At 38.3% G+C, this 144,179-nt stretch overlaps 4 protein-coding genes across 7 annotated transcripts; 1 reads left to right on the top strand and 3 right to left on the bottom strand.

The window, feature by feature from the left end:
• Window positions 1-35,202: 35,202 nt before the first annotated feature.
• LOC107795503 (E3 ubiquitin-protein ligase SP1) lies at window positions 35,203-57,362 on the bottom strand. Of its 2 annotated transcripts, XM_075219152.1 has the most exons (11): window positions 56,953-57,362; window positions 56,746-56,798; window positions 55,049-55,173; window positions 54,856-54,951; window positions 54,593-54,730; window positions 53,738-53,803; window positions 52,449-52,561; window positions 51,888-51,998; window positions 50,887-50,930; window positions 50,692-50,791; window positions 35,203-35,589 (listed from the first exon to the last, which is right to left on the bottom strand). In XM_075219152.1, exons 1-11 carry the CDS (start codon window positions 57,024-57,026, stop codon window positions 35,487-35,489), a joined length of 1,023 nt encoding a protein of 340 aa, XP_075075253.1. In that variant the 5' UTR covers window positions 57,027-57,362; the 3' UTR covers window positions 35,203-35,486. The 2 variants fall into 2 exon arrangements, with proteins under 2 accessions (XP_075075253.1, XP_075075254.1); XM_075219153.1 differs by lacking the exon at window positions 55,049-55,173 and having other exon boundaries at window positions 54,856-54,917; window positions 56,953-57,165.
• A 7,676-nt stretch (window positions 57,363-65,038) lies between these two features.
• On the top strand, window positions 65,039-67,606 carry LOC142163022 (uncharacterized). The gene is made up of 5 exons (XM_075220270.1): window positions 65,039-65,062; window positions 65,194-65,257; window positions 66,458-66,630; window positions 66,677-66,861; window positions 67,324-67,606. The coding sequence occupies exons 1-5, from the start codon at window positions 65,039-65,041 to the stop codon at window positions 67,604-67,606; spliced, it is 729 nt and encodes a 242-aa protein (XP_075076371.1).
• Window positions 67,607-74,971: 7,365 nt separating this feature from the next.
• On the bottom strand, window positions 74,972-87,608 carry LOC107799404 (hyperosmolality-gated Ca2+ permeable channel 1.7). Of its 3 annotated transcripts, XM_075219149.1 has the most exons (13): window positions 87,565-87,583; window positions 87,364-87,474; window positions 85,727-86,074; window positions 85,414-85,566; window positions 84,692-84,827; window positions 84,498-84,599; window positions 84,129-84,248; window positions 83,934-84,014; window positions 82,894-83,234; window positions 82,153-82,398; window positions 81,606-81,930; window positions 75,960-76,193; window positions 74,972-75,738 (listed from the first exon to the last, which is right to left on the bottom strand). In XM_075219149.1, the coding sequence occupies exons 3-13, from the start codon at window positions 86,038-86,040 to the stop codon at window positions 75,520-75,522; spliced, it is 2,271 nt and encodes a 756-aa protein (XP_075075250.1). In that variant the 5' UTR covers window positions 86,041-86,074; window positions 87,364-87,474; window positions 87,565-87,583; the 3' UTR covers window positions 74,972-75,519. The 3 variants fall into 3 exon arrangements, with proteins under 3 accessions (XP_075075250.1, XP_075075251.1, XP_075075252.1); XM_075219150.1 differs by lacking the exon at window positions 75,960-76,193 and having other exon boundaries at window positions 87,364-87,608; XM_075219151.1 differs by lacking the exons at window positions 87,364-87,474; window positions 87,565-87,583 and having other exon boundaries at window positions 85,713-85,867.
• Window positions 87,609-114,511: 26,903 nt separating this feature from the next.
• LOC107799395 (EID1-like F-box protein 3) lies at window positions 114,512-115,849 on the bottom strand. The gene has a single exon (XM_016622506.2). It carries the CDS (start codon window positions 115,751-115,753, stop codon window positions 114,833-114,835), a length of 921 nt encoding a protein of 306 aa, XP_016477992.1. The 5' UTR covers window positions 115,754-115,849; the 3' UTR covers window positions 114,512-114,832.
• Between the last annotated feature and the right edge of the window lie 28,330 nt (window positions 115,850-144,179).

Genomic DNA, 144,179 nt, shown 5'->3' with positions numbered 1-144,179 from the left:
AAGCCGAATATGACAGTTGATCGACTGTGCTAGAACCACGGAACTCGGGAATGCCTAACACCTTCTCCCGGGTTAACAGAATTCCTTATCCGGATTTCTGGTACGCAGACTATAATATGGAGTCATTCTTTCCTCGATTCGGGATTAAAATTGGTGACTTGGGACACCCTAAATCTCCCAAGTGGCGACTCTGAAATAAATAAATAAATCCCGTTTCGATTGTCCTTTAATTGGAAAAACTCCCTACACCCCCGCAGAGGCAGAAAAAGGAGGTGTGACAGCTCTGGAGACTCTGCTGGGGATTCGACCCAGAACCACTGGTTTAGGGTTAGAAATTCGAGCTTAGATAAATTGCTATATTTGGCTTTATCTGATTTTTACATATTTTGAGACTAATGTGCTAAATGCTGCTTTTACCGCCGGGGATGTGCTTACTGGTTGAGACTCCCTATTCTGTTAGTGACATACCTAAATAAAAGAGGCTCGGAAAGTTTCTAAGCCGGCTGGCCTTTTAGTTCCCGGAAAGGTGCTCCTTCCTCAACTCGAGTTGTCCGCTCGGGTACACTGTCTAGAACACCGACCTAGGTTTTTGAACATAGAATAACGTGACTTCATGCCGGATCCCTAGTAGGAACGCTTATTTGCATCATGTGCATTTGATTTAGGGGACTCAACACAGGGGTTGGGTCCGTCTAGGACAAGCAACCTGAAAATAATAGACCATCTTTTGGCATCCTATGTGCTACATGTTGTATTTATTCAAGGGTGAATGGGTTATTTGGCGGACCAATGATAGTTGCGGACAAATGACACACCTTGTTATGTTGATCACGTTTAATAAGAAGGCCGCACGTTTTTTCCAGCATGGTGTTATTTTAATCAAAATCATGGGGAACAATTGTGGGGTCCAAGAAGTCTTGGAATTCCCTATGTCCCCAATGCTTCATTTTTGGGGAAAAGCACATGGGGAACATTTGTGGAATCCAAGAAGTCTTGGAATTCCCTATGTCCCCCATGCTTCATTTTTGGGGAAAAGCACATGGGGAACATTTGTGGAATCCAAGAAGTCTTGGAATTCCCTATGTCCCCCATGCTTCATTTTTGGGAAAAGCACATGGGGAACATTTGTGGAATCCAAGAAGTCTTGGAATTCCCTATGTTCCCAATGCTTCATATTTTGGGAAAAGCGCATGGGGAACATTTGCGGAATCCAAGATGTCTTGAAAAACCTTATGTCTCCCATGCCACATTTTTTAAAAATAATAATAAATATAAAAAAAATAAAAATATATATTAAAAAAAAAGAGCATGAAAATTCAAAAGATTTTGTATGTTGTCATCATTTTCCACAAATTAAAAAATCGTGAAAAAGAGGAGAAAATAACAGTGTAGAGATATAGCTACTTATTTTTAGAAAAAAACCAATGTCCAAGTAGTATCGAAACTCTGCCGAAATTCTGAAAAAAAAGAGAAGGAATGTTTTATGTTTTACGTTAGTTTGTTTGTTTGTTATGAATGAAAAATAATAGTTTGTTTGTTTGCTGTAAAAAGAAAAATAGAAAATGGAAAAGGGTCTTCTCAAAAATAGTTTATTTGCCCGAACTACGCGGGTTTGATTCTCACCGGATGTGAGATACGTAGGCAACCCTCATCGGGTCCAACCCCACCTTTTGCTAAAATAGCCAAAAACAAATAAATAAATAAAAAAAAACATGTCAAAACATAGCCGAATGTTCCCGAAAGGGACGCCGGAAGGCTGACTTTGCATAAACAGCCATCTTTTGGGTCATGTTTAGGATTTTTGGTCCAGTTGACCCACACAGCCTTAAAAATCTTCGTCCCCGAGGCGCTGAAGGGCCGTGTTTGCAATACCACGTTTTCATTGTAATTTGAAAAAAAAGAGTCAGCGGTAAGGTGAATACCGTTTGAATTTTTAGTCAAAAATAAGTCGAGCCAGCTTCGGCCGCGTCTTAAATCGTTCTTGCCGAAGTAGCCTTAGAGTATTTTTCAGTTGTCGAAAGGTTATTTTCGTAAAAGAACGGACAAATTTGTAAAATAATCCTCCCCGGCCTCAAAATTCATGTGAAATTTGGAAGGGGCCACGTTTGCAAAAAATAACCGTTCGGTTGCATTTGTCAAACAGAGAAAGGGAGTTGGCCTTTTGTTTTGAGGTTATAAATCTTTTGACTAGAATATGTGGGTCGTTTGATTTTTTGAGTGTTGGTCATCTTTCAACCTTTGAAACCCAATTTTTATTATGAAGAAAAAAAAATGTGTTTCATTGCGTTTATCTTTTATTGATCCGAACTACGCAAGGTCTGATTCATGCGGGGTCATGATACGTAGGCAATCTCCATAAGATTCGACCACGACAAAAAATGAAAAAAACAAAAATGAAAAAAAAATGAAAAAAAAGAAGAAAAAAAATCGAAAAAGAAAAAAAAAAGAAAAAGATGTTGTTAATAATGACGACCGACTGAGTCCATTCTAACCTGTTTGTTTTGCAAAGAAAGTTAAGGTAGTTGGTTTGTGGTAAGCCGGACAATGACACTCAGAATCCTTTACTTGCATCTCATGATACACACTCTGCGGGGATCAGGCCTGATAACAGAAGCACTCGAATCCTATTGGGAACTTGTTGACGGAGGTTGATGATATTGAAGCTGGTAATGGTCTTGGCAGTATTGATGCGAAGTTCAGTGGCTAAGATGCCAGTTTTGATAAAGTGGGAGGACGCTTCGTTCCTTGGTTAGCAAGAGAGAAGCTTTTGGTGGCTTATTTTGTTGTCATTTCTATTGTTCGGGTTATTAGGATTGTAATTCAGATATTGTTCTGTGTCAATATCTTTCCCCTTATCTTTCCGTTTGGTCATAGCAGTTTGTTTAAGTTTTGTCCAGTTTGTTTTAGGATTTTATTTTGATTTGTTTTGTTCGTCTTGTTATTCAAACCCTTCCACCAGTAATCTAATGCAAAATCTGGTCTTTTATTTCCAGTCATCTTTTTGTTTAGTCCTTTTTATCGTTTTTATTCAACGCCGATTCTAGTGACATGACATGCGCACACAGTTTGGGCCTAATCTTAAAAGTTAATCATAAAATCCCGGAAAGGTGATCAGAACATTTAAAGAAAATAAGGACGGTTTGAGATTATTCAGAGCTCGAGTCATATGGAACTGGGGCAAGTAAAACATAAAGAAAACCGTTAAAAGCAAGATTCGCCAAATTGACATGAGGGTCGTTCATGGTAATGAGAGTGAGAGTGTCGCCCAACGGTGCTTTAGAAGTGACAAATGAAAAAGCAAATGTTGAATATAATTGTCAAGTCCAGCACCATCAGAAGAGACTGCGGATCTTTGTTTAATTATGTTGTTTGCACTGGGCATGTTCTGAAGACTGGAATGACGAAGGCATTTTGTTCTTCTACCTAAACACTTTATCCTTCGTTAACCCCTTTTGAGCCTTATTGTTTTTCTTTCGTACCCCTCGTTCGGAATCAGTAAAAACGACTAGAAAACGCAAGCATGACATAAAACAAAAACAAAAAACAAAAAAAAAAACAAAAAAACAAAAACAAAAAAAAAAGAAAGAAAAGAAAACAACAAAACGAAAAAAAGAGAAAAAGAAAGAAAAAAAAGAAAAGAAAAATGATAACAAAAAAAAACAAACAAAAGAAAGTCAGAAGAAAAAGAGGAATTGGGAACTACGTTTGACCTGATTCCTCAAAGAGGATACGTAGGCGCTTCACGGCTCGGTCATAGTTTTGAAAAATGAAAAATCAATCAATTAAGATATCCCCAAGCAAGAAACTGGGGCAGAGGTTGCGTTTGTTGTAAATAAATCTGGTTCCGAAGGTTGTAATTAATAACCCAAAATCGATGCATTTTTGAGCCTTTAATACCCTTTCTTTCTAGACCTATCCAAAACCCACATTACGATCCAAAGAAAGACCTCCTGATCAGTCTTCAAAAGATGCCAAGTCAGACAAATGAGAGTCTTACCGGTGAACATAACATTCTGTTCCACAGCAGAAAGGACTCTAATACCCAGCAGAAAGAGTCATACCGGCAACACTCCGAATCCCCAGCCGGAAAGTGGTACAAATGAGAGAGTCTTATCGGTGAAAACCTTCACAGGCACCATAAGGCGATGAAAGCTGAGAGAAAACCAAAATGAGAGAGGCTTGATAGTGAAAACCCTTCGGGCATTACAAGTCGAATAAGATTGGGAATCAGATGAGGAATCGTCAAGGGAAGGTCTTGAAAGATGATTGACGGCAGAGGATAGGCCACATGTGCATGTCATGATTATTAGAGTCGGTATCGGCGTTTGATAAGCTTTTATTTATAGTTTCTTTTGTCAAAGAGTCATCTTTCCCTTTGTCTTTCATTCGGTTCCCCTTTTGTTTATTTTTTTCCTTTCATAGAAACATTCCCCAGTAGAGTCTGTTTGATCAGAACCAATGAAAAATGACTTCAAAATAGGCCATCATCTTTCCAATTATGCAAGACGGGATCTGACTAGTACACCCAAGTGGTATAAGTCAGGAAGGAACATGCGCAAAACCCGTGTCAAGAAGGGTATCCCCATCAAGATGAGATTGATAAAAGGGATGGGCCAGTGTCAGCAATTAATATCATCCCCAACAAGTTTTGATAGCATAATGGAACACAAAGCTGGGAAAGGAGAAAAAGGAAACCATCCCCAACAAAAGTGGCATGACCGCTAACCATGTTTTTAAACTAACAAAATTTTCTTTGATTTAGAAACAGGGAAAATGAACGTTATTGATGGCGGAAAGACAGGCCATAAAGAAAATCATCAAACCGGGGTAGAAAATTTTCTCATTGTGAAAATTTTCTTAAATGCAGGTACCCATTTGGGGAAGAAGAAAGATAACACCAGTCTCAAGGGAGCTGATCTTTGAACCAGTGTTATCCCCAAGTTTTAATAAAGGAAGCTGAATCCCCAGAGGACCGAACAAAAAGATTGAAACTGGTGTTTGGAAAGGCAAAGGGCCAATGTCGCTCCCAGCAGGCTTCAGAAGAGTGGAACACCAATTTTGAAGGAATGAAAATCCTCCAGCAGTGTTATCCTCAACAACGCTATCCCCAGCTCATAACATTTTATCCCCCGAAAGGTAAGTAAATAATTCCTCAGCAGTGTTATCCCCAACAAGTTTTGAGGTAAGAAATTTTCAAGTTTTAATGATATGTCGGGTTCATCCGCCCTCGAATAGGATATGACGGGTTCATCCGCCCTCGAATAGGATATGTCGGCTTCATCCGCCCTCAAATAGGATATATTGGGTTTATCTGCCCTCAAATAGGATATGTCGGGTTCATCCGCCCTCAAATAGGATATGTTGGGTTCATCCGCCCTCAAACAGGATATGTCGGGTTCATCCGCCCTCGAATAGGATATGACGGGTTCATCCGCCCTCGAACAGGATATGTCGGGTTCATCCGCCCTCGAATAGGATATGTCGGGTTCATCCGCCCTCGAATAGGATATGTCGGGTTCATCCGCCCTCGAATAGGATATGTCGGGTTCATCCGCCCTCGAATAGGATATGACGGGTTCATCCGCCCTCAAATAGGATATGTCGGGTTCATCCGCCCTCAAATAGGATAGTTTGGGTTCATCCGCCCTCAAATAGGATAGTTTGGGTTCATCCGCCCTCAAATAGGATAGTTTGGGTTCATCCGCCCTCAAATAGGATGTTATTTTCAAAGTTATTGTTCAAATAGGATATGTCGGGTTCATCCGCCCTCAAATAGGATATGTTGGGTTCATCCGCCCTCAAATAGGATATGTCGGGTTCATCCGCCCTCAAATAGGATATGTTGGGTTCATCCGCCCTCAAATAGGATATGTCGGGTTCATCCGCCCTCAAATAGGATATGTCGGGTTCATCCGCCCTCAAATAGGATATGTTGGGTTCATCCGCCCTCAAATAGGATATGTCGGGTTCATCCGCCCTCGAATAGGATATGACGGGTTCATCCGCCCTCGAACAGGATATGTCGGGTTCATCCGCCCTCAAATAGAATATATTGGGTTCATCCGCCCTCAAATAGGATAGTTTGGGTTCATCCGCACTCAAATAGGATAGTTTGGGTTCATCCGCCCTCAAATAGGATAGTTTGGGTTCATCCGCCCTCAAATAGGATAGTTTGGGTTCATCTGCCCTCAAACAGGATATGTCGGGTTCATCCGCCCTCAAATAGGATCTGTTTGGTTCATCCGACCTCAAGTAGGATATGTCGGGTTCATCCGCCCTCGAATAGGATATGCTGGGTTCATCCGCCCTCGAATATTGGGTTCATCCGCCCTCAAATAGGATCTTATTTTCAAAGTTGTTGTTGAAGACAGGCGCCCACCTGAATAACGAGAGGAATACTTTTTTGTCTGTTCATTTTATATTTTAGGCGCCCACCTGTATAACAAGGGAATACATTTCATGTCTTTACCATTAGGCGCCCACCTGTATAACAAGTGAATACATTTCATGTCTTTACCATTAGGCGCCCACCTGTATAACAGAGGAATAATTTTCATGTCTTAGTTTAAATAGGCGCCCACTTGTATAACGAGAGGAATAATTTTCATGTCTTAGTTTAAATAGGCGCCCACCTGTATAATGAGAGGAATACTTTTCAGTCTTAGTTTAAATAGGCGCTCACCTGTATAATGAGAGGAATACTTTTCAGTCTTAGTTTAAATAGGCGCCCACCTGTATAATGAGAAGAATACTTTTCAGTCTTAGTTTAAATAGGCGCCCACCTGTATAATGAGAGGAATACTTTTCAGTCTTAGTTTAAATAGGCGCCCACCTGTATAACGAGAGGAATAATTTTCATGTCTTAGTTTAAATAGGCGCCCACCTGTATAACGAGAGGAATACTTTTCAGTCTTAGTTTAAATAGGCGCCCACCTGTATAATGAGAGGAATACTTTTCAGTCTTAGTTTAAATAGGTGCCCACCTGTATAACGAGAGGAATACTTTTCATGTCTTAGTTTAAATAGGCGCCCACCTGTATAATGAGAGGAATACTTTTCAGTCTTAGTTTAAATAGGCGCCCACCTGTATAACGAGAGGAATACTTTTCATGTCTTAGTTTAAATAGGCGCCCACCTGTATAACGAGAGGAATACTTTTCAGTCTTAGTTTAAATAGGCGCCCACCTGTATAACGAGAGGAATACTTTTCAGTCTTAGTTTAAATAGGCGCTCACCTGTATAACGAGAGGAATACTTTTCATGTCTTAGTTTAAATAGGCTCCCACCTGTATAACGAGAGGAATACATTTCATGTCTTTACCATTAGGCGCCCACATGTATAACAAGGGAATACATTCCACGTCTTTACCAATAGGAGACGCACTTCCTAAAGTTAAGTTTCACCCATAGGAGATGCATTTCCTCCTAGAGTTTATTTTTACCAATAGGAGATGCATTTCCTCCTAAGTTAAGTTTTACCAAGAGGAGACGCACTTCCTAAGAATAGTTTCACCAACAGGGACGCACGTCCTAAGTTAAGTTTCACCAATAGGAGACGCACATCCTAAGTATAGTTTCACCAATAGGAGACGCACGTCCTAAGTATAGTTTCACCAACAGGAGACGCACTTCCTAAGTTAAGTTTCACCAATAGGAGACGCACTTCCTAAGTTAAGTTTCACCAATAGGAGACACACTTCCTAAGTTAAGTTTCACCAATAGGAGACGCACTTCCTAAGAATAGTTTCACCAATAGGAGACGCACTTCCTAAGCTAAGTTTCACCAAGAGGAGACGCACTTCCTAAGTTAAGTTTCACCAACAGGAGACGCACTTCCTAAGTTAAGTTTCACCAACAGGAGATGCACTTCCTAAGTTAAGTTTCACCAATAGGAGACGCATTTCCTAAAGAATAGTTTCACCAATAGGAGACGCACCTCCTAAGTTTAGTTTTACCCAATAGGAGACGCACTTCCTAAGTTCATTTTCCCCAATAGGCGACGCACTTCCTAAGTTTACTGTGCCCATAGGAGACACACTTCCTAGGTCTATCTAACCAATAGGAGACGCACTTCCTAAACTATTTTCATTCATAGGAGACGCACTTCCTAGTTCAAAATCATCAAAATTTCACCTATAGGAGACACACTTCCTAAGTTTATTTTACCCCTATGAGACGCACTTCCTAAGTTTGATTTCATTCGTAGGAGACGTATTTCCTAGTTTGAGTCATTGAGATTTTACCCATAAGAGGCACACTTCCTAGGATTGATAGTTCATTTATAGGAGACGCACTTCCTAGTTTGGCTTTTATAGGATTATATTTTATTTCAAGAGACGCACTTCCGGAATTGAGATTTCACCCTTAGGAGATGCACCTCCTAGTTTGATCCATTTTAAGTTCGACCATAGGAGACGCACTTCCTAGTCTAGTTTATTGAAGTTTTACCTGTAGGAGACGCACCTCCCAATCAAGGTCTTTCAAGTTTTTTTAGGAGACGCACTTCCTAAATTGAGATTTTTTTCATAGGAGACACACTTCCTAGTTTTAGTCACCGAAGTTTTCACCCCTAGGAGACGCACTTCCTAGTTTAGCTCATTCCGATTCAACCATAGAAGACGCACTTCCGAGTCTGAGTCATTGAGGTTTTATTTCAGCAGACACATTTGCTAGCAAGAGTTTTTTGGTTTTACTCATAGGAGATGCACATCCTAGTCTAGTCTTTAGTTTACTCTCATCATTGCATCAGTAGTATAAGTGGGTTACAATTTTGCTAATGACTCACAAATCTTCCCAGTGCAAACTGGGTTAGGAAATTTCGTTTGTTTTGTTTGTTTTGGTTGTCAGGGACCCGCCTGTAGAACGGAGGTTGTTATATGTTCAAGATGAAGAAGTCAGGAGCCTGCCTGTAGAACGGAGGTTGTTGTATGTCAAAGATTGAAGAAGTCAGGAGTCCGCCTGTAGAACAGAGGAACATCTTTCAAGGTCAAGCAGTAACCCATTGGAAGGCAGAAATCCCCAGCATTCAATCCAAGTTAGAAATAGCAGAAGCTCGCCTCAAGAATGCGAGTCAACAGTCTGAGATGATCAACAGAAGCTAGTCACAAAAACAAAAACAAAAACAAGAAAAGAAAAAAAAATGAATCCAAAGTACGGAAGTGGAGAACAGATGTGGTCTGCTCAAGAACTAGCACCTACAACTAGCAAGTATCAAGGTTCAAATCCAAAGTCTGTATGAAGCACCATTCAAGACTCAAGATCAAGTTTCAGAAGACTTATAGATAGGAGTCCTTGTAACTGCTAGCTGATAGGCTTAGTTAGTCTTTTTCATTTTCATTTTTGATCTAATGACAGGACCGCGGACCGGAACCTCAACGGAATGGCACCTCGATCGGGTCTTCACCTCGGTACACTCTACCATCTCTCTCATTTCCGAACTACACGTGGCCTGATTCCTATATAACCAAGGATATGTAGACAGCTCAGATACCAGGGCTCGGTCACATTCCCTTCCTTTCCTTAGTGTAGTCCCTCCAAATAATGGTCGGGTCAAAAACATGTCTAGTCGTTCTTTGTCGGAAAACTCTTCGTGTTTCCAGTCAAAGAGGGGCAGCTGTAGACGCGTGATTTTTGACCCTCCCCGAGAATTTCCACATTTTTAGCGTAAATATTTAATTTAGGTCTAATATAGCTATTTTGACTATTTTACTTTATTTCGTCGCAAAAGAAAAAATTACAAAAATATATATATAAATTTTAGTTTATGTATTTCTCATAAACTTGAAAAAATACAAAAATTGTACCTTACTTTTGTACTTTATATAATTTCGAAAATTACCAAAAAAATATAGTTCTATTAATGTTTTGTAGTCATCTTAATTTTGAAAAAATACAAAAATATTACTTTATATTTTATCTTTATATAAAAACGAAAATTACAAAAAATAGTTTTATTAATATTTTTGTAGCTATTTTAATCTTGAAAAAATATTAAAAAAGATATAGTTTTGTTTTAAATATTAGTCTTATTTTGGTAGTTATTTTGCTTACATAGGATTAGTTGAGCAACGTCGTGTTCTTATTCTCGGGTCCGGACAAAAGAATAATATTCGGGTTCAAACTACCCGTTTTTAGGCCTAATTTTCGGACCTAGCCCATAATAATCCGAGTCCACCACACATGGGGGACACGCGTGGGGAACACGACGGAACACGACACACGGGGAACCCCACCGCGCATGGGGGACACAAATCTTGGACCCCTACACGCGTGGAGTCCATTTTCTTTGCAAAGGGGTACAAAATACACGGACTTGGACTTTTGAAAAGGGGAGTTGGACAGATTTTAAAAGGGAGGGGCACTGTGGATCTCCTGGTTCCTCAAGAAAAAACCTAGGAAAACCCTAACGGACCCTACCCAAAACCACCACTCCCTCACGTCCAAAACCACCAGCTCCCCGCCACCACCAAACAGTCTCGCCACCAGCTCCCTCCGTCGATCACCTGCTGAACCAACAAAACCCATAACCCTCTTCACCCCTCCAAACCTCTCCGTCACCTTCCCGTCGTAACCAAAAACCAGTCGCATCCCCCCAACGCTCGAACCACCAGCGAACAACCATAGTCACTCCCATCACCATCATCCCTAGCTGCTCGTCGCAGCTGCTTCTGCCTCCTGCTTCACCCGTCACTGCCCGTCGACCCTCGTCGGAACCCAGCTCCCACTCCCTCGCATCCCCAGCAACGAACCAGTAATACCACACCAAGGCGACCATCCAGTCGCCACCCCCATGTCCAAACAACTTCCTGCAACGTCCAGCCATGAACGACCCCCCCTCCTTGCCATGACTGACCGAAAAACACACATACGTACAAGCTGAAGCTTAACCGAAAAAACGTTCAAAAAATAGCCCAGAAGTTCCGTCCGGGGTGAGGTCCGCTCGAGTTCGTCATTGGCCAGCCGTTGTTCGCGGTTCCGGTTGGGTTCAAGTTCCCATTGCAGCCACAGTTCTGGTTTTGCTCGTGTAGCAGTGGAACACTTTGAGAAATCAAAACACCCACTTCAGGTGCATTCTCACCCCTGTGGTTTCCCTTTTTGGAGTCTTCTCATGTGTTGTCTAAATTTGTTCACATAATATGTTTTAATCGTTGTTCGCAACTGATTTGGAATTTTCTTTTTTAGATCCAGCAGACTAAAAGAAGAGTTAGAACAATAAGAAATCTTTAATGTTTCTCCTTATAAGTGTTGGCTTGACAATTGTAGTGTTCTGGTATGATATTTAGATATGGATTTGTTTAGTTTTATTGAATGGTATCCATGTCTATTTAATGGGTCTAATTCCATATTTTGTCGTCTGTCGTTTGTGTTCATCATCGTGGCATGCCTTTTGGAAGGTTAAGTAATGCAGAAGAACGCCTTGAACTCTCGTAGTCGCTTTATGCACGTAGTTAAGCCATCATCGTGATTATAGGTACAGTTCTCGTGACATGGTTACAATGCCTAAAATTCGGGGGTACATTTTATGTAACCCGATTATAATGACCTTAAGATAATCTTAGTGAATAAATTAGGATTTTTGGAGGCAAATAAAGTAGATAATCATAGTTGTTTTTAGGTTTGCCTTTAATAAAAGATGAGACGAGCCTCGACAAACAAAGGCACAAGCTGCGGGGCCCTCTGAGTATATATATTAAAATACTTAGATTCCGGGATGGGTCGTTTAGCAAATTCCACGGCCCTACCCAAAATAATAATACGCTAGTCGCTTTAGGCGCGTATTGAATAATGTTATCTCCTTAAACTCGGGTGCACATTTATGTGACCCAAATCCAAATCTCTATGTGACGCAGTCCAAAGACGTGTTTTAAGCGATGTTCACATTCTTTTAAAAATAATAATAACTAAGTGGTAAAAAGTTAAAATTGGCACATCAGTTCACAATTGCATTAAAATCAGATAAATAAGCCGAATATGATAGTTGAGCGACCGTGTTAGAACCACGGAACTCGGGAATGCCTAACACCTTCTCCAGGGTTAACAAAATTCCTTACCCGGATTTCTGGTACGCAGACTATAATATGGAGTCATTCTTTCCTCTATTCGGGATTAAAATTTGTGACTTGGGACACCCTAAATCTCCCAAGTGGCGACTCTGAAATAAATAAATAAATCCCGTTTCGATTGTCATTTAATTGGAAAAACTCCCTACGCCCCCCGCGGGGCGGAAAAAAGAGGTGTGACAACCGGCTCATTAGAAACAAAGTCCACAAGTGGATATGTGTTTACTGTTGGTGGAGGAGCAGTATCTTGGAAGTCTTCCAAACAGACATGTATCGCTCGCTCTACAATGGAATCAGAATTTATAGCATTGAATAAAGCCGGTGAAGAAGCTGAATGGCTTCGGAATGTTTTAGAAGATATTCCGTTCTGGCCAAAGGCTGTGGCTCCTATTTGCATACATTGCGATAGTGAGGCTGCAATAGGACGGGCAGGGAGCGTTATGTATAACGAAAAGTCTCGTCATATACGACTAAGACATAATACCGTTACACAACTACTTTCTAGTGGAATTATCACTATTGATTATGTAAGATCAAAGGATAATGTTGCGGATCCACTTACAAAAGGCTTAACTAGAGAAGGAGTTGAGAAATCATCTAAGGTAATGAGACTATGGCCGAGGACAAGTCAACATGGCAGTAACTCTACCTAGAATTTTGGTTGTTCCGAGATCTAGGTTCAAGGAGCTCAAACAAAGTTATGATTGACCGGTTCAACATTGTCAAAATAAAAACTTTGGTCCATTCTCGTGATGAAGACAATGTCCAGTAACAAGGATAGAACTTTACACGTTCTTTAATGATTACCTAAGTTTGATGAGGTATTTATCAAATAGTGTCAATCTAAAGGATCATTGAAGTGGAAGCCGCTTCAATGAGAATTCTGTAAGGCCAATTCTCTACGCACTTATGAAACCAAGCGGTGTTCATGGCTAAAACGAACACAACAATAGAACCAAAAGATGGTTAAGGGTTGGTTGTGTGACATATGGCTGTCTAGGTATACACTAAAGTTCGACGGTTCAAAGATATCAAATCTACCGATTGACCGAGTATATCCGACATATGTTCACTACGGAAAGTTCAAAGGGAAACCTACTTATCCAGATGCAATTAATCCTTACTTGCAAAATCACATAGCTTTCATCTATGATCTTTCTTGATACAGCCATTCCCATTCATGTGGGGGATTGTTGGACTTTAAGCCATTGGGCTTTAAAGTAGAAGAAGTGTGAATTGGAAATGGAGGAAAATAAAATGGAGGGAAAATGAAAATTTGAAGAAGTGAACTTTTGTCTTGCACTTTGTCCCTCATTGGTGAGGGACAATCACATTTATGTGCTTATATATAGATTCACTTCTTAAAGCTCTTAAAAGGAGTTGAAGAGAATGAACCCTCGCGCCGTCGTCGTCGCTCGCTCGCTCGGCTCGGCTTCGGCTTCGGCTTCGGCTTCGGCTTCGGATTCGGATTCGGATGCGGATTCAGATTTGGATTTGGATTTGGATTTGGATTTGGAAAATGATCGATCGATAAGATTATTTTTGGCTATATCTTTCTTGATACATCCATTCCCATTCATGTGGGGGATTGTTGGACTTTAAGCCATTGGGCTTTAAAGTAGAAGAAGTGTGAATTGGAAATGGAGGAAAATAAAATGGAGGGAAAATGAAAATTTGAAGAAGTGAACTTTTGTCTTGCACTTTGTCCCTCATTGGCGAGGGACAATCACATTTGTGTGCTTATATATAGATTCACTTCTTAAAGCTTTTAAAAGGAGTTGAAGAGAATGAACCCTCGCGCCGTCGTCGTCGCTCGCTCGGCTCGGCTTCGGCTTCGGCTTCGGCTTCGACTTCGGATTCGGATTCGGAAAATGATCGATCGATAAGATTATTTTTGGACAAAATTTATTTAATTATTTAATAATTAATTAAATGCCAAATCACTGCTGAAAATATGCCAGAACACTGCTGAAAGTTCAGAGGGCCTCGCTGGCCGCGGTTCTGCCGCGACCGCGGTAGAATCGCGACGGTCAGATTCAGAGAGTCTCTCTGGCCGCGATCGCGGTAGAACCGCGGCAGGCCGCGTATTTTCTGAAAATACACCTTTCCAGACACCTCTTCTGATATTTGCCTATAAATTCTGAGGCAAGGCTGCATCTTCCAGAATACGAAAAACACTCTAGAACTTCTTTCTTTCAGAATATACTGCATCCTAATTCGCAGTCTCTCTCTCTCAAATTCGTAAGTGTGATTTTGCTTCATTCTTTGAGTTCGTTGGTATCCTGCAGTTTGTATTGCCACTGTTGCAGGAAGGTTTATTCCGTTTTATCCTAGGAGGATTTAATCCATTACCTTGGCAATGTGTGAGGGGGTTAAAATTCCTTAAGGACGCACAAGAAAATTGTGGACTCGGAATATTTCTGATTCTTTACTATTTTATACATTTCTTTATTCTTCTAACAGTTTTCTGATTTTTTGTTTTAACACAGTAACGTTCACAATAAATTTTGTACAACTAATTATCTAGTATACAACTTATTTATAACTTATCTACAATTTTTCTACATTATTTTTAACCACTTAAATATAACTACAACATCATACAATTTAAATACAATTTTCATATAAATGTTATACTATATGTCTTATGTATGTATTTTGTAAAAGATTTGTATATATTTTGTATGTGGTGTATTCTTCCTCCTCTCTAAAATTTCAATCAAAACTTCCCCTCTTAATACAATTTTGATACATATCAACAACTTTATGTAAAAAATAATAGTATTTATAACTTAAATATAAGTTTCATACAATGATTCATATATTATACAGCTATTTTTTAACGTTATACAACATTCAAATAAATGTATATATATATAACTACAATAGAATACAACTTAAATACTATTTACATACAATTATAATACAATTTTAATACAATTTCGTAAATATATTGTATATCATGTGTTCTTCTTTTTCTTCGAGTTTCAATCTGAAATTCAGCCAAAATTAAGTCTAATCTTCACCAAACACCCTCAAAATTGAGATATAAACTTCAAACAATATTTTTAATAATTTGCAACAATACCCAATCCAAACAAAAAATAGTTTTGAAAATTCAAAGTCGAATTCAAAGCTTCAAAGCTTTTTAGTGGCTGTCAATAGTTAATAGTCAAACACCTTCAAATTTTATTGATTGACAATTTCAATTTGAACACCATTAATTGTGCAACATGAAAGAAAATTGCTAAGTTAAAACTCTATGGTAAAATGATTGAAATCCATTGATGAATTCCATTAAAACTATATACAACATGAAAGGATAAAAAGTAGAAAACATCAAAGGAATAAAAATTGAAAAAATAATAGAGAAGTACACATATACATATACATATACATATATACATATACATACATATATATATATATATATGTATATATATATATATGTATATATATATATATATATGTATGTATGTATGTATGTATGTATGTATGTATGTATGAGAGAGAGAGAGAGAGAGCAGGGGAGAAATAACAAGGATGGGAAATAACTGAATCCTTATTCAATTCCTAATATAAAGGGATACTCATTTAAAACTAATTTGTATATAATTGTTATGTTGTATATGGCCATGTAATTAAGTTAAAACTTGATTATGAAGGGTAATAAAGTTTCATATGTAGTATAGGAAGGTAAAAATCCCTTTTAAATATTTGCTATTAGGAACTAGTCAATGTGTCACACATATATCCTAAATTGTCTCATAATTAAAATTTTAAATTCAATTTTTTAGAATAATATAAGTACTAGGTAATCTCTAAATAGCAGCGCTAAACATGGTTGCTTGTGCACTTTCCCCCTAAAACTAAAGCAAACTTGTTGGGCCCTAATACCATTCATGTAGCACGAACCTTCAATAGATGTAATAGTAGCTCGGCCTAGCCACTTTTAAATTCCGTAATTGTAAAATTACCATTATCATGAGTTTCAAATTCCACGGTTGAAGTTCATTACAATGTACTGGAATTTTGTCAGTAATCTGTATTTGTAAAGTAAAACGGATATTTAATAACATTTCTGTTAATATTTACTATTAACAAACAAATTTGGTCCAAAATATTAATCAGAATCCAAATCCGAAGCCGAAGCCGAGCCGAGCGACGATGACGACGACGGCGCGAGGCTTGCCTTCTTCTCAACTCTTTAAAAGCTAGAAGAAAAGCAATTGTTTATATATCCATTAAAAACATCTTCCTCTTCCAATATGGGACAATGTTCCTTCATCGGGGGGGGGGGGACTTAAAATTTCACTTAAAAATTTCATTTCCCTCCATTTCCCATTCACCCTCTTTTAAGCATTTAATATACTTAAAATCCCAACAATCGCCCACATGAATTGGGAATGGCTTTATCACAGAAATGTGCAAGAAAAACTATGTGATTCGCAAGCAAGCATTAATTGCATCTGAATAAGTAGGTTTCCCTTTGAACTTTCTGTAGTGCACTTATGTCGGATATACTCGGTCAATCGGTAGATTTGATATCTTTAAACCGTCAAACTTTGGTGTATACCTAGACAACAATAAGTCACACAACCAATCCCTAACCGTCTTTGGTTCTTATTGTTGTGTTCGTTTCAGCCATGAACACCGCCTGATTTCATAAGTGCATAGAGAACTGGCCTTACAAAGTTCTCCTTGAAGCGGCTAACACTTCACACTTATATAGGTGATTCCTAAAGGTGTCATCCCGTATATACACTATTTGATATACCTCGTATCAAATTTAGAAATCATTAAAAAGCCTTAATGCTTTATCCTTGGTACTGAACATTGTCTCATCACGAGAATGGACCAAAATTTTAGTTAACAATGTTGAACCGTCATTAATGACTTTGTTTGATCTCCTTGAACCTAGATCTTGGGATCTCCAGTCTTCTAGGTAGAGTTACCGCCACAATGACTTGTTCTCGGCCATAGTCTCATTTCCCTTGATGATTTCTCAACTACCTCTCTAGTTAGGCCTTTTGTAAGTGGATCCGACACATTATCGCTTGACTTTACATAGTCAATCGTGATAATTTTTCTAGAGAGTAATTGCCTAACGGTTTTATGTTTTTGTCGTATATGACGAGACTTATCGTTATACATAACGCTCCCAGCCCTTCCAATTGCCGCTTGACTATCACAAAGTATGCAAATTGGTGCCAACGGTATGGACCAAAATGGAATGTCTTCCAAGAAATTTCGGAGCCATTCAACTTCTTCACCGGCTTTATCTAAGGCTATGAACTCAACCTCCATTGTAGAGAGAGCAATACAAGTTTGTTTGGACAACTTCTAAGATACCGCTCCTCCATCAATAATGAATACATATCCACTTGTGAACTTCGAATCAGCTGAACCGGTAATCCAATTTGCATCACAGTATCTCTCAATCACCGAAGGATATTTACTGTAGTGCAAAGCAAAGCCCTGGGTATGTTCTAAATATCCCAAAACTCGTTTCATTGCCATCCAATGAGATTGACCTGTATTGCTTGTATATCGGCTCAATTTACTTATAGCACAAGCTATATCTGGTCGTGTACAATTCATGATGTACATTAAGCATCCCAACAAACGAGCATAATCTAATTGTGATATGCTTTGGCCTTTGTTCTTTGCTAATGTAAGATTCATGTCAATTGGAGTCTTTGCAACTTTTAACCCTAAGTGTTTGAATTTTTCAAGCACTGTCTCGTTATCAAACTTTCAAGTCCTTCATATCAAACTTTCTCGTTATCAAATGCTTAGTAGCATTTATGCTAGCAATGTCATTACTCCTTATCAGCATATCATCCACATATAGGCAAACAATGACTATGTGATTTGGAACATTTTTAATGTACACACATTTATCACATTCATTTATCTTAAAATTATTTGACAACATTGTTTGGTCAAATTTCGCATGCCATTGTTTGGGTGCTTGTTTTAGTCCGTAAAGGGACTTAACAAGGCTACATACCTTCTTTTCTTTACCTGGAACCACAAACCCTTTAAGTTGTTCTATGTAGATTTCTTCCTGCAACTCTCCATTTAAGAAGGCCATCTTGACATCCATTTGATGAATTTTAAGACCATAAACTGAAGCTAACGCTACTAACATTAGTATGGACGTAATTCTTGTAACTAGAGAGTATGTATCAAAATAGTCAAAACCTTCTCGTTGTCTATACCCTTTGACCACAAGTCTTGCTTTATATTTGTCAATAGTGCCATCATATTTCATTTTTCTCTTAAAGATCCATTTAGAACCCAACGGTTTATTTACAGGAGTAAGATCAACCAATTCCCATGTATAGTTATTCAATATGGATTCTATTTTACTATTGACTGCCTCTTTCCAAAACAATGATTCCAAAGAAGACATAGCTTCTTTAAATATTTGAGGCTCATTTTTCAATAAGAAAGTCACAAAAGCTGGTCCAAATGAAGTAGACGTCCTTTGATGTTTACTACGTCTTGGATCCTCCTGATTAAATGTACTTTCTTTTGTTTCATCCCGAGGTCATTTAGATCCTTCACCAATCGACTCACATTTTTTTATACGAATATATATTTTCAAAGAACTCAACATTATCTGATTCTATAACTGTATTATTATGAATGTCGGGATTTTCTGATTTATGAACTAGAAATCGATATGCTTTACTATTGGTCTCATATTCTATAAAAACACAATCAGCGATTTTCGATCCTATTTTTACCCTTTTGGGTTTAGGAATTTGTACTTTTGCCAAATACCCCCACACTTTAAAATAACTCAAGTTGCATTTCCTTCCTTTCCATTTTTAATATGGAATGGATTGTGTTTTTCTATGGGGTACTCGATTTAATTTTCGGTTAGCCGTAAGAACGGATTTCCCCCACAAGTTCTGTGGCAAACCAGAACTTATCAACAATGCGTTCATTATCTCCTTTAATGAACAATTCTTTCTTTCCGCAATCCCAATGGATTGGGGTATGTAAGAGGCCGTTGTTTGTTTAATAATTCCATATTCTAAACATATTTGTTCAAAAGGTGATTCATATTTACCACCCCTATCACTTCTTAACATTTTGATTTTCTTGTTAAGTTGTGTTTCAACTTTATTTTTGTATTGTTTGAATGCGTTTATTGCTTCATCTCTACTATTAAGTAAGTAAACATAGCAATATCGAGTACTATCATCAATAAAATTTGTGAAATACTTCTTTTCACAGCGAGATGGTATTGACTTCAGAAAGAAGTCCATCAGAGACTATATTCTTCCTAATCTCGGGAACATGAAGGACGTTGTTCAAAGTCACCACCTTGCCAGAAGTCATCTTCAGAAAGATCTTCCCACATCCTTCAATTTTGGCGGTTGCAGCATTTCCCATAGAAAGAGTCTCTTCGGGTCCAACAAGAGCATATGTTGCAAAGGCTTCCTAACATCACAAACATGGTGAGTGGATCCAGAATCAATCCATCACTCCTTAGGATTTCCCACCAGGTTGCATTCAAAAAGCATGGCACACAAGTCATCAACATCTTTATGCTTTTCAACCATGTTTGCTTGACCCTTCTTCTTGTCTTTCTTCGGAGCACGACACTCTGTAGATTTGTGCCCAGCTTTCTCACAATTGTAGCAATTTCCATTGAACCGCTTCTTGCTTGGGTTGCTTTTTGGTCTAGAAGCCTGCTTCCCCTTTCTCTTATTTTGAGAAGTATCCTCAACAATGTTTGCTCCCATTATTGCTGAGTTTTCATGGCCTTTCTTTTCAGCAGCTTTATTGTCCTCTTTGATTCTCAACCGAACAATGAGATCTTCAAGGAACATCTCCTTGCGTTCGTGTTTCAAGTGGTTTTTGAAGTCCTTCCACAAAGGAGACAATTTCTCAATCATCACTGCTACTTGGAACGCTTCATTGATGACAAGAGCTTCAATGAAAATTCTGTTAGTAAAAATACTAAGATCACTACTTTCAATATCAGTATGAATTTGATTTATACCTTTAGCAAGGAGATTGTGAATAATCACTTGCAATTCCTGGACTTGGGTAATAACAGATTTGATATCTACCATTTTGTAGTCCAAAAACTTGGCGGCAACGAATTTCTTCAACCAACCATCTTCAGTTTTGTATTTCTTTTCAAGCGCAGTCCACAATTCTTTTGATGTCTCTACACCACTGTAGACATTATACAAATCGTCCTCCAATCCGCTAAGAACATAATTCTTGCACAGAAAATCAGAATGCTTCCACGCCTCAATCACGAGAAAGTGTTCATTCTCTGCAGTTTCATCGGGCAGAACATGAACATCTTCCTTGATGAACTTCTGCAGACTTAAAGTAGTCAAGTAGAAGAACATCTTCTGTTGCCACCGCTTGAAATCTAATCCAAAAAATTTTCAGGGTTTCTCCACCGGTGTCAACGCCGGTGTTCGACTTGTTGATGCATTAGCAATCACCATTGGAATAGCTTGGTTCCCGTTATCATTAGTCATTTCTGTAAAAAAAATGACACAAATGTTAAAATCACGTAGATTTTAATCTCCAACAGAGTATAAAATCACAAAGGTTTTAAACTCCAAAACAGTGAATATAACACAAATACAGAATACAAATTAAATTTCTTAAGTTTGTTAGTAATCTGTATTTGTAAAGTAATTCTGGAAAAGATAAAACAACATAAACAGAAAATGTAAAGAAACAAAAGTTAATCTGAGCCCACTGAATTCATACTGTTTTTTTAAGAAATTTAATCCCCTCCTAGTACCCAAGGTTATGGATTATTTCCTCTCAGGATAGAACGAATTACACATTGGTGTAGTGGTACTTCAAACCCCAGTGTTTCAGCGAACACAAAGTTTGGTAGCCACACTTACTGTTGCTTTCTTTAAAGTTAAAAATATACAGAAGAAAGGAGGAGAAACTTAGAAAATCGTATGGAAATTCTGAGAGAATGGACTTGTATTTATAGCCAATATTGAGCTGAAATATGAAGAGGTGCAACTCTTCAGAATGGCTGTTTATGCAACGGCCACAACATAAATGTCATAAAATAATTGGCTATTTACTCAACAATAAAGAGGGAAAATTGTAGTTAACTTTCTGTTATAAAAATAGAAAATAAAAAATTGGAAACGGTTGGATTTTAATATTAATATTTTGTTATTAAAACGGATATTTAATAACATTTCTGTTAATATTTACTATTAACAAACAAATTTTGTCCAAAAATTTAATCAGAAGCCGAAGTGACAACGACGATGCGAGGCTTGCCTTCTTCTCAACTCTTTAAGAGCTAGAAGAAGTGCAATTGTTTATATACCCATTAAAAACCTCTTCCTCTTTCAATATGGGACAATATTCCTTTATCGGGGAGCTAAAAAATTTCACTTAAAAATTTTATTTCCCTCTATTTCCCATTTACCCTCTTTTAAGCATTTAATATACTTAAAATCCCAACAAATTTCACATGTGGAATTCGAAACTCCAGTAGCTCATTTTCAATTATAGTGTTGAGTAGTGAATGTCAGTGAATTTTACCCAATGAATTGGCTTCTTGAGAATGCCATGGGCTATAAAGCAACCAAACTCTTTCTAGTTGCCATTGTTGAGTATCTACTGTCAATGTCAATTTCAATGGCATAATTTCTAGCATATTATATAACTTAGCAGAATAAATAAAGCATACAACTCATACTCAAATCAAACAAATATTTTTATACACGCAACCTTAAAAGTTCATCTCTTTTTCTCCAGTACTCAATCTTCCAAATACACACGTACGGTACCCAACCAATATTTTAAAGCACTCAACCAATAAAAGATTTCGCCTTATTTTTATAACATACATAAATATAAATATAAATATTCTTTTATGCTAAGATTGTTCATATCCCGTTCCATTATACGGCTGCAACTTTCCATCACCATTATCACCACCAACAATCGTAGTAGTTCTCATTTTGAGCTTTGCCTTATTGATAAAGTGAGAAACTCTATCATTAAAGCTATCTCTTCCTGTCGTTGTCCTTTTAGCACGAGTTGTTGTATCATCATTCTCATCAGCAGCAACAAAAGTTGACGTTGCTTTTATCTTGTTCTTCACATGATCAATAAAATCATTAAACTTGTCATTACTAGCAGTAGTAGTAGTAGTAGCAGCAGCATATCCCGCTTGAAACTTAACTCCTTTAGGTCCCTGATTTTGCTGATAATAATCTTTTGCTGCTATATTGTTGACCGGGCCGGGCTTGTTTTCAGATTTGAACATGGGCTTGGGCTTGTGATTATACTCTATAAGTACATTGTTTGAAGCAGAAGCAATGGCGGTTGACGGCTTAGCATCAGCTTTTTTAGTAGTAGAAATTGGGTTCTGTGTTAGTGGACGAGCTGAAGAAAAGCGGCGTTTAAACGCCTTGAAAATCTTTCGATATGATCCTTGGGACTGAGATTCTAATTTGGTGCTGCTCTGGTTTTTTGCCATTTGAGAAGAAAGAAGTCCGATTGTGTTTTGTGAGTTGAGATGGGATGGGAAAAAAGGGATGGATGAGGACGTTTAATAAGAGGAGATTAATGATTTATATTAATTAAGTTAGTTCCTTAATCCTTGATAATTAGGACTCTATGGTGTGAACGGATAATGAAGCCGAAATTTCCACTAGATATTCCTCATTTGGCCATCGTTAAGAAATAATTATGTACTACTGTACTTTATTTGCTATTGTAGACATATAGTAATATGATTCTGGCCATCAGGGGATCATATTCCCCATGACTTTCTCATGCTTTCCTTTTTGACAAAAAAGATGAATGCATATGCACTGTTAGGTAGAAGGCACAATTTGGTAAGGCCCGTAATCGGAGCCTAAATCGCTGCATGGCAGCATTAGTGGTATACGCGTAATTTTTTTATAAATGGTGTCACCACCAAATTGTCACAATTTAATAATTTTCAAATGATAAATTATACATATATATCGAAAAAAATTATACATACAGTATATATCAATGACACCTGTTATTAAAAGATGTATTTGTCACTTGGTAGGAAGAAAATGGAAACTTGGGAAAGTGGAACATGAGTAACGTAACTAAACATCAGCATAAAGGCAATGAGCATCAGATTCGGAAGGGGAGAGAGTAGAGAGGTTTACGTTTCAAAGTCTTAAAGTAATAGCAGGACTTAGACTAATTAGTAGAAGAAAAAACAGTGGATTATTGGTTGTAAGAATCGCATTTTTTTTTTGTTGAAGTCAGGAGAGACAGCATTTCTCAGAAATTTCGGTTTCGAACTCTTGGAATTGAGATTTTTTGTTAGAGAATCTTCCTCTTAAATGGACTTTAGACTATGCAAATTAGAATTAATTGAACCACTATATACCAAATACTACCCAATGATTTAATAAAAAGGAAAAAAAAAAGCATAATTTCCAGCTACTTAGACCCATTTTTCCTTCTAAAATCAACGGCCAACTAGAAGGGGAACAAGGTATATATTGCCTTGGCCAAGAAGAAGAAAATGGAAGACAGAAATGTCAAATCACAGATGAAAAAATAATAATACCGTGCAGCCGTCATTTTAGAAAACAGATTTTTTAATGGTTGGATGAAAAGGCTGCTATAGGCTAACTAGGTAAATAAAAGCAGCGATTAGAAAGCACTAAAAACTTTCATAGGCATAACTTTCCATTTTTGTTACGCTTTTTGCTCGGTTCATTTTTACTTAGCATATATATATATTAAAAATAAATTTTTATTTTTATTTATCACTTTACATATATCAAGAGAAGATAAAAAAAAAAAATTCTGTTATACCCATAGCATTTATTACTTACTTCAAATCATTTTCTTAAATGCTGAACTTATGAATCCTATACATCCATTATATTCCGAGTTCGAAACTTTTTTGATGTTTTTTTGGACAAAAAGTACGTTTCTAATGCTAAAAAAAAATTACATAACTAGGTAAAATGCAGTACTATACTGCGTTTTACTTTAAAGGAAAGTTAGCCGTTAAAGTAAAACGCAGTATAGTACTGCGTATTATTTAAAATTTATTTTTTTTAATAAAGCAATTCGTAGTACTATACTACGTTTAACTAAAACGCAGTATAGTACTGCGAATTGCTTTAATAAAATAAAGCCACTTATTCTTCCTTGGACAACGACAGAACCGAGACTCCCCCGTTAAAATTTTTTCGAGCATTGCTGATCCCCCCCTCCCCCGCATCAAAGTTAAAAAAAAAAATTTTGGGCCCCACCCGTCACCTAAAGAGCAAGGAGTGTAGGCAGGGGCGGATTTACGTAGATCTGAGCGGTGTCATGGGACACCGCTTCGTCAAAAAATTATATTACATATGTATATAAAAATAATAAATAAAACAGAAATACAAGGTAAAATCATTAAAAGTGACACAACTTGCATCAAAATAACTCAATAATCTAGTGGTTGATACTTTCAAATTTGATGTGAGAGGTCTTGGGTTCGAACTCCCTTGGCTCCACAATTTTTTTTGACTGTTACAGGCCTATTGCTAAAAATAGTGACACCGCTCATGAAAAATCCTGCGTACACCACTGAGTGTAGGTCCCACACACAAGACAAGCTTTGGATTCCTTCTTTCGGGTGCAAAAATTCGATTTCAATCAAATTCAAAAAACTTAAATCGAGGTATTTCGATTTTGTTTATGTCGAAACTCGTATAGTACATGCATATTTGTATTGTTTAATGTGTTTCCATGTTAATTTGTGTTATGTTTGTGTTTAAATTTGTATCTTATTTATACCCGGATTGATTTATTAGCTTTGGTACAAAAAATTGTTAAAATTTGATAAATTATTTGTATTGTTAATGTTATGTTTTTATTTGGTTAAATAAAAAAATAATATTATTTATTTTGTTTGTTGTTCATATTTGTATTTTATGTTAGTTGTTTTTATATGTAATAGTGACCTTTTAGCGTAGTAAAATAAATAGTCTTTTAGCGTAGTAAAATATAGAGTCTTTTAGCGTAGTAAAATATAGAGCCTTTTAGCGTAGTAAAATGTAGAACCTTTTAGCGTAGAGTCTATGTAGTTTAAGTATGTAGTAACTGCAAACTCTATCCAATTATACTTTACAAAATTAATTATTTAATTTATAACAATAAAACTTACAAAAGCAACAAATTAATATATGTTGTAAAATTAACTCCAATATCGAGCCTGGAACCCATACATAATTATTCAGTCCAATTCAATAATTTTTAATTTAATTCCTTAAACTAACAAAATTCTAAAAATGTTGAAATTGACACGCATAATAATTAAGGATAACTCGGTGCAACCGGGCCTCAAAAATCAAGCCTGAAACCCATACATAATTATTCAGTCCAATTTTAAACATAATTAATTATTTAATTTATTAAGCTAACAAAATTCTAAAAATGTTGAAATTGACACGCATAATAATTAAGGATAACTTGGTACTACCGGGCCTCAAATATCGAGCCTGGAACCCATACATAATTATTCAGTCCAATATTAAACATAATTAATTATTTAATTTATTAAGATAACAAAATTCTAAAAATGTTGAAATTGACACACATAATAATTAAGGATAACTTGGTGCTACCGGGCCTCAAATATCGAGCATGAAACCCATACATAATTATTCAGTCCAATTTAATAATTTTTAATTTAATTCCTTAAACTAACAAAATTCTAAAAATGTTGAAATTGACACGCATAATAATTAAAGATAACTCGGTGCTACCAGGCCTCAAAAATCAAGCCTGGAACCCATACATAATTATTCAGTCCAATTTTAAACACAATTAATTATTTAATTTATTAAGCTAACAAAATTCTAAAAATGTTGAAATTAATCACACATAATAATTAAGGATAACTTGGTGCTATCGAGCCTCAAATATCGAGCCTGGAACCCATACATAATTATTCAGTCCAATATTAAACATAATTAATTATTTAATTCCTTAAACTAACACACACAATTAATTTTGTTTAAATTATAGTAGACGACATGGACTTTCCTCCGCCTACGCATCCTGGACCTGCCGAGGATCAACTACTAGTATTGCAGGGCGACCGTAGGTCCTCCTTTGTATGGGAGGGACAACTATCGATACAGGCTATTCGCCCTAGGAGACCTGACGATTTGTGGGAGTTCATCGTGGAGCATCCTTTCCATGCCCGCGTAGTCGCGCGCCTACAGGCTACGGGCTTTTATACGATTTTTGAGCTTGGACGGATGCAACTTGATTGGTCTCTCATCACGGCCTTGGTAGAGTGGTGGCGACCGGAGACGCACACTTTTCACTTGCCCACTGGAGAGGCCACCATCACGCTGGAGGATGTTCAGGTTTTGCACGGGCTACGCATAGATGGACGGGCTGTGGCACTGCCCCAGTACATTAGATCCATGACGCGTGCAATTTTTGAATATAATGGGGCAGTTTACTGGTTATAGACCTCATGGTGATGCTGGGGGCAGTCGCGTTGCTTTGTCAGCCATCGGGGATCATATGGTTGTTTTGCACCCAGACATTACCGGTGAGACGGAGGATCTCCATATTGAGAGGTACACGCGGTTGGCGCTGCTCCTGGTTTTTGGGTGTGTCTTGTTCCCGAACACTTCGGGGAGTCTCGTGAGTATGCGCTTTCTCCATCATCTTCAGCAGCTGGATGATTTACCCCAGTACAGCTGGGGTGCTGTTGTTCTCACATACATGCATAGGAGCATGTGCCAGTCGAGCATGGGCCCAACGGTGGACATATGTGGTTTTCTACCCCTCCTATAGGTGACAACATTTTCGAATACTCTGTTCATTACTCCGAATTATATATGGTCGAAATGACTCATAAATTTTACATCAACCTTTTATCTTAGGTTTGGGCCTGGCAGCGGATCATGCTGTTGCAACCACCTCTACCACCACTTGCGCCCGGTGAGGCTTATCCATTTCTCCCTCTAGCTTCTAGGTGGATTCTCCGGCGTGGGAACTACCGAGGAACCGATGCTCATCATAATCTCCCCCTTGTTAAGGATGTGCTAGATATGCTAGTGGACGGACAGGTAAATATGTACCTACACTTACTTGTTTTAAATTGAGTTGTGTTACGCATACTCACGTTTATGTTATTATTTGGTAGTTCATCTGGACGCCATACAACGACGAGTTGCTAGCTCAGCTGCCCGCTTATTGCTTAGTCGATCGACCACTTTGGAGCACCTCTATCCCGATGATCTTCGTCGATATGGTTGAGTATCATGCCACAGAGCGTGTGCTTCGCCAGTTTTACCGTCCCCAGCCTATACCGGGGGAGCCTGGATGGGTGTCTACACACTATCAGCGGGATGATCGTGCCAGGCTGGACGATATATATATGGGATGGCTAGAGCAGCAGGTCCATATTTGGGAGGAGCGAGCTGACCGTATTCCGCCAGCACCTATATTTACCCAGGATGCCACTATTCATCTGTATGCGTCATGGTACCGCTGTCACACTCGACTGATTATTGGGAACCCCATTCATGTACTTGGCCAGACCATACGTCGGGAGACACGAGGCACTAGTATGTTTTTTGGCTTATTAATATCGTATAATTGTGATATAGTGTTATTTAATTAATATTTTAAATGTTTCACAGGCTATTGGGCATCATCACCTCTACCAGTTGGGACAGGAGATGCAGCAGCATACCGACATCCCTGCAGTCATTGACTATGGCCGACGGGTGGCATAGTTGGCTTGTCGGACCCTGTTTCAGGCGAGAGATGCCGCGAGGTTGGACCACGAGGCTCAGTATGCGGCGCCGGAGGACTACCATCGGGGTAGGAGTGTCCCACGAGGCAGGGGTATGGCACGAGGGAGGGGTGCCCCACGAGGCAGGGGTGCCCCATGGGGTCGCGGGGGACAGCGAGGAGGTGGTCCCCAGCAAGGGGGCGTTGAGGCACCTGACGACCCACCTGTTGAGGGACATGATGAGGACTTTGGAGTTGAGGTGCTTGGAGATGATCAGTCGGGTTATATAGCTCGGGTAGATGAGCCTTCCAGTAGCATGCCTTCGTACAACCTTCAACTATCTCTACCAGTATCGCAGGTCACCCCGTCAGGAGCATTGTCGATCACGTGTACATTCGACGGGGATGTAGACCAGTACTTTGCATGCCCATCTACCGCAACTGAGGATCGGCCCACCCGGGACATGGATGGCGGGCGCAGGTTGAGTTATGCCTCATCCCCGGCGGTTGATGCGGATCTACCACAGGCGCAGGTATGTTTGTATTACTTTAAAATTTCAATTTATTTTCTTTTCCTTAATGAGCTGACATTAATTAATTTTTAACTTTCTCATATAGGTTTTGTCCCAGCCCATCTTTGAGGCCACTACATGCTTTGATGAGGACACCACGGATGCATATACTCAGGCGGCCGACGAGACCACGGTGAGAAAATATTTTTTTGACTCAACACATACAATACAAATATACTTTTTCACATGCTAAGATTACTACTTGTTTTGTAGGTTGCTGACGGCCCGATGACATATTCTTCCGATCATGCCAGCTGTGGTGTCGATGCTGCTCCACATCCTCACATAAAGAGGCAGCTTGATGACGATGATCCGGATAGTGTACCCAGGCGACAAGGGATGCGACTTAGGCCGGCAGCAGCACTGAAGCACACAAGATGCGGGACTCACTGATTTACTTATGTTTTTACTTTGTGTAAATAGTGCATTATGTAAATAATGGTAACAATTATCTTTTAACAACATTTTTATTTTAATTGCGTTTGAACAACAATTTTACTTAAACAATACACAAGAAACACAAACATTGCAAACGTAACACAAAAACAAACAGTAGAACTAAAACCATCATTGCACAAAGGATAACTAAAACCATAAAACGCAGTACTATACCACGCTTTATATATTAAATTTTTCTGCAATAAAGCAGCTTTTTTCACATGGTTTTTATCTTTTTCAGAACGACAAGACAACTCCATAAAACGCAGTACTATACCTCGCTTTATATAATAAATTTTTCTGCAATAAAGTAGCTTTTTTTTACATGGTTTTCATCTTTTTCAGAACGACAAGACTACTCCATAAAACGCAGTACTATACCACGCTTTATGTATTTTGTCTCGCCTATAAATAACGGCCTCATTGTAGTTATTTTGTGTGTTCAAAAATTAGTAAAAGCAAATATTTTATTAAAAGTAAGGTTTTTTTTTACTAAAAGCAAATATTTCATTAAATGGCTCAACCTCTTCGTCCACCAAAGTGGAACTGTGGAAAAGAATGCTCGATGCAAAATTGTTGGGACGATGGTGAAGTTGGACGCCGCAACTAGTGCTGTATGAACCAGTTATACAAGGTTCCTGGCGAACCTATTTGTGATTTTGAGGAATGGGTTGATGAACCATGTTATCAGGAATGCTACAGAGAACAACTGCAGTTTCTTCATAATATGTGTTTATGCCAATAGGAAACACAAAGAGAAAGCGATATAATTATTGTAGAAATGAGAGCGAAACTAAAGGAGGTGGGAGAAGAAAAATGGAAAGCACAATGGAATTGTGAAGCACAAAAGGAACGTAAAAAAATATAAACGGGAACTTGCGAAGGTGAAGGCGAAACTGAAAGAGGTAGAAGAAGAAAAAGAACAAATGGAAGAACGATTTAAGTGGTTGGAGCGAAGAATAAATGGCAACCGGGACTAAACATTGGCATGTATGTGTTTAGTGTATTTTTCATATTTCATGTATTTTTATTATGTTGGCATGTTATGTTTGTGTTTGTGTTGTAGTAATATTTTATTTTAATTGAAGTGGCATGTATTGGCATGTATGGCATGTATGTGTGCTAAATTTTATTTTAGTTGAAGTGAAAGTTAAGTTTAAGTGCTTTTGTTGTTATATGAAACTATCAAACCACGCTTTACATATTACATTTTCCTACAATTAAATAGCTTTACTTCACTCATTCCAGATTGTGGAACATAGTTTTATTTGATATATAATGCAACATACACAAGTACAAACACGTATTACAAAAAATAATACCAAAACAAAAGACTAGGGGTATCCTTGATAGTTGGGTACAATCGACGAACTTGCACCAGGAGCCAGATTACCATCGCCATGCACACCACCTGAAGGACATTTACGACAGTCGTATCCTGTTTGCGAGCATATGCCACATTTACGCGCATAAACGGTGTCACCAACATCCATTTGGTTCTGTATACGCGTTCTCTTTTGCACTTGCAGCTTGCGCAAATAGTCCTTGTTACATACCATCTTAAAAGGTTCCGGCGGCCAATAATGCTCAATACCTAATGGCTGCAACTTTCCACTATACGTGTCTACGTATGTAGCAACACTGTATTGCCATCAATATAGTTTGTTGCCCCATATCCAATTTGTTGAAAGCACTTCAACGCATGTGCGCACGTCATGTGGTAGATGGTCCATTTCCCACATGAACATAACCTTCTATTTTCATTCATCGTCTGTAGATTGTTCCCACGGTTTCCGCGAATAGCGGTCTTAACTTCAAAAACACCCCGTTCATGGTCGTACTGAAGAAATGAATGCCACTGTGCTCGCCTCCTGGACCTTTCAAATCTTCTCATGGGTATTGGCATAAATTGAACACCCCTGTCCATCAATGCTGATGCAACTGCATGCCTTTCAACAAACCTCTCCGCACTCTGTTTGAATGTCATGCGGACCATGGCAGTGACAGGCAGTCCAAGGGCAGACTTCAACAAGCCGTTGAATGACTCCGACACGTTTGTAGTGAGGGCTCCCCATCGTCTGCCGCCATCAACATGCAATGTCCACATGTGAAGATCATGCCCCATTAACCAAGTATAGGCTCGTGGTTCTAACTGTCGGATCGCTTCCATGCGCCTCGTGAATTTGCACTGCTGGTGCACAGTTGCCGCCATCCACATTAAGTCATGCAAGGCCTTGTCAAGATATTTCTTCTGAAAATTGGCCTTCAGGTGACGCACATAGTAATGGTGGTATGCATATGGTTCCTGCCATTCAGGCAAGTGACGTAAAGAACTTAAAATTCCAACATGCCGATCAGATATTAGACAAATACTTGAACGTTGTTTGACAACGTGCTGCTTCAAGTGGTTCAAAAAAAGCGTCAACGTCTCTTCGCTTTCGTTGGTACATATGGCAAAAGTTAGTGGAAATATTTGCCCGTTGGCATCTACTGTAACTGCAATCAAAAGCTTAATATCATACTTTCCATAGACATGAGTACCATTATGGAAATAACAGGACGACAATGCACAAAACCATCAATTGCTGGTTTAAATAACCAGAACACATAGTTGAAAATATATCCGGATCTGTCCGGACTCTGTTCATGCCTCCATTCAACAACAATCCCGGGGTTAAAGTGTTGTAGTGCGGCCATGTACCTGGGCAGATTTGAAAATGACTTATCCCAGTCGCCATAAATAAGTTCAAAGGCACGTTTGTGACCGAGATATGCCTTTCTTTTGGTTATAGTACAACCATACTCCTGGTGGACGGCTGTAATACACTCTTTAATCTTGAACCTAATGAACACTTCCAAATATGGAATCAAGATAAGAGAAATCAAGTCCACATCCAAGTTGAAGTGATTCTCATTGTATGTGTCCATTTCACATCTGTGCTCGCTAATAAATTTACCCACTTTTCACAAACCTGATTTCTTCTTGGTGGCACGCAACATCCAGTGATAACCCATAAAGTCTCTACGGCATACAGCCTTGTATTTCTCCGTAGTTGACTCACTTACCGTCATCTCATGGCACTCACTTATACTGTAGATTTTTACAGCCCTAATTAGGCGAGCTTTATCGGGGAAATACATGCCCTTTTGTCAAAACAACTGGTCTAGACTCATCCCACATCGCTGACCGAAATTCATCATCATCCCTTATGAGGGCATTCACGTTCGGCATGCTTGGCAAATTATCAAGGTAGGGAATATTCCGCTCATGAAATGGCACGTGGGACTCGTACACTCTTAATTTAGCGGGAGGTGGAGGAACATGCTCCCTCGTCAGCTCAGGTTCAACATTCACTTCCTCCTCATCATCTCCCTCATCATGGAAGGGTGTGTCATCCCCAGACTCATCCACATTGTTGTCCTAATCACTATCATCTTCCTGACTCTGCGCATCTGCCAAATCACGAGTAAATACTTCGTCTATGGGCAACTATGTGAGGTCAGGAGCTTCAAGAAGCTCGTTTTCACTGCACAAAAGGAACAAAATGATAAGTTACCCAACTAGATAAATACTTTAGATATAGCTATATCACTTTACTTACAAGTCGTACTGTCTTGATATTTCATGATGGATATTTTCTTGTTGGTGATGACTCCCGGATGGACCACCGTGGTCCAATACTCCATAACTACGCATATTCCAACTAGGGGCGGGGTCATAACTTGTAAAATTCATATCCGGATGGTACTCCCTATGAAAAATACGAGTGTTAATACAAATCCAATTAAAACATAAAATAAACATCGCTAAAGCGGAGTAAAATTAAAGTTTACCAGTCGTCTTGTTGATTATATAGTGAAACCCTTATTTTTGGCACTTCTGACATTGTAAAAAAATGATTGATAAGAAGAAGAGAGAAGTATGAACGTAAGTTTGAAGTAAAGTATTGAATGGATTTTCATAAAATTGAAACACCTTTAAATAAGGCAAGTCCGAGCTTGGGGTGTAGAATTTTTCTATGTAAAACGCAGTACAATACTACGTTTTATATATTTAAATTATTGTTATGTCAGTTAATTATTGGTGGAGCCAAAAATCAGAGTAAAACGCAGTATAATAGTACGTTTCAGTGTAAAACGCAGTATTATACTGCGTTTTACAAAAAAAACAAATGTTCTCTACATTCCTTCAGAACCGGGCATTAATAAGTGAAACGCAGTACTGTACTGCGTTTAAGTAAAACGCAGTATAATACTGCGAATTAGTTAAAAAAAAATTAAATAATACGCAGTAATATACTGCATTTTACTTTAACAGCTAACTTTCCGTTAAAGTAAAATGCAGTATAGTATTGCGTTTTACCTAGTTATGTAACTTTTTTTTTAGCATTAGAAACGTGCTTTTTGTCCAAAAAAGCATCAAAAAAGTTTCGGACTCGTAAATTATGCACTTCATTTATTATTTCTTAAGGGTCGTGAAAAGTCAAAATGTGTCAAGTAAAAGTGAACGAAGGGAGTAAAAAATAAGCTAGAAAATTAAAACGTAGAATATTTCGTCCCTTGCTTTGTTAGGTTGTCTTACATTGAATTATGGAATTGATTGTTAGGTTCTGCGATTAGATTAGGGGCATTTGCATCTATACCCGTTTTTTGGGTCACGTTTTAATTTGTGTCCGCTTTGCAAAAAAAAAAATGCAAGCGTACCCACTTTTTCGCATAACTTTAGCATACGGGGCTGAAGTAGCAAAATCAATCACGCAAAACTTCAGCATTCTAGTAGACGGGACTGAAGTAGCAAGTGTGCTGAACCAAGTGTACTAAAGTTTTTGTTTGTAATTGCTGAACTTAAGCATAGTAGCTGAAGTTTTGTTCTCTATTTGCTAAAAGTTTTGTTTGTAATTGCTGAAGTTTTTATTTTTGTAACTGGCGAACTTCAGCTCTAGAGCTGAAGTTTTTTATTTTGTAACTGGCGAAGTTTTAGTTTTTGTAACTGACGAACTTCAGCTCTGTTTGTAACTGGCGAACTTCAACTTTCTTAAAGTTGAAGTTTTAACTGACTTTCCATATGAAAATTAGAGAAGAAGAACAAGATTCTTAACTGTACAAGAATGAAGTAGGAAAACATCAGCACTTAATTCACCCATAAGCTCAAAAGGCATTTCATACAATACAACGTAATAACTTAAAGCATGAAATCTTTTTTGCTTTTTTTTTTCTTGAGAAGGATGATTAGGATCAGTTGTTCAAGAGTACTTTTCTTGCTTCATAACCGTGTGCACAACAGACTAGTAAAAAAAACCAAACCAATGAAACACATGATAAATCGAGCCATTATATTGTTACATCAATGTTAAATTCCGGAGAGATATGAAGATCATTGGGAGAAGGAGGAGGAGAAAGGGGGCTGAAGTTGTTTAAAAAGTGGGTACAAGTTAAAACTTTTTTTTAAAAAATAAGTATAAGTTAAATGGGTGCAATTTTTACATTCGATTAAGCTCACTTTCTATTTTTCTTTTAATCATGATATCAAACTAGACCTACCCGTTTATTCAATATTGAGCACGGTGTTATATTGTTCACACTCCATATATACAAGCATGCAACAATGTGTTTATTTACCCTACCTTGATAGAAGGAATGAATTATTTCTTTATATGACCTTAGATAGTCCTGATCCCTCGTGAGTTAATTTTGAAATTGCGTTAGACCTGAAATCCATTTCTTAACCAAATAAAAGTTCAAAGACCTTTGATGGAAATGGAATTAAAGAGACCTCTTAAATAACCTTGTGCCAATTTGGACGAGTTCCTTAAATTAAAATTTAAGAAATTTTTATTGTTTAGAAATGAGCTTCTCCAGCTATCTTAGAAAATCATTCTTGCTCATTGCATGGTCCAAGACTCCAAGTCAAGAACCAGAAAGTGAGCATTCGGGCTTGGAGTCCTGAATAATGGACTAACAAATGAGCTTGAAGGTTAGTGATCACATTAGCTGCCACTTAATAATATCAAAAACTCCCAAGAAAATCATGTTTTTTTTGGGTTTCCACCCGGTGTCCGGTACCCACATTGAGCCCGACTAAATCCAAATTCACGCCGGAAAATCTCACATTGGGGGATAAAATGCTCCCTAAGAAAATTATGGTTTATCCGTATATTTTCAACTTGGGACAATAAGTTCCTCAGTCCACTTCACATTCGACAAAATCCTCCAACCTCAGATGAAGATCAAACTTTCTTTCCTAATACAAGCTTTGGAGGTCGCAGTTCATTAAACGAATATAAGAAATGGAGGGAAGATTGTGTCAGCCCGAGCGTGTGAAATAGAAGCACAAGTTAAACCGTTGAATGGAGAGATAATTGCATGAATGGAGGCTATACATCATTTGGCATAAAACTTCTCAATTTACGAATTAATCCAGCTCAATACTATATACAGGTTAAATTCGAGTTTCAAGAAAGGCTAACACAACCAAAACCTCCTAAACCTTCACACGAGCTATTAGAACTACTTCCGCACAAAAGAATTGATTCTGTGAGCGAGAAAATGATATTTCAGCAGACGATTTCAACATGACAGTGAGCGAATCGATTCTGCTCATCAATGTGTGCTGTCACCTTCAGGCTACGACACAATGAGCACATCAATGACGAAAAGTTTTCACTACCTGGTCAATCCGTCTCCTACAAAGTGGGCAGTTTGTCAAGTGTGAAGAGCATGTCATGCAACAGCACATATGGCCACACCTGCGAAACAAACAGGTAAGTGCACCAAATATATCATAGTATCAAGAAACATAGGATTTTCAGAACAATGAGTATGCTCTGTATAAAACCAACGTAAAGTGCACAAGTTTGGCAGTAGCTCAAGCTTGGCAGTTAATATCCAGCAGTTATTTAATGTATTGGAGGTGAGGATACACCACCTTCAGTCCCATGTTCCTATCCCATCTCCTGTTCCAAGTAACAAAGCCAGCCCACTCTAAGGCAATACCACCACATTATACAATAGATAATCATCGATAGAACAAGAGATGGAACAAAATACTCCTATACCGCAGTTTTCCTGCGTTTTTCTACTCTGACCCCTCAAAGCCCTTGAGTTAATTTGTGCAGTGTGTTTAAGTAAATTTGTCCAGATGGGGTGTATCAAACGAGGAGAATACTTCAATAGAATGGTGCAGATTTCATACGCTGCCAGTGCAAGACAATTGGAACATAGGCAAAACCTGATGACAAGTCTGGGATATAGGTTTACTTTCTCGGAATCTCACTCGGCAGCTGAGACATGGAGAAAAGGGGGGCTAACCCGTAAGTAATCAAATCAAATTAACTCGACTACCCAAGAACCTAAAGCCAGTTGAGGCAGCTATATGAGTCCTCTACACATGCTGTTCCATTCAGGACCATCTCATTCCAATATTGAACAATTAGACTTTTAAGAGAAACTAGGTTCCAAAATCTCGCACTTATCACTGTAAGGTAAACAGTAAACTAGTTTTACCTGAATTAGGTGGTCTTGCTTATATGAACTCTTTGCTTCTATTGTGATTAGTTAGTCATAAAACAACAAGTCAACAACTAAACCTCATTCCAAACTAGTTGGAGTTGGAATATGAATCTTGATAGATATGCAAATTTTGCAGCAAAGCAATTTGTCCTGAAAATTAATTTTTTTGAAGTAATAGCGATTAAAGACGAATGGTATGAAGCCTTTTTATTTATGAAGAGCATAACTTAGCAAAAAGGGGTGCTCGGTCACAACTTGCAGAAGCAGTTATTTATTAATTCACAGAGCGTCTTATTTAACACGGTGCATCTCTAAAGTCTCAACATCAACACGGCAACAATCCACTGATTGAGATAGGAAATGTGGCATTAACTAGGGACACAAGATCTGAAGTGGGATGCGAGGAATCGTTAAAACTGCAGTAGTGGCTTTTCATGTACTTTCTCCATGGCAAGAAGCAAAATGCAATGTATGTTTATGTCTAAGAGAAGCTACTCATAAAGAAATGTCTAAGAGAAGCTTTTGCTTTAGTGTGATGTTAGTTTGTGTTTAGACCAACTTAGTTTTTTTCTTCAATCATTCCTTAGTGATTGTGTTAAAAACTTAGTTCTCTTTTAATCATGGAAAACAGAATCTATTTTAACGCTAGTGGTAAGTCTTTTGATATTACAGAAAATAAAGATAAACCAGAGGTTTGGTATGAATGGGTGGAGAGGAAGTCAAATTTCATGAGAAAGATGACTTTGAGTCGGAAGGTTATGCAGTGGTTATGTAAGCTTCTGCATATTGCTTCAGATGGGAAAGGGAATGAGTTCAGGAGATGGAGGACCCGGGATCATGTCTTCAGTTTTTACTGTGCCAAGAAGTTCAATGACAGTGCAAGGGGTATGTAGAGCAGTTATTATCCTTCCAGAAGTTTCATTTAATTCGGGGTGGAAGGTACTTGCTTTAAAGATAGAAAGGTTCATTAATAGGGAGCCTCCTGCTACACAGAGACAACCTACAGTAGTTACAGTTGTGAATCTTTCGTACAGAGGTGCTTTCAGGTCCGACAAGTGGGAAGCAAAAGGAGCCTCTAAATCATCGTCGGAGAACCGGTCGACAGTACAACGCATAGTGATGAATGGTTCAGTTATAGGTGATGAAGACGTGTTGAGCAGGTGTCTGATCGGGAGCTTCGCAATCAGCAAGGAGTTGCCTACTCTTTCTGATATCCGGAGATGGGCTAGCAACAAATGGAACGCAATTCCAAGGGTCCAGATGTATGAGTTACATGGGCCAAAATTCTTATTTGAGTTTCCTTCCAGAAAATTAGCTGAACAAACTAAACTGGGGGAATGGAGTTGGAGAAATAATTTAATGAGTCTTGACTGGTGGGCGCCGGTTGCAGAGTGTTTGCCGGCCACTGCCAATCTCAAGTGGGTGAGGATAAGAGTATTGGGATTACCACTCATCTATGGTCACAAAGAATTTTCAAGGAGATCGGTGATAGATGTGGTGGTTGGATCGAAACAGAGGAAGAAACTTCTCCGCGTAACCATCTTAAATGGGCTCGTCTGAAAGTGAAGGGCCCAGTTACAGCAGTTCCCAGTAGCATTGAGATAGAAAAAGATGGAATTATCTTCACAATTCCGATTTGGTGTGGGGCCGGTGATATGGAGATCTGTTTCAGAGGTTTCGGCGGTGAACAGGGGAGACACAACCAGTAACTATGACGTAGGGGTTAAAAGGGGTGATGGGATGGGTCACGTGACTAAGGGTAGCTGCAGTTTGAATTTGAATCATGGCCCAGTGGATAAAGAGGTGCCAGCTGGGAAGTATTCAACTGGGCCACAGGGTATGGGCCAAGGGAGTCTTTTAATTTCTGGGCCCAATTGCGGGTCATTAAAGAGTACAGATCTGGGAATTAAAAATAGATTTTCGGTTCTGGGTTCTTTTAATAAGCCCGACCCAATGGAAACAGAGATATTAGCGAACATTAGCACAAGGGAATCGCTTGCTATGGTTGCGCTGATGGAGAGAGAAGAAGAGATCTGCAACACAGAATCAACAGAACTAATGAACGTGCAAGGGTTTGAGGAAGTGGCTAGATCAACATGTCCTGAAAGAGAAACTACTCCCTTTTCTTCTCCTATTTCTGTTACAAACAAACTGCAAGATGTAGTAGTACATGAGGAACCCACAGAAGTAATGAACATGCAAGGTGGGGAGCAGGTGGTTAGAGCATCTTGCTCTCACAGAGAAATTATTCCATTTTCTTCTCTTTCCTCTGGATTAAACCAATTGATGGATGAAGAAGACCACGAGACATGGTCCGTGGATGATGCAGAACCTCTAGATGTGCAATTTATCGAGGCAGAGATGGAAGCTTCTTTGTGGGTTCATAAAAATGTTCTAAAATTGAGCAAGACATACAGGGTAAATTTTCAGGGCTGTGAAAGGGAAGCTCTAGAACTGTTTCTCAAAATTGATAGGCATAGACAAGAGTTGAGGGAGGTGTCAACAATGAAGATGTGCACGACTCCAAAAAGGAAAAAAAGGGAGTTCGGAGGATCAAAATTTGGTGTTCAATATGAATTTTCCGGAGTCAAGCTCTAGGAATAGGGGGAAATCTATTAGCAATGTGTATCAATGAAGGTTAATATTATCTCTTGGAATGTCAGGGGATTAAATCGTGTTAACAAAAGAAGAGTTGTGAAACTACTAATTGAGAATTGGAAGGCAGACATTTATTATCTTCAAGAATCCAAGCTTGAAGGGGATGTACAGGGGTATGTGAAATAGATATGGGGTTATAGATGGGTAAAATTTGGGTGTCTAGAGGCTAGCGGTACAAGGGGGGGGCATTTTGGTATTATGGGATAGCAGAGTATGGAGGGGGGAAATAGTCAATGTTGGGAGTTACTCCATAACCTGTAGTTTCTTTTCTATAAATCAAAATTTTTCATGGCATTTGTCTGGGGTATATGGGCCTTATTATAGAATAGAGAGGGAGAAGTTTGGTGGGAGTTAGCTGCTTCTAGGGGAGTTTTTTAAGGGCCTTGGGTTATTTGTGGTGATTTTAACGTTACAAGATTTATGGAGGAAAGGAGGGGAGGCAACAAAATTTCAAGAGCTATGAGAGAGTTTACTCATTTTGTAGAGGATTTAGAGCTTATTGATCCACCACTTGAAGGGGGAATTTACACATGGAGTAGGGGAGTTAATTCTCGTATAGTGTCGAGATTGGATAGGTTTCTGTTCTCTGCTGACTGGGATGAAAACTTTAGGGATATCAAACAAGTTATTCTTCCAAAAGTTTCCTCAGACCATGCCCCTATTTCTCTGCAATGTGAGGTTTGGGAGAACACAAAATCATATTTTAAGTTTGAAAATTGGTGGTTGGGGACAGAGGGGTTCAAGGATAAAATAGCTTCCTGGTGGGTTTCTTTCGATGTACAGAGCAGACCTGATTATGTTCTAGCCAAAAAACTCAGGTTGTTGAAAGTTAAGCTGAAAGAATGGACAGGTCAAGGGGGAAATTTGGAGGTTCTAAAAACTATCTGTTTGAACAAAATTCTTGTACTAGACGTGGTTCAGGAATCCAGGGATCTTTCTGAAGATGAGTTGGTGCAAAAGGCTAGCCTAGTCATGGAACTGGAAGAGATTGCCAAAAATGAGGAGTTAATTTGGAGGCAGAAATCAAGAGTTCAATGGTTAAAACAAGGGGATCGAAATACTAAATATTTTCAGAGGATTACAAATGCCCACAGAAGGTTCAACAACATTGACAAGCTCAACATTAATGGGATACAAGTGGATGATAAGGAAGTTATAAAGTGTGAGATCTAAGCCTTTTATCAGCACTTATACACTGAATCTGAAGCATGGAGGCCAGAGTTCAATTTTCCAGATTGTCCTAGAATTAGTGAGGCAGAGGAGCAATGGCTACAGAGGGAGTTTGAAGAGCAAGAAATCATTGAGGGATTGAAGGCTTGTGCAGCAGACAAAGCTCCGGGTCCAGATGGCTATACCATAGGTTTTTTTATTCAATGTTGGGATGTGGTGAAAGAAGATTTGATGAATACTTTTCAAAACTTCCACTCACAAGAATTGTTTGAGAAGAGCTTTAATGCTACTTATGTAGCATTATTCCAAAGAAGGCTGGGGCGATGGAACTAAAAGATTATAGACCTATAAGTCTCATAAATAGTGTATATAAGATCATTTCAAAGGTGTTGATAGAGAGATTGAAGACAGTCATTCACAAACTGGTTAACACTCAACAAATGGCTTTTATCAAAGGTAGGCAGATCATGGATGCAGCCCTAATAGCAAACGAATGTGTTGATTCCAGGGTTAAAAGTAAGATCCCTGGGATCCTTGGCAAACTGGTTATTGAGAAGGCATATGACAATATAAACTGGAACAATTAAGTTTTCCATTCTAGTTAATGGTTCTCCAGAGGGTTTCTTTTCTTCACAGAGAGGGCTAAGGCAAGGAGACCCTCTGTCTCCTTTCCTTCTTATAATTGTAATAGAAGGTCTGAATAGTATGATTAAGAAGGCAAACCAGGAGAGGTTGTTAAGGGGTTTCAAGGCAGTGAATAATGTCAGTAGCAATCTGGATATTACTCATATGCTTTATGCGGATGTCAATTGGAGCTGTCTCAGGGCTACATGTCAACTGGAGTAAATCACAGGTGTACACAGTTAATGAGGTCACCAACATTCAAAGATTCGTAGGGGTGCTAGGCTGTCAAGTGGGAAATCTCCCAACAACATATTTGGGGATGCCCTTGGGAGCAAAAAATAGATCCCAGGAGTTATGTAATGAGGTGCTGGAGAGGTGTGAAAAGAAACTTGCTATATGGAGAGGAAATTATCTTTCTCTGGGAGGGAGGATTACTTTAGTCAATAGTGAGCTAGATGCTCTTCCTACTTATACGATGTCTCTTTTCCCAATTCCTGTAAAAGTTGAGAAAAGAGTGGATGCTTTAAGGAGGAAATTCATATGGCAAGGAAAAAGGAGAAGAATGTGATGACCCGCCATGTCATCATGCCACATAGGCGCCATTTGGCATATATTAATGCCATGTGGAAGCTTACATAAGAAGAAGGCTAGCATTTGTGAGAAGATTCTAGAGAGGTATAGACATTTCCTTAGGAAGAACCTAGATCCTTATGGATTTGCTAGGAAAGTCCTTAGAATCTTCTAGGCTTGTAGAGAATTCTAGAAAAAGTCCTTATCTTGTAAATATCAAGGACTTGTGTAATAATTAATATTTACACACTAGCCCCTAGGAGACTAATATATAAAGGGGGTCATTCATTTGTAATTCATCAAGCAAACAGTTCAAGTTCTCTCTAATACAAAGCTTCCTTTAACAATTCTCTTGTGTTCTTTCTTCCATTCTCTTAGCGATCTTGAGTGTAGTTGAGTGTAGTAAGGCTGACTTGACGTAGCAAGAACGTGAGCAAGTTTTGCAAGATCGTGAGCGAGTTGTCAAGTGCCGCACGTGTACTTAGTTAACAATTAAGGACGTGACAACGTGGTATCAGAGTGAAGGTTTCAACTAAGGGAATGGCGAACGACGGAGAAATTAACGCTGCCAACACCCAAGCCAACGTCATCCAGGATGCTGTTGGCAAGAGTGGCCGTAGCAAAAAGAGGAATGCCACCAACAAGAGCCAGGAGGTGCCACCTGAGGTTGTGTCAAACGAAGGACTTACATTCCAAGAACCATCTGCCACTGAGGCGAGCGAGGATGAAGTGGAGGTCCTTCCAGAGGACGTCTCGCTCGGTAAAGAGTGGGTAATGAAGATGAACGCGGGGATGGACGTCGTGGAGATCTTTGGCCAACGCTTGGGGAAGGTGGAAGACACCCTTAACGTTCTTGAGGGGCACACTCTTGAAGAGATTGAGAGTATCCGAAATGACTTGGAGGGACGTACACAGACTGAGATGGAACTAAGGCAAACCATCACTGCCTTAGAGTGCAGACTCATGGAGGCTTTGAGTACTATCGATGCTATGAAGGCAAAGATAGAGTCACTCGAGGAGGATGTCAATGCTGGCGTGACCGAGGTAGCCAGCAATGTTGTGGTGACGAGGGAGGCCAAGATCGAGGCTCCCAAACCCTCGGTGTTCAAAGGTGTTCGTGATGCACAAGAAGTGGAAAACTTCCTTTACTTGGAGAACTACTTCAGGCACGGCAAAGTGAGGGACGACGAGGCCAAGATCAACACTGCGGTATTGTACCTCTCAGAGACTGCCATGCTATGGTGGAGAAGGAAGATGGCCGACGTGGATAAAGGTCTATGTACTATTAGCACAAGAGATCAGTTCAAAGCGGAGTTCAAGCGACAGTTCTTTCCAAACAATGTCTTGTACGAGGCAAGGCACAAGCTTAGGGAATTGAACCAAACAGGGAGCATACGTAACTATGTCAAGGAGTTCACTACCCTTATGCTTCAAATCCCCAACCTGACCAATGATGACTTGTTGTTCCACTTCATGGACGGGTTGCAAAATTGGGCTAAGCAGGAGTTGCAACGCCGACAAGTCACTGATATAGACCAAGCCATAGTGGAGGCCGAATCATTAATGGATTTCAGGCATGACAAGCACGACAAAGGCAATGTCAAGGAGTCAAAGGTTAACAATGCCAAAGGTGGGGGAGACCGTGGCAAAGTCGAAGAGATACAAGAACAATACTCCAAGACTCAAGATTTCAAAAGGTCGAGTGGTCGTCAGGGCTACTCCGAGAAGAAGGCGCAGGTCGAGAAGAAGGGATGTTATATATGCGGAGGGCCACATGGCTTCAGGAATTGTCCTGACCTCAAGAGCCTCAGTGCCATGGTACGTGAGCGAAAGGAGCAGCCACAAGGAGAGAGTCCAGGAACCGCACAGTTGGGTATGATCGGATTATGTGGTGCTGTCACGAAGCAAGCTATCCAACCTACCGAGAATGGCAATCAGTACGTGGATCTCACCATCAACAACAAGCCCGCTCGTGCAATGGTGGATACTGGAGCAACTCATAATTTCGTGACTGAGGCTGCCGCAAATAGACTAGAATTGAAGCTTGCTCCAACCAACTCTCGCGTCAAGACCGTGAATGTCGAGATACAGAATGCTCGTGGAGTAGCTAATGGAGTTGGTGTCAAATTGGGAACTTGGAAAGGTATGACAAACTTTACCATAACCGCTATGGATATCTTTGACATCATACTGGGGCAAGAGTTCTTTAGACATTGTCATACTTTAATCGACCCCTACCTCCAACGTCTCTTGGTTATGGAGCGAGAAGGAGCTTGCATGGTACCTAGAGTGACTATGCCACACGGACAGATCCAAGCACAACTCTCAGCTATGCAGGTTGTCAAAGGGATCAAGAAGGGGGAGCCGACGTTCGCGGCAACCATTGCAAGTCTAGAGGAAGACAAAAAATTTCAAGAGACAGTGCCGCCTTGCATAGAGAAGTTGCTTAAGGAAAACAAAGATGTCATGCCCGAGGAGTTGCCTAAGCACTTGCCGCCCAGGCGAGAGGTGGATCACAAGATTGAGTTGGAGCCAGGGGCTAAGCCACCTGCATTTGCCCATATCGTATGGCACCTCCCGAGCTAGAGGAGCTCAGGAAACAATTGAAGGAGCTGCTAGATGCTGGTCATATTCGCCCATCAAAGGCACCTTTTGGCGCACCAGTATTGTTCCAGAAGAAGAAGGATGGATTGTTGCGTTTGTGCATACACTACCGAGCACTTAATAAGGTCACTATGAAGAATAAGTACCCGATCCCGCTCATTGCTGACTTGTTTGATAGACTTGGGCAAGCCAAGTACTTTACCAAGGTAGATCTTCAAAAGGCCTACTACCAGGTTCGCATTGCGGAAGGGGATGAGCCAAAGACAGCATGTGTGACGAGATATGGAGCCTTTGATGGTTGGTGATGCCCTTCGGCTTAACCAATGCACCAGCCACATTTTGCACCCTTATGAACAAGATTTTTCATCCCTACCTTGATCAGTTCGTGGTAGTGTACCTAGATGACTATGTCATCTACAGCAACACCTTGGAGGAACACATGGAGCACTTAAGGAAGGTTTTCCAAGTCTTGCGGGAGAACGAGCTATACATCAAGAGAGAGAAGTGCGAGTTTGCACAATCAAAGGTGCACTTCTTGGGCCATGTCATTAGCAATGGCGAGCTACACATGAACGAGGCTAAGGTACGTGCTATCCAGGAGTGGGAGGCACCCATAAAGGTAACTGAGTTGAGATCCTTCCTTGGCCTTGTTAACTACTATAGTCGGTTCATCAGTGGATACTCAGCAAAGGCCGCACCATTGACTGAGTTGCTAAAGAAGAACAACACATTGTCAAAAGGCGTTTGAAGGCCTTAAGGCAGCTGTAATAGAGGAGCCAGTCTTGGCATTACCTGACTTTGCCAAAACTTTTGAGGTGCACACAGATGCTTCAGACTTGGCCATTAGGGGTGTCCTGATGCAGGATAAGCACCCCATAGCATTTAAGAGCCGCAAGTTAAATGAGAAAAGAGCAGGGTTACACGGTACAAGAGAAGGAAATGACTGCCATTGTGCATTGCCTTCGTACATAGAGACATTATCTGCTTAGGTCGAGGTTCGTGGTCAAGACTGATAATATGGCTACTAGCTACTTTCAGACACAGAAGAAGCTCACACCAAAGCAGGCTAGGTGGCAGTATATCTTGGCCGAGTTTGATTATGCGCTGGAGTATAAGCCGAGAAAAGGTAATGTTGTAGCCGATGCCTTGAGCCGAAAAGTCGAGCTTGCTGCAATTACTTCAGCGAGATGGGACATTAGGGAGGCTATAAAAGAAGGCATGAAGCATGATCTAGCAGCCAAACAGCTTATTGAGTTAGCCAACAAAGGCAAAACAAGACGGTTTTGGATAGAAGACGGCCTACTACTTACCACAGGTCGGCGGGTCTACGTGCCTAAGTTTGGAGACATTAGACGGCGGATCATAAGGGAGAGTCATGATACAATGTGGGCTGGTTATCCAGGCCAACGTCGCACTAGGGCCTTGGTTGAGTCAGTCTACTATTGGCCACGCATGCAAGATGATATAGAATGTTATGTGCAGACTTGTCTTGTATGTCAGCAGGACAAGGTTGAGCAACAACAACCCGGAGGACTTTTGGAGCCACTACCAGTTGCAGAGCGTCCATGGGAAAGCGTGGCTATGGACTTTATCACTTGCCTACCAAGGTCCAACGGTTATGGTACTATTATGGTGGTCGTGGATAGATTTTCCAAATATGCCACCTTCATGCCCGCCTCACCAGGTTGCACAGCCAAGGAAGCCGCCAAGCTGTTCTTTAAGAACGTGGTGAAGTATTGGGGCTTACCAAGGCATATAATCAGTGATCGAGACCCCCGCTTTACTGGAAACTTTTGGAGAGAGTTGTTTGACATACTTAGTACGGAGCTGCACTTTTCTACTAGTTTCCACCCACAAACGGATGGACAAACGGAACGAGTCAATGTCTTACTAGAATGCTACTTGAGGCATTATGTAAGCGCGCATCAGAAAGATTGAGCAAAGCTCCTAGACATCGCCCAATTCTCTTATAACTTGCAGCGGAGTGAGTCCACTGGGCGGACACCATTTGAGCTAGCCACAGGCCAACAACCACAAACTCCACATTCATTACCAGTCGCGTTCGAGGGAAAGAGTTTAGGGGCTTATCATATGGCCAAAGGATGGGAGGAGCAGCTCGACACTACTAAGTCCTACTTGGATAAGGCAACTAAGAAGATGAAGAAGTTTGCGCACCGTAAGCGGCGTCCCACATACTATAGAGTTGGGGACATGGTCATGGTGAAGTTTAACCCAAGACACTTCAAGGCACTACGGGGCATGCATCAGAATCTGATTCGCAAGTATAAGGGGCCATTTAAGATCGTCGCCAAGGTAGGCAAGATCTCATACAAGCTTGACATGCCATCGTATCTCAAGATCTACCCTGTCTTCCATGCTAGCATGCTTAAGCCATATCATGAAGATAAGGATGATCCGAGTAAGGGCCAATCAAGTCGGGCGCCAATGACTATCACTGCCTCGCATGATCGGGAGATTGAGGCTATCATAGATTATCAGGCCAGGCGAAAACAAGGGCAAAAAGCCACCGCTATATTCCTCGTCCATTGGAAAGGGCAATCACCGGAGGAGGCCACGTGGGAACGATATGAAGACTTGTGGCAATTCAAAAATAAGATCCGAGAGTTTATGCAACAACATTGCGCCGCGGTCGTCGCAATATTAGGTGGGGGAGAGTGTGATGACCCGCCATGTCATCATGCCACATAGGCGCCATTTGGCATATATTAATGACATGTGGAAGCTTACATAAGAAGAAGGCTAGCATTTGTGAGAAGATTCTAGAGAGGTATAGACATTTCCTTAGGAAGAACCTAGATCCTTATAGATTTGCTAGGAAAGTCCTTAGAATCTTCTAGGCTTGTAGAGAATTCTAGAAAAAGCTCTTATCTTGTAAATATCAAGGACTTGCGTAATAATTAATATTTACACACTAGCCCCTAAGAGACTAGTATATAAAGGGGGTCATTCATTTGTAATTCATCAAGCAAACAATTCAAGTTCGCTCTAATTTAAAGCTTCTTTTAATAATTCTCTTGTGTTCTTTCTTCCATTCTCTTAGCGATCTTGAGTGTAGTAAGGCTGACTTGACATAGCAAGAACGTGAGCAAGTTGTGCAAGATCGTGAGCGAGTTTTCAAGTGCCTCACGTGTACTTAGTTAACAACTAAGGACGTGACAAGAAGACCTACAATTTGGTAAATGGAGCACTTTGCTTAAAAGCAAGAGGGATGGAGGTTTGGGAATCAGAAATTTGAGACAACATAACAAGAGTTTACTTATGAAGTGGCTATGAAGATTTTCTCTGGAGGATCAAGCTTTATGGAGGAAGGTTATCTGTGAAAAATATGGAGCAGATGGAAGGTGGTGTACATCGGGAGCTTATGGACCCTATGGTGTTAGTGTATGGAAGTCAATTAGAAATTTTGCCAGAAAAGTGCGTTTCTGTGGTCCATTAGGCGGTCGTATAATAGGTATGCGGACCGCATAGTCGCCGCAGAGCCAGTCAGTGTGTTGGTTAATTTGAGGCCAACTATGCGGCCAATTATGCGATCGCATAATCAATATGCGGGCCGCATAGTCATCGCATAATCCCCTTGGAATTTTTGTGAAGGGTAGTACTGCGGTGCACTATGCGACCGCAGAACATGTATGCGGACCGCATTTCTGTCGCATACCCAGACAGTTTGTCCAGATTTTTGGACCATTTCTGCAGTCCAATTTGCGGGCCGCATGTCCATTATGCGATCGCAAATCGTGTCGGGGCTCCTATTTTCTAACTTTTATAACCCGACCCCATCCCATTAAAAACACCCCATTAGACCATTTTCTTGTTATTTCACGGCATATAGAGTGAGAGAGGAAGTTCTAGAAAGAGAGGGAGTGATCTTCATCAAGTCCCCACTCCATCCTTGCCCCAAATCCTTGAAGATTGTCAAGTGAAATTGCTAGGTCTTCACCCTAAGAGGTAAGAGCTTGTACCCTCATCTATAATTTCGAAATTTCCATTAAAATAAGTGATTAGCAAGGGGGTTCATGGGTATAAGGGCTAATAATCTTGCATGCATAAAAGATAATTGGGTATGGGGTGGTTGTGAACCAAAAGAGATAACAATTGTGGTATAGGATGATGAAAATCTCTCACAAAAGTGTCCTAAAATCGCTGTGCACACTTGGTGCTTGATAATTTACTTAAATGAGTTGGAATCTCATTCATGCCTCTAATTCTTGGTTCAACTTGTAATTTTCATAAAATAGATTGAAGTTTCTAGGAAATTCCAGAATTTATTGTAAGGGTTTAAGGAAAGCTCTACTGAGGTATGTACGGCTAAAACCCCGTCTTTTAGAAATTGAGCTCCGTTGGTGTTTGTGTAAATACGGTAAGATTAAAGTTGAATTGTTGTATTGATTGTTGTTTCACATGAATTTGGGGTTGCGACCTTATATGCGTGAAACATGTGTCTCAATATGATCAATGTGCTATTCTTGATAACTTGAAAGGGTGCAAGGAATATGAATCATGTATTGAGATGCTTAGACCTTAAGGTGAGATTGAAGCTGCATATATTGTGCCATCTGTGTGAAGACTCATCTATGCTTACAATTTTATTTGCCATTGTGTGCACATATTATCCTAAACTACAAATCTAACATTGAAAGTGGAAATGATGTGATAATTGTGGCCCAAATGCCTATGAAATGATATATGTGAAACAAAGATTGAAATGAGATGATTGATGGAAAAGGAAAACGCCTTGGTAAGGCGGCCTAGCCGATCGGGCCGAGATCGGACGCCATGCCGTACACATGGTGGTATTGTATTTGTGATTGAAGTATATGTCTCAAATGAGGCAACCTAGCCGATCGGGTCGAGATCGGACTCCGCTCAAGATAGCGGTGGTATTGTGGACAATGATGAACAATATGAAATGCCCCAAAACTAAAAGCTATGGGAAAATGAGGTGAAAATTGTATGATTCTTTTATTTGATAATGTTGTGATCATTTAAAGTGTTCGAGTTATACTTGTGATTTCTTTATTCTTGTATGAAAGTTCTTTCTAACTAGATGGTGTTTAGTTATACATACTAGTACTATTCCATGGTACTAACGTCCCTTTTGCCGGGGGCACTACATTTTTAAATGAATGTAGGTGGCTCCATTGCGGATAGTGCCGATCGTGCATAGCGGAGTACCTTCTTCTCAAAGCCTTGGTGAGCCCCTTTCTCCTTCAAGAGGCTATGTTGTACATCTTTTGATATAGAGATCCACTCTTGAGGTATAGCCGGGATCTTGTTGCCGGCGTTGTCATCATTGTCTTTTGTATCCTTAGAGGCTCCATAGACGTATGTGTGGGTTATGTACGGTTGTTGGATGGGTCTATGAACTATATTGTAATTCTAACTCTTGTTTCTCTAAAGTGAAATTGTATTGAATCTTGGGAACTTAACTACGGTTTAAGGTTGTGATGAAAAATGAACTAGCAATGTTGAATGTGCAATCTTTCCTATTGTTTAAATAAACGAAAGCATGGTTTCCTTAATCATTTCGAGTTGGGTAGAAAGTGTTCGATAAGGCTTGCTCAGTTGGGTTCACTCGATTGAGCGCCGGTCGCGCCTCCCGAGGTTGGGGCGCGACAATTTATCAGCAATGTTAGTATCAAAGTGGGGAATGGCAATAAAACTTCTTTCTGGAATGATGATTGGATTGGTAATGGACCTCTTAAAGAGGCTTTTCCAGATTTGTTCACTATAGTGTAGCAAACCCAAGCTACTGTGGCTGAGGTATGGAGTATGCAGGGGTGGAATGTTACGTTCAGAAGGTTCCTCAATGACTGGGAGGTTACGAGAGTGATTGAATTCTACAAATTGTTGGATGGCTTTAAGGGCATCACAGAAGAAGACGACAGCCTTATATGGGAAAGAAACAACGGAGGAGTATATACTGTAAAGTCAGCAAATGGAATCTTGAACTGGTCACATGAACAATGGGACATGGCACTGGAAGCACATCTGGAAGGTGAAAATCCTTTTTAAAGTGGCTTGCTTTTGTTGGCTTGTAGTCAAAGAGGTTGTTCTACCTCATGACTGTTTAATGAGAGGAATGCTTATGTGTTCCAAATGTTTCTTGTGTGGAAAAGAGATTGAAACAAACAGCCACCTCTTTTTACATTGCAAAGTAACTAGTAGGCTGTGGTATCTTTTCATGAGCATGAAAGGTGTGAAATGGGCAATACCTAGGAGACTAGGACAACTACAGAAATGTTAGCTTGTTGGAATGACCCAGGTATTCTATTGAGGCAGAAGCATTGGTTGAGGTTGATCCGAGAATGTATTTGGTGGACAATTTGGTTGGAGAGGAATTCAAGGTGCTTTGAAGATAGAGCTAACACTGAACAGAAGATCAAGACGAATTGTATATTTTTGTTTCACTTTTGGTTTAAAGAAGCTCTGGTAGAGGATGTAGAGCTATAGTGGATATTATTGGGTCTTTGTAACTACCACAAGTCTGGATTTGCGTTTTGGCTCCTTTTCGAGGGTCTTGTAACTATCTTTAACCTTTAGCATAATCTTTATGCTAAAGGTTTTTCTACTTAATTTATAAAACTTGTTACCTTCTCAAAAAAAAAAAGAAGCAAAATGCCCTTACCATGGTAATATAATAGACTAAATCATAAGAATCCCAAATAACCAGAGGTAAGTTAAAAGGGTCTTACGGGACAAAAACTGAGTTGTATTCCTGCTCCAAGCATATGACGCATAAATCTGGCATTAAATGGTGAGTATCCACTCCATTCTCAGTTGTAGCATTAGAACCTACAAAACGACAGGAAGCAAAATAGTACAGTTTGATGGCAAAGCAACCAAGGATTGAGACAACATGATAGAAGAATGAAAACCGAGCAGGCTACCTTCATCCTCATGTCCTGTCCTTTTAGCAGCAGCAGCAAGAACTCTGCACGATCAAGTGTTTCTCGGATTAGGATTATTACCGAAAAAAGAAAAACAGAAAAAGCAAAATTGTCACTTGAAATGTACAGAATTGCAAAGGCATCAATTGGAGGAATTCTGTAATATAAGAACATAAGAATGACAGGCGCACAATCTTTTCCACTCCAAACGAACTGCTGCACGAATATATTTCTAGTAAGTTCAATGCCATAAGCGTCGAGATCTAGATCACTAAAGAAGAAAATACCTTTCTGCATTGGTAATTTTAGGGAACAAGAAGAAAAAAAGAAGCAAAATTTCACTACTCAAGATAGTTTTAAGTTGATGTTAAAGTTTCTCTAGACATGTCTAAATTCTTCATTTTTCTCCCTGTCCTTATATAAGACACTTATGTAATTTAATTTAAAGCAGTTGATGAATGAACACTTTCTGAGTATCTCTTCGTTACAGCTTCTCTCTTCTCTCACTCTCCCGTTAACTTTCTCTCTTCTCCCTTTCTCATTTTCTCAGTCTTCTCTACCCTCTTTTCTTGGTTCTACATCAAACTCTTCTCCCTAAATTACTCTTTGTGGCTTTTCCATCTTCAAAAGCATCTTTCTAAGCAACTCATTGATCCCCCGATTGAGCTAACTGACGCAGCCTAAAGAAAGTGACGTCTTAAACTAGCAGCATCTCACCTCATCCTTGAAATCAAACATGACAAGAAAACAGAGTGAGGTAGAACTCCTCACTCTAAGAAGTACTTTACAAGACACAAATCTAAGGAGGGTCCTTGAAATCAAACATGAAAAGAAAACATAGTGAGGTAAAACTCCTACACCATAGTAATTTGTACAAGCATCAAGGTAGCCAAACATCTAAGAAGTACTTTACAAGACACAAAACTAAGGAGGGAATATTAAAGGGAAAAAAAAGGGAGAAAAAGAACCCTGCAGTTTTAAGAGTCTTAGGTTAAACATACCTCCTGCGATATTCCCAGTGACGCTTTCGTTCCATCACATAACGAAAAGCATGCTTCACAAGTAGATATACACCGAAGACTGTAAAGCCCATTGAAGCATACTTGTACCATCTGAAAGGAAAAGAACTTATCAATACTATTTATGGGACCACCATAAACAATTCCTGGGCGCATATAGACATACTCATGAGGGAGTTTTTTTTAATACTGCAAAATCCCCCGGGGCAAGCTGGTGCACCGTATGAAACTCGGTGGATAATAGGCCAGTGCCTCTACCCTTCTCCACTTAAATACACCCCCCCTTCCCCTACTCATGGGGGAATTGACATGTTCATGCAAGTTATTTTATGAACTTCCATTTTTCCTGAAAATATATGTGTTGAACGGATATGATAGTGGTAGGGTGCTTCATACAGATCTTATAAAATACACTACCCTAATAGAATGTACTCATGGCAATGAGTTTGAACTTAACATTGGACGCCACTGGCCAGCCTGTGTATGTATAGTTACTTGGGAAAATATAGGGGTGATTATAGTTGGAAAGTAAAGCATACTAACCTTGACCATTTCCCAAGATTTGCAATGAGCTGGTCAATAGTTTTATCAGAGACATAAAACGGGCCTTTGTGCGGTCGCTGGATCCGAATTGTTCCAATGTCATCCGTAACAGCCTGAAACAATTATAAAGGTAAAAGGAACTTGTTACACTCTACAAACAGCTCTTATCTGCACCAGAGAGGGGGTGACTGGTGTTTAAGCAGACTAATGTAGTACAAGTGAACAATGAATGCTTAAGCATAGCTAGAGTAATATTGTAATATTGGATGAATGTTCATACTCTTATTTCCTTGTTAGTTTTTTATGTATGTTATTTGTTTTATTTATTAATTTTCCTTTAAAGTATTCCCTACCAATCAGGTAATGATGACAAATGAAAAACACGAGGAATGGCAAATTTAAAGCAAGTCCAAACTTTGGATGCTTGCTCCTCCCAGTTGCAACAAAAGACCCAAGCCATTTTGTATATTTTTTTTTATGTTAATACACTTTTGATATGCATTTTATGTTATTCAAAGGTATAGTTAAATTTCTGTATCTCTTGGATCAATTTGAGTTTCTTATATATAGAGTTGAATCCTCTTAGGAAGTCTCCTCCTTTTTAACCCCCAAGAATAACAATTTTTTTTCAAACAAAAGAATGCGTCAACTAATACTAATATTTCTAATTCAGATAAATACCAATTATAAGAAGGTACTGAGACTTGATAAGTATATAGAAGGTGTTCCGTTTCTCTAGCTTTCTTATCAGTGGTCATCAGCTTTATTTACCATTACTTTAGGAATACATAGAGCGGGTAGTCAATGAGTTGACAGAATTTAGGTATTAGCATCATCCAAATTCTGTTAATGTCTGTTGCTCCTTCTATGAGGCAAAAAACAACAGTTTTGCTTTCAGGTAAAGTACTGTGGCACCAGTTCGACAGACTTTACCAAATTCTTCTGATCATAAGTTCTTAACAGTTTTTTTATCAAATCTCAGGCAAGTCTTGACAGTAACCTAGTCATATTCAGATTTACTATATTATTCAGCTTTCCTCTTCTTCTTTTTTAATTTAGAAATACTAAAATAATAGGCATTTCACAAAGAACATATGAACTGCATAAAAAAACCAGCTACTCAGTTATCAGATGTATCGTATCATATCTCAATAAATGGCTAAGAATGTTGTCATCAACTATGATTAAAAGACATAAAAAAAAATTGAGTGTCACTTCAGAAAGAAGAAAAGAAAAGTGTCTATATGTGAAGCAGGTGTAACAATCTCTACTCAAAAGGCATATCATACCTCGCCAACAACAGTCAAAGAAGTACCAACTGGTAGCACACGTTCAATCCTCTTCACTCCAAGCATCTTCAAAAGTAACCATCACTTAATTAACTTCATCAAAATACATAAATACATGGTTACACAGCAGATATGCAAGTGACTGATGAGAGTGGGTTCCTGCAATACACTACCTTCTACACTTATAAAGCTAGTTGGAAATAGCCTTGCCAGGAATGTATGAAAATAGGTTGGAGTCAAAGTTACCATCAACAAGATTTAGAGTTTGAATAATTAGCTAGGCGGATATTGCATCTTTGTCAAGGGTACCAAAATTACCATCTTGAGAAGTTTTGCTTTTCATCTGTCCTAACTCCTAACTCCCAGGAGCAATACTCAAGGAAGAGTTTGATACTTAAGACACCAGTTTAAGGGGTACACTAGGTTGACCAAAAGATGCGCACAGTTATGAAAAAAACAATTACAACCTGCACTATGACTGGTACTGAGAAGTAGACAGAATAGGAGAGAAAAACAGGTCGGTTTTCCTCTTCATGGTAACTAGTTCTTCCTATCTTATTATTCGGTACAATTGGCAAAGAAAGAGAAGATTCATATCCTTTTTTTGAGAAGGTAAGATAATTTTTATAAATAAACTAGCACAAACAGTGCTATTAAAACAAGATTCACATCCTTGCCTTCATGCAATTTCGGTGGAGAAAAATGTGGAGAGATATTCTCCTTCCCTTCTCTTTCATGTCCTCTCCCATTTACTTCTCCTCCTCCTTGTTCACTCAAAGTGAACTAGACAGCGAAACCATACCCACGCATGAATATGACTTACACGTAGAACAGAAGTTGTATGTCAAAACAGACCTTAAGACCTTGGAGATAATCCAATGTCCCTCGCACAAATGACCGTCCGGCTTCCTCGAAGACTTCACTTCCAATTGTCAGTACCAATCCCGAGGCACCACGACCACCAATTACAAAAGCACGGCCTGTGCCATCATCCTAATACACAAATAAAAAACAATCAAAAAATGCATAAACTTAAGTACCACAAATTTTTTAAAAATTTCATCTATACGGCCTGCAAGATTATTAAGATAGGAAGACAAGAGGGAAGTCATTCCAACCAGGTACCAAGGAACTTCTTTACACATCGAGAGCATCAATGCAGAATCCTGTATCCAAGAACCTGCATCATTGTGTTTCAGAAAATGTTGCTCGGCCTGTAATAATATCAATAATATTTAATATAACAGCATTGAAAGGAAATATAGACATCCTACGCTATTACGAGGCAACATAAAGAACGAGGCAACATACTGTTTCTTCCACGATCACGCCTCGTAAACCACTTAACTCACAGTTAATTGGTGTATCTGAACCAACCCTTCCAGATACCGTAACCACAAGAGGCAAAACTTTGGATGCAGTATCTAGTAGTTGTGCTAAAAAAAAAAAGGGAGTACAAAGATCATTCAAACTTGAAAGAGTTAGCTAATAAGAGGCAATAATAAGATGTATACAGTGCAACTATCCAATATTAAGTTCCAAACTCCAGAATTGGTAATGATGCGTAGTGAACACATGTTTGTCTTTCTTTTAATTTAGTCGAATATCATTTTATTAATTGCACCAAGATCGTGCCTGAATTACAATAACGCATGTTTTATTTATCCTCCAGAAATTCCATCCACTATCCATACATAAAGGATATCGTCTTTACACACAAAATACAAGTAACAAAGTAAAGAACTCTTATTCTCCACAAGCGCTTTTCAATTCCTTCAAATAATCTGCTACTCTTTATCTCCAGAAACCAGAATATACATAAAGGTAGGACCTTGCTAATTTTTTTCTTTATCTTCCTCGATGCTGATCTTCCTCCAACTTGTCAAGGCCATTTCCCCGGTTCTTGAATGTAACCGCACTGTAGTAGCGAAAGCAATTTTAAAAATCACAATAAATGAAGCTTCGCAGAGTAGTGGAAAAAGTGCAATGTGTAGTTAAATGATCTATATCTTCCTCTCCATTCTTACACGGTTGCACACGCAACACCAGTTAATCAATAATCATTCCCTGTATGTCTTCCTTAAGTTGTTCGCCATAATGTGGCATTCAGACTTGGGCACAAATTGGAGCTTGATCACCCACTTCCATTCAACTAATGATACTTCATTTGTTCCTATAAGATAGGAAAAAGACAAACGTACAGGGACATGTAGTAGGTAGGAATTCTAGACAAAGCTGACTTTACAAATGTTTACTTTGATCTCTTTGACAAAACTGCTTTTTCCAACTCTCGAGCCTCTCGAATTTCTCCACCATCGACCTCCACTACTCTAGGCTTAAACTTGTCTCCCAAAGGTAATCCAATATATTCTGCAGCCAGTGACACAACTTACGTCCTAGTATGCATTTCTCTTACCAGCATTGATTCCGACTTTCTCATGTTGACTCGTGGTCCCAAAACTGCTCCAGATCATACCAATCTCTCCATTGAATAAGTATCTAATATCTCTTGTTCATGCACAATGAAACAGTTATACCCTCATGTTCAAAGCTAGTTCAGTAATTTGCGAGTGACTTCATAACTAGAAGGAACAACAATGGAGATAGGGGATATCCTTGTCTAATATCTCTACTGCTCCTAAAAAGTTCATTCCTCCATATAAGAGGAATATTCAAATTTGCAGGGTTATACACCTTTTCAACATCCAATTTGCATAGTAAACCCCCAACTTACTGAACTTACCATGGTACTGAATTGCCTAAGTATTTCAGCTAACACAGCCTCACTGGAATATGGTCGGAACCTAGCTCCCATTTGGTACTCTCTCATCCTATATACTTCGGCAGAACCCAATAGTAAGCTGAATACAATAAATAATCCTAGCTCCACCACATAAGTTAGAGCCTCTATTTTTTCCAGTTTTAAATTAATAATGGTAAGCTGAATATAAAAAAAAAATACATATTGGTCTACACAATAAATAATTCACAGAGCTAAAGTTAGTTACCAAGATCCTTCAATTGATTGACCCTTGTAACGGATTTAAGCACTTCAGCATCTCTGAATTAGGAAAACAAAAAAACCCAATTTTAATTCACGGGCATATAGTTAATAGCGCAATAAAATTCGAGAACCAGAAAAGAGAAAACAACAAAAAGATGAAAATTTTAAGATAAGTAAATAAATAAAAAGGTGGAAAAATAAAGGTATAAACCTTCCACTACTCCTGCCGAGAAGATAAAGAGCGGCTGCACTCAAACAGCAAGATAATCCGCCCCACGGTACCATTTTCTGTAGTAGCTCCAATAATAAACCGAACAAAAAGAAGAAGAAGAAAAAAGAACAAAATTGACAGAGATAAAAACTAATTCTTGGCCCTAAGAATGAAATTCGTAGTAAGGCAAACAATTATCAGGGCACTAGAACCCATACGACAAATAAAAGTGCGAAATTTATATAATTATGAGAATATTAAAAAGCTGAAAAGAGAGAATTATTTGAAAAGGGGATTAAAAAAATTAAAGGAATTTGAAGATGAAGACACTCCATAAGATGCCAAGAGTGGGTAAGAGGATGATCGGCAATACTTCAAACTCCAGTTATCCTCTGATGTCACACTGTTGTAAATTAAATTGTATGTAGATGTCTATTCCATATAAAATTACTTGGACATCAATCTTTTTAGTTTAGGAAATTTATTATACTTTACTTAGGGTTCAAGTTGTTTTAACTCCTAAAAAAAAGTTTCTTTTTACTCCTATGAATGAATAATAAATATTGTTTCTTCATTTGGAAGACATAAACAAAGGTACTACAACTATAAATTATTGTCCTTGAATTGTAGAGTTAGAATAATTTTCTCTTCGCTAAAATTTGCCTCAAATTTATCCATGTTATTATCAAATTGACTGGTCTATGTCCTTTTGGACTAAAGGACTTAAATTTTTGTAATTTCGATAAATAATTAATTTTTTTAGCCTAATTAAGATGTCACCTATGTCCACTCAATTTGTGCTGAAGTTTTATTAGTAAAATCAAGGATATATATGAGACATACACAAAAAAATTAATGGTCTTAAAGTATAACATATATAAATTAAAACATTTCCTATAGTATATAAATCAATAAAGAGAATATAAACCTTGAAGACCTAAAATCTCAATAGAGACAAGGAAACATTAGTAAAAAGAATTTCAATTCCTATCTACCTAAAAGTTTTGGGAAGGGAAAAATCAAAAAGTATAGTAGAGGGTTAAATTCGAAAAATTTCCCATTATTTGTTTATGTTTATTTACAGGAAAAGGCCTCCAAATTCGGACCTAAACCGCTACTTAATTGGTTTTCCCTTCAATTTCAAATTACGGCAGTGCTGAACTCCATTCCACTCTCGATCGGCCGTGGACTTGTTTCTCAGCTCTCTCTTTCTCCGGCGAAATCACGAGTAGTAAGTTCCCCTCTTCGTCTCTCTTTTCTCCGCCACTAGATTTCACCTGACAAAAACCCTAATCCATATTTTTCTATGAGCTTAAGGCTAGTGTACAACATCTGAAAATTCGGGTTTGCAATGCTTTGTGTTTGCTCCGAATGTTTAAATATAGCCTCAACTTCAATTTTTCATAGTTCTATGTGATTCTTGTTTGCTTTTCACGTGATAGTGGCTCCAAAGATGTGTTTTTTTGTGATTCGTTCTCTTAGGAAAGAGGCAAGATGAATAAAGCCGGAAATGATAGAATTGTTTAATTATCTATCGCAAGAGTTTTAGTTCAGAATATGTTTTCGACATGTTAGGACTTCTATTTCAGGTTCTATGTTTTCTAGGAGCGGTTTAGCCTTCAAAGATTTATAGTTTAGAAAATATAGAGAACTTCTTATAATTTTTATTGTATTTGCATAATATATTGGCATGAGATGAGTTTGATTGGAGTAACATGGTCAAGAGTCTCAAGACGATTCGTATAACAGACCCAACTTGTTTGTAACTGAGACATAGTCATAAGTTTCAAGTCATTTACCAAATTCGTTTCTCAAATTCACGAATTTAAATTCAAAAATTATGTAAATTGCCCCTTAAATTCACTTCTAGGAAACTGGCCCTTTTAGTTAAGATTAATATGTTAGAGAACTTGATAGGTGATATCCCTATAAATAATACTCCCTCCATTGCATCTTATATAGTGTTTGATGGGGTATGGAGTTTAAGAGATGAATTGACTCATAAATTATGTGACTACTAGGATAAATGAGTCATTATGAGAAACCATTGAAGTGATGATTAAAAAGCTAGTTTGATGGACACAATAAAAGGGCAACTCGGTGCGCTAAGTTCCCGCTATGCGTGGGGTCCGGAGAAGGATCGTTCCACAAGGGTCTATTGTACTCAATCTTACCTTGTATTTCTGCATGAGACTGTTTTCATGGCTCGAACTCGTAACCTCCTGGTCATATAATCATGTCAAAATTTGAACTTTGAATAGTTTAATGAATTTGAATTCCTAAAAATTGTAAAATTTGTATAGAAATGGAATAGCATATTACAAATTGGAAACACGGGAGTAAATTTTGTTACTTAACATATAAACTGTATGAATTTCAGATTCCTGGCAGCTGAACCCGTGAAAGACACAACAAACTAGCGACAATCTTCCTTTCCCATAGAGATAAGAAAATGGTAATATTACTTTATCCTTTTCTTTTTGCTGTTCTTCTTCTTGATTAAGTTCTATCTTCATTGAAGTCTTATGGTTGTTATAGATTGGCAACTCTGATTCCTTCACGGAATGAATCCCTTTTTCTTATGTTTTTGACTTGTATCTAACTGAGTTTTCTCCCATCCCACCCTTTCCAGTTGTTTTTTTCATACTTCAAGGACCTGGTGGGCAGAGAAGTGACAGTGGAACTGAAGAATGATTTGGCTATCCAAGGCACGCTCCATTCAGTTGATCAGTATCTCAACATTAAGCTCGAAAACACAAAGGTCGTTGATCAAGACAAGTTCCCTCACATGGTAATTGCACCTTTTTTCTCCTTCATATGGGTTTTGTGTGTTGGTAAAGGATTGCTTTATTGATTAGTAGTGGTAACTTCTGCCCTTGTATATTTTATGGATGAATGGTTGGATTGTTATGCGTGCGAGAATTTTCTTTGACCTCTGATCATTGGTGACTAAATTAATCCATAGGAAATGTTGTAGGGTTCGCTATTCTTCTATATCTTTCAACAACAACAATAGCCCAGTAGAATCCCACTAGTGGAGTTTGGGGAGGGTTAGGTGTACGCATACCTTACCCCTACCCGGGGGTAGGGAGGCTGTTTCCGGAAGACCCTCGGCTCAAGACATCATAATGAGTTCAAGGAGATAATAGTTTCAAGCAGATAATTTGAGAAAAAGAATTTTAATTACTTATTTCTTTCTTCAATGAGATATATCTTTCTTCTATATCTTTGCTATACGTATTTCTTTTGTTTTTATTTTTAAAGGAGTATACTTATTTCTTATTTCTACTGTTGCTTTCATTTGGAAAAATGGTATTCATTGGACATTTTGTTGGTGATGATGACTCCCCCCCCCAAAACACACGCATATATCCAAGAATTTCTAATCTTATTCGGCTCTAATTATACTGTTGAGATTCGTTCTATTTTCTGTGTGTACGCACTAGGAGGAAGGATGCTATCTTTCCACTAGTATTCAGTGATTGTCGTCCCAATGAACCATAGTTTTCTTAAAAGCTTTTGCCTATTGGTTGGATATGTGCACTGAGAAAGGTTAATCTGAAGTGTTGATGTTTGTGAAGCTTCGTGATTTGTGATCATTACTTGATGTTTGTGAGGGTTCAGTAACAGATGAGTTGCTTTTAGAAGCTTGCTTCAGGGACAACATTTGTCATCTCCCTGGTACTAATATCAATGCAGCTCAATCTGACAAGTGCTATGGTAATCCGTTGTCATTTCCCATGTGTGGGGACTTTTCAGTAGAGGGTTCATCAAATGGGCTTAAATTATTAAATAAATTTGTTAAACAGTGTACTGAGCAATGAGCATGCAAATGTGGTGTTATACCTCAAAAGTGTCAGATTGAATCGTCAAGGCAATTTGTGTTAGCATATGTTTTTTGTATTACTACAAGGACTTGGGTACCTGCTATGATCCTGTCGCTGCAGTAAGAGATGATGGTCCCCCGTCCAAATAAATCGCTATATTTTCTCTACTTTCATTCAAATTACCTTGTAGAAAGTTAGTAACTGAACTGATTGGTTTTCTCTAGTTGATGATCTTGCCAATTAAGAACTAAAGTATATGTGGAAAGGTTGATCTCCAATATGTTGCTCTTTTTGTTTTTTGTTTTATTTGATAAAGTAAAGGTTTATTAGAAAACAGTCCCAAGATGGTACTGCAGCAAACTTTCTGGTATAATTGACCAAAACCATCCTTGCATTTAGTTTTGTAACTGCACGAATTGAAACTGGAGCAACAATTGCCCGAGGATGTTCTTATGTAAGATCAGATCCCCCAAGTAACAAGGGACTATGTTTTCATATCAATGCAAAGTAAAATGTACTCCGAAGTTGAACGGCCAGCAGAGACTGTAGAGTAGGTAGCACACAGCGATTGGCCTAACAAAATCCTCGTTACAATGTAAAAGTAGCCTTTATGCTACTATTCATATGCCTTTGTTGGTGCATACACATGCTAAGTTCCGAAAAATATAAGTACTAAAAGAACATGCAAATACAGTGTGTTTACTGGTTGGAACTGATGCCTTTAGCAGTCCCTCCCTCTCCTTGCTTTCTTGGTTCATGTTCCTTTCGCCTTCTCCCTTTGCCTTTCCTGATAATGTTTTCATTTTTCATGTACTATGTTTTTTGTTGGTATTCTGATTAACATTTTTTGTGTTCCTTTGATGTAATAGCTTTCAGTGAGGAACTGCTTCATCAGAGGATCGGTGGTGAGATACGTCCAGTTACCTCCCGAGGGAGTTGACATTGAGCTGCTTCATGATGCTACGAGGAGAGAAGCTCGTGGTGGCTAAAATTTGGACTTTGAAAATAGATGTATCTTTAAAAGATTTTGTGTGGGTAAATCAGCTTATACTGATTTCTTTTCTCAATGTTCAATGCATTTCTAGATGCTATTATTGCTATTGTCAGCAGTGCTTTTTATTCTTCCTTTTCCTCCTCTTTTTCCGTCACTATCATTAAGCATTCTGGCAAGGAAAGCCGTGGCACATTGTGTGGTGAAAGCCGTGGATATGAAGTTCTGGCAAGGAAACTAATTGGCACAGGTTTTAGTGCATTCTGGCTAATTTGGCAAAATGCACTTCATTTTGCAAATATTGTAATATTATTTATAACCAAAAGTCACGCTTTTTGTTATAAATAATATTACAATATTTGCAAAGTGAGGTTCAGTATTTGCAATACTAGTTTGGCTGTTGGCATTTGCAAATATTGAACCTCAGTATTTGAAATGCTAGCTAAATATCGAAAAACTTGTTTGTGGACTGATTTAGGTGAAATTTTTCGACTCTTTTTAGGTAAAATTTATGTCTAAACCCAAACTCTCTCAATATATTCTTTTCAACTTCAAATACTTTTTCTTTTTCAACTTTATTCAATTACTTATCTATTTTGAGGAGGTAAATTCAATTTTCAAAAACAACTAGGGACAAATAAGTTAAAAGAGATTTCCTCCAGTAACTGCTTCCTGTGCGAGTCTCGGCAATATTTTTTTTTCTTCAACAAGTTAAAAAATTAAAAAGGAAAGAAGATAAAAATGGTCAAAAAATTAAAAAGATCTTCTCACTCTACCATATATAGCTACCACTCATTTAGGATATTTTGAAGTCGTTTGGGTCACGTTTTAACTTGTGTTCACGTTTTAACTTGTGTTCGCTTTGCAAAAAAAATTACAAGCGTACCCACTTTTTCGCGTAACTTCAGCATACGGGTCTGAAGTAGCAAAGACAATCATGCAAAACTTCAGCATTCTAGTAGACGGGACCAAGTGTGCTAAAGTTTTTGTTTGTAATTGCTGAACTTAAGCATAGTAGCTGAAGTTTTGTTCTCTATTTGCTGACGTTTTTGTTTTTGTAACTGGCAAACTTCAGTTCTAGAGCTGAAGTTTTTGTTTTGTAACTGGCGAAGTTCAAGTTTTTATTTTTGTAACTAGTGAACTTCAGCTCTATAGCTGAAGTTTTTATTTTTAATTAGCGAGCTTCAGCCTTCTTAGAGTTGAAGTTTTAACTGACTTTCCATATGATTCGATGTCAATTTGGTTTGATTGGATTGCCTCCTTCAAATGGTGTTAACTTGATATTCAAAGACAGTATCCTTTAAACCTAGAAGCTAGGAAGTTTCTTTGTTGGATACTTTTCCATTGCCACTGGTTGCCCATTTAATTTCTTCTTATTTATTTGTTCATGTTTAACCTTTTTAAGTCCTATTGACTTATTGTGGGTCTTGAATACCTTGTTTTTCTGAGTTTTTTTGGAATTATAAAACAGTTTGACAGCGTCACCAAAAAATATTTGGTAAGGAAGCTTTGAATTTCTTCTAATGGAACTATCGGATTGAGGGCAGAAATAACTTTGAGGAGGAGAAGGAGGAGGAGAAGGGGGCTGAAGTTGTTTAAAAAGTGGGTACAAGTTAAAACTTTTAAAAAAAATAGGTATAGATTAAATGGGGGCGACCAAGCAGGGCGCCCTGTGCAATTTTTAGTGTTTTCCCATTGCTAGTCCCTCGTTTCCTTTTCGTGGTTAAGTTTTAATTAGGCCCTGATTAAACAAAATCTAGGATTTTGCCCTAGAAAACCCAGAGACCATGCAATTAAGTAAAATAAGCTCCTTATATTAGTCGCCAACTATGGAAAGAAATGATGGAAATAAAATGATTATTTATTACTCGGATTCTGTATTCTGGGTAATAAAGGAGCGCAAGCTACAATTATTTAGCCTTGAATTTTAAGTTATATGCACTAATATATTAAAAAGATATTCACACAATCAGATTACTTATACGGTAATTATTGAAAAATTTCCATGATAGTCATTAACAGTAACTTGATAAATATGGTAACTAACCTTTTGTTACAGATCAAACTATATATAAAAAATCTTAACAGTATGCAATTAGATCCAACATATTAATGCCTTGTCTCGCCTTCTGTATCAAGTTTTCTGGAGTTCAAAGTCGTGTCTCATCTTTCGGCATCTCCTAACAATCACCACTCTAATCTCTTGGTATTTCATTTTAACTGTCTCTTAAATTCTGTATTTTTTGTAGTTATGGAGTGAATAGATTCCTGTAAATTCGTGAAAAAATCTGTGGAAATAAGATGTATTGCTATCTTCTTTTTATCAATACAAAAAACAAGAATTAGTTACGAAGTTTGTCGCTTATATGTCATACTAAATAGCCCATACTTAAAAGGAATTATGATAATCTCTCACAAATCCTTCGTTAAATAGGTTTAGCGACAAACTTTTTGGTGTTTATCCATAGAATTTGTCCGTTACTAAGTATTTTTTAATTTAAAACATTGGATATTTCGTTGGTTTCTGAGTTCTGAATTTTGAATAGAAAATGAGCTGATCCTTGATATATTGTTAAAAAGATGTTCAAGGTTTAGTTGTCATACTTCTTCATATTCAGTTTATAAAAAAATTTAAGGTTTTGATTTGGCTTCGAATAATTTTGCCTGCCCACGAACTAAAAACTTATCGATTTGCATGCAAAAGATTTAGAAATTTTTTATAATATGTTTTTTAAGTTAGCTTTTCCTCTCAAATTGCAATTCTTTCAATTTCTTTATTTTGTTTTGTTGGGATCTTTACAAAAATAGTCGGTCATATTCATTGCTCATCTTTTCTAGCCATATACATTTATTATACATAAATATACACATATAATACATAAATTATGCATACATTATACCTCCACGAGCTATTTTTAGTTTAAGTGGTTAGGTGGGATGGCTATTTCGGTTAATTTTTTTTTTTTGTTTCCCACCCGGTGCCCTGTGAGTCCCGACTAATCTGAATCAGTAACATAAAAGACCCATTAAAGGAGTAAGTTTTATTCCCAAAGCTTGAAACTCAAGAGACCTCCCGTTAAGGAGGGGTAGATGTTATCCATCCCACTATGGTCTTTAACTCTTTCAGTTATAGCTACGTATGTGTTTTCTCTAAATTTATAGATGCAGTTTTTGCTTAGTTGGTATTTTCTTAGTGAAATTATTTTTGCGTGTAGGTGAAAAGCTGGAGAAATCACTTATTCTCTCACTTCTGTATCAAGTCCTTTTGATGGAACATAGTCCAGATGATCCTGTATCCACTTGTTCTTTCTCAAGTTTTTAACATTTTAATATTTGTTTTGATCTTGCAATTGCATAGTAATAATAATATTTAACATATAGTAATGTCTTTTAATTTCTTTAATTGCTTGTTAAACATTTCAGGTCTGTGTCATAAAAGTTGATTGCAATCCTGGAGACTTGAGGAAAATACTATTAGAAATCAATGGTACGATATTCTTATTCTTTAAGAAAACATTTTCATTTTATTTCAATATGTTAAAATACACGAATAGTGTAAAGATTCTTGCATTGTTAGTGCATGGTATAAATTAAGTCTAAAAAGAAAGAGATGCATTCTATAAAAACTCAAGACTAGTATTTATTTAGGAAATCATGGGTTAAAGCCGTGGAAACAACCTCTTGTAGAAATATAGGGTAAGACTTCGGTCTACGTACAATAGACCCTTGCCAGACTTCGCATCGGGAGCTTAGTGCACCGAGCTATAATCAGGGGCGGCCCGACCAGTTCTGTGGCCTAAAGCCAAATTTTATGAGGGGCCTTAACTTTTTTTAAAAAAAATTTCATTTATTTATTTGAAGTCTACTTTTTTATCGTTTCTTATATACAAAGTTATGAATAATTTTCTTATAATCAATAACTCCTAATAAGTCTTTCTTAATTGACAATATAGCTAATTCATTTAACCTTTCTGGAGACACTGATGATCTTAGGTAAGATTTTATCAATTTTAATTTTGAAAATTTCTTTCTGCTGAAACGAGGGTAACAAGAGTTATTAACATCATTCCATAAGTAATATAGGCATTGAAAAAAGAATCAAATCTTTTTATTTGGCCAAGTGTATCAATTAATCTGTTGTCTTCTAATTGTGCTATTTTCTTTAATATTTTTATTTCTGAAAATAAATCTAAACCATCAATATCAAATTGATTATTATGTTTTAAGGAACATTTAAGATTAAGACAATATTTTTTCAAATTTCTATCATCTAGTGATCTTAATTTTTATCGCTAAATAGAAAACCAATAATATTTTCATATCCTTTGAATTGTTCAAATCTATTTTGAAGTAAGAAAACATCCTTGTTTACTATGTATAAAGTAATCAACTACAAAGAACTCTTCAAAAGATTTTGAGATTTATTATCAACATTCTCATCAAACTGTTACTTCCTATATATCATGCGTTTCTTACGAAGTTCGGGTTTGATATTCATTTCAAATGCAATTTTCGTGGCAGAAAGCATAGCAGTAGTAAATCATTCTTCTCATACTTGTGAAAGAAAGAAATCAAATTTTTTCACTTCGCAAAACCTTTTTGCCCTCACAAATGTGGGGCCTAAAACAGTTGCTTTAGTTGGAGGGCCACCCTTGGCTATAACTATTGTAATTTAACTTTGTGTTAGGTGTCCTTGATGTTTCTTATGATCCAAAAACAAAGTTGGCTACCATTAGAGGCAAATTTGATCCTTTCATGCTCACTAAGACCATTACGAAAAGTGGGAAAACTGCAGAGCTGATATCTTATAACAAGAATCCTCTTCACGAAGCACAAAGCAGTACGAGTAGAAACTCAAATAATTACCAGAAATACCCACATTAAAGGAGAGGCTTCTTACTACAAGGACAAGGGCAAAGCTAAAGTTAGCGAGCAGAAAAGAAATGAATGCCGTCGGGGTAGCAAGAACGACGATGATGATAGTGACCATGATATCCACCGATGCGAAGATTTTGTGTCAACCAAAGATAAAAAGTATCATAAGGCTCAAGCTTATGAGCCCCCTAAAGGCGTTGATGAAGCCATTTGCAGGTACGAATGAAGAATGGACGATTCGAGTGACTCAAAGTGGGTCATGATTCAACCTCCTAAAGTTTGATGACCTAACGTTTCCTTTTTACCTTTTGCACTTTGAAAAGTACTGAAAATGGGCGTTTGGACATAAGAATAGTAAAACTCCAAAAAAAAGAAAAACGATTTTCAAGTGAAAATGGTATTTGAAAATTAGAGTTATGTTTGGATATGAATATAATTTTGGGTTATTTTTAAATTTTATTTTTTGGAGTTTTTCAAATGAAAATCTTTTTTAAAAAAAAGTGAATTCTTATGTCCAAACGAGCTCTAAGTTTGGGTTCGATTGCCTTGACCCGTTAAGTTACATCCAATAGTTTGATGAGTCATTTCAATTCGTTAGGTCAAGTCAACAAACTGGTCATAATTCAAGCTGTTTAAACTTACAAAGACAGTGATTGATTTTGTCACCTCTATTTGCAGGGATCGCTATTGCAAAATACATAGAAGAGGTGGAGGCATTTTAGACCGTGTAACTGAAGAACAAAGACAGAAAGCTTACTCCATGTTTATGCAAATGGGACCTCAGTATTCTGGTGGATTTTACAATAGAGAAGCTAGTAGTTATCTGCATCCTCCTTACCAGTATTATAATCCAGAATATACTGATTTTTACCCTCCGCCACAACCCATGTCAGGAGTAAATCATGACTTCACTCGTTATTTTGACCACCAAGATTCAGGTCGCAGTTGCAGCATTATGTAAATCGAAATATTTTATATTTTGTCTAGACTCTGTTGTTCAAGTTCACTATAAAGTGTGAATAGGTTAGACTACCACGTATTTTTTTTTTAACTAATTTTTTTTCTAATATTTGTTTCGTTGGCATAAGTGAGAATATTAAATGATTTCTAGATAACACATAAAACTATGATTTTACAAGTATCTCCCACTTTATAAAAAATTAATCCTGATAAAAACTCATTAGCAATTAATCGGAGATCAATTAAGCGATCATAAATAATACATGTGTGATTTCTGGCTAGATAACATATAATCGATCTACGATTTTACCAGGATCTCCTACTTCATAAAAAACGATCAATCGCAGATCACTAAGGCGATCATGGACGATTTCTAGGTTACATAAGTGATCCATGATTTTACTAGGATATCCCACTTTATAAAAATATAATTATGGAATAAATTAATAACCAATCAACCGTAGATCACCTAGATAATCGTAGATAATACATGTGCAATTTCTAAGTAACACGTAGATAATATATGATTTCACCAGAATCTCTCACTTTATAAAAAACGATCATGATGTTGAGGATTTTAAGATGGAAAAGTCTTAAAAAGAGAGTGAATGGGAAATGGAGGGAAAATAAAATTTTTGAGTAAAATTTTAAGTTTCCCTCTCTTGAAACATTGTCCCATATTGGAAGAGGAAAAAGATTTTGGTAGGTATATATATACAATTGCTCTTCTTGTAGCTCTTAAAGAGTTAAGAAGAAGGCAAGCATTGCGCCGTCGTCATCGTCGTCGTCGCTCGCTCGGCTTCGGCTTCGGATTCGGATTCGGATTTGGATTTGGATTTGGTCAAATGATTCGATTGATTAATTTTTTGGACCAAATTTATTTATTAATAGTGAATATTAACGTAATATTATTCGTGTTTGTAATGGATGTTTTCCAATCCGTTGATAGAATCCAAGTGTCCCACCAGTTCGACCAAGTGCATGCTCCATTGTCCATTGGCAGCCTAGTGCTTCTTCCACCATGTCAAGTGCTTCCTCCATAACAGCCTAGTGATTGCTCCACCATGAGTGGTAGCTGGTCATTCTTTTAATAGCTGACTGCACTATAAATATGTGCAGTAGCTGTTAGAGCAAGGACACACAACACAAAAACAAAAAAACGAATTTGAGAGCTTGGCTGTCGTTGATATCCTCTTCAGTAACAACTCAACATCGGCTATAAATTGCATACCTTCCTCTCAGAATTTTTATTCGACTTCTGAGTTCTCCTCCTTTGTTGTGCATTGTTTTAAACTACAAACAAAGCAACCGTAAGTGTGATTTTCTGTCGAACTTTGTGTTCGCTGAAACACTGGGGTTTGAAGTACCACTACACCAGTGTGTAATTTGTTCTATCCTGGGAGGAAATAATCCATAACCTTGGGTACTAGGAGGGGATTAAATTCCTTAAGGAAACACTATGAATTCAGTGGGCTCGAATTAATTACTGTTTCATTTATATTTACGTTTATACGCTAACTTTATTTTATCCAGAATTATTATTTACAAATACAACAAGAAGATACCACAACCAACATGCTTAAGGAATTTAATTTATTTCTGTATTTGTTGGAGAACTTACAATTCTGAAGACTAAAACCTTTATGGTTTCGTCTACTCCCATTTTGGAGATTAAAGTCTTTGTGGCGTTTTGTTGAAGATTAAAATCTACGTGATTTTTACTTCAGTTTTAAAGCATTCGTGGCGGTTTGTTGGAGATTAAAATCTATGTGATTTTTTTCTCCAAGTTTAAACGTTTGTTTGTGTCATTCTTTTTCAGAAAAAATGGCAAATGACAACGGAAATCGAGCTATTCCGATGATGACTGCAAACGCATCGACAAGCCGAACACCAGCGTTGGCACCGCTAGAAAAACTCAGAAATTTTTTTGGGATTGATTTCAAGCGCTGGCAGCAGAAGATGTTCTTCTACTTGACTACGTTATGTCTATAGAAGTTCATCAAGGAAGATGTTTCTGATCTACCCGATGAAACTCCAGAGAATGAACGCTTTCTCGTGATTGAGGCGTGGAAGCATTCTGACTTCTTGTGCAAGAATAATATTCTTAGCGGACTGGAAGATAATCTGTATAACATCTATAATAATGTGGAGACATCAAAAGAACTGTGGACTGCGCTTGAAAAGAAATACAAAACCAAAGATGTCGGGATGAAGAAATTCATTGCCGCAAAACTTTTGGACTACAAAATGGTAGATAGCAAGTCTGTTATTACCCAAGTCTAGGAATTGCAAATGATTATTCATGATCTACTTGTTGAAAGTATATATAAAATGAATATTGATGTTGAAAGTAAAAAATTTAGTATGTTTACTAACAGAATTTTCATTGAAGGTCTTGTCATCAATGAAGCATTCCAAGTTACAGCAATTATTGAGAAGTTGTCTCCTTTGTGGAAGGATTTCAAGAACTACTTGAAACACTAACGAAAGGAGATGTCCCTTGAAGATCTCATTGTTCGGTTGAGAATCGAAGAGGACAACAAAGCAGCTGAAAAGAAAGGTCGTGGAACTCAACAATAATGGGAGCAAATATTGTTGAGGCTACTTCTCAAATTAAGAGAAAGAGGAAGCAGGCTTCTGGGCCAAGAAATAACCCAAGCAAGAAGCGGTTCAATGGAAATTGCTACAACTGTGGAAAAGTTGGACACAAATCTGTAGAGTGTCGTGCTCCAAAGAAAGACAAGAAGAAGGGTCAAGCAGACATGGTTAAAAAGCACGAAGATATTGATGACTTGTGTGATATGCTTTCTGAATGCAACTTGGTAGGAAATCCTAAGGAGTGGTGGATTGATTCTGGAGCCACTCGCCATGTTTGTGCTGTGAGGGAAGCATTTTCTACATATGCTTCTGCTGGACCCGAAGAGACGCTTTCTATGGGAAATGCTGCTACAGCAAAAATTGAAGGATATGGGAAGATATTTCTCAAGATGACTTCTGGCAAGGTCATGACTTTGAACAACGTCCTTCATGTTCCCGAAATTAGGAAGAACTTAGTCTCTACTGAACGTCTTGTAAAGCACGGTTTCAAGTGCGTTTTTGTATCCGACAAGGTGACGATAAGTAAGAATGAAATGTTTGTAGGAAAAGGTTACCTTACTGAGGGCCTTTTCAAGCTGAATGTAATAGTTATCGAAAATAATAATAAAACTTCAACTTCTTCTTACTTACTTGAGTCAAATAATTTATGGCATGTACAGTTGGGTCATGTCAATTATAAAACCTTGCGAAAAATGATTAACTTGGAAGTATTGCCTAAGTTTGAATGCGAAAAATCAAAATGTCAAATATGTGTGGAATCTAAGTATGTTAAACATCCTTATAAGTCAGTTGAAAGGAATTCAAATCCTTTAGACTTAATTCACACAGATATTTGTGACATGAAGTCAATACCATCTCGCGGTGGAAAGAAGTATTTCATAACTTTTATTGACGATAGTACTCGATATTGCTATATTTACTTACTTAATAGTAAAGATGAAGCAATAGACGCATTCAGGCAATACAAAAATGAAGTTGAAACACAACTTAACAAGAAAGTCAAAATGATAAGAAGTGATAGGGGTGGTGAATATGAATCTCCTTTTGAAGAAATATGTCTAGAATATGGAATTATTCATCAAACAACAGCCCCTTACACGCCCCAATCCAATGGGATTGCGGAAAGAAAGAATCGTTCATTAAAGAAGATGATGAACGTATTTTTGATAAGTTCTGGTTTGCCACCGAACTTGTGGGGGGAAGCCGTTCTTACGGCTTACCGGATATTAAATCGAGTACCCCAGAGCAAAACAAAATCCATTCCATATGAAAAATGGAAAGGAAGGAAGCCCAACTTGAATTATTTGAAAATGTGGGGGTGTTTGGCAAAAGTGCAAGTTCCTAAACCCAAAAGGGTAAAAATAGGACCAAAAACAATTGATTGTGTTTTCATAGGATATGTGACCAATAGTAAAGCATATCGATTTCTGGTTCATAAATCAGAAAATCCCGACATTCATAATAATACGGTTATAGAATCAGATAATGTTGAGTTCTTTGAAATATATATCCATATAAAAAGGAATGCGAGTCGATTGGTGAAAGATATAAACGACCTCGGGAAGAAACAAAAGAAAGTACATTTAATCAGGAGGATCCAAGATGTAGTAAACGTCAAAGAACGTCTACTTCGTTTGGACCAGATTTTGTGACTTTCTTATTGGAAAATGAGCCTCGAACATTTAAGTAGCTATGTCTTCTTCGGAATCATTGTTCTGGAAAAAGGCAGTCAATAGTGAAATAGAATCCATATAGAACAACCATACATGGGAATTGGTTGATCTTCCTCCTGGAAATAAACCTTTGGGTTGTAAATGGATTTTTAAAAGAAAAATGAAAGATGATGACACTATTGATAAATTTAAGGCAAGACTTGTTGTCAAAGGGTATAGACAACGAGAAGGTCTTGACTACTTTGATACATATTCTCCAGTGACGAGAATTACGTCCATACGAATGCTAGTAGCTTTAGCTGCAGTCTATGGTCTTAAAATTCATCAAATGGACGTAAAGACAAACTTTTTAAATGGAGATTTGGAGGAAGAAATCTACATGAAACAACCTGAAGGGTTTGTGGTTCCAGGTAAAGAAAAGAAGGTATGTAGACTTGTTAAGTCTCTCTACGGACTAAAACAAGCACCCAAACAATGGCATGCGAAATTTGACCAAACAATGTTATCAAATGGTTTTAAGATAAATGAATGTGATAAATGTGTGTACATTAAAAATGTTCCAAATCACATAGTCATTATTTGCCTATATGTGGATGATATGCTGATAATGAGTAATGACATTACCAACATAAATGCGACTAAGCATATGCTAACTAGCAAGTTTGATATGAAGGACTTGGGAGTTGCGGATTTAATTCTAGGGATTAAGATCCAAAAGACTCCTCAAGGTCTGGCATTGTCACAATCTCATTATATTAAGACAGTACTTGAAAAATTCAAGCACTTAAGGTTTAAAGCTGCAAAGACTCCAATTGACGTGAATCTTGCATTAGCAAAGAACAAAGGCCAAAGCATATCACAATTGGATTATGTTCATGTGTTGGGATGCTTAATGTATATCATGAATTGTACACGACCAGATATAGCTTGTGCTATAAGTAAACTGAGTCGATACACGAGCAATCCAGGTCAATCTCATTGGATGGCAATGAAACGAGTTTTGGGATATTTAGAACATACCCAAAACTTTGATTTGCACTATAGTAAATATCCTGCAGTGATTGAAGGATATTGTGATGCAAATTGGATCACCGGTTCAACTGATTCGAAGTCCACAAGTGGATATATATTCACTATTGGTGGAGGAGCAGTATCTTGAAAGTCGTCCAAACAAACTTGTATTGCCCGCTCTACAATGGAGGCTGAGTTCATAGCCTTAGATAAAGCCGGTGAAGAAGTTGAATGGCTCCGGAATTTCTTGGAAGATATTCCATTTTGGCCCAAACCGTTGGCACCAATATGCATACATTGCGATAGCCCAGCGGCAATTGGAAGGGGTGGGAGCGTTATGTATAACGGTAAATCTCGTCATATACGACGAAGACATAAAACCGTTATGCAACTACTCTCTAGAGGAATTATCACGATTGACTATGTAAAGTCAAGTGATAATGTGTCGGATCCACTTACAAAAGGCCTAACTAGAGAGGTAGTTGAAAAATCATCGAGGGGAATGGGACTATGGCCGAGAACAAGTCATTGTGGCGGTAACTCTACCTAGAAGACTGGAGATCCCAAGATTTAGGTTCAAGGAGATCAAACAAAATCATTAATGATGGTTCAACATTGTCAACAAAATTTTGGTCCATTCTTGTGATGAGACAGTGTTCAGTACCAAGGATAAAGCATTAAGGCTTTTTAATGATTTCTAAATTTGATACGGGGTATATCAAATAGTGTATCTACGGGATGACACATTTAGGAATCACCTATGTAAGTGTGAAGTATTAGCCGCTTCAAGGAGAGTTTTGCAAGGCCAATTCTCTACGCACTTATGAAATCAGGCGGTATTCATGGTTGAAACGAACACAACAATGAGAACCAAAAGACGGTTAAGGGTTGGTTGTGTGACTTATGGTTGTTTAGGTATACACTAAAGTTCGACGGTTCAAAGATATCAAATTTACCGATTGACCGAGTATATCCGACATAAGTTCACTACGGAAAGTTCAAAGGAAACCTACTTATCCAGATGCAATTAATCCTTGTTTGCAAATCACACAAGTTTTTCATGCATACTTCCGTGATATAGCCATTCCCCATTCATGTGGGGAATTGTTAAAGATTTTAAGATGGAACAGTCTTAAAAAGAGGGTGAATGAGAAATGGAGGAAAAATAAAATTTTAAGTTTCCCTATCTTGAAACATTGTCCCATATTGGAAGAGGAAAAGAATTTTGGTGGATATATATACAATTGCTCTTCTTGTAGCTCTTAAAGAGTTAAGAAAAAGGCAAGCCTCGCGCTGTCATCGTCGTCGCTCGCTCGGCTCGGCTTTGGCTACGGCTTCGAATTTGGATTTGGATTTGCATTTGGTCAAATGATCGATTGATTGATTAATTTTTTGGACCAAATTTATTTGTTAGAATATTAACGTAATATTATCCGTATTTGTAACGAATGTTTTCCAATCTGTGGATAGAATCCAAGTGTCCCACCAGTTCGGCCAAGTGCATGCTCCATTGTCCATTGGCAGCCTAGTGCTTCTTCCACCATGTCAAGTGTTTCCTCCATAACAGCCTAGTGATTGCTCCACCATGAGTGGTAGCTGGTCATTCTCTTAATAGCTGACTGCACTATAAATATGTGCAGTAGCTATTAGAGTAAGGACACACAACACAAAAACGAAAAAAACGAATTTGAGAGCTTGGTTGTCGTTGATATCCTCTTCAGTAACAACTCAACATCGGCTATAAATTGCATACCTTCCTCTCAGAATTTTCATTCGACTTCTGAGTTCTCCTCCTTTGTTGTGCATTGTTTTAAACTACAAACAAAGCAACCGTAAGTGTGATTTGCTGCCGAACTTTGTGTTCGCTAAGACACTGGGGTTTGAAGTATCACTACACCAGTGTGTAATTCGTTCTATCCTGAGAGGAAATAATCCATATCCTTGGGTACTAAGAAGAGATTAAATTCCTTAAGGAAACACTATGAATTCAGTGGGCTCAAATTAATTATTGTTTCATTTATATTTACGTTTATACGCTAACTTTCTTTTCTCCAGAATTATTATTTACAAATACAGCAAGAAGATACCACAACCAACACATCAACTAATAAGTGATCAACCAGAGATCACTAAATTACACCATATTTCAGAAAATCCGAAGTACTGATATAGAAATTAAAGTTTCAACAAAATAGGGCCACTAACTAAATAGGGCCACCTGATGTGTCTCCTCTTTATAAGTTCTTGGAACCCAATAGGGCCACTAACTAAATTTTTAATCCTCCTAGACATGAACTTCTATTGGTCTTTCTACAAGGCCATTTAACTAATTCACCCATATCTTTTCTATAGTTTCAACAAAACACCTGTTCCAAAACAGGTTTTACAAGCATTTACAGTGTAGTAGAGCAACATGAGTAGCTTTGCGAGTTTAAGCAGCCAGCAAATGACATTCTGGACATTTTGATCATATGTAGTAGCACATTACATTTTTACTGCCACCTTTAACCTTCCTTGTTTTTGACATTCTGATATAGAAGGCCTCTAGTAGTAAGAAATAAAACAAATGAACACTTTAACTGTAATTCTTAACTACTTTTTATGACGAAATAATTACTCTACAACCCCTGCCTCAGAGACCATCTTCAGCAGTGCCATTAGAAACAGTCTTACTACTCCTTTGGGTAGTCCTCTTGGTAGCAACAAGTGGATTATTCTCCTCATCAATTTCTTTTGGTACTTCAAATTCGACCATTTTGAGCACAGGGTGCAAATAAGCATCGCGGAGATATTCTTTCAAATTAAAGTTTGGTTCGGTTGTCCGTTCTACTGTATCCTTCACCACTGCATCCTGCAGAGTTCATTAATTTTAAAGATCTTATCCCGAATTGACAGATGGAAATATTCCTACAGGAAACTATCAACAGTAATCTTGTACTAACAATATCCCCAACTAGTTTGGGACTAAGGCGTTTTTGTTGTTATAAAATGATTTTCTTCTGAAGGATACAATTCTAAAATTGGAGTCTCATTACATAGAACATAAAAGTGTAAGAGGTAAAGAACACTAACCTCCAAGGGGAATTTGACAAAGACAGACTCAAATCTGCCCTTGCAAAGTTTATGGAACCAGATTGTCAAAACTATAAGTACTATCAGCAATGGAGTTGATTTGGCAGTATCTTTGGTGCTCAAGAGACCGATTAACAGAAGCTGGGATATTCCCAAACCTATAAGTATACGACGATTGACATCTGGCCAAAATGATGCACCGCTCTCATACTTCTGATCGTACACATTAATGATCTAGCAATAAATAACCAATTTCAGAACCTGACAAACTGAAGGATACAAAATATCGAGAGAGTAATGTAGCGGAAGCCAAATGTATATAGTGTGAATAAGTCACAACTACTATACCAAAAATTATGACAGCCACCAAATAATAAATAAGACAATAAAGCAACAATAAAGGAAACACCAGAATTTACGAGGTTCGGCTAATTTTGCCTACTCCTCGGACACAACCAATATTTTATTCCACTCCAAAAATACAAGTGAAATAATACTAAAGAGAGAAGATACAAATGCCTTAAACAGATGAGAAGGCAAATGAGAGGTGTGTCTAAATCCTAAACATTAAGCCTTCTTTTATAGGGAAAATTTCTCAACCAAATGGCTAACCCACCGATGTGGGACTTTGCCAAATTCAACAAATCTCCACCTTGGCAAAATTTCACATCTTCAATCTTCTCTCAATAACAAATTTTTGTTGTGTCTTCATCTTCAATCTTCAGTGTTCAACAATGTTGATCAAATCCAAACAATGTTGAAACTTGACCGCAGTCACCACTTTTGTCAGCATATCAGCAGGATTCTCTGTAGTATGAATTTTCTTCATCGTGACTCCACCTTCTTCTATGATTTCTCGTACAAAATGATACCGAACATCAATGTGCTTCGTCCTTGCATGATAAACTTGGTTCTTCGCTAATTGAATAACACTTTGACTATCACAAAAAATTGTGATACCTTTTTGTTCAACACCAAGCTCCTTTAGCAATCCTTGAAGCCAAATTGCCTCCTTCACAGCCTCTGTAATAGCCATGTACTCTGCCTCTGTTGTAGACAAAGCAACTGTTGACTGCAAAGTAGACTTCCAACTAACTGGTGCCTTTGCAAAAGTAAACACATAACCAGTAGTTGATCTTCGTTTGTCCAGATCACCCGCAAAATCTGAGTCACAATATCCAATTACAGACTGATTATCTTCCTGCTCAAAAACTAACCCGACATCTACAGTATTATGAATATACCGTAGAATCCACTTCACAGCTTGCCAATGCTCCTTCCCTGGATTGTGCATATATCTGCTAATAACTCCAACAGCTTGTGAAATGTCAGGTCTCGTACAGACCATTGCATACATCAAGCTACCAACAGCATTTGTGTATGGTACCTTTGACATATACTCTCGTTCAACTTCATCCTTTGGCGACATAGTAGTACTCAGCTTAAAATGGGGAGCAAGTGGAGTACTAACTGGCTTAGTCTTGTCATCTATGCCAAAACGTTGAAGTACTCTCTTCAAATATTCCTTTTGAGATAAACAGAGTTTCTTTGAACGTCTATCTCTTATTATCTCCATGCCAAGAATTTTCTTTGCCTCACCTAGATCCTTCATCTCGAACTCCTTCTTCAGTTGAATCTTCAGCTTATCAATTTCTTCCGAATTCTTGGAAGCTATCAACATATCATCAACGTATAGGAGAAGATATACAAAGGAACCATTTTTAAGCTTGCGCAAATACACACAATGATCGTATTTGCTTCTCTTGTACCCTTGCCGCAACATAAACTCGTCAAATCGCTTGTACCATTGTCTAGAAGATTGTTTCAATCCGTACAATGATTTTTCAAGTTTGCACACCATATTTTCTTTTCCAGCAACTTTGAATCCTTTTGGCTGAGTCATGTAGATTTCCTCCTCCAAGTTTCCATGTAAAAACGCAGTTTTTACATCCATCTGAACTAGTTCCAAATCCAATTGTGCTACCAAAGCCAACATAATTCTAATGGAGGAATGTTTTACAACTGGAGAAAACACTTCATTGTAATCAATTCCCTCCTTTTGAGCATATCCTTTGGCCACCAATCTTGCTTTGTAGCGAACATCTACTTGGTTAGGAAATCCTTCCTTCTTTGCAAATACCCATTTGCACCCAATTGCTTTCTTTCCCTTCGGGAGATTGGCCAATCTCCATGTATGATTCTGATGAAGGGACTGTATTTCATCATTCATGGCAATCCTCCACTTATCTTCTTCTGAACTTTGGACAACGTCTTTATAAGTGGTAGGAACATCATCAGCTACAATTGAGGTTGCACAAGCAACCGTCTCTATGAGACGAACAGGTTTCGTTATTGTTCTTTTTGGCCTGCTGGTTGCTATTGATTCAAGTTGTTGTTGAGGTTCCTGAGTTAGAATCTCCTCTACTGGCTCTTCTTCCAGAGGGTAATCTTCATTTGTTTCCTCCTCTGCTTCTTGTGTAGGAAAAATAAATTTTCCCTCAAACTCCACCTGCTTAGAAGCACCTTTATTTTGTTTGGTGTCTTCTGTTACCTTATTTACCATAGCAGATTTATCAAAGGTAACATCCCTGCTGAATATTACTTTCTTTGTCATAGGACACCATAAGCGATATCCTTTGACTCCAGAAGTAATTCCCATAAAAATAGCTTTTTTTGCCCTTGGATCCAATTTTGACTCCGTCACATGATAATATGCAGTTGAGCCAAACACGTGCAAAGAGTCATTATCTAAAGCAGGCTTTCCATACCATTTTTCAAATGGTGTCTTGCCATCAATAGCAGCAGATGGTAAGCGATTAATGAGGTGGCATGCATATGTAACTGCCTCAGCCCAAAATTCTTTGCCCAAGCCAGCATTGGACAACATACACCGTACCTTCTCCAGCAAGGTCCGGTTCATACGTTCAGCCACTCCATTCTGTTGTGGTGTATGTCTGACAGTTAAGTGTCGGACGATGCCATCATTTTGACAGACCTTATTGAAATGATCATTTTTGTATTCACCTCCATTGTCTGTGCGAATACACTTGATCCTCTTGCCTGTTTGATTCTCCACCATCGTCTTCCATTTGAGAAAAATTCCCAGCACTTCATCTTTGTTTTTCATTGTATACACCCACACTCTTCGAGAAAAATAATCAACAAAGGTTACAAAATAGTGCTTCCCACCCAATGAAGGTGTTTTGGAAGGACCCCAAACATCAGAGTGTACATAATCCAAAATGCCTTTAGTATTATGGATCGCTGTACCAAATTTAACCCTTGTCTGTTTCCCTTTAACACAATGCTCACAAAACTCCAAGTTGCAAGCCTTGACTACTTTTAACAATCCTTGATCTGATAGAGTTTTCAAGGATTTTCCCCCAGCATGTCCCAAGCGCATGTGCTATAGCTTGGTTGCTTCTGCCTCTTTGTCGTCACTGGATGTCACTGTCGCTGTCCCAATAACTGTACTGCCACAATAGCGGTACATATTATTATTCTTCCGATTAGCCTTCATTACCACTAGTGCACCGGAGCATACTCTCATCACTCCATTTTCTGCAATGATTTTGAACCCTTTTGATTCCAGGGCTCCCACAGAGATGAGATTCTTCTTCAAATCCGGTACATATCGAACATCTGTTAATGTTCTGATCACTCCATCATGGTTCCTTAATCGTATTGAACCAATGCCATATGAGGTAAGAGGGCTGTTATCCGCTGTGTGAACGACTCCATATTCTCCTTCTTGAAATTCCACGAACCAGTCCTTGTTGGGACACATATGATAGCTACAAGCCGAGTCCATCAACCATATGTCTGATGATGTTGATGACTCTGTTGTAACTAATGAGAAGTCTGAATCATCACAATCAGCTACATTTGAATCCATAATGGCCTTTCCATTGTTATGTTTGGCCTTATTCTTCAACTTCGGACAGTCTTTCTTCCAGTGCCCTTTTTCTCGACAAAAGGCACATTCATCTTTGCTGGGTCTGGATCTTGACTTGGATCTTCCCTTCTTTGTCCTCATTTGACTTTGAGGACGACCCCTCACAAATAGTGTTTCTCCTTCTCCGTCCTTCTGTTTTTCTCGCTTTCTTTGTTCATAGCTGTACAATGCCGAACAAACTTCTCTGAGAGAAACTTCGTCATTTCCATGGAGTAGAGTAGTTTCAAGGTGCTCGTACTAATCAGGAAGTGACGCCAACAACATCAAGGCCAAGTCACAATCATCATAAGTTGTATCCATATTTTGCAAATTTGTGACCAACTTATTGAAACTGGTGATATGTTCATTCATCGTAGTACCAGGAACATAGGTGAAGTGAAACAGTCTCTTCTTCATGTATAATTTATTTTGACTGTTTTTCTTCAAAAATTTATCCTCCAGTGCTTTCCATAATCTACTTGCAGAAGTTTCCTTTGTGTATGGATATTTCTGCTCTCTAGCAAGGTAGGATCGAATGGTACCGCAAGCAACACGGTTGAAAATTTTCCAATCTTCTTCTCCAATAACATCTGGTTTCTTTTCTTCAATGGCCAGATCTAGCCCTTGTTGAAAAAGGACATCTAGAACCCCGCCTTGCCACATCCCAAAATGCCCGGACCCGTCAAAAATTTCTACCGCAAATTTCGCATTTGACACAATTCTTGTCATAAGCGAAGATGCCAATGATGACGTATTGTTGACACTTGATGTAGATTATTCTTGTTTATTGTCTCCCATATTTGACACAAATATTATTTAATAGCTGACGACACAAATCAAGATTATTTCCTTTCTGGTGTGGAAGATCAGACTAAGCTGCAACCACAGAGCATACTAAGACAGAATCTTGACACAGTTACCAAGATAAATCTTTTCTGATGTGGAAGATCAGACTATGCTGCAACCACAAAGCATACTAAGACAGTACTTTGGCTCTGATACCAATTGTTGCGGAAGCCAAATGTATATAGTGTGAATAAGTCACAACTACTATACCAAAAATTATGACAGCCACCAAATAATAAATAAGACAATAAAGCAACAATAAAGGGAACACCAGAATTTACGAGGTTCGGCTAATTTTGTCTACTCCTCGGACACAACCAATATTTTATTCCACTCCAAAAATACAAGTGAAATAATACTAAAGAGAGAAGATACAAATGCCTTAAACAGATGAGAAGGCAAATGAGAGGTGTGTCTAAATCCTAAACATTAAGCCTTCTTTTATAGGGAAAATTTCCCAACCAAATGGCTAACCCACCGATGTGGGACTTTGCCAAATTCAACAAGTAATACTATGCATATGATGCTTGAAAGTTTTGGAAGCTATTTTACTACAAAAGCGATAATTTCAAACTGTATTGCAGGAAATGTAAGCAATAATGGTTGCAAAGTGACCAGAAAAGTTTGGAAGAACACAATAAAGTTTTTAAGAGTAACTTCAAAGACAAGCAATTAGAGAACTTCTTTGACCTATGCTATTCTTTGGTGCTTTGCAGGAACTTTGCAATTAAATCTGCTATTTCAATAAAATAGATACTTGGATGTTCTTTTTTTCATTGGTGTAACTCATTATCAAATATTTCACTTTGGGTTCCATCTCCTCAACAAATATCTACGAATTGTTCCAAAAGTAATAGCAAAAATACCTGATGGCGGAAAACCATAAAAGCAAACGCAAAGAAGACAATGATGAAAGGCAGGAGTATTGGTGTGACCACTGAGTACACAAGGCCAAGTAGGAAGTACAGTTGTAAGCGAGGTTCTGATACAGAAAAGTTTAATGAACCAGGGTCCATTGCTTGCTCCCTGTCATGCTCTGTCTTCACCAGAAATGTGTTTTTAATGTGAAACATGACTAAAGGAACCAATCTAAGGATCTCTGCAGCAATTCCGGCCCAGCCATCAACCATTATGAAGGTAATAAAGAAAGTAGCTTTCATGGGAAGAGTTACACCAATAGTTTTTGGAATCCTGCAATTCAAGCAAATGTTAGTAATTGCATATACACTCAAGCGCCGAAGAATATTTGCTGAGTATATCATCAGTAACGAAAGGAGCGATCTCATCTCAGCTGCAGCAATATTATATGTTGATCACAGAAAGTAGTAAACCTTTAAATAAAGGAAAGCACTCCAAACAAATAGTGGTCAGCATGTTTATATATCATCCTTTTAAATGAGAAACGAAACTCACTCTGTTGGAGACTGGTCGAGAAACCTCTGAAGCTGTTGAAATGCAGCACCAGTAATGATACTTCCAAAGAACACATTGACAATGACAAACAAATGATATTTAGATGCTGATCTTCTGTCCAAAGATGAGAGCGATGTAAAGCCTTCTATTTTTGACATGGTCATTAGAATCATAGGAAGAAGAATCAGAAATATTTTCAATACAATCCCGGGTAGAAAACCTTGGACAAATGATTTGACAACATCCCTGTAGAAGAAATTCCAGCAGCGCGGACATTAGAAATTGACTTTTAATGTACAAGAAGGTCCACAAGTGCAAATATATTCAAAATAACATTTAAGAATTGACTCTATTCATTGCAATATAGCAAAAGTGACTCCATACAAGATGTAGGCAAGGTAACTGTTACAAGTAATTCACATTAACATTGAGGGGAACAACTCAATTACTAAGTGAAAAAACTTAATAGTTTATACGACTTCTTTACTTTCCAAGAAACTACACCTAATAGACGCATTACTTATGAATCGCTGTTGTTCTAACAGAGACAAATAAATTTCAAAAAAGCAGTCTTTCCCAAAGTTTAGCTCATTTGATCAACTCTAAAAGCTAATATAGAACAGGTAAAAACATTGTCAATCACATCCAATATATTCAGATGTTTTCTTACACTTTTTTTTTGAATTTAAAAAAAACTACAAGCACACATGTAGCAAATTTATCCGAGTTAGAAGTACGTACATTTCTATTAATGACTTCAGGAACGGAAGAACCTTTTTGATGCCATCAATGCTTGCAAATGCTTGAACGAATCCAATAGGGATCATAAAAAAGAAAGTAAGAAAGAATAAAGCAACAGCCATTAGCAGTCTCCGGACAGCAAGTTGAATATATGGTATTGAAAGATTATCCCAATAGACATCACGTGGTTCAGGAGCCCATTCTGTCAACCAATTGGTTGAGTTTCTTGATTGTTGTGTTTGAGAACATACAGCTGCTCCCCAACGAGATTTAAATGAGACAAATGCTGCAGGAACGATTGCCTTGGGATCAGTTATAACCTTTTCTCTTTCTTCAGCTTCCTACATCAAAGAGGAAAGCCAATTACTGTAGTGCCATGAAAGATTCGCTATAATGTGTTAACTTCTTTAAGCTTTCTCCACCAGCAAAATTTACATTTTGTTACTAATCTGTTACCTCCAAAGCATCATCTTAGCGATAGAAGGGGTCAAACCAGAAAAGTCTGATGGTTTATAGAAATAAAAATCATTTGATTCCCTGTACATAAATGACATGGTACTTGTTTATACGTTGAACTTACGAGTTAAGGCTTAGTTGTTGTTTTTATGCTACATTAGATTCAGTATTTTAGACTAGTTAGAGACTTGTTGTAGTGTAGGGATAGGTATGAGATCTAGTTAATACCTTAAGTTGTGGTTAAGACACAAATTATTTTGTAGTTGTTTCATACTAATTGATTGATCAAATTGTATTGCATAACAATCTCAGGCTTTTGGAAGGCTTATCTGTCCTTTACACACAGTTCCCTATTGGTAGATTTATGTCTCTAGATTCAACCAAGTATCCATTGAAGCAGAGCGTGTTTTAGTTGCTTCTTCCTTAACATACATCTGCTGTGTACATCATTTGCTTTATCAACAGGCAGCTCATTTCACAAGAAATAAAAGAATGTAACATAACAAATAAATGAGTTAGCCATATAAAATAGACATAGACATAGGAATTAGAAGCAAGTGTAACCCATGGTCAGAGAAACTTACTTCTTTGCCCAACTTCTCAATTTCAGTCATATAATAGTCGATGGCATCCACAGATTTTCCCCAAAGGCCCCAAAAGCCTGTCTATACATGACAGAATATGAGACTCAGTTATGAGCAGAAACTCAAAACGTTTAACAAGAAGCAGAAACAGGAAAATGAAATGGAAATAAAGTCTTTCTGAACAAAGCATAATACCTTAATTTTTGGCTTCTTCACAGGGTTTCTCTCATACTTGGTTTGGTAGTACGTAAGCCAATTACGGAAACTCTTTTTCTTTTCCACCAATTCAGCAAGCTTATTTGCATTGTAAACAACCTACAAGTAACATCAATTTAAGGTTCATCTGTTGTAGTAACTGCACAATACCACAGTACATAAGAATGAAAATGGTTCTACTCCTAAATTTCTCATAATCACTAAGCTAGACAGAACATATTTTTTTCTAAATAAATGCCAGACCACACATACTTTGACTACGTAACATAAACAGAAAGAGAAATGATATATCTTTGCCTGTCAAATACTGAAATACTTCGTACATAAATATTCTAATACAGTACAAACCTGATGTGACAGATAATGATCTGGATGATTCACGCGGAAGAAATGTTCAACGTGCTCGTCCACTGATTCATCAGGATCTGGTGGGACATTTTTAACAAGGACCTATGAGAGGAATCAGAATCGGTAACTGACCAAACATTGTATGTATAAACACTCGTAACATTTATGGTCAACAAAATACGTATGGCACCCACCGTGAACTGATCAGGCCGACGGTTTTCAGAGGCAAGAAAATGCAGTCTCATTGTTGATATTGTCTTGTATTCTTTGTACAAAATATAGAAGGTCCAAAATGTGAATACATAAGCCATCATCACGTGTGCCCAAAACCTGAAAGAATATGACAAGCTTTTCATTTAGAAAAATCTGCAAAGGCATAAGTCTCCTCCTTTAGCAAACCAAAAAAACATCAAATTTCCAACAACAAAAAAATATTCTTTGCATTCATTTACTATAATTTTGTGTGGAAACTATAATTACTAGGTTATCATGGTTAGTGTGGATATGGAAGGAGATATTGCAAATAAAGGCAACTGTAGTCCCTCGGCCTGCCAGCAATACTAAATGAAGAGCGCTACTTGGTACACTTTCTGTTTTTTGTTATAGAATTGAAGAAAACAAAGTACCGATTTTTTGTCACAGGTACATGACTACATGTTCATTAATATCTTTTACAAACATACGAAACATACATGAATTTATTTTTAATCCCTTTATTACAGCAACTTATAATTTTTGACAAACATATTAATGAATTCTGATGTGCATTTATTCATCAAGCTAATTATTCAATGTGGAACATACTCTACCAACAAATGCCTTTCATAAAAAATGGTCAGATAGAAACAAGTAGCCACTTACAACAACAAGATCAAGCTGAGGTGCTAATACAAAATGGAAACAAGTTAACCCTCACCTTTGTGATCCTGAAGGGACATTGGATATGGAAAGTCTATCAATATTACTGAATGTTAGATCCTCAATGTGCTCTAATGTTTCCCCAGCAGTCCAATTAACAGGCACTAAAACCGCAAAAGAAAGCATTGTGATAGGAACAAAGATTTTCAAGCTGCATTGATATTTCAGGAGTTAGATAATATACAAGGAACTTTGTAAAACAAGTTTCCAGTATCTTCTACTTATCCTTTGTTCTAAATTTCCAAATATAGCTCTTTGTTATCATCTCCTTATGAAATGCCAAAGGAAAACGCAAACCTTTTGGGACTCACCCAAGAAGGTAAATCCGTATATACACTGCAGAATCAAGACCAGCATGATCTATAAGCTCTTGTTCTGGCATTTTTAGAGCGGCAGGCATCCAGTTCAAGAACCTAATGTATGTTCTGAAGTCCAAGTTGACAAATTTATTCCCAAATGCTCCAGAACTTCTAGGACTTGCTCGTATACCCTTCAAATACCATTTAGGGAAGTACACTCTGTCATTGATTGGCTGAAGCCGTACAATTGCAAAGGCCAAAAGGAAAAAAAGTGCGGATAGTAGGTTGATCACAGCTGAAACAGAAATATCTTGAATGCTAGCCATGTCTCCCTTGAAATGTTAGCCGTCACTGCATCACCTGTTATTTGAGTGGAATCTTTTTAGAATATTTCTAAAGGAAAGGATAGGGTAAAATGAGCAAGTGTAGATCTCGCTGACATTATGCATATAAACTAAGATATACTACTTTGCTTTATCCTTTTCTTTTCTTTCATATTTCTCATTCTGGAACAAATCAATCTCCATGCTTACGACCCACTGTTAAAGATATAATGTGATAATGTCTGAAGGAGTCGAACATGAAATAATACTTAAGGAATTAGAACTGGGAATGATAAGCAAGCATAAAATTCATTGAAATTATACGTATGAACAAAGAGGAACTACTTTGCTTCTTTTTCTTTTTTAGTATTTCAGAAATGTTAACAGGAATATTGTTACTTCAGTTCCAGCAACTTTTGCTTTATTAGTAAGGACAGAAGAACGCTTGAACAATGGATCTGCAGCTTGAGGACACTCCTAACTGGGGAATTTTAGCAATTATCAATAATTTGACTATAGCATCCTCCAATTTTGACCATCAAAACTTACATAAGTCACCTAAACTTGTTGAAAACATGTAACATAATGACACGATTACTACTCAGTGTAGTAAGAAAATTCTACTATGTACTATAAATAGGAAATTCCTACAGGCTTCTGTGCTCACTGTAGAGAACAAATTAAAGAGATAACATAACATGTTAATCACCTATAACCTGGGAACTGTAAAAAGAGAAATGAAAGTCCAACTTCAGTTCTTTCAGAAAGCACTCACATGCAGGGGCGGAGCTAGAGTGCTGGGAACGGGTTCGGCTGAATCCAATAACTTTAATCCTAACCCTGTATTTGTTTTAAAAATTTATTAAATATATTTAAACTATTAATTAACTTAAAACGATTAAAGCTTGAAATTTTGGGTCCATCTGCACGCATGATAGTCAATATATGCCCATAATTAGGGAATGTGACATTGAGGGCTTGGGATAGCTGTGTCATTATGATGGTTGACTCTTAGAAAACATTCACCACTACTAGGTAGCCCGTGCACTAAGCTCCTACTAGGTCCGAGTAAGGGCTGGACCATAAGGATCTATTCTACGCAATCTTACCCTGTATTCTGCAAGAGACCGTTTCCACGGCTCCAACTCGTGACCTCCTGGTCACGTGGAGGCAACTTTACCACGTGGCAGCAACATTCACCACTACTGACTCATTGAAAAAAGAAGAAGTGATCTATGAATAAAGCAAGCCTGAAGAATTTTGATCATCCAATAGAACTGTGACTTAAAATTTCAGCTACAGAAGAATACCGAAGTACAAACTAACCAGAAAAATGCCACAGCCAGAGGGAAAGCGACGACGTCAGATTCTGGCACACAAAATCATCCAAAGAGAGAACACATAACAGCTATCGCCTTTCTTGTGATCATAAGAAGTCTGAAGAAAGGAAGAATTAGAGTTTGCTTTGAAAGAGAGGACATAGTAATTAGAGTTTCTTAGCTGGATGGAATTGGTCGGTAGCGGGACCTGAGAGGGCGGCAACAAGAATGGACACGGCACGGCCGGCTTTTGGAGGGACGAGACCATGGATATATATGCGTGTCATAACCGCGTTTTGAAAAGTTTCATGCTAAACGGATAGCACAATATTTAATTTCTTTAATACCAAATCTATACTATACTATAAATAATACTCCTTCCGGTCCAAAATAAGTGATTTTTTGAATGTTTTCACACAAATTAAGAAATTCACTTTTTTGCATTAATTAGCAATGGAATTGACCATATTAACCTTTACTATCTCACATAAACACTCCTAACACATATTACAACACTAGTTACTCCAAGGACAATGTAGGAAAAAAATAATTAATTCATTCTTGAAATCTGGAAAAATCACTTATTTTGGACCACAAGAAAAAGGCCAAAAAATCACTTATTTTGGACCGGAGGGAGTATATACATTATTAATTTCTTAATATGATTTACATATATTATAACAAGCTATTTTTATAATTTAACTTGATGGATTCATTAATGTAATATCTTCTCAAGATTATTTGAAGTGGAATAGTAAGTTTTGTCTCTACATTTGATATATAGTCAATGCCAAAATGTCCAACTTCTTACGTTGTTCCATTTTAGGAAGGCTAAATGGCATCGTGGCCACTTAAACTTGCATTAGTTTGCGAAATCGATATACAAACTTATATTTTTCTCATTTGAATACTTCAACTTAACAGAATAAGTACTAATAAACACATCTAATAGAGCGTGTATATCAATTGCACTGATATGTACAACACGTCATGTGCTAGACTATTTATTGTTTGACATGTGTTATTTGTGGGTCCCATTTCTAAAATTTATTCATCAAAATTTTATTTTATTTTTTTACTTTTCTTCTCCACTCAAACACCCTCCCTCCAAATCAGTAAAAGAAGCTACTGTCGGAAAAGCCTCCGGCCAACCCCAAATCCAAAATAGTAGGCGCTCCCTTCTTCTCTATAATCTCCATAATCATCTTCAGGAACCAATTCTTCAATCAAATCTCAAGAACCCAAATCAAATAAGAATAATTTGAAAGTTTTCAAAGTTTCTAAAACCCATAGACCTAATAAAGAGTCAAATATTATGAAAAGTTCTTCATCAAATAGTGGCTGGTATAGCAGTGAAGGAAGAGATTAAATTAGTGATAAAAGAGAGGATGCTTTTTCATCTTGTCTTCTGGTCGAAAAACAACTATAATTCGTTTGAAAACTATCTCGATAGAGAAGTTTGATTATTACAACGACTTTACTCGTCGGGCTACAATATGTCGTCGGGAAATCAACAATATCACAATGTATGTAAGATTTGAAAGAGAATGAGAAGAACTTGATAAGAAGAATGTGTATTAACTGGGAATAAAAGGAGAGGGTTTACTAGTAAAGAGAAGAAAGAAAGGGGAGGAGAGTACTGGCGGGGTCCTTTTTTCACTTTCTTTTTTATTTTTCAAATTGTTTTCCTTTTAATTTTATTATTTCTTAACCAGACTATTGGTTTCATGCGCATTTTCTACGTGATGGGCACTCATTTTGTCTACATCACCTATGTCACTTCCATATAAGCTTAGTCAATGATCAAAGTAGTTTATTTATACTCATTTCATCGAGTTAGAGCGTTCAAATAGAAAAGTGTAAATTTATGTATCGGGTTTACAAACTGTATGGATCAAAATTCGGTCTAGTGTGGCGAGTGCAAATGGACGAGCTGAGGCCTAGATTGAGATTACGTATAGTCTAGTAGCGAAAAGTCGCTCAAAGGGGAAGATCAGTGCCGAGGTCGGATATAGAGCAACGGTTACAACTGTTAGAACGTTCCTGTGACTATAAATGAGAATATTCTGTTGAATATTCCCTCACATTGTACCTTTCTAGGATTTTCTAGGAATATCCCTTATAAATAGGAAGAGAGAGAGAGAGAGAACAAAAAGGGGGATTCAAAACTTCTGTAAAAGAACATCCTGTAAAAGAATTGACTATCAAGAATATACAAAAAGCTTTCTGTCATTGCATGCTGTCACACGTTATCTCTGAAGAAGGAATCGTCCACCTCATCCAACATTTGTGTGACTCATTGCTTCTTATTATATTAAATGTCATTTACCACATTCATTGTATGCACTCATTCTCATATTTATTTCTAATCATTGAGCATTAACTCGGTATTCTATTGATTAGAACACGGTTCACATCATCTAAGTTGCTAAATTCGGATCTAGGATTTATTACTTTTAACTTGGATTCACCTCTTATCCATTCATTAAAATTGGTTTAACCAAAAAGGGCTTAACAATTTTTGGTCAAACAATTTGGCATCGCCTGTGGGGACTTCCTAGTTAAAAAGTTTAGTTTCTTCTAGATCTAAAAATGCAATAACAAAACATTTTCCTTCCTTGTTTGTACAAGCTAACCATGGCAGGAAAAGGAGAGGAAAGGCTGAAAGCAATGATGGGTGTCACTACTAACCTCCTAGGCACTATCAATGAGGTGAGCAGAGAGGACGTGGAAGATGTGACGCCAAGCGCCTCACCAAGACAAAGTAATTCACCCCCTCCTCATGGTAGTGTAACTGCTTCACATGAGAAGGGAATCTCCACGTCCATGACAGAAGAAGCACCACCCGTAGTGAAAAAGTTACTAGAGGCGTGGCTGACAAGTACCCTAAGCAGCATACTCGACAAACCCGCTCAAGGGGCGAGTAGGAACACCACAAGAGCGAACACCTCAGTAGTTTTCAACGAGCAACACGGCCCTCCCCAACAGGTAACACTCACACCGATGTTGATGTAGGCAACGACGCTCTCATAGCTGTTCTGAAGAAAATGGAATAAATGGAAAACGAGAATAAAGCACCTCACGACCAAATGAAGGAGCACCAAGAAAGGGTCGAAAAGATACCGGGCGCCCCGAAACTCCTGCCAACAAAGAGGCGTCCGCCAGTTCGTGGAACAGCCATACAGCAAGGAGGCAACCCCACATGCCATATCCAAAACTTTCAAAATGCCACCATATCTGAAAATATATGACAGCACAACAGACCCTTAAGACCATATTATTCATTACGTCATGACGGTGAAAGGAAACGACCTTTCGAAAGAACAGGTACCGTCTGTGTTGCTCTTTCCATAATGACAGGGGGAGCCTTGACATGGTACTCACAATTGCCAGCATGTTCCATAATGACGTTCGAAGAAATGGCCGACAAGTTCGTCACCGCCCATGTCGGGGCCAAGAAGGCAGAAGCTAGAGTAAATGACATATTCACTATTAAACAATTGCCTGACGAAGGACTCAAGGACTTCCTCGCCCGGTTCAATAGGGTAAGAATGAGCCTGCCAAATGTATCAGAAGGGATGGCGGTAGCAGCCTTTCAAAATGGGCTGAATAGGAATGGGTCGAGGGCGACCAGAAAATTATTAAGTAGACTCATGAAATACCCTCCCGCCACTTGGAAAGAAATTCACAATGCTTACTGCAACGAGGTGAGGGAAGATGAAGAGGACCTCAATGGTCCAACCCAACGGCTAACGACAATCCAAATGGAATCAAGAAAGGATTGACATAATGACAGCTGAAGATCACACACCTCAATCAGGAAATGCACCAACCATACAATAGAGCGACCATACCACTATCTCCCCGCCAAACCGAAAGGGCATCCCGGCCACAAATGGGAACTCATCGAGAGAGGTATTCCCCCACTTTTATTTGCTCACAATTTCTGTGTATCTCCCTCATAAATAGTCTACGCCCTGGAGAAGCTCGGTCCCAAGGTGAAATGGCTGCAAAAGATGAAGTCGGACCCAAACACTAGAAAGTCGAATGCCCTCTGCGAGTTCCATTAGGAACGAGGCCACAAGACCGAATATTGCATACCCTCCGGCAAGAAGTAGTGAACATGCTCCACCAAGGACATCTAAAAGTGTTGATGAGCGACCGAGAGAGAGACAATTTTGCCCGCGGACGAGAATTGCATCAAGGCCCCCCAAAACCACCCTCCCCCGCCCGCACCATCCAAATGATCATCGGCGGAGGCGTTGAAGCAACAATCAACCATGTGAAATTCACCACCACACAAATTGAAGCAGTCGATCACCCATGAACGGTACGATAACCTCGAAGATAGTATCATCTTCGATTAGTCAGATACCCACAGTTTGACCTTTCCTCATTTCGACGCTCTTGTCATTACTTTACAATTTTCGGATACTGATATAAATAGAGTCATGGTAGACGATGGGAGTGGCGCGTGTATTATCCATCCCAAAGTTCTCATGTAAATGAGACTCAAGGATAAGATAGTACCACATTGCATAACACTAATACGTTTTAACAATGCAGTTGAACGAAACTCTAGAGAGATAATATTGCCCGTACTAGCTTGGAGCGTCACCCTTGAAACAACGTTCCATATCATGAATCAAGACACCACCTACAATGCCATTATAGGGTGACCTTAGATACACGCCATGAGGGCCATCCCATCCAGTTTATACGAGGTCATCAAGTTCCCTACCCTATGGAGAATATTCAGCATCCGCGGTGAACATCGCACAACTCAAGAATGTTACCGCATCACCCAAGATTGCATATACACCTAACAGTTAAGAGAGGAAGGCTCAGGAGCATAGCAATTACCAAAGTCGGGGCCCGAGTCTGATGAACAAATAGATGTCGTTAAAGACCCCGACATCGTGGAAGCCACAGAGTCAATAGTGGAAGACCATGATCCCGTCCAGCTGGACGAAAGCGATCAAGCAAAAAAGCCTACATCAGCCACAAACTCACAGAGCCAGGTAAATTCCATAAATTTTTAACTAATAACGCCGACATGTTTGCTTTCTCCCATGCAGATATGCCAGGTATACCGAAAGACATCGCAACACACAAGCTGAATGTCGATCCACTCTACCCGCCAGTACGATAAATGAGAAGAAAATTTATTGCTGCAATCAATGAGGCCGTCCACGAAAAGGTAGAAAAATTGCTCACCAACAGTTCTATTCGAGAGTCAAAGTACCCCCAATGGGTCACCAATGTGGTCATGGTGAAAAATAAAATCGGGAAGTGGCGCATGTGCGTGGACTTCACGGACCTAAACAAAACCTGTCCAAAAGACTCCTTCCCGTTGCCTCACATCGATCAACTCATCGACGCGATAGCGGGGCACGAGTTATTAAGCTTCTTGGATGCCTACTCAGGCTACAACCAGATCCTCATGGACGAAGAGGACCAGGAGAAGACCACCTTCATCACCCACCAAGGAACGTACTGCTACAAAGTTATGCCGTTTGGGTTGAAAAATGTAGGGGCGACCTACCAGAGGCTAGTCACCAAGATGTTCAAAGAACAACTCGGCAAAATGATGGAAGTCTATATAGACGACATGTTGGTCAAATCAAAAAGAAAAGAAGGCCATATCGACCATCTGAGAGAAGCCTTCTACATACTTAGACGACACAGCATAAAGCTAAACCCCAAAAAGTGTGCTTCGGCGTGACCTCGGGAAAGTTCCTAGGTTTTTTGGTATCATAGAGAGGCATCGAGGCCAATCCCGACCAAATCAAGGCTATAGAGGGAATACCTGAGATTCTGACCAGCAAGAAATAGGTGCAGAAATTGACTGGTCATATAGCTGCCCTGTCAATGTTCATCTCACAATCATCAGACAAATGTCATAAATTCTTCAATGTATTCAAAATGGACAATGGACTCCAATGGAATTCCGAATGCATTAGTGCCCTAAAAGAATTAAAGACCTACTTGTCCTCGCCCCCATTACTCGCTAAGGCAGAACCCGACGAACGTCTCTTAATCTACTTGGATGTATCCGACGTGGCAGTAAGCGTAGTCTTGGTACGTGAAAACAAAGGTACGCAATCTCCAATTTATTACATTAGCAAAACCCTAGTCGATGCCGAGACGAGGTACTCCCACCTCAAAAAACTATCTTTGGCATTAGCCGTAGCTTCACAAAAGCTGAGACCTTATTTTCAATGCCACCCCATCTCGGTAGTCACGACTTTCCCCTTAAGAAAGTATCCTACATAAACCTGAGATGTCGGGTAGATTAGCCAAGTGGGCCATCGAATTAAGTGACCACGATATAACATATCAGCCACGAATGGAGATAAAGTCGCAGTTACTTGCCGACTTTGTCGCCGACTTCAGCGCCAAAATACTACTTAAGGTCGAGTAGGAAGCAGCCCGTACATCCACCAAGTTACCGAACCTATGGGTCCTGTACATCGATGGTGCCTCCAACGCGTCAGGATCTGGACTAGGACTCGTGCTCGAGGTCCCAACAGGAGAATTCATTCACCAGTCCATACGGTGTCCCTACATGACTAACAACGAGGCCGAGTATGAGGCCGTAATTGCAGGACTGAAACTAGCTCTCAAGTATGGTGCACGGTGATTCATCCTTCCGATGTGACTCGCAACTCGTCGTCAACCATGTCACAGGGGCTTTCCAAATCAAAGAACAAAGGCTACAAAATATCAGACAGAAATTCATAAGCTACTGCCCGAGTTCGACGAGTGCCAACTCGACCAAATACCCCGAGCACAAAATATCGAAGTAGATGGCCTCGCCAAATTAGCAGCAGCCACCAAGAACATAGACGTAAAAGAAAATGTAGTCACCCTCCTTTGTTCGTCAATAGACCAAATCGAGGTACGCACTATAAACTTGACCTGAGACTGGCGCAATCGTATTATGTCATATTTGCAGGATGGATTGCTCCCACCCGACAAAAGAAGCCAAGAAGTTTCGAATGCAGGCGGCCAGATACAACGTCATCAACCATGACCTATACAAAAGAACATTTGGTGGTCCCTTGGCGAAATGCCTAGGACCGAATCAAACTAGGCACGTCCTCGAAGTAGTGCACGAAGGCCACTGTGGAGCCCATACTGGTAATCGAGCCCTCGTTAGATGCCTCATACAGGCAGGCTACTATTGGCTCACCATGAAAAAGGAAGTCGTCGACTTCGTTAGAAAGTGCGAACAATGCCAAAAATATGCTCTAATGATCCACTAGGCGGGCGAACACCTCCACTCAGTCACATCGCCTTGGCCGCTCGTCAAATAAGTGATGGACATAGTCGAACCCCTCCCAGCAGGGTGAGGTAATATACGATTCCTTTTGGTTTTAACTGACTATTTTTCTAAGTGGGTAGAAGCAGGTGCATTCGCCCAAATACGCGAACAAGAAGTTATAACATTCATATGGAGGAACATCATATGCCGCTTCAGCATTCCCAAAGAAATCAGTTGTGACAACGGACCCCAATTCACCGGAAAAAATACCGCCGAATTCTTTGAGAAATGGCACATCAAGCGAATAATCTCCACGCCATATAACCTGTTACATCACGTACTTTAATATTAGGATATTTGTTTAGGAAGGAAAAGTTTACATGTTTCTGCCAAACCTTTCTATTTTAAAATAAAATTACTAATGCATTTAAATCTGAAACTGAATGGTGCAAATTAGTTTTCTATAATGGTAGATAAATCGGGAATCGAAAATCAATTTGCAATTGATGTTATCCTTCTATGGTCTGTTGAGAGAATAATTTAATGATGACCACTTTGAGTAGTTCGATTAAGAATGTCATTATTTTATATTGGATGCTCAAATTAATAACCTAAGTTCCAATTTGATATTACACGTACTGAATGCATACATGTTAGTTAAACTTTTTATTTTTGAAGATTGTGACTATATTATTATAAGACCCCGTAATTTTAACAATTTTGATACTGTCATATATATTTGATATGATATTTTTGAGTGGAATATTTTTGTAAAAAGTTTGAAAATTATAATTTTATATAGTTATTAATATTACTACTTTCGAATATACTTTAAAAATTATACACATAATATGAGAAAGTTTATGAGATTTTCTTTATTTTAAAGGTAGAAATTATTTTCGCACAAGAAAAGAAGGTTATCTTTTTACTATTTTAAGAATTAAGCGTAAGAAATTTTTTACTCTTTATATGAGATTAGGTTAATTAAAAGTTGAGAAAATATATGTATTTTTACATGAATGTTTTAATGAAATAATAGTGTATGAATTTATTTTATATGGTACCACATGACCATGATAGTAAGGTGTATAAAGTGTGTTAAAAGTGAATAGTATTTTAAGTAATGTGCTATAATTCTTAATTATGTGGATAATTGAGAAATTAATAAATTTTAGTTGGAGATTAATTAAAAATCTATGGAAAGGGTTAAATAACCTCACGTGGCAACTTTTGGGTTAGAAAGAGTGTGACTCATGCTTTCATTAATATATATGTGGACATCATCCGAAAGGTCTTTGATACATTTGTAAATGGGTCACACCTACTAAAAGCCTTCCTACACTTGTAAGGTATTTTTAATTTAAAAAAGAGAAAAGAAAAGCATGAATGGAGTATTTCCTATTAAGACCCGTGAAAAGAACTTGAAGATTTTGAAGTTAAACACTGTGTAAACGAATGCAGAAGTGACTTAGTAGATTCTAGGAACTTATAAATTAGGCTTGGTATACCAACACTCCAAAATGGAATCTATTGCTACTGCGTGTGCTTTGTTCATCCAAAATTTGCATTCACTAAACAGAAAATTGAGACAAGTTCCATTCAATGCGGTGTTCACAAAAGATGGGTGTTAAAGAGGAATTATTAAGAGAATTGGCTCAAGTATATTAAGGTTATTCTTTTTTTTTTTTGGCATGATCCAAGTAACGATACGTAAACGTAATATTATTCCATAAATGGTTCTACTCTTAGCAGTTAAGGATATTTATATTATTCATTCCTATAAAGTAATATGCAAGTCTGTCTAAATATATTAAGTAAACTAATTGCTTGTTGACGAGCAAAAGGTATACAGATTAATTTAATTTATTTGGATAGTGCTTATCCAACGTACCTTAAGCTTGTAGTTTACAATTTTAAGACAACAAATAATAGTTCATGTAGGTAGTTGAATTGTCCTTGAATTAGCAACAGTAATAGTATTCAACTATGCGCTCATGCAATTAAGACTATTAGTAATTTACAGCTATTTATAAATATGATTTAAGCATTAAGGGTCATTTGGTTACACGACTAAGAGATTGTGATTTGGAGATAAATGTATAACTACTTAACAGACAGTAGAATTTTGTTTTCAAATTAGAAAATTTCAATTTTTTATACCACAATTATAATATTAATTTTATACTACATTGTATGGGGTTGTTTGCTTTGTGAAAAGTTATACGGTAATTATAATATCGAGATTATATTTCGGAGATTAAATAATGAAGAAACAACTTATATATATTTTTATTATAGATATTTGATTAATTGGACTGAAATAAGAATATATATTATATAAAATACGTGCTTGGCTTTATGCTAAATATACTTGAATAAATTTTATTTTTAATTTAAATCTTAACTTTCTTTACGTCATTCGGAAAAAGGGGAACTAATGCTGAAGGAAAGTGTTCTTCCTTTATTAAACAAATGTGGGCTTTGGTCAGAACTACAGTGCTACTTAAATTTTAGTTATGTGGGCTACAAATTTATGTTCTTGCCTTCCCTTTTGGCGTTCCTTCTGTAAATAAGAAATCTAAATGTAGAGATACATCGTGAATGAAACTAATGCAACAAGAATACTAAAATCCAATTAGTACTAGATAAAATAAGAGTTTCAACAAGATCTGCTTTCAACATTTGCATCAAATCTTTTGGGTTAATTATCAAAAAAAGAAAGTTATCCCTCTGGTGGAAGTACCACCTATGCTAAACCTGCAACTAGAAGTGAGCTCATTCTCCTCTTTAGATATTTAGAATATGTTGAATGTGAAAATCTGAGACGTATAAACAAGCCATGGTTCTGGCACTATTATTATCCACTTGAGGCAGGAAAGTATTAGAGATGCCTATGTTCTTGAATTCCCATAGGTCTTATTATTCTATCATTTGTTCATGGATCTCAGAAAATATGTAAGTTGATAAAGTTTGTTTCATGATATTATTCAGAGGTATAATGGTTTTATGACACTCCGAAAGATTTTACTGACGTACTTCTCATGAATTGCATTCATTTATACATGTACATTGACTCATGACCAGATGACGTTATATACACATATATATGTATATTATACTAATATGGGATATGGGAAAAGATTACGGCATTATATACGGACCACCACTTGATCAGCTAGTATACGTTGATGATTTTGCCCACACTGTCCGAGTGATATGATGGGATGCCTCCAGAGGCTTGATGATATTATGAACACATGTACCTATGCACGACATGTCATTCATACGCATATGCATGATACTATAAGTATTTCAGGATTTACAGAGTTACCCAGATATACAGGTCAAGTCATTTACTCCATGTTTTTTCCATGTCTTTTATATACTTATTTATGTGTCTTACATACTCAGTACATTATTTGTACTAACGTCCTTTCGTTGGGGACGATGCATTCATGCCTACAGGTATAGATTATCAGTTTGACGAGCCTTCATAGTAGACGAGATCAGCACTCAACGAAGGATCAGTAAGACTCCACCTCATTCGGAGTGCAGCCGAGTCTATAAGTCATCGTGTCAAAGTTTGCTACAAACTTATGGGTAGGCCGGTACCCTGTCCCATTTTATATCAAATAATCTTATAGGCTTTATAGATAGAGGTTTAGTTTGTACAGTATGTCAGAGACCTTGACGGCCTATATGTATTCATGTTTTAAGAACGATGGTTCATTAATATAACATTTTCCCACTTACAATTGTACACTACGAGTTGTGTCCATGTTGGTCTATGATAGTTAAAAAAGGAATGAATGAGTTACAAAGTGGTTCGCTCGGGCTAGGGCTGTGCATGGATCGAGTCGGATCGGATTTCGTACATTTTGAATTCGGATTTCGGATTTCGGATTATAGAAAATGCACTCCGAATCCGATCCGAATTATATCAGATCAGATCGGATTTTAAAGATTGGATCGGATCTGATTTCGAATATTATTATGCCTCAAGGTTGCAAACTAATATTTATATTTTCTTTGTAAAAGAGGCAAGATATTAAGAAAAATTCATGTTTATGCAATTATGAGAGTAATATGGTACCAATATAGCTAAATCTAGCAATTGTAAAGGTAATAACTTAGAAGAAGATGTAAAAGAAGTACTGACTATCCAAAATTAAAGTGTAATATTTATACATTACCTAATAATTTCAGATCGGATTAAAATATACCAATCCGAATCCGATCCGAAATTCGAAATTTTAATAAACACAATCCGAAATCCGATCCAATCCAAAATCCAAAATCCAAAATTGAATGGATCAGTTCGGATTTCGGATATCCGATCCGAATGAACAGCCCTAGCTCGGGCCACTACAGCACCGGGTGTCAGCCACGCCTCCCCAAGTTTAGGGCGAGACATAACCCTATAGGCAATCAGGCGGAGTCCTCCAACAAAACAATACTGAACATCATGAAGAAAAAGCTTGAGGACGCCAAGGGACTATGGCCGAAATTGCTACCGGAAGTGCTATGGGCATACCACACCACGCCAAAAACTAGCACAGGAGAAACGCCATATTCACTAGTCTATGGGACTGATGCAGTGATACCAGTCGAAGTCGGAGAACCAAGTCTAAGATACTCCAAAGAGAGCGGATCATGTAACGATGAAAGCAGAAAGCAAGACCTCGATGAAACAGATGAGCGAAGAGACATGGCCTATGTAAGAATAATAGCTTAAAAACAGCAAGCAGAATGGTACTACAACAAAAATCCAAAGTTAGACCACTCAAGGTAGGGGACTATGTACTCAAAGACAAAACGCAAGTGAGCAAAGACCCACGGGAAGGCAAACTGGGAACCAATTGGGACGGACCATACAAAATCACGGCAATAACAAACAAAAGATCATTCCGGCTAGAAACAATGGAGGGAAAATTACTACCAAACAATTGGAACGTCGCCCATCTCAAATACTTCAACTTCTGAAGAGGTACGTCCTCCAAGTTGTACTCTTTTCCCTCACCCGAGTTTTGTCTCAATTGGGTTTTCTCGAGGAGGTTTTTAATAGGGTGGCAAAGGGGGCGTCTCGGAGTTTAAGTATTAAGTTCATCGCCCCGCCTATTGACTACTTCTCTAGGTCGAGCGATGAAGGGACTAGATAGACCGGGACTCCTCAAATGTATGTACGGACCAAAAAGAAATGTAATATTCTCCAATGAATAAACAATACAATGACATTCTTACACACATCCACCAAATTTGCGCATCACGCCAACACAAAGGAAGCTTACATTCGACCTCGCTCGAATTAGCTTACATTCGACCTCGCTCGAATTAAGCTTGCAATCGACCTCGCTCTAATTAAGCTTGCATTCAACCTCGCTCGAATTAGCTTACATTCGATCTCGCTCGAATTAGCTTACATGAGACCTCGCTCGAATTAGCTTACATGAGACCTCGCTCGAATTAGCTTACATTCGACCTCGCTCGAATTAACCTACATTCGACCTAGCTCAAATTAGCCTACATTCGACCTCATCCGAATCAATATACATTTGACCTCACTCGAATTAACTTACCTTCGATCTTGTTCGAGTCGACAACCTGGTCTGAAGTGAACCGAAAGTCAGTGATAAGTTGTGGTACTTTGAGTTTTGATGATTTGCCAAATAGTCTTGAGGAACCAGTTGTGATCAGCTCCTTAGGTTTGGTTCTCATGTGAAATATGGCTGATTCATAGGGGGAACAATGTTGAGACCTGGTTCTTAGGGGGAATATCAATTCTAAGTTTGTCATCATCAAAAAGGGGAAATTGATAGGTTACAAGTACTTTGGGTATAAGTACTTTACTTTGTATTTTGATGATCTAACAAACTTACCATCCAGAACTAGATAAGGAACCTGTTATACATTTACAAGACCATGAGATCACAAAGTTCCAGGTTGGGATCCAACCCTTGGGAAAGCAAGGTGAATGTTATTACTGAATCAAAGGACATGCAGGAGCTGACCATAGAAGAGCTGGTTGGAAATCTGAAGACCTACAAAATGAAGAGGAAGATAGACAATGAAAGAAGAGAACAAAAGAAAGAAAAGAACCTGGTACTCAAAGTTGATAACAATGACTCAAGTGAGGAAGAGTAGAAGGAACAGCTTAGGGAACAGGTCCCTACCAGTTCCCGAGGAGACTGTATGAAGTCAACTCTCTAGCAGGAAATTTGCTGCCTGCACACGCTATTGTACAGGAACAATGCAACAGTCAACTTTCTGTGGAAGGCTTTTTACCTACCTTGATTACATCATTGTAAGTGATGTCACACACGTATAAATATAATCTAGGAAGGTAAAATGACTTACTTCATGAGAAAACCATATAAAGGGCCTGAAGCATGCCTGGTACAATTATTCAAGTTAATCGACTCAAGATAATCTGGGCAGTGTGCCTTTAGACTTACAGGAACCAGATTAGGGACCTGGTCGCTTGGTGTTCCCCTGACAGAAGTATAAGTCAACTCTACAGCTGGAAAAGCAACTGCAGAAAGTGATTGCTTGCAACTGTACATGCAACAGTGCAGCAGACAGTGCATCAGTCACTTCCCATTAGGAAAAGGCATGTACTAACCAAGATTTGACATCACCATTGTGATGTCTTTTGGAGTATAAACCTGGTGCAAGGCGCAAGACATTCCTCAAGACTTGCAAAATCAGAAAAGAAGACATTCTCTCAAGTCCTAAGAACAACCTCTCTCAAGAACAAAGTTGTTGCAACCTCAAGGACCAGATCCAAGATTGAAGATATCTTAAGTCCTTAGGTTTGTTGAGTCTTTGTTATTTGTTCTTCATTTATAACTCCTATCTTGCTTTCTTAGAAGCTGTGTTTTAGGAAACCCAAAATCACAAATCCTCTAAGTTTGTGTCTTGGCTAGAGTTAGTCGAGTTGTAAAACCTTTGTAATAGAGTTATTACAAAGTGACTTGTAATAGTGTTATTACAAGTTAGAGTGATTGAAGTCTTTGTAATAGAGTTATTACAAAGTGGCTTATGGTGAGAGTATCACAAGTTAGTTAAAGTCTTTGTAACTAGAGAGTCACAAAGTGGCTTGTGGTGAGAGTACCACAAGTTAGTTGAGTTGAATCCTTTGTAATAGAGTCATTACAAAGTGGCTTGTAATAGGTGTTTACAAGTTAGTGAAGTTGAAAGCCTACAAGTGTAGGTCGTGGTTTTTGTCCCCTTGAGTTGGGATTTTTTCACGTAAAAATCCTCTGTATTCTTTACTTACTACCGAGCTACTGTGGGACCAATTAGAGAACCTGATTCCCTATACTGGTTGGTTTTATAGTCTGTTGCTTATAGTGGGAACTTATAGAGAATCTGGTTCTCTATACAGTGGGAACTTATCCAGTGTCTCATTTACATACTTGTTCAGTAGTTAGCACTGTACCAAACTGATATAGGACCAGATCGCTATACAGTTTGGTTCATTAGTATTTTCAGTGGAAACTCATAGAGAACCTAGTTCTCTATACAGTCCGGTAGACATTTAGTTTCTATCAATTGGTATCATAACGGGTTCTTTCTAAAAGGTTAACACCTAGAAAGGATCTACATGGTTGCTCCACCAAACTTCGAGGAAAGTCAATCAACCAATAGACCACAAAGATTTCAGAAAATGTCTCGTAAAAATGGTGGGATCCCAAAGAAAGGAAGTTCCAGCAGGAATTTCAAAGGAAATGATTGTTGTCATAAGTGTGGAAAGCCTGGACACTTCATCAAAGACTGCCTAGTTCTTAAACAAGAGCATTATAAACACAACTCTGACAAAGTAGCAAAAAGGAACCCGGTTCCTGACAAACGATTCAGCCGAAAAAGTGCAGCTGACAATGTTGTGAAGAAAGCTCTTGCTGCATGTTGAGACTCCTCCAGTGAATCAGAAAAGGAACCAGATGCAGTAAGAAGCTCCATGATGGAAGTGGAAAATAAAGAAAATGAATATAATTCATTGTTTGCATTAATGGTTCGGTCCGATGAGGATGAAGATGATGACAGTGATGAGGTAAATTTCATGGATGTTCATAGAAATCTGAAGTCCTACTCTTCGAAGAAATTGTTGTCATTAGAAAATGTTCTAATTGATACATATTATAGTTTTATTAATGATAAAGATGACCTAATCATAGATCTAGAAGATACTGAACAATCTAGAGATGATTTGATGGTAGTGGTTGTTGACTTAAAGGAAACCATAGAGAACCTTAGTAAAGAAAAGAATATTCTAGTAGAGAAAATTGCAGCTACTGAGCAAGAAAGGGATGATATGGTAGTTTCCATTGAAGATTTAAGGGAACAAGTGGAAGAAGCAACTAGAGAACATAACTTGTTAAAAAACAAACAAAAAAATGGATGGACAACACTGAGGGAGAGGAAATGGCCAGTAAGGTTAAACTTGAGCTTGAGAGTGAGCTTAAGAAAGTTAAAACAAGTCTTGTTGCTGAGCTTGAAAAGAATAGACAACTTCAGGAGGATTTAAAAAGGGTTAAAAATTATCTTGATAAGTCACTTAAATGGACCTGGTCCTCTGATGTAATAACATCTATGTATAGGAGTAATGGTGGAAACAGGCAAGGAATCGGGTTCCAAAAGGCTAAAACCTCCTATAATCCCCATAGGAAGTATATAACTGTGGTTGATAATAGGTTGTGCACTCACTGTGGTCAAACTGGTCATTACAAAGATTCTTGTAAAGTTAAAATTCAGTCTTTACAGAAAAATAAAGTTTTTGTTGAAAAGAGGCGTACTGATGAGGAACCTGGTTCCCTAAAAAGAAAATATGTGTTGTCTGCATGGGCAAAAAGAAGTTTGATCCATCCGTTCTATCATTATAAGGGACCCAAGTTGGCTTGGGTTCCTAAGTCTAATCATTGACTTAAGTGTGCAGGGAACAGTGAAAGGGAGCAGTCAACAGTGGTATATGGATAGCGACTACTCGAAGCTCATAACTGGAAGTACAAATAATTTCCTTTCACTAAAGGCCCTGCAAGGAGGGAGTGTATCCTTTGAAAATGGCAAGAAAGGATACATTCTGGGAGTTGGAAGGATCGGGAAGTCTCTTCCCCACTCTAGTGAAAATGCATACTTCATGAAAGGGTTGAAGTATAGCTTGCTAGGTAATTCCCAAATCTGTGACAAGGGGATCTTAGCTATTTGAGTGTTGTTAATGATAATGCTGAGCTACGGCACGGAAGGTTGGGTCATAAAAGTTTCACGTTGCTGAACAAATTAGTCAAGAAGGACCTGGTTCATGGTCTGCTCAAGCCAAATTTCAAGGAGCACAGAGTGTGTGATCCATGTAGTAAGGGAAATATCTGATGTTTCGAATGGCAAGGCTGATATGATGAGTCAGATGAAGGAGGCAAGTGAAGACAATGTCACATCCTCTTTCACTTCTCAAGAGGAACCTGGTACCCCAATTACTACCACTGAAGCTGAAGAAAGAGTTGGAGATGCAGTGCAAGGCACTCCACAAGTAACAGATCAAGGAGTGCAGGGAAATCCATTGCAATGCAAGAGGAACTACATCAATTTGAAAGAAACAAGGCATGGCACCTGGTACCTAGACCCTCAGACAGAACCATTATAGGGACCAGGTGGGTATTCAGGAATAAGCTGGATGAACATGGAAATGCTACAAGGAACAAAACAAGGCTTATTGTCCAAGTATACAATCAGGAGGAAGGGATTGATTATGATGAGACTTTTGCCCCAATAGCTCATATGGAAGTTACTAGGATCCTCATTGCCTTTGCTTCACATATGGAATTCACCCTATTCCAAATGGATGTGAAGAGTGCCTTCGTGAATGGTTTTCTCAAGGAAGAAGTCTATATCAAGCTATCTCCATGTTTTGAACGTCATGTACATCCTGAACATGTATTCAAATTGGATAAGGCACTGTATGGATTGAATCAGGCCCCTAGAGCCGGTACGAGAGATTATCCAAGTTTCTCTTGGAAAATGACTTCACAAGAGGAAAGATTGACAATACATTGTCTTTGAAGAAACGGGGAAGGAACCTGCTCATTATTCAGATTTATGTGGATGACATCATATTTGGAGCTACAACTGACTCATTATGTGAAGAATTTGCTAAACTCATAGGAAGTGAGTTTGAAATGAATATGATGGGGGAACTAAATGCCTTCCTGTGTCTTCAAATGAAGCAGTCCATAAAAGGAACGTGTATCAGTCAGCAGAAATGCATCAAAGAACTCTTGAAAAGGTTTGATATGGAAGCATCAAAGGGGAATCATTGGATCTCTACTATACCTTGCTGCCAGCAGGTCATACATTGTATTTATTGTGGGATTATGTGCAAGGTTCCAATCAAATCTAAAGAATCTCATCTGAAGGCTGCTAAGAGAATTCTGAGATATTTTAAGGTGACACAGAACCTGGTTCTGTACTATCCTTCAGGTGACAATTTCAACCTTATTGGTTATGCTGGCGCTAATATGCAGGCTATCTGGTGGACCTGAAAAGCACATCTGGAATATCTCATTTCCTTGGATAATGTTTTATCTCATAGGGTACAAGGAAACAAAACTCCATAGCTCTCAACAGCTGAAGCAGAATATGTTACAGTTGCCTCATGTTGTGCTCATTTACTACAGATCAAGCAACATCTTGAAGACTTTGGTGTATTTATAGCTTGAACCTGGTACAACACAAAAGGACAAAGCGCATTGACGTGCTCATCACTTTTTGAGGGATAATGTTGAAAAGATTCTGATTTGTATGAAATTCTGGAAAATGGAGGACCAGGTAGTAGCCATCTTCACCAAGGCGCTGGCAGTGAACACTTTGAAAGAAATCATCTGGAGTTGGAGTTGATCAAGCTTAACAGAGGGACCTGGTCCCTTGATGATTGGCTATGTTAAAAAGGAAAGGTACACTGCTAAAAAGTGTTTTTCGGTGACATCTAACTCAAATCTATACTGTTATAGGTATACACATATGGCAGTTTAAGGACAAAAACAAGAGTGACATTGCACTTCTAGGAGTCCTTGCTCAAAATTTTCAAAAAACCGTCAAGGAACCTGGTTCATGTGACTCAGGTTAGTAGTCTCTCCAATACTTATATGCTTTTTTAAGCTGTTGAAGTTCATGTCATTAATTTGTTTCTGCCTTTCTCCTGCCTCTCCTCCTAACTTTTGAAGTCTAAAAATGTTAAACCTTTTCTGAACTGACCCATTACCCCAAAAAGGCACTTCTCTATCTTACACCCAAATAAAATCGATTCTTTTCTTCAAAACCAAAATCAGCCTTGTCTCAAAATAATCCTTCTTTCCAAATATGCAAGAAGTGAACCCAACTCTCTCACTTTCCAAAAACCTAACTCCATCAGAACCAAAACCCCAATAATTCTTTGGTAATTTTTTATGGAAGTTTAACTGAAAGGGAACAGGGTAGATCTAATATTCTAGAGCGTGAGGCTGAAGTTGTTGTTGGATTTGTGGAAGCCTTGAAGGATGGAGAAATTGGTAAATGTGAGGACTGAATGAGGGACCTGATCCCTCAAGTCCTTCTCATGAAGACAGTTTTAGGGTAAACAAATTGAGAAGAAGAAGAGGGAGACACGGCTGCTCAGGGATAGAAAGGGTAGTGTAAGTGAGGAACCTGGTTCCTTACTGAAGCAAAAGGTTGAGCCATCGGGTTTTGAGGGAGAAGACTTTGAAGTCTCAAAAAGTGTTGTAAGGCAGAGTGTTGACTCTGATATTGCTAAAAAATAGAGGAACTTCTTGACATTGTTGAGCTCCAAAAATAGAATCATCTCTTTTGTTCCTCCAAGTCCCAATGCTTCTGAAGAAGAAGTAAATACTTCTATGTTTTATGTGATACTATGATGCTATATGTACATGGGACTAAGTTCGTTCTTGATAAGAAGAAGCTTGGGGAGATTCCTGGTGATCTGATTGATAGTTCAGCCTACTCAGATAGGTTGAGCACCAGGTCCTCGAAGACCCTTGGCAGAATAGAATGCTAAGTTAAAGGGTGAGAATGAAAGATTGAGGAAACGGGTGGAGGAACTAAGAGAGCAGATGATCATTGATCAAAGGAAAGTAAATGAATGAATGGACGAGCTCATCAAGGCCTTAGCCCCTTACTTTTCCTATTGCCCAGTGATCCATGTCTTTTACTCCTTCCAAATTCCCTTGAATTCTTATCCTCTTTTGATTCCTCTATTTGATGACATTGATACTTCAATTGTTTAAATTGTCATATTATGTATTGTTGAAACTACTGTGTGTTCACTATAATCACTCTACTATGGGCAATCACTCTATTTTGTGCAATGACATTCACTTGTTGTTCTTGTTATTGTTTATGTTGTGTTGCCCAAATGGCATGAGTTAATGTTGATGAACTTCTTTTTAGATGTGATTCTTTTGTTATTCTTTTCGATTATACCAAAAGGGGGAAGTTATATAAGTGTCAACATGAGGGAGGAACATAATCACATTGATATGTTGTGTCATGCGAAAGATAGATCTGCTTCGCAGGGGGAACATTACTGATAATATGTTGAGTATAGGTCTGATCCACAGGGAAACATGTGAGGAAACTGGTTCTCAAGAGGAATATTATTTTTGGGTTTGTCATCATCAAAAATGGGGAAATTGATAAATTGTGGTACTTTGAGTTTTGATGATTTGCCAAACAATCTTGAGGAACCAGTTGTGATCAGCTCCTTAGGTTTGGTTTTCATGGGGAATATGGTTGATTCGTAGGGGAACAATGTGGATACCTGGTTCTCAGGGGGAATATCAATTATAAGTTTGTTATCATAAAAAAGAGGAAAGTTGATATGTTACAAGTACCTTGGGCATAAGTACTTTACTTTGTGTTTTGATGATCTAATAAACTTACCATCCAGAACCAGATAAGAAACCTGTTATACATTTACAAAACCTTTAGATCACAAAGTTCCAGGTTGGGATCCAGCCCTTAGGAAAGCAAGGTGAATGCTATTGCTAAATCAAAGGACCTGCAGGAGCTGATCACAGAAGAGCTAGTTGGAAATCTGAAGACCTACGAAAGTTGCTGGAAATCTCCAGCAGGAAAGTTGCTGCCTGCACACGCTATTGTACAGGAACAATGCAACAGTCAACTTTCTATGGAAGGCTTTTTACCTACCTTACTTACATCATTGTAAGTGATGTCACACACGTATAAATACAATCAAGGAAGGTAAACTGACTTACTTCATGAAAGAACCAGATAAAGGACCTGAATCATGGATGGTACAATCATTCAAGTTAATCGACTCGAGATAATCTGGGCAGTATGCATTTAGACTTACAAGAACCAGATTAGGGACCTAATCCCTTGGTGTTCCCCTAACAGAAGTATAAATCAACTATACAGATGGAAAAGCAACTGCAGAAAGTGACTGCCTGCAACTATACACGCAACAGTGCAACAGATAGTGCATCAGTCACTTCCCATTGGGAAAAGGCATATACTAACCAAGATTTGACACCACCATTATGATATCTTTTGGAGTATAAACCTGGTGCAAGGCACAAGACATTCCTTAAGACTTGCAAAATCAGAAAAGAAGACATTCTCTCAAGTCCTAAGAACAACCTCTCTCAAGAACAAAGCTGCTGCAACCTCAAGGACCGGATCTAAGATTGAAGATATCTTAAGTCCTTAGGTTTGTTGAGTCTTTATTATTTGTTCTTTATTTGTAACTCCTATCTTGCTTTCTTAGAAGCTGTGTTTTAGGAAACCCAAAATCACAAATCCTCTAAGTTTGTGTCTTGGCTAGAGTTAGTCGAGTTGTAAAGACTTTGTAATAGAGTTATTACAAAGTGGCTTGTAATACTGTTATTACAAGTTAGAGTTATTGAAGTCTTTGTAATAGAGTTATTACAAAGTAGTTTGTGGTGAGAGTATCACAAGTTAGTTAAAGTCTTTGTAACTGGAGATTCACAAAGTGGCCTGTGATGAGAGTACCGCAAGTTAGTTGAGTTGAATCCTTTATAATAGAGTCACTACAAAGTGGCTTGTAATGGGTGTTTACAAGTTAGTGAAGTTGAAAGCCTACAAGTGTAGGTCGTGGTTTTTGTCCCCTTGAGTTGGGATTTTTCCATGTAAAAATCTTCTGTGTTCTTTACTTACTGTCGAGCTACTGTGGGACCAATTAGAGAAACTGATTCCCTATACTGGTTGGTTTTACAGTCTGTTGCTTATAGTGGGAACTTATAGAGAATTTGGTTCTCTATACAGTAGGAACTTATCTAGTGTCTCATTTACATACTTGTTCAGTAGTTAGCACTGTACCAAACTGATATAGGACTAGATCACTATACAGTTTGGTTCATTAGTATTTTCAGTGAAAACTCATAGAGAACTCGGTTCTCTATACAGTCTGGTAGACGCTTAGTTTCTACAAAGTGGCTTGTAATGGGTGTTTACAAGTTAGTGAAGTTGAAAGCCTACAAGTGTAGGTCGTGGTTTTTGTCCCCTTGAGTTGGGATTTTTTCACGTAAAAATCTTCTGTGTTCTTTACTTACTGTCGAGCTACTGTGGGACCAATTAGAGAAACTGATTCCCTATACTGGTTGGTTTTACAGTCTGTTGCTTACAGTGGGAACTTATAGAGAATTTGGTTCTCTATACAGTAGGAACTTATCTAGTGTCTCATTTACATACTTGTTCAGTAGTTAGCACTGTACCAATCTGATATAGGACTAGATCACTATACAGTTTGGTTCATTAGTATTTTCAGTGAAAACTCATAGAGAACTCGGTTCTCTATACAGTCTGGTAGACGCTTAGTTTCTATTAGTCAGGGACTTTCTCGCAAAAGAACTCACAACAACAAAAAAAAGAGAAAAAAAAGAGAAAGAAGATCCAGAAATACACAACAAAAGACAATTGTTTCATTTCAATCACTCTATTCCAATGTATTTTCTTACAACGGGCTAGAAAGACGCCCCCGCAAAACAGAAAAACAAAAAAAGCAAGCAAAAACCAAGTACAAAAACTTCATGCTACATCATCCCCCTATCACCAACATACTCATCGTCGTACCAAGGGTCAGAGGCAAGCCTATCTAAGGCGTCTTCATCACCGCCTCCTCTAGGCATACCGAGATCATAACCACATGCGTCACGAGATGCATGCGCCTTAACACGAATATCCTCAAATTCGGCCTCGGAAATCTTCCCAGCCACCTTCAAAGACCTATATATGTCAAGTTGAGCCTTAGCATGAACCCACATTTCATACAACTCCTGTGACACATCGGGAGCAACAGAAGTATGAGAAGTGGATGGGCGAGCCTGCACCTCCACGTTCTCGGACCTTAGGGCGACAACCTACTCATTCAGACGAGACAACTCCACCTCCAAATCCCAATCCTCTCCTCAAATCTCGCTTACCTAAGTGTCACAGTTTCTGCCTCAGTAGCTCACTCAGACCTGCAAACTGAAGGGTGTCCCCTAGGGCTCCCGCCTCCGCCACAGTAATCGTTCTTGCTTTCTCGGCTTGACCCAACTCTTCAACCCTGGTGCTCAACTCATCCTGCAAGTTGATGACCCTTGTTTTGCTCTGCTCGAGCTCGACTTTTAAAGACATCACCTGTGCCTGAAAGTTAGCATTTTTGGCCGTCATTCCCTTGTTCACCTCGATCTCATCCTCCTTAGTCTTCAACGCCTCCTCAAGCATACTACATCTGCCAATGGCCCTCATAAGATCTTTATTTTTCTCCCTCGACTCCTCATCTTTCTACTTGAGCCCATCACAGAGCGCTTGAAATTGGATGTCCTAATTAAGAAAGTCAACAAGTGTTCAATGCTTAGAACAATACTCTCTGTACTTGGACACCATCTTCTTGAAAATGGTCGTCCTTCGCTCTTCCCGCCGGTCATGCTCAATCTTCATGATGAGAGTCTGACATGAAAAAGAAGATATGTTAGCCGAAGCAAGTTACACATACGAAATAATTAACTTAAGATAGGAAAAACAAACTCACTCTCAAGGCCATGCCAAATATACCCAACGACAGATCTGCATCCCTCAACGTCTGTAGCATCCTATTCTCAGAATCTACATACAGAGGAGCGAAGGACGGTACCACCCATTCCGAGTTGGCCAAGAGATCGTAATCCATAGGAATGACTATGTGCCGATCAGGCCCCTCCGTCCTTATCTCCACTCGGGTGTACCTCTCCTTAAAAGCCCGCACCTTCTCAGGGTCGATACCGGAGCTCGACCCATCATCCTCTACGAGGATGGTTCTATCCCTTTTTGTCCGGGGATGATGAGCTGACCCCGGCTATTCGTACAGGGTCTCCTCTGATATAGGTCCCCTCGACCCCTGACGGCCCGCCTTCTGTGACGATAGCCGGCGTAGGAGCAACCTCAATGCCCAGTAAAGGCACCATCTCCGCGCCCAAATCAATGGGCCTTTCTAACTCAGTATCAGCAACATCAACCCTTCCCATCTCTACCCTCCGCCTTTTCCTCGGTACTGTCTCCCCTTCGTCATGGGATGACTCGTCAATTAAGTACAGGACACGGTGACGGGAGGTCTCAGCCGACGTGACGATTACCTGTAGGGCGGAATCACCCAACGGCGGAGCTAGAGTTTGATTCTCTCGTGTAGACTCAGCTAGTACAAATTGCATTCCAGTCGATGCGATCGCCTAACGAAACGCGGGTACCGGGGCCTTCGTCTTCTTGGAAGCCCGCCAACCTAACACAAAGAGAAAATTGTGTCTAACAAAAATGCCAACAAGACAGCCATAAGCTACAATAAAAACAAAATGGTCATAGAAATGGAAATCACTCACTATTCGAAGATTTAGGGACGAACCGCCTGTTAAATGACAACCAATCACGGATCCCCAAAATATAAGGTAAGATGCGAGCCACCTAGTCTTCGATATCAGGAACCGGGGGAGGTAGACGTTTACCAGCTGAAAGTAGAAAGGCACGAGCAAGTCAGAAACAAAAGAGGAGAGATAAACAAATCACATGACGAACATTAAGAGGTCCTCACGACTAAAGTTCCACCGCTTAGGGAACCCGACTGGGTCCGCCACTAGATGCTCGGTCCTGACAAAGAAGTAGTAGCACCAGAACTGGCGGTTGGCCTTATCATCCATCCCCGTCACCAATCCTTTGGTCCCACGATGACGGAGATGAATCAGTGTGCCAATATAAAAACTAGGCGTGAAGAGGTGCAACAAATGACTAATGGAAACGTCGCAACTGGCCAATTCTGCGAACTTAGCCAACATAAGAAAGGCTTTATACAGGTATGGGGAAAGCTGTGCCGGGCAGACGCCATAAAAGCGACAAAATTCCTTAGCAAGTGGGGGAAGAGGAAGAGAGTAGCCCACCAAGAACGGGTATTGGTAAAAAGCACAATACCCAAGTTGGTGGACTTGTATTGAATCGTTCCACGCCAGAACGATGTTAACGTGGGTAGGAATGCAAAATTTAGACCGAAGGTCAGATATTTCCTTCGACCCCATGACTGATAGCACCTGGTCAGGAGCTGGGCAGGTTCTTTCTGAAAGTCATTTCTGACCGACGGGTTCTGAGGGATTATCTCCTCCTTGGTAGGAAAACTTTCATCTTCCGCAACTGTGAGTTCACCGCTATCGAAAGGCATAGCTACCGATAAAGGGGTGGCATCAGAAGCTATATCAGAAGTGTGATGAGGGTTTGTCATTTCTGCAATAAACGCGTGTACAATAGATTGGCGGAAGGGAATCAATGGGAAATTTATTGTTAACGGAAAAGCTAGAGCTGAGAAGCAGAAGGAAATCGGAAGCAAGGATCAGAGAAGAAACAGAAGAACAAGCAAAGTACCAAATAAGTATGAAATTCAAAAGCCTCATCTTTAAACCTTCATTCCTCTGTTTATAAGGTATTATGGCGCCGATATAGATGCAAGAAAATGTCACTGACACTAAGATCGAAGCAACAGAGGCACTGGAAATGATGCATTGCATCGGTAAGATGGGTAATGATGACACACGTGGTCATGACGTCATCCCATATTAGCCATGCCAACCATAGCCTTTGAGCCGACCCGTCACCAAAGCGACCTCGACCAATTCAGCTCGTCCGCCATGGAGGAACATTTTTGCGATTAGATACAGATGAAATCCGCTCATCAAGGACTCCCAAGAGGACGACCTCAGTAAGCGGAGAGACTAACTGTATGGGTCAAAATTCGGTCTAGCGTGGCGAGTGCAAATGGACGAGCTGAGCCCGAGGTCGAGATTACGTATGGTCTAGTGGCGAAGAGTCGCTCAAAGGGGAGGATCAGTGTCGAGGTCGGATACAGAGCAACGACTACAATTGTTAGAACGTTCCTGTGACTATGAATGGGAATATTCCCTCACATTATACTTTTCTAGGGTTTTCTAGGAATATCCCTTATAAATAAGAAGAGAGAGAAAACAAAAAGGGGGATTCGAAACTTCTGTAAAAGAACATCCTATAAAAGAATTGACTATCAAAAATATACAAAAAGCTTGTCTCGTTTTCTTTGATTCCATCATATAACATTCTTCTTTAGTTCACAAGATCCGATGGCACATTGTTCATTGTAATTGCATGCTGTCACACGTTATCTCTGAAGAAGGAATCGTCCATCTCATCCAACATTTGGGTGACTCATTGCTTCTTATTATATTAAATGTCATTTACCACATTTATTGTATGCATTCATTCCTCATATTTATTTCTAATAATTGATCATTAACTCGGTATTCTATTGATTAGAACATGGTTCACATCATCTAAGTTGCTAAATTTCGAATTTAGGATTTATTACTTTTAACTTGGATTCACCCCTTATTCATTCACTAAAATTGATTTAACTAAGAAGGGCTTAACACTTTTTGGTCAAACACAAATTGATACAAGTTTAAGTGGCCATGAAGCCTTTTAGGAATCGTTTAGTTTAAGGTACTAGGAAGGATAACTCTTAAATCTTGCGTTATATACTCCTCTCGTTAATGTGTTGAATGCTCAGTGAAGACAAATGTTGAGTGCTCAACTTGGATGCGACCAAATTTGTTTGCTAATTTTGCTGCACGAAAAATACTTACATACACTTGTCACTATATCAATTTAAATAATTTAAATACAATGCGAAAATATATGTTGTTCAAAAAAATTAAGTGAAAGAAATATATATAGTTAAAATGCACATCGTGCATTCATTTCTTAGCCCCACCTAGTCAAAATCTTAAACGTTGGCTAATTCGCACGGAATCTCATACCGTACTCATAAATCATATTGTTATATCGATATTGTTATTGCCGTTCCGTAGACACTTATTGGCACATGTTAGCAAATAATGCTTGTCTTGATAGCGTTTAAATGCATCCCTTAGTAAATCAATCAATCAATTACTAGGGGAGCAAAATTAAATGGAGTACAATTGTTTGCAAAGGAATTTCAAATAGTTAATTGCTTAACCAAACGCCAAGTGTGCACGTCGGTTCTTTTCAGTTAGATTTCAGCTATTGCAGCTCAAGTTTTTGATTGTTTGTTTCATGTACGTACAAAACAAGTTAAATTGACTAGGTTTGGTTTTTTCCTGTTTCACTCGTGTTTCAATTTGACGTTTTTCCTCCTTTTAACTTTCAAATTCTTTCTTTTGGACTTCTTATCTCGCAATGTTTTCTTTTTCTCTTACCCTTTCTGGACATAGATTGTAAACTCAATTAATTGGCTACTGTTGAAGCCACAAATTTGCACTGGAATTTAGTGGCGAACAGAAAAAATTATTCTTAACGCAGAAATTTAAGCCAATAATAAATTATAAACTGAGACCAAACCGAAAAAACCACCAAATAAACTAAAAATCCGGATTCAGTTCTTTATTCAAAAACAGGCTGAACTACAAAAATAAACCCCCACCCCCCACCCCTTCTTCCTTCTCTTTCTCTCTTTTTGAAATTCCTGGTTGGAAATTCAGGGGATGATCAGGAACTTGTATACCTGTATGGCGCCAGGTCGAAAAATAGCTGCCGGCAAAGCACGTCTGGTGGTGGATCTAGCTCATAAATTATGGGTTCATGGAATCAACGGTAAATGAAATTTGAACCTATAAAGTTTAAATCTTGCATTTGCTTTTGTCTGGCGATCGATTTCTTCCATCAAGAAGCCCGCCCGATTTTAGACCATTGAGAGACCCATTTGTCCATTTCTTACAATCTGATTCCCGCGATAAAAATAATCGCCGTCAAAAGCTTCCTCGCTGCTATCTTCGCCTTCATCTTCATCTTCATCGCCGACTTTTTCTTCGCCTTCATCAGACGATAAAGGAACCAACCAACAAGCTCCATGTAAATGCCCATTCACACACACAAAGTACTCTAACCCACTCTCCATCGAACCAAGTCGCCGCGCCGCGCTTTTAGGAACGAGCCGGGCCGCCGTCATACTCCAAACCCGCGCCCCACAAAACGGACATTTAATCCTCTCTTCAAGCTCCACCTGTCTTCTAATCAAACACGCCCTTGTCCTAGACCTCATAAATCCCCAAAATACCCCTCTAAATATCCCCAAATCGTCATCCTTATCCCCAGTTGGATGCTCACACGGATCACTTACGTACAGCAAATCATTTCTACATTTCTTCACCAGAAAACTCCGACCGGACGTTTTTGAAAATCGGGACGTTTTCACGAAGTGACCCGGTGCCGGTTCGCCCACTTGAAAATGTCGGCTGGACCGGCAGCCGTTGCAGAAAAACATCAATTTAGCCATAGCTTGCCATCCGCCGCCAATTCTACCGCTAGGCGAACCGTCTGTTAACGCCGTTATCATTTGCGGAGCGCGATACACACACATCTCTCTCCAGAGAATCCTTTTTGCTACTGCACGGAGTTTTCTGTTAACACACGACATTTGACAGAGTGTACGGATATCCCAATTAATTGACGCAAAGACGGGCATGAGAATCCTCTCATCGTAGATTCCAGAACCTTCCGATTCCGACGAGTCTCCGGCTGAATTAAACAGCCGTTTTTTACTGTGGTTGTCACTCATTCTTATTTTTCCGACGGGTATCTGGTCGGCTACTGGCAAAGGCATTTATATAAATGGCTACGAATAGATAAATAAACTGCCTATCATTACCCGCAAAAAAGAAAAATGTTGCTACGTGGAGCTGTATCATTGGATGATAGGGACAATTGTGGATATGATATTTCTTAGGGTCAAAGTAAGTGTGTGGAAGCAAGTGAGGATCTAGGCGACACGTGTCTCTAATTAACCATATTTTTTGGGGCTCGAAAATATCTCAAGGAATACGTGTCACGGCTCTGAATATCTAGAATAATATAAATATTTGTAGCGCTTTCAGCAAGTGATATGGTTCCAAGTGTGTATTGATACAAGCTTACACGTTTAATTTTTTGGAATTGTTATACCGTACCGACTGAAAAAGATAGATAGCATGTCCTATTATATATTGAGTATTATAATAAACGGTATCTTTTGAATTTTTTGTAGTAATTTAATTGAAAGATATTTTTGAAGTGCTTGAGATGGAAGTGGTTGATCTACGTTCTTTCAAGAAATAAGATCCTCACTTTCTCAAAAGTTAAGACATATGTAGTTCGTTTTTTTCGAACCAAACCAATTAAGTCAGTTTTTCAAATATTAGAACCAAATCAAACCAATTAAGTCGATTTTTTCTCGATTCGGTTTATGTCGGTTTTTCGATTTTTTCGGATATTTGTCGGGTTTTTTTAATTATAAGACATACACTATCAAACACACATTTCAGCGACCATATTTTCAACGTAACACTATCAAATCAATTGTCCTTTGAGAAATCTATTATTTACCAATATATATTGATGATAATTGAATCAAATAGTGATGCATAACTTAAGGACTCAATTAAAAAAATATTATTTTTAACATGAAATAGATTCTTACACTTAACAAAAGAAAACTACCAATTAAACTAGAATGTAAAGGTAAAGAACTGTACTAAAAGTGTAAACGATTAATATTTACTATAATTTTTTTAAAACTTTATATAAAAGTATACATATATATAAGTGTAATAATAAATTTAAAATAGTTACTCATATATTCGGTTTGGTTCGGTTTTTTTTTAATTAAAGTCAAAACCAAACCAAATTTGATCGGTTTTTAAATTTCAAAACCAAAACCAAACCAAAACCAAAAATTTTATTTTTTTTCACTTTGTTTACGAATCTCAGGTTTCCATTTCTTTGACGGGTGAAGTGCGGCAATAGCCATTTTTAAGTCCTCTATTTAAAATATATTCACAACTTATAATATATTTAAAGATTAGCCAATTCACCCAAATTTCAGGACTAAGTATCCTGAATTTGGAAATTCAGAAGTTAGTGTCCTGAATTTTTGAGCTACTAATTTGAAATTCAGGACACTTCTGAACTAGTACTAATTTAAATTTAGGACATAAGATTTGAACTTCTGGACATAAATTTCGAACTTTAGGACACGATGTCCTGAAGTTTGAGGTTTTTAAACTCTAGGACGCCGTGTTCTGAAGTATAAGCGAAATAGGATAATCGTTAAATATATTATAAACTGTGGATATATTTTAAACAACATGCTTAAAAATGGCTACCTGGTGTCATTTTCACTTCTTTGACCAACTTGTGCAACTAAGGCCCATATATTTGCCTCAGCCCAATCTGAAGAGTATCAAGAGAGAATTCTCGCAGAACATTGGCAATAAATGACCAAATTCCTGTACGTAGGAAGCCTTTATTCAGCACAATCAGGATGGTTGAGCTGGCAAACGGACGGATCGGATCGGATATTGATGAGTCAAAGCGGGTGATAGAAAAATGGATAAATTATCCGGTACGATCCATATTTAATACGGATAGAAAATAGGTTAATCGGCAGATAATATGGATATCCATATTTTCCATGGTTTCTTGAATATGATCACTTTTGGGAGAATTTCTAGCCTCCCAACCTGAGGAACCCCCAATTTAAGTCTTTGCAAATGTAAAATTTGAATCCATTAGTTATTCATTTTAAAGGTGGATAATATAGTTCTTATCTATATTTGACCCATTTTAAAAAGTTCATTATCCAACTCATTTTTTAGTGGATAATGTGGATGATAAATATTTTTCTATTCATTTTGCCACCATTGGTTTGAGATGAAAGATGCGCGAGTTTATTAAATGGTCAGAGGCGGAGCTAGAATATTAAATACGAGTTTGGACGAACTCAGTAATTGTCGTTTAAACCTTGCATTTGAATTAGAAAATCTATTAAAATTATTTAATCATGATCAATTCTGAGTTTAATGAGAAATTCATAAATTTCAAATTTTGATTCCAGCAATACAGATGGCAACCTGCCCTTGAGTCCATTCATACTGCTTTTTGTGGAGCTTGTTTTTCTTTTTTGATGTGTGTGAATGAATATATTATCGGAATGTCTGTTACGTAGGTGAGACGGCAAACCTCTCATCCTTTACTTAATCCTTTTATTTTCATGTTCCTTTGATAGTTGATACCAAAAAGGACGTTTCTGAATGGTTTTTGTTTTAGGTCCAATTTTATCAATCTTTGACGAGTGATGGACTGATAAATGTAACATACTAATTGCCTAGTTGATGGTAGCAATTTACATATTACTATCAATACTTCTTTATATGACATATTAAAGACATTATTGTATACAAAATTTTCCTTAAATTTCAATGTATCCTACATATGCTAGATAAAATAAATTTGTTCAATGAGCGAACTTTTACTCTTTATCCTTTCCTATACTTGTATGGGGAAAATTTGTATTTAAATATAAAGGTGACGTGTCGAATACGCGTCGAAACACGTGGATTGGTCAAATGGTCAAAAAATTACAACTAGCCAAGGGGCACGAGTTGCAACAGATACGAGCAAATGACAGAGGAAGAGGCACGGGCAGGAATACAAATAACTCAGCACCCGTACCTATTTAAGTCATTTATGTCTGAGAATCAAAAGGAATGAATCTGACAATAGAAAAGAGTGCAGATACGACATTTAATAGACATTAAATGTGGAATACATTAGAGAATTTGTATTAAATATAATGCTTATGTAACGTAGCATTAAATGTCTTTAATTACTTATAATAGCCTCATTATGATTTGGACAAAACATATATCTCCAAGATATCTATAAAAATGAGACATCTAATTAATTGTAAGGACACAAAATACTATTGATATAAACTTTGGTTTACTTATTTTTCTCTTGATTACTCTTTTGTTACCTAAATTACGTCCTTCTATACACTCTTTTGATTATCAGTAACCCGTGTTATTCTAAATTCTAATTTCGACTAAAATTTCATTTTTTGGTTAAATAAATTGGTTCCGTTACCGGAAATCTGATAATCTATTTTCTTTTCGCTTAATTTTCCTTGTTGCATCAACTATGTCAAACAACAATGACAACATCCAAGGAAACCAAAAAAACCATATAAACCAACAACTTCAGAGAGACCCTCGGGATAATAACGCACTGATTATTTCTCCACAAGGCTCTCCTCGGCGATCTCGTGAAGGCACTCATGAGGGATCTCATACTGATGGACATGCTCAATTCGAAAATGTTGAAGCTATGGATGAGGCTTTGCAAAAACTTATTACCGCACAGGTCAATAAAGTCGTTCAGGCCTTGGTTAGCCAGTTACCTGCTGCACCCCCACACCTACTCCAAATAACAACACTCTGGAGAACCCTCATTCCGGGCTTGTTAATTCAGGCAGCGGTGGAACCCCCAGTGAATCGCAGGATGGAGAACCAGGTAATTTAGTTAATTCAAATTTACAAAACTTGGTACTAACCTTGCAGAAACAGCTCAAGGAGCAAAGTGAGCGCATAGAGTAGATACCCGGGGTGCCGCCCATAATCAAAGGGATAGATATGAATAGATATTCATAACAACCCTGGAAGCCTAGTGTTGCTCCACTCCCAATTTCAAAAAAGTTCAGAATGCCTGATATTCTAAAATATGATGGAACGACAGACCCACGAGATCACGTGACTGCATTCACGACGGGTGTAAAAGGCAACGATTTGACTAAGCAGGAGATTGAATCAGTATTAGTCAAAAAAATTGGTGAAACGCTCACCAAAGGAGCGCTAACATGGTATTCTCTTTTACCCGAAAATTCTATAAATTCTTTTGCTGAGCTTGCAGATTCTTTCATCAAAGCACACTCGGGAGCTCAAAAAGTAGAGAAAAGAATGGAGGATATTTTCAAAATCAAGCAAGGGGACTCAGAACTGCTTAGAGAATTCGTAGACAGATTTCAACGTGAAAGAATGACATTGCCACGTGTACCTGACAACTGGCCAGCTATAGCTTTCACAAGTAATTTAAATGAAAAAAGCTCGGAAGTTGCAGATACTCATAGAAAGCCTTCGTGAATTCCCAGCTACAACGTGGAATGACGTTTACAACAGGTATAGCACGAAGCTGAGGATAGAAGAAGATATTGTTCCACAACTTCAAAAAGAAGAAAAGGTAAGTTCGAGATGTGCGGAAACTAAAAAAAGATTCGGCAAGAACAGGTACTAGCCTTACATGGGACATGTGGGAAGAGACTCACAATCAAAGCAGGATAATCAAAGGTATGATCACAGATCAAGAAACAGAGAATCAGGTTCTTCATCAAAATTCAGGAACGAGCGAAATAACTATGAGTCATGAGATGATGATAGAAATTTGAAAGCGAGATTCGGTGGTTACAACTTCAACGTCAGCACCTCCGAGCTCGTAGCTGTTTTGAGAAGTATGGGAGATAAGGTACGATGGCCAAAGGAAATGAGATCGAACCCAAACAAGCACAACCCTGACCATTGGTGCGAGTTTCATAATGACTGTCACACCTCCTTTTTCGCCCGCGCCGCCTGCAAAGGGGCGCAAAAGGGAGTTTTTTCCAATTAAAGGACAATCGAAACGGGATTTATTAATTTATTTCAGAGTCGCCACTTGGGAGATTTATGGTGTCCCAAATCACTGGTTGAATCCCGAATCGAGGAAAAGAATGACTCTGTTTAATATTCTGCGCATCAAAAATCCGGATAAGGAATTCTGTTAACCCGGGAGAAGGTGTTAGGCATTCCCGAGTTCCGTGGTTCTAGCACGGTCGCTCAACTGTTATATTCGGCTTGATTATTTGATATAATACATGTTGAACATATGTGCGAATTCTTGACTTTTAACCGCTTTTATCATTATTATTATTTTTATCGAGAATTGCAACATCGTGAAAATATATCTCGAACCACGTCACATCAATGTACCCGTGGTTATCGACATATTTCGACTTTGTTGATATTTGGATTTGGGTCACATAAATGTGCACACGAGTTTAAGAAAATAAATTGTTAAAGGCGCACCTAAAGCGACTAGCGTATCATTATTTTTTGGGTAAGGTCGTGAAATTTGCTAAACGACTGATCCCGAAGTCTATACAATTATTAACCTTTTATTGAGGGCCCCGCAACTTATACGTTTTATTGGGTGAGGCTCATCTTATTTATTTTAACAAGATAATCCTAAAGTGCCTACATTTTTTCTATTAAATTTGTCTCTACAAAATGAAAGAGAAAAGGTCTTAATTTATTTACATGCTTACGAGTTGTTATAGTTGGGTTCCGAATATGATTCGTAAAATTTGAAAATGATGCAAGCAGGGCAGTCCGTTGCCAATTCGGGCCCAGACCCAATGTGTATGGTACAAACTGGACTCGGGTCATCTCATTCACATGTTACTACCTAATTACATTATACTAGGCATGCTCACAGTTTGTCAAATTAAAAAAAACTTGGCAATCTAATTTTAATCCTAAACCGTTTTACATGCTGAAATTAACCAATAGTATTTAGCTAAACAATATTCCTACAAGTTCCGAAATGATCTATTCGTTTAATGAACTAACTGCTGAATGTTTAAAAATAGTCTAAATGAGCTAACATGCTTTTTGAGACATGATAATCATCCAACAATAACGAATTAAATAGACAGAGTTACTACACTATTTATTTATTTTTAGGCAATACATAGATAGTTCGTCCGCTAAGCTACCGTCAGATGTTCCATTATATATATTAAACAGCTACATGATTCTGATTAGAGTAAGCTAAATAATGTATATATATAAATATAATTCGGAATATAATTAAGATAAATTCAGAACTTCAACTCTTCATTTCATATTCATGCTTCATGTTTCAGTTTACAGTAACCAGCGCGTCAGTTGTGCACCTGATATTGGAAGCAAAAAGAAAAGGAAGATCAGCAGAAATGCAGTAGCATACAACAACAGCGACACCCAGCAACCAGTAACAACCAGCAACGAGAAACCAGTGACAGATTTTAAATCAAGATAAAAATCCAGCAAACCAGTGAAGTAGTGGCAAACAACCAACCAAACTCAAGGAACAAATCAAACGAAAATCCCGAGACACCAACAACAATTAACGGGCAGAAGCAAAGGGAATCTTTTCAGATTGAAAGACTAGTTAATGTTTAACCCTTAATTTCTGAATCCGTATATCAGAATATTTAGATTGTATATCAGGTGTGTACTACTCTCTTTAAATTTCCAGAATGTTTTTTTATTTTTTATTTTTTTGGAAGTCTTAATATTTTCGAAATTTCCCCTCTCTTCAATCTCTAGCTCCTTCTCCTCTAAATTCTGTCCAAGTCTCATCTATTTATTACCAACTTTCAGCCTTTTAAAATTAAATCCCACTATCTTCTACCCATCTCCCTTTAATTTCCCACTACCTAATATTTTGTCCCCCATTACATTAAACAAATACATTATTCCCACTCCATTATATCTTGTCCCCCACTATATTAAACAATTATATCAACCCCCCACTACCTCATGTCTTGTCCCCCCACCATGTACTATTTTAATATTATTAATGCCTAGTGGACGGAGAACTCAGATTAAATAATTGTTCAAATTTTCAATTCCAAAAATACCCCTCCGTCCTTACTGAAATTACCATTTTACCCCTGAAAATACTGCAATTTACCAATCTACCCCCATCAGCTATAACCAATTCACCTAATCAATTCCAACCAAAATACAGCAAATATAACTAATTCCTAAACAAATTCAATCAACAAATTCAAACTAAATCTAACAATATTACAGTCAAGATGAAGGACTAACATATTTCTATATTAAAAACTAAATTCTCTTAAATTAATAAGAACAAACTGAAGAAATAATTAATTGAACTTCAACTTAAAACTAACAACATTATAATTAAACTAACAATTTCTACATAAAAATAAACAAGAAAAAAAAATGAAACAAACTGAAGAAGATAACAAAATGATAAACACGAAATTAATATCAAACATATCTGATTTCAGATCCGAACACATCAAACAAATTACGGACAGAAATGAAACTTAAACCAACTAACCGGATCGGAACGACGATGAACTCGAACGAAAACGAATCTGCCCGGAAACAATTATCGCACCAAAATAACTCGACGCCAAAGACTACCACGAACGGACCATCGAAGAAGATGGTCGTTTGGTGTCATTTGAAAAACGAAGCAGTTGCGAGGAGAACGAAGCTGGACTAAGCAGAAGGCAGCAACAACGCAGCAGGTGCAGCTGGTTTTGAAGCAGATGCTCGACGAGGCAGTCATGGGAGGTGAAGAAGAAGCGATGGTGGTGGTTTGGGCAGTGGTGAGCGGAGGAGAACGACGAAGAAGACGAAGTAGCAGAAGCAGCAGACATGGTGATTTGGACGTGAAGCAGATGCAAAAAGGGCAACTATGGGACGTGAGACGTTTGGGTTTGCTAGAGGTCGATGAGCTGTTCGTCGTTGATGGATGGATGTAGCAGGGGCACCAGTGGCGATGAAGCAGTGGCAGCGGGGTCGTTCATGGCTGGTCGTTGGTTGAAGATGTGAGCTGAGTGGTCGTTTGAGAAGATAAAGGTGAAGGGGCAACCATTGTCGAGCTTGAGCTAGACATGGAGAAGACAAAGCTGAAGGTGAGGTCGTTCATGGCTTGGGGGTCGACAACTGTGTGTGTGCATGCGTGTGTGTTGAAGGAGAAGAGGAGGCAGCCATGGTTGAGAGCTTGGAGGGGTTGTTCATGGTGAGGGTGAAGAGAGAAAGAGAGGGGGGTGGATGGGTTTAGGTTTAGGTTTAGGAAAAATGAAGTGAAGATTAGGAGGGGTTAAGTCATTTGGGGTTATGGGGCGGACCGGGTCGGATCGACCCCGTGGGTCTTTGGGTTGGATAAGGGGTTATTCAGTTTGGGTAGAGGTGTTTTGGTCCTAGGTTCAAAATTGAAGAAGAGACCCAATTCCGATTTTTCTTTATTTTTTTTCTCTTTTTTTTTTACTTTCTAATTAATAAAACTAAAATACTAAATTAAGTTATAAACTAAATTAACTTATCAAAAATACTAACTAATTCCTAGCAACATTTATCATACATAATTAAACACTCATTAAAACAAAATTGCACAATTTGACATTGAATGCTAAAAATGCAAACGATGCATATTTTTGTAATTTTCATTCTTGTAAAACAAACTTAATTACTCCTAATTGTAAAATTAAATCCTAAATGCAAATGCGACATATTTTTGTATTTTTTATTAATTTAATAAATAAACACGCACAGACAAAATGCAAACAATACAAAATTCACAACAATTGCAAACAATTAAAAATTGTTTTATTTTTGAAATTTTTTCGGGAGTAATTCTCATATAGGGCAAAAATCACGTGCTTACAGCTGCCCCTCTTTGTCCAAAGATACGAAGAGTTTTCGTGCAAAGATAAAGTGAGTGATTTTTTGCCCATCTGAGTACTCCGTGTGAAGCATTTTTTGAAAAAAGTTTAACCGAACCTTTGCTTCAAAGGTTTCCTACATATCCCTGGCTAGAAGGGAATCAGGTTAATGTAGTTCGGGAAGTTTGATAGCTGGGACTACCATGAGACTGCAATGTTACTGCTGTTGCATGCTGTTTTTACTGCTTTTCGATCTCCTTATTACACCATGCTGAAAGAAAACAAGAAGCTAGACTAGACCATAGTCTATGAATTACAAAATCTTATCTAGATCATGCTCTTGTGTCTCTTGTTGCTTTGATGTCTCGGTGACTCCTCTGGTATTTCTTTACTTCCGATTTGTCTTGTATTCTCCCTTGACTGCCGATCTGGAACTACTTATTTCCTTTTCGCATTATTTTTCCATCGAGTCTTGGACTTCCTTCCTCTGCTGGGGATTCTTGTAGTTTCCCGCTAGGGATTCCGGTTGGATTCCTCTGCTTTACTGACTCGAAATGTATTCCTCTGTTATATGGGCGGGCTCCCAACTTCAACCAACAACTTTGAAAATAAAGCGCCATTCTGTTCTTCAGGGGAGCTCCTGACCTCAACAACTTTTAAAAAATAAATCGCCATTTTGTTCTTCAGGGGGGCTCCTGACCTTAACAACTTTTAAAATAAAACGCCATTCTGTTCTTCAGGGGGCTCCTGACCTCAATAATATTTTTTTTTAAAAATAAATCGTCATTCCTTTCTTCAGGCGGGCGAGATTCCAGCAACTTCGAAAAATAAATCGCCATTTTGTTCTTCAGGGAGGCTCCTAACCTCGACAACAACTTTGAAAATAAATCGTCTTTCCTCTCTTCAGGCGGGCTCCTGACCTCATCAACAACTTTGAAAATAAATTGTCATTCCTCTCTTCAGGCGGGCTCCTGACCTCAAAAACAACTTTGAAAATAAATCGTCATTCCTCTCTTCAGGCGGGCTCCTGACCTCAAAAACAACTTTGAAAATAAATTGCCATTGACATATATTTTGGCAATGTTCATACAAGCAGGACCACTCGGGTCGAAATAAATTAAACGTCCTTTGGAGAAAAGATTAAATTCAATAACAACTTTGAAAATAAATCGCCATTCCTCTCTTCAGGCGGGCTCCTGACCTCAAAAACAACTTTGAAAATAAATTGTCATTCCTCTCTTCAGGCGGGCTCCTGTCCTCAAAAACAACTTTGAAATAAATCGTCATTCCTCTCTTCAGGCGGTCTCCTGACCTCAAAAACAACTTTGAAAATAAATCGTCATTCCTCTCTTCAGGCGGGCTCCTGACCTCAAAAACAACTTTGAAAATAAATCGTCATTCCTCTCTTCAGGCGGGCTCCTGACCTCAAAAACAACTTTGAAAATAAATTGTCATTGGCATATGTTTTGGCAATGTTCATACAAGCAGGACCACTCGGGTCGAAATAAATTAAACTTCCTTTGGAGAAAAGATTAAATTCAATATCCCGTTCGAGGGCAGATAGAACCCAAAATATCCTATTCGAGGGTGGATGAACCCGAAATATCCTATTCGAGGGCGGATGAACCCAAAATATCCTATTCGAGGGCGGATGAACCCAAAATATCCTATTCGAGGGTGGATGAACCCAATTTCTTTAACTTAAATGTAAAGACTGAAATGTATTCCTCTGTTATATGGGCGGGCTCCCAACTTTAAAACTTGAAATTTAAATCGCCATTATGTTCTTCAGGGGGGCTCCTGACCTCAACAACTTTAAAAATATTAACACCTCCATTCTCCAGGCGGGCTCCTGACCTTTTCAACTTAAAATTTAACCTTCGTTCTACAGGCGGGCTCCTGACTTCAACAATTTCTTAAATTTTAACACCTCCATTCTCCAGGCGGGCTCCTGACTTCAACAACAACTGAACATTGATAATCTTAAGGAAACTAAAAAATGACTCCCTTTTTTTTTCAAATTCAAACTTCTTCTTTTTTTTTCAAATTATCCTAGGAGAAAATTCATCGAACTAGATTTTGATCCTAGGAGAAAATTCATCGAACTAAGATTGTATCGGGATCAGACTAGGACTTTTATCCTAGGAGGAAAATGTAAAGATCAAAGGTTTGAGAAACTTACCTTTGTAATTTCTTCTTTTGTTTTCTTTTTCCTTTGCGCTGCTTTGTTCCTGTTTCAACTCTCAAGCAAAGAAAATTTTATCAGTTTTTAAAATGGTGGCCGATTTGTGGCCTTGCTCGGGATGACTTTCTCCTTTAAAAGCTCGTGTTGTTTTTCCCCGAGACTGCTGTGGATAACACTGCTGGGGAATTATTTACTTACCTGTTGGGGGATAATATTATTGGGGGAATCTCCTTTCTTCCCCTTTTTTTCCAAAACTACTTCCTTCAAAACTTTTCTCTCTCAACATTGCTGGGGATAAAATGTTATCAGCTGGGGATAACGCTGTCGAGGATAACACTGCTGGGGGATTTTGATTCCTTCCAAACTAGTGCTTCACTCTTCTGAAGGCTGCTGGGAACGACACTGGACTTTTGCTTTTTCCGAGCCCAAGTTTCATCCTTTTGTTCTGTCCGCTGGGGAACAACTTCCTTCATTAAAACTTGTTATGCTGGGGGGTAACACTGGTTCAAATACCACTTCCCTTTAGATTTGTGCTATCTTTATTCTTCCCCAAATGGGTATCTGACTTCCAGAAAATTTTCTAAATGAAAGGAAAATTTTCTTTTTCTGCCCCAGTTTGATAATCTCCCTTGTGGCATGCATATCCGTCATCAATGCCATTTCCTTTACCTGTTTCAAATCAAACAAAATTTGTTAGTTTAAAACGTGGTGGTTGGTTGTGATACTCCTATTGGGGATGGCTTTTCCCTTTCTCCTTTCCTGCTCTGCGTTCCTATTACACTATCAAAACTTGCTTGGGATGATGTTATTTGCTGAGGATGATATTCCTGCTGGTCTTAGAACGACTTGCCCTGCTTTGCGCCGTTCGACTATCTTGAAACTTGGGTGATAACTTCCGACCTAATCGTCGATTCCTTATTCACCAACCTCTCAACGTTGTTTTTCGATCTGACCAGGTATCTTTTCCATGATAGCTGATTCCCCTTAAGGATTTTGCAATGTTTTGCTGATAAACCGTATTCTTTGTTCATTCGTGCCACTGAAAACAACCTTTTCTACTGAGGATATCTCTCTTCTTTTGTGGCATAGCTCGGAAACTGGCATTTCCACGACCTTTTAGTCTCATATGAATTTCTCAAATCATGCCCATTGCTCTCCGTATTATTCTTTCTTGATTTGTCCACGGGCCTTGGCCTTGAGGTTTATAACTTTTGATTTCGGTGGGGATATCCCTCTTGACACTCGTCCATCCTTTTGTAAATCTCCTTTTGCTGGGGATATCTTTCTTGACACTGGCATCGCGCTTGTTCCTTCCTGACTTAGACCATTTGGATGTTCTAATCAGATCTGGTCTTGTATAATTGGAAAGCTGATAGCAGATTTTGAAGTCATTTCTCACTTGTTCTGAACAAACAGACTCTACTGGGGAATTTTTCTATGAAAGGAGGAACCGAAGAAAAGACAAAGGAAAAAGATGACACTTTAACAAGAGAAAATAAAAACCTATCAAACGCAGCTACCGACTCTAATGGTCATGACATGCACATGTGGCCTATCCTCTGCCGTCAATCATCTTTCAAGATCTTCATTTGGTGATTCCCCATCTGATTCTCAATCTTATTCGACTTGTAGTGCCCGAAGGGTTTTCACTATCAAGCCTCTCTCATTTTGTTTTTTTTTCTCAGCTTTCATTATCTTATGGTGCCCGTGAATATCTTCACCGATAAGACTCTCTCATTTGTATTACTTTCCAGCTGGGGATTGGGGTGTTACCGCTAGACTCTCTCATATTTCTTTTCTGCTGTGATCAGAGTCTTTTCTGCTGGAGATCAGAGTGTTCACCGGTAAGACTCTCTCATTTGTCTAACTTGGCATCTTTTAAAGACTGATCGGAAGGTCTTTCTTTGGACTGTAATGTAGGATTTTGGATAGGCTAAAAAAATGTTTTTAAAAGGCTCAAAACAAATCGATTTGAGTTCAAAATTTACAACCTTCGGAACCGGATTTCTTTACATCAAGCACAACTTCTGCCCCAGTTTCTTGCTTGGGAATTTTTATTTTTTGTTATACTATGTTACACTATGCACACTATGACCGAGCCGTGAGGCGCCTACGTATCCTCTTTGAGGAATCAGGTCAAACGTAGTTCCCAATTCCTTGTTGTGACTTTCTTTTGTTTTTGTTGTCATTTTTTCCTTTTCTTTATCTCTTCTCTTTTTTTTCTTTTTCTTTTTCTTATCTTTTTATGTTTGTGTCTCTACTTTTTGCTACTGATTCCGAAAGAGGGGTATGAAAGAAAACAAATAAGGCTCAAAGGGTTAACGAAGGAGAAAGTGTTTAGATAGCAGAATAAAATGCCTTCGTCATTCCAATCTTCAAAACACGCCAAGCCCAAACAACACCATTAAATATTCGCCTCATCTTCTGATTGTGCTGGACTTGATAACCATATACATACATTTGCCTTTTTATTTGTCATTTTTAAAAGCACCGTTGGGCAATACTCTCACTTGATTTTATGGTTTTTCTTTATGTTTTATTTGCCCCAGTTCCACATGACTCGAGCTTCAAAGGATCTCAAGCTGTTCCTATTTCCCTTAAGTGTCCCGGACATCTCCCAATGGCTTTATGATTAACTCTTAAGATTGGGCCCAAACTGTGCGCGCATGTCATGCTACTAGAATCGCTGAACGAGGACAAAACAAAAGGATAAAAAGAACGAAACAAAGAAGATGACTGGAAATAATAAAAGGCCGGATTTTGCATTAGACTACCGGTGAAATGGTTTGAATAACAAAACAAAGAAAAACAAACCAGAATAAAATCCCGAAAAAAACTGGACAAAACTAAACAAACCGCTATGACAAAATGGAAAGATAAGAAAGTTTGACACAAGACAATATCCGTATTACAACCCTAAGAATAATCCGGACAACAGAAATGACAACAAAATAAGCCACCAAAAGCTTCTCTCTTGCTAACCAAGGAACGGAGCGTCCTCCCACTTATCAAACCTGGCATCTTAGCCACTGAGCTTCGCATCAATATCGCCAAGACCATTACCAACTTCAATATCATCAACCTCAGTCAACAAGTTCCCAATAGGATTCGAGTGCTCCCTGTCATCAGGCAACTTCCCCACAAAGTGTTCATCATGACGTGCAGGTAAAGGATTCTGCGCGATATTCTGGGTGTCACTATCTTGGATCACAATCAGATTTTCCTGGATCATCCTTTCTATTTCTCTTTTCAGATTACGACAGCTCTCAATGCTGTGCCCTCTGACATTGGAGTGGTATGCACATCGTGCAGCAAGATCAAAGCTTCTTGCACGTGGATCTGGAGTATATGCGGGGATCGGCTCAATTTGGCCAGCATGCCTTAGCCTTTCAAACAGACTTGCATAAGATACTCCGATAGGGGTGAGAGCCTTTACTCGCTTCAGCAACCTCTCGTTCCTAAATGTCTGATTTGGCTTAAAACCTGATCCATGAGGCTTTCGGTATGCTTGAGGGGGTGGATAGGCCTTTTGTGGAGCTGGGTATTTGGAAAGTGAAGCATGTCTTTGGGAGTCTCGTGGAGAGAAGTAGCGTTGGGGAGGGGAGTAGCGTTGACGAGTGATGGAGCTAATTGGGTAGCTGGGAAAGCTACCATAAGTGGGTTGGGATGGAGAGTATGGGGGATCATCCGTTATGGTGTTGGGTGCTTGGGTAAGGACAGAGTTCAAGAAGCTTGGCGGTGGCGGGGGTGGTGCTTTCCCAGTCATCCACGCATGATACATGTTTGCCACATGCTGTCTCAGCATTTTCACTTCTTCTATCAACCCATTGTTCCGTTCGACCAATTGTTGTCGGTCGTCGGTACCGACCCACTCGGTTCTGAGGTTCTGTGTCATTGTCCTTTGACTTTGCTTTGCAGGGAGAAGTTACCACAACCAACCAATTTTCTGATATTTGAACACAGCAAAGTGAAGCCATCACGTTAGTGTTAGGGCATTTGACAGATAATCATATATCAGAGATGCAGTGCACCTAAGCAGTTAAACCATTCTATCATGCATTCACTTCAGTTACGTGCGTCGTTCCGGCTTCTTGTAATTGTGCCCCTTTGAAAATCTTCCGCACTTTCCTTTATTTCTCATTCTTTTTTTTTTCCTTTTTTTTTCAGTGGTGGTCGAATCTTATGGAGATTGCCTACGTATCATGACCCCGCATGAATCAGACCTTGCGTAGTTCGGACCCATAAAAAGTAAACAACAATAAAATATTTTTGGAATTATTTAAAGACGAACAACAGGATAGAAAGTCAAACGGCCCACATTCTTTAATCCAAAGAAATACAAATTCAAGCAAAATAAAATGACAGATTCCTTCCCTTATATGCATATTTTGACCAAACGGCTGTTTTTGCAAACGTGGCCCCTTCCCAATTTCACATGAATTTTGAGGCCGGGAAGATTATTTTATGACATTTAACAAACTTGTCCGTTCTTTTACGAAAATAGCCTTTTGAAAATTGAAAGATACTTCAAGGCTATCTCGGCAAGAACGGTTTAAGACACCGTCGAAGTTGGCTCGGCTTATTTTGACTAAAAATCCAAACAGTATTCATCTGGTCGCTGACTCTTTATTTTATTTTTATTTTTTTTAATTAAAATAAAAAACCTGGTGTTGCAAACACAGCCTTTCAGCGTCTCGGGTATGAGTATTTTAAGGTTGCGTTAGCTAACCGGCCAAAATCCTAAAAAAATGACCCAAGGTGGCTGTTTATACAAAGTCAGCCTTCCGGCGTCCCTTTCAGGAACATTCAGCTATTTTTGACAGAAACAGCATCACCCGACTTATTTATGACTCTCTTATTTTATTTTATATTTTTTTTTCAAAATAGAAGACCCAATATTGCAAACACGGCCTTTCAGCGCCTCAGCGGCGAAGATTTTAAGGCTGCGTGGGTCAATTGGCAAAAATCTTTAAAAAATGACCCAAAGGTGGCTGTTTATGCAAAGTCAGCCTTCCGGCGTCCCTTTCGGGAACATTCGACTATTTTTGACAAAAACAGCATCACCCGACTTATTTATGACAAAAATTAAAATTTTGACATTTAAATTAAAATTTTGACATTTTATTTTATTTTTTGGCTATTTTAGCAAAAGGGGAAGTTGGACCCGATTAGGGCTGCCTACGTATCTCACATCCGGTGAGAATCAAACCAGCGTAGTTCGCCATTAGGAATAAAGGAAATAAACTAAATTTATGTTTTTCTGGATTTCGAATTTTCTTTTCTTTTTTTACTTTTTTTTTTCAAAAGAAAGACTTATAAGGAAGAAAGAGAATATTTGTGGATGTTGATTTTTCTTCAGCATTCTTGCAACAAAAGACTTTTAAAGAAGAAAGATTTTTTTTTCTGAATTTCGACTTTTATATATATATTTTGTGATAGAAAAACTTCTAAGGAAGTAAAAGAATTTTTTTTTTTTTGAAAATTGGGGGCCGGAACCGATGAGGTTTGCCTACGTATCTCACATCCGATGAGAATCAGACCCGCGTAGTTCGGGCGATTAACTGAACTATTTTAAAACAAGACTTTTTTTTCTTTTATTTTTCATGACAAGACAAACTATTTTCCTTTTCTATTTTTGAAAACAAGACAGAACAACGACTTTTTTTTTTCTTTTGCTTTTAGTAAAACAAGCTAATAAAATATTTTTTTTTCATTTTCTCAAAATTTTGGCAGAGTTTCGACAGTATTTGGGCATTGGATTTTTCAAAAATAAACAATTAACTCCCTAACCGCTATTTCTCTTTTTTCCCTCAATTTCATAATATTCCTGATATTCAAAAGCTGGCCAGCATGCGGGCGCGAGACAAATAAATGCACGAAAAACAAATAGGATGCATCAGGATGGTCTTTTCATTTCAGGTTGCTAGTCCTAGTCGGACCCAACCCCTGTGTTGAGTCCCCTAAGTCAAATGCAGCGTGATGCAAATAAGCGTTCTTACTAGGGATCCGGCATGAAGTCATGTTATTCTATGTTCAAAACCTGGGTTGGTGTTCTAGACAGTGTACCCGAGCGGACAACTCGAGTTGAGGAAGGAGCTACTTTCCGGGAACCAAAAGGCCAGCCGGCTTAGAAACTTTCCGAACCTCTTTTATTTAGGGTATGACTCTAACAGAATAGGGAGTCTTAACCAGTAAGCACATCCCCAGAGATAAGAAGAGAAGGTTTCAGCACAGTTTATATGTACAATTCAAATAATATCAAAGCAGTAAAAGCATCATTTGCACATTTTAGGCTAAAACATGTAATAAGATCAAAAAATAAATAAATCCAAATATAACAATTCATCTAAGCTCGAATTCTGAACCCTGAACCAGAGATTCTGGGTTTTTATCCCCAGCAGAGTCTCCAGAGCTGTCACACCTCCTTTTTCGCCCGCGTCGCCTGTAAAGGGGCGCGAAAGGGAGTTTTTTCCAATTAAAGGACAATCGAAACGGGATTTATTTATTTATTTCAGAGTCGCCACTTGGGAGATTTATTGTGTCCCAAGTCACCGGTTGAATCCCGAATCGAGGAAAAGAATGACTTTGTTTAACAGTCTGCGCACCAGAAATCCGTATAAGGAATTCTGTTAACACGGGAGAAGGTGTTAGGCATTCCCGAGTTCCGTGGTTCTAGCACGGTCTCTCAACTATTATATTCGGCTTGATTATCTGATATAATACATGTTGAACATATGTGCGAATTCTTGACTTTTAACCGTTTTTATCATTATTATTATTATTATTTTATCGAGAATTGCAACATCGTGAAAATATATCTCGAACCACGTCACATCAATGTACCCGTGGTTATCGACATATTTCGACTTTGTTGAGATTTGGATTTGGGTCACATAAATGTGCACCCGAGTTTAAGAAAATAAATTGTTAAAGGCGCGCCTAAAGCGACTAGCGTATCATTATTTTTTGGGTAAGGTCGTGAAATTTGCTAAACGACTGATCCCGAAGTCTATACAATTATTAACCTTTTATTGAGGGCCCCGCAACTTATACGTTTTATTGGGGGAGGCTCATCTTATTTATTTTAACAGGATAATCCTAATGTGCCTACATTTTTTCTATTAAATTTGTCTCTACAAAATGAAAGAGAAAAGGTCCTAATTTATTTACATGCTTACGAGTTGTTATAGTTGGGTTCCGAATATGATTCGTAAAATCTGAAAATGATGCAAGCAGGGCAGTCTGTTGCCAATGCGGGCCCAGACCCAATGTGTATGGTACAAACTGGACCCGGGCCATCTCATTCACATGTTACTACCTAATTACATTATACTAGGCATGCTCACAGTTTGTCAAATTAAAAAAAAACTTGGCAATCTAATTTTAATCCTAAACCGTTTTACATGCTGAAATTAACCAATAGTATTTAGCTAAACAATATTCCTACAAGTTCCGAAATGATCTATTCGTTTAATGAACTAACTGTTGAATGTTTAAAAATAGTCTAAATCAGCTAACATGCTTTTTGAGACATGATAATCATCCAACAATAACGAATTAACTAGACAGAGTTACTACACCATTTATTTATTTTTAGGCAATACATAGATAGTTCGTCCGCTAAGCTACCGTAAGATGTTCCATTACATATATTAAACAGCTACATGATTCTGATTAGAGTAAGCTAAATAATGTATATATACAAATATAATTCGGAATATAATTAAGATAAATTCAGAACTTCAACTCTTTATTTCATATTCATGCTTCATGTTTCAGTTTACAGTAACCAGCGTGTCAGTTGTGTACCTGATATTGGAAGCAAAAAGAAAAGGAAGATCAACAGAAATGCAGTAGCATACAACAACAGCGACACCCAGCAACCAGTAACAACCAGCAACGAGAAACCAGTGACAGATTTTAAATCAAGATAAAAATCCAGCAAACCAGTGAAGTAGTGGAAAACAACCAACCAAACTCAAGGAACAAATCAAACGAAAATCCCGAGACACCAACAACAATTAACGGGCAGAAGCAAAGGGAATCTTTTCAGATTGAAAGACTAGTTAATGTTTAACCCTTAATTTCTGAATCCGTATATCAGAATATTTAGATTGTATATCAGGTGTATACTACTCTCTTTAAATTTCCAGAATGTTTTTTTATTTTTATTTTATTTTTTGGAAGTCTTAATATTTTCGGAATTTTCTCTCTCTTCAATCTCTAGCTCCTTCTCCTCTAAATTCTGTCCAAGTCTCATCTATTTATTACCAACTTTCAGCCTTTTAAAATTAAATCCCACTATCTTCTACTCATCCCCCTTTAATTTCCCACTATCTAATGTTTTGTCCCCCATTACATTAAACAAATACATTATTCTCACTCCATTATATCTTGTCCCCCACTATATTAAACAATTATATCAACCCTCCACTACCTCATGTCTTGTCCCCCACCATGTACTATTTTAATATTATTAATACCTAGTGAACGGAGCACTCAGATTAAATAATTGTTCAAATTTTCAATTCCAAAAATACCCCTCCGACCTTACTGAAATTACCATTTTACCCCCTGAAAATGCTGTAATTTACCAATCTACCCCATCAGCTATAACCAATTCAGCTAATCAATTCCAACCAAAATACAACAAATATAACCAATTCCTAAACAAATTCAATCAACAAATTCAAACTAAATCTAACAATATTACAGTCAAGACGAAGGACTAACATATTTCTATATTAAAAACTAAATCCTCTTAATTTAATAAGAACAAACTGAATAAATAATTAATTGAACTTCAACTTAAAACTAACAACATTATAATTAAACTAACAATTTCTACATAAAAATAAACAAGAAAAAAAATGAAACAAACTGAAGAAGATAACAAAATGATAAACACGAAATTAATATCAAACATATCTGATTTCAGATCCGAACACATCAAACAAATTACGGGCAGAAACGAAACTTAAACGAACTAACCGAATCGGAACGACGATGAACTCGAACGAAAACAAATCTGCCCGGAAACAATTATCGCACCAAAATAACTCGACGCCGAAGACGACAACGAACGGACCATCGAAGAAGATGGTCGTTTGGTGTCGTTTGAAAAACAAAGCAGTTGCGAGGAGAACGAAGCTGGACTAAGCAGAAGGCAGCAGCAACGCAGCAGGTGCAGCTGGTTTTGAAGCAGATGCTAGACGAGGCAGTCATGGGAGGTGAAGCATAAGCGATGGTGGTGGTTTGGGCAGTGGTGAACGGAGGAGAACGACGAAGTAGCAGAAGCAGCAGACATGGTGATTTGGACGTGAAGCAGATGCAAAAAGGGCAACTATGGGACGTGAGACGTTTTGGTATTGCTGGAGGTTGACGAGCTGTTCGTCGTCGATGGCTGGATGTAGCAGGAGCAGCAGTGGCGATGAAGCAGTGGCAGCGGGGTCGTTCATGGCTGGTCGTTGGTTGAAGATGTGAGCTGAGTGGTCGTTTGAGAAGATGAAGGTGAAGGGGCAACCATTGTCGAGCTTGAGCTAGACATGGAGAAGACAAAGCTGAAGGTGAGGTCGTTCATGGCTTGGGGGTCGACGACTGTGTGTGTGTGCGTGCGTGTGTGTTGAAGGAGAAGAGGAGGCAGCCATGGTTGGGAGCTTGGAGGGGTTGTTCATGGTGAGGGTGAAGAGAGAAAGAGAGGGGGGCGGATGGGTTTAGGTTTAGGTTTAGGAAAAATGAAGTGAAGATTATGAGGGGTTAGGTCATTTGGGGTTATGGGGCGGACCGGGTCGGGTCGACCCAGTGGGTCTTTGGGTTGGATAATGGGTTATTTAGTTTGGGTAGAGGTGTTTTGGGCCTAGGTTCAAAATTGAAGAAAAGGCCCAATTCCGATTTTTCTTTATTTTTTTTCTCTCTTTTCTTTTACTTTCTAATTAATAAAACTAAAATTCTAAATTAAATTATAAACTAAATTAACTTATCAAAAATACTAACTAATTCCTAGCAACATTTATCATACATAATTAAACACTCATTAAAACAAAATTGCACAATTTGACATTGAATGCTAAAAATGCAAACGATGCATATTTTTGTAATTTTCATTCTTGTAAAACAAACTTAATTACTCCTAATTGTAAAATTAAATCCTAAATGCAAATGCGACATATTTTTGTATTTTTTATTAATTTAACAAATAAACACGCACAGACAAAATGCAAACAATACAAAATTCACAACAATTGCAAACAATTAAAAATTGTTTTATTTTTGGAATTTTTTCGGGAGTAATCCTCATATAGGGCAAAAATCACGTGCTTACAATGACCACAGACATAAAACAGCAGATTGCAGGTTTTTGCAAAGTGAAGTTGATCATTTATTAAAACAAGGGTACCTTACTGAGTTGTTCAGTGAGAAAGGCAAGCAAGCTTACATGAAGAACAGGCAGGGGCCTCCAAAACCACCTTCTCCCAAAAGAACTGTCAACGTTATAAGTGGGGGTGAAGACGTCAATGGTATATCATATACAACAGCTAACAAAATTTCCAAAGTAACAATTACCCAAGGGAAACGGGTGCGGCATGTTTTAGAGGAAGACAATGTTACATTCAATGATGCAGATGCAGATGGCGTATTAACTCCTCATAACAACGCATTGGTAATATCTTTAATTATACATGATACTAATGTGAAACGAGTTTTGATTGATCCAGGTAGTTCCGTGAACATTATTTTACTGAGAGTATTACGTGAGATGCAAGCTGAAGATAAAATGATACCAATGGTGCATACTCTAGCTGGATTTGATAATTCTAGTGTCCTTACGAAAGGAGAGGTAACACTCACCATATTCGCTGAAGGAGTCGTTAAAGATACAAAGTTCCAGGTGGTAGATATGGAGATGGCTTACAACATGATTCTTGGGAGACCATGGATCCACGAAATAGATGTTGTTCCTTCAACCTTGCATTAAGTTATTAATTTTCCATCGCCATGGGGAATCTGTCAAAATCGGGGAGATCAACATACAGCCAGGGCTATCAACTCTGTTGCAGATACAAGCACGAGAAATGAAGGTAAATAGCAATCACAGAAGACAGTTGACGTCACCACAACACAAATCTCAACTGAACAAGGGCAAACAGATGTATATTCAAGGTCTGATACCATTCAAGAACCAGAAGAGAATGAAAATATCAAAACAACAATAGAGAAATTACAGCCTATCGTGTTATTTGCTCAATGGCCTGACAAAAAAGTCTATGTTGGAGCCAAGGTATGAGAGGTAAGTTAATTGAATTTTTAAAAACTAACGTGGATTGCTTTGCTTGGTCCCATTCTGACATGACAGGAATACCCCCGCAGGTGATGACCCATAAACTAAATGAAGATCCATCATGCCCTCCTATCAAGCAAAAGAAAAGAAAGCAATGAACTTTCAAGAATCAGGTGATTCAGGAAGAAGTCCAAAAATTGCTAAAAATTGGTTCTATTCGTGAGGTAAAATATCCTAACTGGTTAGCTAACATTGTTGTAGTTCCAAAGAAGAACGGTAAGTGGCGGGTTTGTGTAGATTACACAGATCTTAATAAAGCCTGCTCTAAAGATTCTTTTCCACTACCATACATAGATCAATTGATTGATGCAACCGCAGGTCACGAACTATTAAGTTTTTTAGATGCATATTCAGGTTATAATCAGATTAAAATGGACCCGGGAGATGAAGAAAAAACTTCATTCATAACAGACAAGGGGACTTACTGTTATAAGGTAATGCCTTTTGGTTTGAAGAATGGAGGTGCAATGTATCAGAGGTTAGTTACCAAAATATTTCAAGAGTATTTAGGAAAGACTATTGAGGTATATATAGATGATATGCTTGTTAAAACTCAGTATTCAAAAGATCACATATCACACTTATCTGACACATTTTCAATTTTGCGCAAATAATATGAAGTTAAATCCCGAAAAATGTGCGTTTGGCGTTGCATCAGACAAGTTTTTGGGTTTTCTCATTTCTAATCGTGGTATTGAAGTAAATCCTGCACATATCAAGGCCATTGAGGAAATCCCTGATATACTTTCAAACAAGAAAGAAGTTCAAAGATTAACATGGAGAATTGCAGCCTTGGGAAGATTTATTTCTAAATCATCAGAGAAGTGTTTCAAATTCTTCTCAGCCCTTAAGAAGCAGGATCATTTCGAATGGAATGAGGAATGTCAACAGGCACTCAGGAATTTGAAAACGTACTTATCAAATCCACCTTTGCTGGCAAAACCAAAGGCTGGGGAAAGACTACTTATTTACCTTGCTGTTTCGGAAGTCGTGGTAAGCACTGTTTTGGTCCGAGAAGAACAAGGTAAACAATCCCCTATCTACTATGTTAGTAAATCTTTGTTAGATGCGGAGACGCGGTACCCTCAGTTAGAAAAACTTACACTTGCATTAATCATGGCATCTAGAAAGTTAAGACCTTACTTTCAGTGTCATCCTATTGTCGTAGTAACTGCCTACCCTTTACGTATTATATTACATAAGCATGAGCTATCAGGTAGGCTAGCTAAGTGGGAAATAGAGTTAAGTGAATACGAAATCACGTACCAACCTAGAATTGCTATAAAATCACAAGTGTTAGTTGATTTCGTGGCCGATTTTAGCCAAGAGATGCAGTTAGAAGCAAAAAAAGAATTACAGGTACTCAATGAGGCTAACCCAAGAACTTGGACTTTATTCACTGATGGCTCATCTAATGTAAAAGGTGCAGGTTTAGGGATTGTCTTGGTACCACCTATGGGTGAGACCATTCGACAAGCTATTAAATGTCACTCTATAACTAACAATGAAGCGGAGTATGAGGCTATGATTGTAGGTCTAGAATTGGCACGAGAGCTTGGCATAAATCAGATTATAATTAAGAGTGATTCACAACTCGTGGTTAATCAAATGCTGGGGACTTATGCAGCTAGAGAAGTAAGGATGCAACAATACTTAAAAAAGGTACGAGAATTGATAAAGCAATTTCAAACCTGGAAAGTTATACAAATACCAAGGGATGAAAATGTTGAAGCAGACGCCCTAGCTAATCTCGCATATGCAGCTGATGTGGCAAGCGATACAAACACCTCAGTTATACATTTGTTTCATTCAGTTCTCGATCCTGATAAGAATGAGGTAAATTTTAATAATTTAACTTGGGTTGGAGGAACGAGATTGTTGCTTTTTTGCAGTATGGTACCATTCCTGATGATAAGAAGAAAGCTCATGCGCTTCGAAAGAAGGCTGCTCGATACTGCTTAAAGCAAGGCAATCTGCATCGTAAAATATTCAGTGGTCCCCTAGCAAGATGCCTCGGACCTTCACAAACGGAGTATGTAATGAAAGAAATACACGAGGGACATTGCGGGAATCACACATGAGGAAGGTCATTGGTAAGAACCTTAATTAGGGCAGGTTATTACTGGCCTAAAATGGAAAAAGAAGCAGAAAGTTTCGTGGCCAAATGTGATAAATGTCAAAGATACGATAATAATATGCATAGACCTGTAGAATTATTACATCCGGTCATTGCCCCATGGCCATTTATGAAATGGGGAATGGATATCGTGGATACATTACCACAAGCAAAAGGACAAGTAAAATTTCTGCTCGTACTCACTGATTATTTTACTAAATGGGTAGAGGCAGGAGCATTTAAACAGGTGCGAGAAAAGGAAGTCAAAGATTTTCTTTGGCGGAATATCATATGCCGATTCAGTGTACCAAAGGAGATCGTGTGTGATAATGGTCCTCAATTTATTGGAGCACAAATCACAGAATTCTTTCAAAGTTGGCAAATTAAAAGGATTACGTCAACACCTTATCATCCGGAGGGTAATGGGCAAGCAGAATCAACGAACAAGGTTATTATCAATAATTTAAAGAAACGATTAGAGGAATTAAAAGGTAACTGGCCCGAATTGTTACCTGAAGTTTTATGGGCATATCGCACAACTGCAAAAACAAGTACAGGAGAAACACTATTTTCATTGGTTTATGAAGCTGAGGCTTTAATTCCAGTTGAGATAGGGGAACCAAGTACGCGGTTCACATAGGAGACACAAGAATCTAATGACAAGGAAATGCGGGTCAATCTAGATTTACCCGAGGGGAGGAGAGAAGCTGCATTGATAAGAATGGCAGCACAAAAGCAAGTCATAGAACAATATTACAACCGAAAAGCATGCCTCAGATTCTTCAAAGTGGGGGACTTCGTGCTTAAAAAGGTTTTTCAATCCGTAAAGGCAGCTAACGCGGGTAAATTAAGTCCAACATGGGAAGGAACCTATAGAGTTTGTGATATTGCAGGCAAGAGAGCATATGAGCTGGAAACAATGGATGGCAAGATACTACCTTTACATTGGAATGGTGTTCATTTGAAGAGATATTATTTTTAAGGAATACCTATGGTCAGGTATCACTATTTCAAATTTAATTTTTGAATTGTTAAAATTTTACTAACGATTTTAGATGATAGGCAAAAAGCTAACCCGTACTAAATGATGAGTCACGACCTGTAAGGCACACAGAATAACCTAAAATTCCTGGCATAGGGTTACAATTATTCTGATAGAAATTCATACGGGTTAAGCAACCTTCATCTAAAATCGCACCTCCGAGCCCCGTATGTTTTTCCTTTTCAGGAAAAGGACCAAATGAGAAAATCTATCAAGTGCTCGAGGCTTCATGCTTTAACACTCAAACACTTGGGGGACTACATAATATATACAGATATGTGTATAAAGAAGGCAAAGAAGATTAAGAAAAATCAAGCCTAAAAGAGTTAAGTGCAGAGTAAAAGTCACAAGGTCACAAGATGAAGCCACTAGCTAAGGCCAAATAAAAACCTCACTATAGTTAGGGCAAAGGCTATGTACTAAAATGGGTTATAAGAAAAAACCCCGTGTTTATTATTCTTCTTTTGAAAAAATCTGTTACAAGAAAAACAATTACGAGAAAGTTATAGATATAACTCAAATACATGTAAAATATTATTCAAAACTTGTCAAAGTTATTTCAAAGAAACATGTGTGTTCCTATTTCTTTTATCGTATGGTAACACCATTATGAAGTTGAGACGTCTTCTTCATTAAGTGTCAAAATATAAAAGGGTCCTCTTTTATAAAACTCATGTTTAATTAGTTAGTCATGAGATTAACAGAAGCATTTTCGAAGAATAAAAATGTGAATTATTCTATAAGTCCTTAAAAATAAAGGCAAGAATAAAGCAGACAGAAGTTTAAGATAATAACATGAAAAACTTCTTAATATCTAAAAACTGAAGACTAAGTACAAACTTAGTCATAAAGCTATGAAATTATTTATACAAATTGCCCCATAAAAGACTTGGGGACTAGCGTTTCCAAATCCAACCCTCAAATGAAACTAAGGGTTTGATTACAATTTTCCAAAATAAAAACAAAAAACAAAATCATTAAAATGATTAAAACTGGTTACTGAGAAGTTTGTGGAACTAAAGCAGGGGCATCAATATCAGTGGGCTCGATTTGGGTAGGTGCATTAACAGATGTGGTTTCAACTTGGCTTGCAACAACATGCTCGATTGGGCTTGAAAGAGTTGGGATTCTCGTATCAGCTTCAACATTTACGGGAGCTTCAACCACGGGAGAAGGGAAGTCCTGAGTTTGCTGAGCTTTTTCAATGGTTTCATTGATCTTAGCTAACTCTGTAAGCACGTGATTTTTGCCCTATGAAAGAATTACTCCCAAAAATTCCAAAGAAAAATATAATAATAATAAAACAATTTTTTGATAGTTTGCATTTGTTGTGAATTTTGTGTATTATTTGTATTTGTCTGTGCATGTTTATTTATACTTTAATTAAGAAAAAAAATATGTGTCACATGCGCATGTACGATTTAATTATGCATTTAGGAATTAATTAAACTTTAATTTGGTTTTAAGGAAAAATCACAAAAATATGCATCTTTTATTCTATTTGTTGTCATTAAGTGATTTTATTTTATTTAAATGGTTAATGTGTGTGATAATTGTTGTTTAAGTAATAATCAATGTTTGTATAAGATTATTTTTTGATTTTACAACTTAGTTAGGAATTTTGTTTAAATTAGAAATTAAAAGAATGAAAAGAAAAGAGTTTAAATTGGAGAAAAATCCGGGTTTGGGCTCATATTTGAGACCAAAATCAGGTCCAAATCATTTCACGACCCAGTCCAAACCGGGCTGCCCAGGCACGGCCCCAAAACGACGCCGCATAGGGCATTTGATCTGAGCCATCCATCCCGTCCAATCCAACGGCCCAAGACCCCTTCAACAACTCGTTTCCAAACCCGATCCAGTAACCGGTTCAAACCGACCCCCAACCAAGGCCAAACGGTGTCGTTCCACATTAAATGAAAGATCCTGGCCAGCAATCTCGCTTCATCCAACGGCCAGGATCTAACTGCCCATTACATATATAAGCCTAACCCTTTACCCAGCCCCCTATCCGAACACCCCCCTAGCCGCCCCTGTTCCCCTTCACCGTAATGCCGGCGGCAAGGACGCCGGTGACCACCAACTTAACACCCTAGGACCTCCTCCACCCCCGGAACACAGATCCACTAGCCGTGGGTCTCGAATCTTCCCCCACCATCTAGAATCTTCATTTGAAGATTCGAGCCGGACCTCGATCTACACCAACCTACCCCAAATTCATACCAGGTGTCCCCTTGACCTTCTTCGTGACCAAACCAAGTTTGGTTTGGTCCGAATCTACCCACAAATCCCAAAACCCCAAATCTGAAGATTCGAACCCTAGAACAAGAATTTGTGGAGACTGTTTGGATTTAAACGGAAGTTTGGGGTCTAATAGACCCTAATCGAAGTGTTCTCGAACAGGGGTCTAATAGACCCTAATCGAAGTGTTCTCGTTCGAGAACACCTTGATTAAGATCTGTTCAACCCCAAAATGGGCAAATCTGGTCAAAGCTTGGGGGGATCAACTATTGTTAGGCTTTCAGAGTGAGTCTCTTTGCTCTTTTCCATTGTTGTTTTAAACATTTGTTTCATTTTTGTCAGCATGTTTAATTAATTGGTTTGATATGTCCGACATGTTCTTTCAATCCCCCCTGCCTTCATGATACCTTTTATTTGGTCAAGTTTTTTCTTCATTTACTGATCGTATGTATGTGTGTGAACTGTACAATCGACTGAAATTCAATTTGGTTGATTAATTGGTTCCCCAGATCATTTCTTGTTTTGACAGTGCAATCTGAACCCTTTTGTTCAATACTGTTCGATTCTGATCATTAGCTATTTGATTGTATGTGTTGTAATTCGCGTAGTCGATTCAATATATGTCGTCGATTAGCTTCAGCTGTGAATGATGATAATTCGACTCATGTTGTTTGTTTTCTGCTGAAGCTTTGATTGAATCAAAATAAGAATTGAGTATAGTTGGTGTATTTGAATCAGAAATATCTAAGGATTGGGTTGTAGCTGCAGTTCAGGGCTAAGTCTGAATTGATGGCA

The sequence above is a fragment of the Nicotiana tabacum genome, chromosome 8 (genome assembly GCF_000715075.1).
Source record: "Nicotiana tabacum cultivar K326 chromosome 8, ASM71507v2, whole genome shotgun sequence".
NCBI lineage: Eukaryota > Viridiplantae > Streptophyta > Magnoliopsida > Solanales > Solanaceae > Nicotiana > Nicotiana tabacum.
This window is presented reverse-complemented; position numbering and strand designations above follow the sequence as displayed.

Excerpts from the sequence above, each read along its gene's own strand:
- LOC142163022 (XM_075220270.1), top strand. The coding sequence starts at position 65,039 with ATGGAACATAGTCCAGATGATCCT. Across the intron at positions 65,258-66,457 it reads AATACTATTAGAAATCAATG|GTGTCCTTGATGTTTCTTAT; the intron begins GTACGATATTCT and ends ACTTTGTGTTAG. Across the intron at positions 66,862-67,323 it reads GTTGATGAAGCCATTTGCAG|GGATCGCTATTGCAAAATAC; the intron begins GTACGAATGAAG and ends CTCTATTTGCAG.
- LOC107799404 (XM_075219149.1), bottom strand. The coding sequence starts at position 86,040 with ATGGCTAGCATTCAAGATATTTCTGTTTCAGCTGTGATCAACCTACTA. Across the intron at positions 84,600-84,691 it reads GTCGGCCTGATCAGTTCACG|GTCCTTGTTAAAAATGTCCC; the intron begins GTGGGTGCCATA and ends TTCCTCTCATAG. Across the intron at positions 82,399-82,893 it reads CTGAAGTCATTAATAGAAAT|GGATGTTGTCAAATCATTTG; the intron begins GTACGTACTTCT and ends TTTCTTCTACAG.
- LOC107799395 (XM_016622506.2), bottom strand. The coding sequence starts at position 115,753 with ATGCCTTTGCCAGTAGCCGACCAGATACCCGTCGGAAAAATAAGAATG.
- LOC107795503 (XM_075219152.1), bottom strand. The coding sequence starts at position 57,026 with ATGGTACCGTGGGGCGGATTATCTTGCTGTTTGAGTGCAGCCGCTCTT. Across the intron at positions 56,799-56,952 it reads CTCGGCAGGAGTAGTGGAAG|AGATGCTGAAGTGCTTAAAT; the intron begins GTTTATACCTTT and ends TTCCTAATTCAG. Across the intron at positions 50,931-51,887 it reads CACTGGGAATATCGCAGGAG|AGTTCTTGCTGCTGCTGCTA; the intron begins GTATGTTTAACC and ends TTGATCGTGCAG.